General features: G+C 42.8%; 5 protein-coding genes across 8 annotated transcripts; 4 read left to right on the plus strand and 1 right to left on the minus strand.

Moving 5' to 3' along the window:
* Window positions 1-1114: 1114 nt before the first annotated feature.
* LOC110510155 (H(+)/Cl(-) exchange transporter 5) lies at window positions 1115-13336 on the plus strand. The gene is made up of 13 exons (XM_021591512.2): window positions 1115-1301; window positions 1736-1888; window positions 2531-2679; window positions 2912-3011; window positions 3143-3330; window positions 3417-3539; window positions 3641-3847; window positions 5719-5799; window positions 5948-6490; window positions 6567-6753; window positions 8406-8804; window positions 10580-10796; window positions 11055-13336. Exons 1-13 carry the CDS (start codon window positions 1181-1183, stop codon window positions 11143-11145), a joined length of 2559 nt encoding a protein of 852 aa, XP_021447187.1. The 5' UTR covers window positions 1115-1180; the 3' UTR covers window positions 11146-13336.
* Window positions 13337-13728: 392 nt separating this feature from the next.
* LOC110510156 (tumor necrosis factor ligand superfamily member 10) lies at window positions 13729-25022 on the minus strand. The gene is made up of 5 exons (XM_021591513.2): window positions 24695-25022; window positions 22163-22312; window positions 19016-19052; window positions 18820-18912; window positions 13729-16416 (listed from the first exon to the last, which is right to left on the minus strand). The coding sequence occupies exons 1-5, from the start codon at window positions 24872-24874 to the stop codon at window positions 15953-15955; spliced, it is 924 nt and encodes a 307-aa protein (XP_021447188.1). The 5' UTR covers window positions 24875-25022; the 3' UTR covers window positions 13729-15952.
* A 21637-nt stretch (window positions 25023-46659) lies between these two features.
* Window positions 46660-58948, plus strand: LOC110510157 (G2/mitotic-specific cyclin-B3). 2 transcript variants are annotated; one of them, XR_005040521.1, is made up of 12 exons: window positions 46660-46820; window positions 47019-47148; window positions 47345-47419; window positions 49115-49215; window positions 51862-51976; window positions 52059-52160; window positions 52252-52344; window positions 52459-52596; window positions 52758-52913; window positions 53088-53237; window positions 58154-58280; window positions 58549-58571. XR_005040521.1 is itself a non-coding variant. In XM_021591514.2 (12 exons), the coding sequence occupies exons 2-12, from the start codon at window positions 47071-47073 to the stop codon at window positions 58628-58630; spliced, it is 1221 nt and encodes a 406-aa protein (XP_021447189.2). In that variant the 5' UTR covers window positions 46660-46820; window positions 47019-47070; the 3' UTR covers window positions 58631-58948. The 2 variants fall into 2 exon arrangements, 1 of the variants encoding a protein (XP_021447189.2); XM_021591514.2 differs by having other exon boundaries at window positions 58150-58280; window positions 58549-58948.
* Window positions 58949-61471: 2523 nt separating this feature from the next.
* Window positions 61472-80648, plus strand: LOC110510158 (5-hydroxytryptamine receptor 2A-like). Of its 2 annotated transcripts, XM_021591516.2 has the most exons (4): window positions 61472-61877; window positions 75891-76383; window positions 77072-77272; window positions 77906-80648. In XM_021591516.2, exons 2-4 carry the CDS (start codon window positions 76095-76097, stop codon window positions 78799-78801), a joined length of 1386 nt encoding a protein of 461 aa, XP_021447191.1. In that variant the 5' UTR covers window positions 61472-61877; window positions 75891-76094; the 3' UTR covers window positions 78802-80648. The 2 variants fall into 2 exon arrangements, with proteins under 2 accessions (XP_021447191.1, XP_036824140.1); XM_036968245.1 differs by lacking the exon at window positions 61472-61877 and having other exon boundaries at window positions 74505-76383.
* Window positions 80649-82108: 1460 nt separating this feature from the next.
* Window positions 82109-101731, plus strand: LOC110510159 (wiskott-Aldrich syndrome protein family member 3-like). Of its 2 annotated transcripts, none has more exons than XM_021591517.2 (9): window positions 82109-82319; window positions 93954-94120; window positions 94299-94433; window positions 94874-95027; window positions 95223-95352; window positions 97596-97768; window positions 99387-99653; window positions 100422-100825; window positions 100977-101731. In XM_021591517.2, exons 2-9 carry the CDS (start codon window positions 93988-93990, stop codon window positions 101132-101134), a joined length of 1554 nt encoding a protein of 517 aa, XP_021447192.1. In that variant the 5' UTR covers window positions 82109-82319; window positions 93954-93987; the 3' UTR covers window positions 101135-101731. The 2 variants fall into 2 exon arrangements, with proteins under 2 accessions (XP_021447192.1, XP_036824139.1); XM_036968244.1 differs by lacking the exon at window positions 82109-82319 and adding an exon at window positions 91534-91578.
* Window positions 101732-105248: the final 3517 nt, after the last annotated feature.

Here is a 105248-nt window from a genome sequence, read left to right on the forward strand (position 1 = left end):
GCAACTTACAGTTAGTGCATTCATCTTAAGATGGCTAGGTGGGAAAGTCACATTTCACAGGCACAGTAAGTACACTTTTCCTCAATAAAGTAGCTATCAGCAAAGTCAGAGCTAGAAGGGGAGGGCAAGTGTTGGATCAGGATTATAAAATTAAGACACTCTTTGAAGAGGTAGGGTTTCCTTGGTGTCCTCATCACTAAGGACGTAACAAGAAGTTATGAAGAGGGAACGACAGCGCCTCTTCCCCCTCAAGAGGCTGAAAAATTTGGCATGGGTAGGCCCTCGGATCCTCAAAGTTCTTCAGCTGCACCATCAAGAGCATCTTGACTAGCTGCATCACCGCTTGGTGTTGCAAATGCACAGCCCTCAACCTCAAAGCGCTACAGAGGGTGGTGCGGACGACCCAGTACATCACTGGGGCTGAGCTCCCTGTCATCCAGGACCTCTTATCAGGCGGTTTCAGTGGAAGGTCTGGAAAAATTACCAAAGACTTCAGCCACCCAAGCCATGGACTGTTCATTCTGATACCGTCCAGCAAACGGTACTGGATATTCGGCTTTCGGACCAACAGGGTCCGAGACAGCTTCTACCTCCAAGCAACTAGCCTGCTAATTAGCCATAAGACTACTAAATTGCAAATTAAATGGTTGCCTGGGCTATTTGCATTGACCTTATCTTGCACTAACTCTATGCAGTTACGAGACTATATATAAACACTGTATAGGCCTTCACACACACTACACTGACACACAAAATCCCACATAATCACACATTCATCATTGCTGCTGCTGCTACTCTGTTCTGTTCTCTTACTCTTATTAGTATCTATCTGATGCCTTGACACTTCATCTACCTTAATTACCTCATGCCCCTGCAAATTGGTACTGGTACTCCCGCTATGTAGATGAATTGTGTGTTTTATTCCTCTTTCTATGACTCTTTTTGTTATCATTCATAGATTCTGCATTGTTGAGAGAGGCTGTATAAGCAATTATCTGATAGTAAAAGTCGGCACTTGTTGTATTCTGCGAATGTGACAAATAAAACATTATTGGATTTGATTAGCATCTGGTTGGGGGGGGGGGGGGGGGGGGGGGGGGTGGAAGAGTTTTGTGGGATGGGGAGGGTTCGTTACAAGGTAGTAGTGCTCTTTAATTAATTTATTGTCGTGAAGAAGAAGATGATCACCTGGGATCAGCTCTCAATGTATGTCGCAACAGGAAGTTGTTGGCATTCGAATCAGACAACAACAACAACATTAGCAGAACAGCAGAGTTCTCAGTCGAAGTCCATCCGACAAAGTAATAACGACTTTTATATTAATATGATGTCAGTAATATGTGCTTGCATATGAACCTCTCGGGTTTCTCTGGCTAATGTTAATCTTGCTTGCAAGTGTTATGTGAGTGTGGCTGCGCTTTGTGCCAACTTGTTAGTTAGCAAGTTAGCTAACGCGTTAGCTGCCTTGGTTGGAGACACTATTGTCGATGTCAGTCCGTAGCTAACGTTAGCTAACCACAAAAGCCTGTCAAATATGATAACACATTTTAAAACAGAGCTAGCTAACTTGACAATGTTTGTCCGATTTATTAGCTAACTAACGTTAGCTCACATAGCTAGGGCCCCGAGAACATTAGTGTAGCTATCCAGTTAACGTTAGGTGGATGATTCCTTTGCTTTGAACTCTTTGCTTTTGGACCATGACCTCATTATGTGTGTGTGTGTGTTCCTTCAGTATTATCGATGGATAACACCGGATATTGCAACGATAGCTTCAATAGCATACGAAGTAGCACAAGTGACGAGGACATGGTGGAGATAGCAGGGTCGACATTAGACTTCTCTAACACGGAGGATGTACCACCCTTGGACCGAGACTATGGTTCTGGTAAGACCAAGGCCCATGTCTCTGTTGTAGTGTATACGCGCGCGCACACACACAAATCATGGATTTGTTAATGTGTGTCTTGTTTTGATAGGTGTGTTGTTTGATGAAATGTCTATTAGTTATGAGTAAACGGTAACACATTAATCTAGGCCAGCCTACATTGCTGGGATTTAATATAAGTGAGAACAACGTCTGCTTTGCATTCCTTCCTTTGTTTTGATTTGGTTTAATTTGACAACAATTGAATTTGGAATATGCAGTTATTAGGCCTAAACTATTCTGATCACATCCCAGACCTCACACTCAGTGAGGTGCCACTGTTTTTCATCAATATTTTCCAGCTATTTTATCTGTAACACATTGTTCCCTTTAGGTATGTGTTATTGATATGCAAGTAAAACCTTTGTTATTAGATAAACACTAAGGGGTAGTTTCCCAGACACTGATTAAGCCTAGTCCTAGACCAATGGATAATCTCCATTAAAAAAAATATATATATATTATTAGTCGAAGACTAGGTTTAGCCTAATCTGTGTCTGGGGAAACTGCCCTTCAAGCAATGCCAGCTCTAGAATGTGCTTTCCCTCTGTCCATTGAATCTCTTCAATTCCTCACGTCTCTTCTTCATCCCTTCTCCTCCAGGGGATAACCCAGGTATGGAGGAGGTGAACGGGGTTCCTAAACTGATGGACCTGCTTGATGAGCCTGTGCCTGGGGTGGGCACCTATGAGGACTTTAACACCATAGACTGGGTGCGGGAGAAGTCCAAAGACCGTGACCGGCACAGAGAGGTGACCCACATCCTATTTATCTCCTTGTCCTTTTAATTCTTAGTCTTAACCCACTTCCCAACCCATAACAAAACGCGTGTCTCAAACAGGCTTCAGATCAGTATCTATGTATACTTGTCATCATTATTAGGTGTAGTAGCAACACCTGTATAAGTTACATGGCATTACTGTCTGAATCAAAAGCATCATAGTATTATAACAACAATATTTATTTCACCTGTCTGATGTGTAGATTACCAGTAAAAGCAAAGAGTCTACATGGGCACTGGTGAACAGTGTCTGTGATGCTTTCTCTGGATGGCTGCTCATGCTGCTGATTGGACTCATGTCAGGTCAGCCTAATTGTATACAGATTGATGATGCATAAATGCTTTTTCATTTGATTCCCTCTACTAAGACCCACACAGCAATGCACCTGGGAGCCATTGGTAGTGTTAGTAATTTACCGTGTGGTCTATTCCAGGCGCGTTGGCAGGTGGGATTGACATATCGGCCCACTGGATGACAGACCTGAAGGAAGGGGTTTGTCTGAACGGGTTCTGGTTCAACCATGAGCACTGCTGTTGGACCTCCAACGAGACCACCTTCCAAGAGAGGGACAAGTGTCCACAGTGGAAAAGCTGGGCTGAGCTCATCATCGGCACAACAGAGGTGTGCCAAAATATTACTACTTGACCCATTGTGTTTATTGTATGTGATTATTTTTGTCAGTCTGATTGTGAAATTTGTGTCTGCAGGGTCCCTTTGCGTACATTATGAACTACCTAATGTATGTGTGCTGGGCTCTGCTATTCTCCTTCCTGGCCGTGACACTGGTCAGGGCCTTCGCCCCCTATGCCTGTGGTTCTGGAATCCCAGAGGTAAGATTATTTAATTTCTTTACCCTTATTTGATATGTCTTCTTTTGAATGAGGACAAAGGATGTGGTTTATTTTCCCATGCTATTTATTTTCTCTCCCAGATCAAAACCATATTGAGTGGTTTCATCATCCGAGGGTACCTGGGGAAGTGGACCCTGGTGATTAAGACCATCACCCTGGTCCTGGCTGTGTCGTCGGGGCTCAGCCTGGGGAAGGAGGGGCCCCTGGTCCACGTGGCCTGCTGCTGTGGCAACATCCTCTGCCACCTCTTCACCAAGTACCGCAAGAATGAGGCCAAGCGCAGAGAGGTGAGAAATGGGGCCTAAAATTCACTTTTCGGTCCACCAACCACTGGCAGGTAGATGGAAAAATATACCAGCCACTCAGATTTTTTAAATTTTATTGCATAATTACCTAAAAAAACAAGATGACCATGCTTACTGTTTCTAAAACAAGAAATGTATTCGTAAGAAGCATTGTGATCTATTGCTCAATTTCATTTCATTTTTTGTGACCTGAGTCTTTTTTAACCAAAATATCAGATGAGACAAAATGTTAAGCTGCCCTTTTAAAGGTGAGAGGTTACCGTGGTAACGGGGCCACTGAGTCGTGTGTCTGTGTGAGAGATTTTGGGATCTGACTTGTAGTAGACAGCATATCCTCGCTATCAATTGAAGCAGCAGACTCAAACTAACATTGAAAACCAACAGTCCTTGTGAACTAAACAATGCCCATTTTGTAGACTTTCGCGTAAATTAGACCGACTTTTATGCCTGTGCACTTGGCATCTAAGAATGAATGTATTAGCACATTGCACAAAGCTTCCTAGACAGCAGGCAGCGTTGCTGTGCGAGGTGGGATAGAGATTGATATTTATTTGTGCTATAAGCAGCTATAAAACAAAATAGAAGAAAACAGCTATTGCAGCATTCTTCCCTACTTGACTTTTCACTATTTCTATTTGCGGATCTAATGCTCGCATTGTAGAGCCTTGCAAATTGACCACCCGCCAGCGTGCTGGGAAAATAAACATTCTTACCCGCTAATACCTAAATCTACCTGCATTTAGCGGGTGTTCATTTTATGCTACACTGGGCTATTCACAAACATCTGAACCCTTTTTTTAAATGGATGGATACAATACTGGTTAACCTTTTAACTATTATTTTAAGGAACTGGCACAAATTGCAAAAGCTAGGACCACTGATGTTGTTTTGACTCAAATCAAGCTGTATCAAGAGTGAGAACCTCAAGTCAAATTCAGCAGGAAAACCCCATTCAACTATAAATAGCCTGTGGCTGGTTTGATGATTTCAACAAACACATACCACAAGGTGCTGTTTTTGCTTCTCGGCTACAGTGAGATGGTATTAATGGAAGTACAATGCCACAAACATGCGGTGACTCTGTCTCCCTTCTGTAAACATTGTGCCTGAGATTTATTTTCCAACACAGAGATATTTTGCAGTGAGTCATGAATCATCGTGTTATATTAATTGTTATTTAGCCGTGTTGCTGAGCTGTGTTGTAAAGCATTAATGTACTGACACATTGATTTTTAGCTGTGTTGTAAAGTATTAATGTACTGACACATTGATTTTTAGCTGTGTTGTAAAGCATTAATGTACTGACACATTGATTTTTAGCTGTGTTGTAAAGCATTAATGTACTGACACATTGATTTTTAGCTGTGTTGTAAAGTATTAATGTACTGACACATTGATTTTTAGCTGTGTTGTAAAGCATTAATGTACTGACACATTGATTTTAGCTGTGTTGTAAAGCATTAATGTACTGACACATTGATTTTTAGCTGTGTTGTAAAGCATTAATGTACTGACACATTGATTTTTAGCTGTGTTGTAAAGCATTAATGTACTGACACATTGATTTTAGCTGTGTTGTAAAGCATTAATGTACTGACACATTGATTTTTAGCTGTGTTGTAAAGCATTAATGTACTGACACATAGATTTTTAGCTGTGTTGTAAAGCATTAATGTACTGACACATTGATTTTTAGCTGTGTTGTAAAGCGTTAATGTACTGACACATTGATTTTTAGCTGTGTTGTAAAGCATTAATGTACTGACACATTGATTTTTAGCTGTGTTGTACAGCATTAATGTACTGACACCGATCACCTTCTTCCTTCCTTTGCTTGGTGGTTTGTGTTGCAGGTTCTGTCTGCCGCTGCAGCAGTTGGTGTGTCTGTGGCTTTTGGGGCCCCCATAGGAGGAGTGCTCTTCAGTCTGGAGGAGGTAACAAGTGCCTTAGCTTCCCCCTTCTTGTGTAAATCTATGGGCTCTATGACTGTCAAATTGAAACACTCCTAAAGGTAACTTTTGAATGTTTATAAAGTTGACTATGATCACTGTGTAACTGTCCGTCTCCTCATGGCCCTGTCAGGTGAGCTACTACTTCCCTCTGAAGACCCTGTGGCGGTCGTTCTTCGCAGCCCTGGTGGCAGCCTTCACCTTGCGCTCCATCAACCCGTTTGGCAACAGCCGCCTGGTGCTGTTCTACGTGGAGTTCCACACCCCCTGGCACCTCCTGGAGCTCGTACCCTTCATCCTCCTGGGCATCTTCGGGGGCATCTGGGGCGCCTTCTTCATCCGCGCCAACATCGCGTGGTGCCGGAGGCGTAAGACCACGTGGCTGGGCCACTACCCGGTCCTGGAGGTGCTGGTTGTCACCGCGGTGACGGCGGTGGTGGCTTTCCCTAACAGCTACACCCGCACTAGCACCAGTGAGCTCATCTCTGAGCTCTTCAACGACTGTGGCCTGCTGGACTCCTCCAAGCTATGTAACTATGACAATGCCAACGTCACCAAGAGCAGCAACGAGCTGCCGGACCGCCCAGCCGGAAATGACGTTTACACGGCCATGTGGCAGCTGTCCCTGGCCCTTGTCTTTAAGATGCTAATCACCGTGGTTACCTTCGGCATGAAGGTACTGGAGACCCTCCGTCACATCTGTATGACACATCTGTGCTTTGAGCGTTAATATAAGGATGTCGTTCCTCCAGGTTCCCTCTGGTCTGTTCATACCCAGCATGGCGGTAGGGGCGATCGCAGGCAGGCTGCTGGGAATAGGCATGGAGCAGCTGGCCTACTACCACCATGACTGGGTGATCTTCAGGGGCTGGTGTTCTCCTGGTGCTGACTGCATCACCCCAGGCCTCTACGCCATGGTTGGGGCTGCTGCCTGCTTAGGTAAGGCCTGCGTGGCTACTGTATGTTGGCACCTTGCATGTTTAACAGCTTTTCCTTTTGTCTTTACTCTAGGCTCCTTTTTCCTGGTTAAATGTTGTCTTGTGGTTAGAGGTCGACCGATTATGATTTTTCACCGCCGATACAGATTTATTGGAGGACCAAAAAAAGCTGATACCAATTAATAGGCCGTTAAAATTTTTTTTTATTTTTTTTAAATAGTTTTTTTATATATATATTTGTAATAATAACAATTACAACAATACTGAATGAACAATGAACACTTTTATTTTAACTTAATATAATAAATAAATAAAATCTATTTAGTCTCAAAAAAATTATGAAACATGCTCAGTTTAGTTTAAATAATGCAAAAACACAGTGTTGGAGAAGAAAGTAAAAGTGCAATATGTGCCATGTAAAAAAATCTAATGTTTAAGTACCTTGCTCAGAACATATGAAAGCTGGTGGTTCAATATTCCCAGTTCTTCAATATTTCCAGTTAAGAAGTTTAGGTTGTAGTTATTATAGGAATTATGACGTCAACGATTTCTCTCTATACCATTTGTATTTCATTTACCTTTGACTATTGGATGTTCTTATAGGCACTTTAGTATTGCCAGCCTAATCTCAGGAGTTGATATGCTTGAAGTCATAAACAGCGCTGTGAATAAAGCATTGCTAAGAGCTGCTGGCAAACACAGTAAAGTTTGAATGAATGCTTATGAGCCTGCTGCCTACCACCACTCAGTCAGACTGCTGTATCAAATAACAAATCATAGACTTAATTATAATATAATAAACACAGAAACACAAGCCTTTGGTCATTAATATGGTCAAGTCCAGAAACTATCATTTAGAAAACAAAACCTTTATTCTTTCAGTGAAATATAGAACAGTTCCTTATTTTATCTAACGGGTGGCAACCCTAAGTCTAAATATTGCTGTTACATTGCACAACCTTTAATGTTATGTCATAATTATATAAAATACTGTCAAATTAGTTCGTAACGTGCCAGACAGCCCAAACTGTTGCATATACCCTGACTCTGCGTGCACTGAACGCAAGAGAAGTGACACAATTTCCCTAATTAATATTGCCTGCTAACCTGGATTTCTTTTAAATAAATATGCAGGTTTAAAATATATACTTCTGTGTATTGATTTTAAGAAAGGGATTGATGTTTATGGTTGGGTACATTCGTGCAATGATTGTGTTTTTTTCACAATTGCGCTTTTGTTAAATCATCCCCCGTTTGGCGAAGTTGGAGGCTGTGATTCGATGATAAATTAACAGGCACCCGATTGATTATATGCAACACAGGACACGCTAGTTAACCTAGTAATATCATCAACCGTGTGTGGTTAACTAGTGAATATGTTAAGTTTAATGCTAGCTAGCAACTTACCTTGGCTCCTTGTTGCACTCGTGTAACAGGTGGTCAGCCTGCCACACAGTTCCCTCGTGGAATGCAATGTAATCGGCCTCCAAAAATGCAGATTGCTGATTTGTTATGAAAACTTGAAATCGGCCCTAATTAATCGGCCATGCCGATTAATCGGTCGACCTCTACTTGTGGGTATGCCTAATGTTTTCTGCCTCCACCCCTCTCTCTGTGCCACCCACTCCCTCCCCACTGGCTTTGTGCCCACAGGTGGGGTGACCCGTATGACTGTGTCCCTGGTGGTCATCATGTTCGAGCTGACCGGAGGGCTGGAGTACATCGTGCCCCTGATGGCTGCGGCCATGACCAGTAAGTGGGTGGCGGACGCCATCGGGCGCGAGGGGATCTACGAGGCTCACATCCGCCTCAACGGTTACCCCTTCCTGGAGGCCAAGGAGGAGTTCAGTCATAAGACCCTGGCCATGGACGTGATGCGGCCGCGTCGCAGTGACCCGCCGCTCTCCGTACTGACCCAGGACGGCATGACGGTAGAGGACGTGGAGACCATGATCACTGACACCACCTACAGCGGCTTCCCCGTGGTGGTCTCCCATGAGTCCCAACGCCTAGTGGGATTCGTGCTGCGAAGGGACCTCACCATCTCCATAGGTAGGGATGACAGATCATCATCATGCTGAGGTGCTGGCTTTTGACCCACATGCTCTGTCACTTTTGTCGAAACAATGTCATGTATTCTTAATAATAATACATTATATTTACAGTGGGGCAAAAAAAGTATTTAGTCAGCCACCAATTGTGCAAGTTCTCCCACTTAAAAAGATAAGAGAGGCCTGTAATTTTCATCATAGGTACACTTCAACTATGACAGACAAAATGGGGATTTTTTTTCCTGAAAATCACATTGTAGGATTTGTAATGAATTTATTTGCAAATTATGGTGGAAAATAAGTATTTGGTAACCTACAAACAAGCAAGATTTCTGGCTCTCACAGACCTGTAACTTCTTCTTTAAGAGGCTCCTCTGTCCTCTACTCGTTACCTGTATTAATGGCACCTGTTTGAACTTGTTATCAGTATAAAAGACACCTGTCCACAACCTCAAACAGTCACACTCCAAACTCCACTATGGCCAAGACCAAAGAGCTGTCAAAGGACACCAAAAACAAAATTGTAGACCTGCACCAGGCTGGGAAGACTGGATCTGCAATAGGTAAGCAGCTTGGTTTGAAGAAATCAACTGTGGGAGCAATTATTAGGATATGGAAGACATACAAGACCACTGATAATCTCCCTCGATCTGGAGCTTCACGCAAGATCTCACCCCGTGGGGTCAAAATGATCACAAGAACGGTGAGCAAAAATCCCAGAACCACACGGGGGCCCTAGTGAATGACCTGCAGAGAGCTGGGACCAAAGTAACAAAGCCTACCATCAGTAGCATACTACGCCGCCAGGGAATCAAATCCTGCAGTGCCAGACGTGTCCCCCTGCTTAAGCCAGTACATGTCCAGGCCTGTCTGAAGTTTGCTAGAGAGAATTTGGATGATCCAGAAGAAGATTGGAAGAATGTCATATGGTCAGATGAAACCATAATATAACTTTTTGGTAAAAACCCAACTCGTCGTGTTTGGAGGACAAAGAATGCTGAGTTGCATCCAAAGAACACCATACCTACTGTGAAGCATGTGGGTGGAAACATCATGCTTTGGGGCTGTTTTTCTGCAAAGGGACCAGGACGACTGATCCGTGTGAAGGAAAGAATGAATGGGGCCATGTATCGTGAGATTTTGAGTGAAAACCTCCTTCCATCAGCAAGGGCATTGAAGATGAAACGTGGCTGGGTCTTTCAGCATGACAATGATCCCAAACACACCGCCCGGGCAACGAAGGAGTGGCTTCGTAAGAAGCATTTCAAGGTCCTGGAGTGGCCTAGCCAGTCTCCAGATCTCAACCCCATAGAACATCTTTGGAGGGAGTTGAAAGTCTGTGTTGCCCAGCAACATCCCCAAAACATCACTGCTCTAGAGGAGATCTGCATGGAGGAATGGGCCAAAATACCAGCAACAGTGTGTGAAAACGTTTGACCTCTGTCATTGCCAACAAAGGGTATATAACAAAGTATTGAGAAACTTTTGCTATTGACCAAATACGTTTTTTCCACCATCATTTGCAAATAAATTCATTAGAAATCCTAGAATGTGATTTTCTGGATTTTTTTTCCTAATTTTGTCTGTCATAGTTGAAGTGTACCTATGATGAAAATTACAGGCCTCTCTCATCTTTTTAAGTGGGAGAACTTGCACAATTGGTGGCTGACTAAATAGTTTTTTGCCCCACTGTAGCTCTTTTCAAGGACCCAAAGGTGCTTCTTATTTGGTCTTATCCCACTGCCAGCCCTCAGTAACCCCTCCCTCTCATTTCAGATAATGCCAGACAGCGTCAGGATGGGATAGTGAGCACATCGAGGGTCTTCTTTACAGAGTACACACCCCCTCAGCCCCCCAACAGCCCCCCTCCTCTGAAGCTCAGAGGCATCATGGACCTTAGTCCCTTCACCGTCACAGACCACACCGCCATGGACATTGTGGTGGACATCTTCAGGAAGCTGGGCCTGCGCCAGTGCCTCATCACACACAATGGGTAACACACCTGCTACTGAGAACTAGCTATGTAATTAGTGACCTCTACTTACATCTATAGTGGACTGATTTCATAAGTAGAATAGAGCAGCCCCCCCCCCCCAAGACAGATGCAAAAAATGACTTGAAATTGATAACATGTTTTATTAAAAAATGCCACTGAATTGGCTTGTACATTTTTCTTTTTATATCCTTCCTAAAGTTTTGTTGTATTATGGTAAGAAGTCCAGACCTGACATTTTGTCCCTCTTTTTTACAGCCGCTTGCTGGGTATTATCACAAAGAAGGACATTCTGAAGCACGTGGCTCAGATAGCCAACCGGGACCCAGACTCGATCCTCTTCAACTGATGGTGTAGTACCAGCTGCAGCACCGTGGGCCAGACATCACTGTGGAACCACTGCTTTCGCCCAGGCCTCTCTACACTGCACTATGTTCATGTCTAGTGGACTCCTCCCTGCTATGACAACTGGCCACTCCATTAGAACTCTAGTGGACTCCTCCCTGCTATGACAACTGGCCACTCCATTAGAACTCTAGTGGACTCCTCCCTGCTATGACAACTGGCCACTCCATTAGAACTATAGTGGATTCATCCCTGCTATGACAACTGGCCACTCCATTAGAACTCTAGTGGATTCCTCCCTGCTGTGACAACTGGCCACTCCATTAGAACTCTAGTGGACTCCTCCCTGCTATGACAACTGGCCACTCCATTAGAACTCTAGTGGATTCCTCCCTGCTATGACAACTGGCCACTCCATTAGAACTCTAGTGGATTCCTCCCTGCTATGACAGCTGGCCACTCCATTAGAACTCTAGTGGATTCCTCCCTGCTGTGACAACTGGCCACTCCATTACAACTGGAGAGGTAGAGGATTCGTTGTTCTTCAACACCAAGCTGGCTTTCCAGGATTGGCCCAAAAGATGAGTTGGATTTAGAAAAGATGTATGACTTCTTAAATGAGCGTCAGTAACTGGGAGAATATTTTTTCTTGGCTCTGTTGGCAGGAGTGGTCTTCCTTTTCAGTTGACAGATGAGAGCAGGCATGCTGGGTAGGGCATGTGTCTCTGGAGAGACCAAGGATTGTAAATGAGCAGAGACCAAGTCTGGAGTCTGAGATATAAACCACACCACTGCCAAGACATACTCTACATAGACATCTTAACCCATACAATCACTAAGCTAGGAGTGAAAATTATCATCTTCTACCTATCAAAGTATCATGAAGATATGCACCATTTAAATTGTGATGTCTGCCTGAAATATTTGTCATGATTGAGCACTTGCATATGGCTGTCAAGACTAAATGTATTTTCTCTGGTGTTTCTTTCCTTGGAAATGTCATATTCCTCATTGTTTTTTCATGTAATTGGTTGTGGTTTAACACAGACCTGGAGATGATGTCCTCTTCGTACAGGGACACTGTAAGGCAGCATGGATTTCTTATTCACCAGGATAAAATAAGCTCCGTAAATAACCCTCTGAAACCTGCATGCTCTGGTTCTCTTTGACCACAGGGAGGCGCTACTGTGCACCACCCAGCTGTGGTTACAGTCACATTACTATACTTTTTTTCCAGGTCATCAGTAACAAACACTCAAAAGATGAATTGTATTACTCATTTAGAATATGCATCTCTATATATTTCTGGTTTGTATGACCTTTTCCTTGAATATTACGTATTGTATAGGTTTATGGATCACTTTATCCAGCACACTCTAGAATCCTCAGTGATGAACAGCCTAACAGGCAGTCTGAATATGAGGTCAAAGAGAAGAGTAGTGTTGGATGAGGTGATGGGATGATTAAGGGAGAGGACTCCAGTGTGTCACATCTCTTTTCATCCTCCAGCTATTATCTCTCCTCTCGCAATGTCTATGGATCTGCATGGCCAGGGCAGGGGATCTAGAGACAGGACTGGCTTGTCAACAGTCTAGTAAAGAACTCTGGATCTCTTCTCCCTTTTACCTCATGCTCTTGCTGTCTCACGAGACCCTCATGCTCTTACCCTCCCTACAACATCAAAGTCCACACTAAGAATGAGCAATTGAAATGTAGCATATACATGAACAAAGACAAGGAACCTCAAATCTCACTTTTATCTAGAGCAGATACCCTTGGAGGTTGATGGTGGACATTCTTAAACTAGATTCATGTATTCCTGTCAACCATGTCTTATCCTTTAAGGACAAGTGTGACTTCAACCAAGTTCAACCATTTTTTTTGTGTTGTATACCGTACCGTAGTTAATTACATCAGTAAAAGGTTTGACTTTGGGGTCTCAAAGGTTATCTCTTATCACTTAAAAAAGCACTTCATTTCAAAATAACATGCTTATCAGTTGTTTTTGGAGATGCAGCTACAGTAATCGTATTTAACATCATCAAACCATGTCTATTTTTATTTCTGCAAACTGCAATGGGTTTGTATCACTACCGTCTTACGTAAACATGCAACTGAGATTCATAAACATTGAAATATCAATTTATTCCCTGTCATTTCATATTTGCCTTGAATTAAAACAACATTGACTTTCACATGAGTAAATTTGTGCTCATTGTGCCCAGCTACTCACCAATAAGTACGTTTGGAGTCATTCTCACTCCAACATCATGAACCCATTGAATCCCTCCCTGAGGATCTAACCATTATGACTCACTGCTGTGGGCTGAGGGCTGTGTGTGGGTGGCCTGTCATGCCTTTCATGAGAAAGTGACAGGAAGATGTCTAGACAGTAAATGTTTATAGTTTCAAACAATAGTCAAATACACAGTCAAAGAGTCACTCTTTTTAGACATCGCAAACAGTTTTACATCAAACCCAAACAAACCAATAACACATTGTCCATTAGGATGTGGCCCTGAACAGTGCTTAACAGGAAGTTCAAAATTGGCTCTGACAATACTTAATATTTTTTGATTTTTTTTTCCCCACAGGTATGTTGCCTGTAAAAATAAAACGGGCAATGTTTTTTAAAACCCAATTCATACTATCTAATTTTTACCACATTCTTGCCGAGATAGGCCTCTCTTTTTTTTTTAATCGCCTGTGCACATGAAGGCAAGTTCAGGGGTGGAGTAGATGTGGGTGGGCATCTATAGTATTTTAATAAATCCATTGAATATAGACTACACCGTCACAAAGAAATCCATTATTAATTTGTTTTTAGGCAAATCCTAAAAAACATAAGACAAATAAAATGTATTTTCAAATTAATAGAATGGCATATATTGGGTTTAATTATGTGACTGGTCTGTGCAGTCTATGGGCTAGATGGCTACGCCATGCACATGAAATCCATAGTTATTTTGTTCGTTACACAGACAAGACACATGTAGGCTACCCTGATCACAATCAACATACATATTTTATAGTAGGCTAAGAATTTAATGAAATACAACAGAATAAAATACAAATAATATTTTTGACACACAACGTGTGGAAACGCTGTCATGACACAAGTGATATTTTGAAAACAGACCAAGGCAATTTCATGCTTTTTTTAAAAATCCATGTTTCAGCTCTTACCATCACTCAGCTTTGTTAGGGAGCAGACTTAGGGTCTTACTTTGAGAGTAACTTGGCGAACATTACAACAGTCTTAATTGTAGAGGCTTTGTCGCCAACATGGTCTCGGAGTATTTTGTATTATTCTGTATTTAGCATGATATGTTATGTTTCGTATGGTATGTTAATTAGTGGGATATCCATTTCATTTCGTATGACATTATGGCAATTTTTTGTTGCGGTTAACGTTAGCTAGGTGGCTAGTTGGCTACCGCTAATTTTAGCTAGTTGGCTAACATTCGCTCTAGGGGTTAAAGTTAGTTAGTTAGGTTAGGGTTAGGGGAAGGTTAGCTAAACGGGTTAGAGTTAGCCAACATGCTAAGTAGTTGCAAAGTTGCAAAAAAAAAAGTAAGTAGTTGCTAATTAGCTAAAATGCTAAAGTTGTCAGTGATGAGATTCAAACAAGCAACCTTTGGGTTGCTAGATGTTTGCGTTATACTTACTATTATAGTATTATTAGCTAGTCGTCTACAGTAGTACTAAGTTACTGTCCAGTGCTGAATCTCTGTCCCACTGGGCACACACTGGTTGAATCAAACAGACGTTAAATTGATACATATGTCCAGTGGAGTATGACTGAAGACTAGTACTGATATCTGGTTAACTGCAGTAATCAGTAATACCTCCACCCACAGAAAACAATCAAAAGTTGTTGCTGAAAAAAAGCAGTTCATTGCTATTTTATTTAACTAGGCACGTCAGTTAAGAACACATTCTTATTTACAATGATGGACTATTTGTAAAGCCTCCCCAGCCAAACCCTCCCCTAACTCGGACGACGCTGGGCCAATTGTGCACCGCCCTATGCTAAACGGAATAAATAGTAGAATTCTCAGTATGATGAAGGAATCCCAAGAGGGCCATTACCAAAAATCCCTTCGAGCCTTACCGACGCCCATTAAATAAGGTTTTGTACAAATGAGAAGATTATGCCAGGATCAAGAAGAACTTTCACCATTCCTTGTTTTTACCCCTTGAGCCCATTGTTTGTTAATCATCCATGATTAGCTATAGTTAGAGCTTGTATTCTCAATAGGTACATTCAACACTAAAATAAAACCCTGGTGCAAGAGTGCTTGTTTAAATCAAAAACAAATGTTAAAATTTAAATCAAATTTAGTGTAAGTTACAGGTCAGATCAGAGCTAGTCTTGGAAATCCCAGACTTGGGGCAACATGTACATTGTGGGAAGCAACCGGTATGTCTAGAGAGATCAGGGCTGAAGAGTGGTTTCATATGGACCCCAGAGCTAAAGTTATCGTTGGTAGTTGGTAGTGCTGCATGCCATACTGTATATCGAAGAATTCACACATTCCTTAGTCTTATGCATTTCCACTATCCCTCTCAGTGCTGAAGATTCTTATTTGTGATTGTGCTACAGTAGCAAAGCGGGATGCCAATTAGTCCGCACCACTCTTATTGAAATATATAGTTCTAATGTAGCCATCTGTGAGCCAGTTTTATTAATGGCCTGTGCACCAGTCTGTGGCTAGCTATGTCAGAACCATGGTGATTTGTAGTCTATGTACAGTACATGTTTAGCATCCTCTTGTGTGAGAGAGCTTTTCCCTCCTTAACCTCCATGCTCATGGGTCAAATCGAAATGCCCCAAAATAGCTGGATGAGTCCTCTGCGTGCACGGCTGTAGGCGACGACACAGAAACAAAGATCTCATCCCCGGCCCTCAGCTCAAACAGGCCTCCCTGGTAGACAGAGTGGAGGGCATACTCAGTGTCAGGCGCCCAGCACTTGGTGCCCACCCCCTTCAGCAACTGAAGGGGCTTGGCGTATGACGTCTTCTTGTAGACACACTGGACCAGCTGGTAGCTGGAGGAGCCCCCATGGTGGTTACCCCCCTCGTGGGTGAGGGAGGGATAGCGGAAGTACACCTGGGCATACAAGTAATAACGTCCGGACCGGGGGATGCGTAGGCGTCCATGAGACAGGGTCATGTTGTGGAGATGGGAGCCGAAACTCTGGTTGCCCCAGGACCGGACCGGGTGGCGGCAGGACTGATGCAGGTCTTTCTGAGGGGCCAGGGATATAGGGCCTATAAGGAGGACAAAGGAAGATATTTCAATACAGACAGACAATTCAAAGCATTACTACTGTAGACTCAAAGATGAGTTGGCCTATACAGTGGCTTGCGAAAGTATTCACACCCCTTGGCATTTCTCCTATTTTGTTGCCCTTTCCCCTTAAACCACTCAAAGGTTGCTTTAGCAGTATGCTTAGGGTCATTGTCCTGCTGGAAGGTAAACCTCCGTCCCAGTCTCAAATCTTTGGAAGACTAAAACAGGTTTCCTTCAACAATTTTCCTGTATTTAACGCCATTCTTTCTGTATTTAACGCCATTCTTTCAATTCTGACCAGTTTCCCAGTCCCTGCCGATGAAAAGCATCCCCACAGTAGGATGCTGCCACCACCATGCTTCACTGTGGGGATGGTGCTCTCGGAGTGATGAGAGGTGTTGAGTTTGCGCCAGACATAGCGTTTTCCTTGATGGCCAAAAAGCTCAATTTTAGTCTCATCTGACCAGAGTATCTTCTTGCATATGATTGGGGCTTTTTTTCTTTAAGCAATGCCTTTTTTCTGGCCACTCTTCCGTAAAGCCCAGCTTTGTGGAGTGTACAGCTTAAAGTGGTCCTATGGACAGATACTCCAATCTCCACTGTGGAGCTTTGCAGCTCCTTCAGGGTTATCTTTGGTATCTTTGTTGTCTCTCTGATTAATGCCCTCCTTGCCTGGTCTGTGAATTCTGGTGGGCGGCCCTCTCTTGGCAGGTTTGTTGTGGTACCATATTCTTTCCATGTTTTAATAATGGATTTAATGGTGCTCCATGGGATGTTCAAAGTTTCTGATATTTTTTATAACCTAATTCTGATCTGTACTTCTCCACAACTTTGTCCCTGACCTGTTTGGAGAGCTCCTTGGTCTTTGGGGTGCTGCTTGCTTGGTGGTGCCCCTTGCTTAGTGGTGTTGCAGACTCTGGAGCCTTACAGAACAGGTGTATATACACTGGGATCATGTGACACTTAGATTGCACACCGGTGGAATTTAACTAATTATGTGACTTCTGACGGTAATTGGTTGCACCAGATCTTATTTAGGGACTTGATAGCAAAGGGGTGAATAGATATGCACGCACCACTTTTCTGTTTTATTTTTATTTGTTTGTTTTTTAAACAAGTCATTTTTTTCACTTCACCAATTTGGACTATTTTGTGTATGTCCATTACATGAAATCCAAATAAAAATCCATTTAAATTACAGGTTGTAATGCAAAAAAAATAGGAAACACGCCAAGGGGGATGAATACTTTTGCAAGGCACTGTAGATAATTGGATTCCTTTAACAAGGGTTTCTTTAACTTTGGCGAAATCTGTGCAGTAGGGAAACAGCATTAAGGTGGATTGGATAGGAGAGAGAGAAAGCGGCAAGCGAAAATTCAGTCAAGAAACAAATAAGTATCGCTGTTCTGACGTATTTGTTAATGAGGACAACATTACTGCGTTCATGTGGATACATGATCAGATAGATTTCTGGTGATCTGAATATGAAAACACTGCCCTGTTAAGTCTGAGGTTTATGTGAAATCATGACATAGTTAGAGATGAGCGATGCCACGCCTTTATTTGCTCAGATGGTCTTTGAAGATGTTCAGGTTCGGTTCATAAGCGGTCGCTTCGGACCCCCGGATGTTAAAAAAAATATATTTTTAAGAAATTAGTCAGGGTCTCAACTTACAATTGAGAGTAAGAATAGTAGAATACACAATGTGTAATTTTTTAAATTTTGGATGTGCATCAGCAGTTTTTCTCTTGTTATGTCTCTCACTGACAGTCCTCAATTGGCCATGTCAGCTAACAATGTTAGACTGGTAGTTACTCTAGCCAGCTATCAAAACTTGTAGTAATCGGACAGATACCGACCGGGCCCACATTGATTTTCAAAGTCATTCTCACACATGAATCATATTAACATGGCAAAAGTCATTAAAGAATGTGTAGAATTGCAGGAAATGTACTATAAAATTGCAAGGTTTTCTTTCCGATCCATGGCAAAATGTGTAGAATTGCAGAAAACGTACTTAAAACTGCAATATTTTCTCTACGTTCCATGGAAAAATGTGTAGATTTGCATGAAATTAACTAAAACTTAAATATTTCACTACACCGTCGAGAGGGGTGCCACCAAAATATTTGCCGTGAATTGGGGTGCGACCCAATCAAATTGCTTAGGGCCCCCAAAAGGATACAGCTGGCCCTGCAGATGTTTGATATTAGTACAGTGTTTTTAAAGCTATACTGTTGAAATTGACTGACATTCTGCAATTTTATCCCAGCATAAAAACATTAGATTACATTAGATTAAACGAAATCAAAACAACTCTGACAAAAGTGAATGTCCCACCAAAAGAACAAGAAAGCACAAACATACTAGTCTCCCATACCCTGTAAGCTACTGTCTCGGAGTGTGAGGTGAGCAGAGGGCTTCTGATGCCCTGCAGAACTGACGGGCTTGGTTCTGGGCTGGGCACTGGGCTCTGAAAAGGAGCATAGCAGTGAGAGAACAGTAGCACCAGGAGTGGATATTAGATAGATAAGATATGCTATAATGATGACGATGACTGATGGATGGATGATTACCTGGAACGGCGTGTTTTGCAATAATGTTTTCTGTCACCTGAAAGACAAAACCCCTTTTTAAGATGTGGCATAGAGCTCAATAGAGAACACACAGCATAGGATTGAGTATAGTACAGCCTATCTATGACATGCAGTGCAGCATTCCTCTTGAGCGATCCAATTCTTTGTAATTCCAATTTCATGCTGAACACAATTTTTTTTTTTTTACAAGCTCTTTTGACAAAGTCGAGAGGGTATACATTTTATTGGGAACTGGACACATCCCAGTAAATTATCTCACTCCCTAGATTTCATGGAAAAACACAAGGAGGCGACACACCAGATGTGCGACTGCCTCAATTGGTTTTTCAACTGAAATAATGAAAAACAGCTGTGCTCTTTGAAGATGAATCATCATGCACTCTCAAATGCTACTCCCACCCACCCCTTGATCAGGATCTACACTACCGTTCAAAAGTTTGGGGTCACTTAGAAATGTCCTTGTTTTCCATGAAAACATACATGAAATGAGTTGCAAAATGAATAAGAAATATAGTCAAGACGTTGACAAGGTTATAAATAATGATTTTTAATTGAAATAATAATTGTGTCCTTCAAACTTTGCTTCGTCAAAGAAACCTCGATTTGCAGAAATTACAGCCCTGAAGACCTTTGGCATTCTAGTTGTCAATTTGTTGAGGTAATCTGAAGAGATTTCACCCCATACTTCCTGAAGCACCTCCCACAAGTTGGATTGGCTTGATGGGCACCTCTTACGTACCATACGGTGAAGCTGCTCCCACAACAGCTCAATAGTTCTTGCATAGTTTGTAGCTGTGCTCTGGGTCATTGTCCTGTTGTAGGAGGAAATTGGCTCCAATTAAGGGCCGTCCACAGGGTATAGCATGGCATTGCAAAACAGAGTGTACAAACCCTGTACAAATCTCCCACTTTACCACCATCAAAGCACCCCCAGACCATCACATTGCCTCCACCATGCTTGACAGATGGCGTCAAGCACTCCTCCAGCATCTTTACATTTTTTCTGCGTCTAACGAATGTTCTTCTTTCTGATCCGAACACCTCAAACTTACATTAGTCTGTCCATAACACTTTTTTCCAATCTCACTCTGTCCAGTGTCTGTGTTCTTTTGCCCATCTTAATCTTTTATTTTTATTGGCCAGTCTGAGATATGGCTTTTTCTTTGCAACTCTGCCTAGAAGGCCAGCATCCCGGAATCGACCCTTCACTGTTGACGTTGAGACCGGTGTTTTGCGGGTACTATTTAATGAAGCTGCCAGTTGAAGACTTGTGAGGCATCTGTTTCTCAAACTAGACAATCAAATGTACTTGTCCTATTGCTCAGTTGTGCACCGGGGCCTCCCACTCCTCTTTCTATTCTGGTTAGAGCCAGTTTGCTCTGTTCTGTGAAGGGAGTAGTACACAGCATTGTACGAGATCTTCAGTTTCTTGGCAATTTCTCACATGGAATAGCCTTCATTTCTCAGAACAAGAATAGACTGACGAGTTTCAGAAGAAAGTTCTTTGTTTCTGGCCATTTTGAGCCTGTAAGTGCTGATGCTCCAGATACTCAGCTAGTCCTAAAGAAGGCCAGTTTTATTGCTTCTTTAATCAGAACATCCGTTTTCAGCTGTGCTAACATAATTGCAAAAGGGTTTTCTAATGATCAATTAGCCTTTTAAAATTATGAAGTTGGATTAGCTAACACAACGTGCGATCGGAACACAGGAGTGATGGTTGCTGATAATGGGCCTCTGTACACCTATGTAGATATTCCATAAAATAATCTGCCATTTCCAGCTACAATAGTCATTTACAACATTAACAATGTCTACACTGTATTTCTGATCAATTTGATGTTATTTTAATGGACCATTTTTTACATTTTCTTTCACAAACACGGACATTTCTAAGTGACCCCCAACATTTTGAACGGTAGCTTCCTGCCATCCAGGACCTATTATAATAGGCAGTGTCAGAGGAAAGCCCATAAAATTGTCAGAGACTCCAGTCACCTAAGTTATAGACTGTTTTCTCTGCTACCGCACGGCAAGGGGTACCGGAGCGCCATGTCTAAGACCAAAAGGCTCCTCAACAGCTTCTACCCCCCAAGCCATAAGACTGCTGAACAATTCAATCAATTGTGGACGGCCCTTAATTGGAGCCAATTTCCTCCTCATTATTGTTATTCTTATGGTGTTACTTTATACTACTAATATTTTCTTAACTCTTCTTGAACTGCACTGTTGGTTAAGGGCTTGTAAGTAAGCGTTTCACGGTAAAGTCTACACTTGGTGTATTCGGCACGTGTGACAAATAAAGTTTGATTTGATTCGATTTATTTGACGTGTGACAGAAAGAGACCATGATGGATGATTCTTACAGCTTTACCTAATTAGTGAAGAATTTGTTCTTAACTTACTTGCCTAGAAAGGTTAAATAAATAAAACATTTTTTTTGTGGTTTTTAAAGATCAAGTGAAATTCATGTGGTTTTTCCGTAAGAGTAAATTAGAGAATTGAGTATGATGCAATGTGGACCATTGGAAGAGGAAAGCTGGAGAGGAGCTTTGTCTGATATTTGGGTTTAAGCTGGGGGTTAGACCTCCATTAACAACCATGCATCAGAGAGGAAGCTGATGTACGTAAGGTTCTGAAGTATTCCATCACTGGACTAAGCTCTGAGATCAGAAACGTCAACACAGCATGTTACGAGTAAAGCAAAAGTGAATGCTATTATAACTCTCTCCCTTGTTAGAAATTCCATCACCATGTGTATGTAGTACTTCTACAAACATCGTCGGTATTTCAATAGTTTGTAATGAACAAATGTTCATGTAAAAAACTATGACTGTGTAACTGAGACATTGACAGTTAAGCTCCTGCAGCCCTCCCACTCAAACACATTATGGATGACGGAGTGGGTGTTCCCCTCCTCATCCAAGAATTGGATTACCCACTGGGCACACTGGTTGAATCAATGTTTCCTCGTCATTTCAATGGAATTACGCTGAACCAACGTGGAACAGACGTTGAATTGACGTCTGTGCCCAGTGGGCGGGCTTTAACGGCAACTCAGATCAATTCAAACCTGTCGTAGAACAAAGACATACATTATGGCAGCATCAAATAGCAGGTGGTACCCACCTTGGTGACATAGGCTCTTATTCCCTGGGCCAGTTTGATGCAGGGCTCCCCAAACAGTTGAACCAGAGACTCCGGTATCTCCTGGTCTTTCTCCAGGGCATTAAGGAGCCCCAGGCAACGTAACTCCTCAGCCACCCCTTGACTCCTCACCTGCACAGCACAACCCACACAGGACAGGGATAAGTAGGTATCTTTGTCTCTATCTGTATTAGAGGACAAGGATACAACTACTTTGTTTTGGGTTTACCCCATAAAAAATATAGACCTAGTATCGCCATAACATCTGCGATGTAATTATTTTCAATATTATTGTTCTATTTTCAAAGGATTAACTAACCGGCTTGATGGCACAGACCAGAAAGAGTGTGCTGCTTTTCATAAATAAATATATTTATTTTAAAAATACTATATATTATATATACTATATAAATACTATATATACTATATATAAATACTTATGTCTTGTTGCTTCAATACATCCACATAATGTTCCTTCTCATGATGCCATCTATTTTGTGAAGTGCACCAGTTCCTCCTGCAGCAAAGCACCCCCACATCATGATGCTGCCACTGCTGTGCTTCACGGTTGGGATGGTGTTCTTTCACTTACAAGCTTCCCCCTTTTTCCTCCAAACATTATGATGATCATTATGGCCAAACAGTTCCATTTTTGTTTCATCAGACCAGAGGACATTTCTCCAAAAAGTACGATCGTTGTCCCCATGTGCAGTTGCAAACCGTAGTCTGGCTTTTTTTATGACAGGTTTGGAGCAGTGGCTTCTTCCTTGCTGAGTGGGCCTTTCAGGTTATGTCGATATAGGACTTGTTTTACTGTGGATATAGATAATTTTGTACCTGTTTCCTCCAGCATCTTCACAGGGTCCTTTGCTGTTGTTCTGGGATTGATTTGCACTTTTCGCACCAAAGTACGTTAATCTCTAGGAGACAGAACGCGTCTCCTTCTTGAGCGGTATGACAGCTGCGTGGTCCCATGGTGTTTATACTTGCGTACTATTGTTTGTACAGATGAACGTGGTGCCTTCAGGCATTTGGAAATTGCTCCCACGAATGAACCAGACATCCACAGGTACAGCTCCAATTGACTCAAATTATGTCAATTAGCCTATCAGAAGCTTCTAAAGCCATGACATCATTTTCTGGAATTTTCCAAGCTGTTTAAAGGCACAGTCAACTTAGTGTATGTTGTGTATGTAAACTTCTGACCCACTGGAATTGTGATACAGTGTTGAAATAAGTGAAAGTGATAAGTGAAATAATCTTTCTGTAAACAATTGTTGGGAAAATGATCCGTGTCATGCACAAAGTAGATGTCCTAAACGACTTGCCAAAACGATAGTTTGTTAACAAGAAATTTGTGGAGTGGTTGAAAAACGAGTTTTAATGACTCCAACCTAAGTGTATGTAAACTTCCCACTTCCACTGTATTGACGTGTGCTGTTAGTCACACTGCTGCAGTTGTACTTTTTCCAACACGATAACAACAAATGGAAAACATTCCCAGAAACGTGTTTTTGTTTTGATAAGTAATGCAGTACAAGATCAGTCATGTACATGATTTGATTGCTCTGCTTGGGTGCAAGTGAAACAACACCTTTCCACGCCCCCATTGCCAACACCTCAGAACTTAGCTGACTCTAAACTTGGCAGCTTTTGTAACTTTGTACAATACTTAATGCATTGTTAGTCAGGCCTTATGATAAAGTTTGACATAGCATTGAGTTGCAGTGAACTACAAATTCCTTTCCTCTGAACTAGTATTTGCCTGGTGACTGGTGACCAGTTTCATAAACTTTAATTGTTACTTCCAATGAGAGTGTTTTTTTCCCTGGGGGATGTGGTTAATTTGGGTTTGTTTCTTCCACCCCAGACTCATATTAGTGACTTACTGGCTCTTTGTTTGTGCTGCTAACAGGCTCTGCCATCATTGTAACAATCCAATGCCAGACTACAGAAAGAGGAGAATTTGACCCATGTAATTAGTACACTGATTAGACCTGACAGCTCCAGACTACATTGATTATTACAGTCATATTAAACAACATCCAATTACAACGTCTTCGGTGTATGCTGATACTTTACGTAGACAGATTTCACTTTTAATCAGCAGGTCTCATACAATCTAAATGGGAAAGTGTACTGTCTTTATAAGTACGCATTATAGTTCTGATTAGGAGGTGAATAATAATGTAGCCTACTGTATGTGTATTTATTATCTGTAGCTAGAATACTGCTTTTTAGAGTATTTGTAACAGGTTTATAAAGGGTAGTTAGTTCATATACTCTTAATTATTAGATACGTGTTATTTTATTGGCAGACTGATTTGCATCACCTCAAGAAGACTCTATAGGAAACGACATACTTAATAAATGTTTTTATGCATGTACTCTGAATGTGTTGGCATAACTTTCCTGACTAGAGAACCAACTGTGAGCTGAAAAAAAGAGAGCCTAAACAGAAGTTTTCTGGTTGTCATGCGAACATCAGCTGTTTTGTCAAAGAAAACGCCTTACCTGAGCAACTGACATGTTCAAGAAGACGAGGAGTCCAGTTGTCGAAGCTACTTGCAGTACAACCACGACAATAACGATCATTGGGACCCATAACTTTGACTGGACGTCTCGTGGGCTGTTTGATGCGGCCATGATATGTCTTTGTTCAACGACAAGTCTGAATTGATCTCGAGTTGCCATAAAATACAATTGGTGGATGAGGGGGGCCACCAACTCCGTTATCCATAACACTGTCAATATTTTCTCTGTTGAGTGGGAGGGCTGCAAGGACTAAACTGTCCAAATTCAACATCGCCCACGTGTCATTGTTGCCGAACACAAAGGCTTTTTTTCCTGCGCGTTTTTATACTAATCTCCCGTGGGAAGATTCTGTAGCCTATAGCCTGCTACAAGTACTCGGTTTTCTAATTTGAACAGTCAACCTCACTATTTTAATTGGCTCTAATGCTATATGTTTGGATCTGCTTTTTGCAAATAGGAAGGCTAAGTTTGACATGGTTGGTTTATTGATGCTTGATTTGTGTTCATCTAAAATGTAGCCTGTTTTTGTGGTCCTACGTGTTCAGTAGGTTATTGATATTGAGCTTTATTTGTAACACTCAAAGGCTCACATTCCCTCAGATAGAGTGAGAAGAAGACATTTTGTCTGTCCACAAGTCAAACTGGCAGTCCCCAATTTCCTCACTGGTCCAGTAGACTCTAGCTGCAGACCTCATCTTTCAGGATCCTCATCTCTCAGGCTCCTCTCTATACTGCCACCTACTGGAGACCTCATCTCTCAGGCCCTTCCCCTAATCTCTCCAACCCCTCTGATGAACCGCTTAGGGAAAACGAACCCCCTATTTCAATTGGCTCCTGAATGCTTATCATTTCATTGGCTCCTGACTACTTCCTCATTCTACGGGTCACAGTAGCAGCCTTTTTTTAAAACTTCATTTTGATTTGTCTACCTGAACAGAAATAGCCTATTGTTGCTGCTTTATATGATTATTTATGTATTTTAGTTCATGGAATTCTGCTCGTGTCACTATCTCAATTTGTTTAATTTACTTGTTTATTTCATTCTATTTGGGAGACAATGAATTTAAACATATATTGCATTATTGAAATATTATGAATTATGTAGGATGATGACAATAATCCTGTCTGACAGAGAGTTCAGTCCTATGGCAATCCTGGAAGATGAAGATGGGTTCTAGATTACTCCTGCCGGGAATGATATCTTTAAGCCTACCTTTCTCTCAAGACAGTAGGTTCTATGTCAACATTTCTGACTGACTGCCGAAAGAATCTCTCCTCTCGTGCACATGACATGGTTCTGGTCGTAGAGGCTGGTGCGTAGCATAGTTTGGAAATATGAAAAGGCTGACAGCTCCCCTCATCCAGTTCATATTGGACATAGACGGCTCAGATTGTATTACACTGTGCATCCATAGGCCTACCTCTGCAGTGTTTTAACCTGTCACAAGCAGTGGCTCAATTAAACTCAACCAGGGTATTTCTCCAAGACTAACGCTTCGATGTAGCAAGCGCAAAATAGTGGGTATTCAGCCCTGTTTCCCAGCGCAGCCCACGGTTTGTCCAAGGAAGAAGCGGAGTCTGTTTGGTTACGAGATAGAGGATGAGCATGTGACTGACTCAGCAGAAATGTAAAGTGGATTTTTAAATTCAGATTGTTGATTCTGCTATCTAGTCCATCAACAAGCGCTTTACCCAGTTTGAGGAGCACAGAAGTGTTTTCAGCATCCTGTGCATCACTACCATCAAAGGCATGGACATTGCGATGCTTACCAGGGACTGCGCAAAGCTGGAAATGGCTTCCAAATGTAACAGTATAGCTTCCGTCCCTCTCCTCACCCCTACCTGGGCTCGAACCAGGGACCCTCTGCACACAGCCATCGCTCCACAAAATCCGCGGCCCTTGCAGAAACTGCTTCAAGGGCTCACAGCAAGTGACGTCACCAATTGAAACGCTATCAGCTCGCACCACCACTAACTAGCTAGCCATTTCACATCGGTTACACAAGGACATCGACACAAAATACTTCTGCGATTAGCTCAAAGCCTTGAGCAGGACACTGGGCAGTGAGGCTGAACCAATCGACACATTGGAGCACATCTCCAGAAACCAGATTGCCTCCTTGTACCCCAATTCTTTTGTTGCCCTGAGAGTTTGCCTCAGACACCCTGTGATAGTGGCAAGTGGAGAGCGCCCCTTCTCCAAACTCAAACTAATCAAAAACTGCCTGCACTCTACTACACTCTAAAAATAAAAAGGTTCCTGGAGTATCCTTAAGGGGTTCTTCAAATTGAAACTGTGGGGAACCCCTATAAATTATTTTTCAAAGAACCGCTTTTAATTAAGGATCCAGACCTTTTTTACTTCAATCAAAAACATTTTTAAATGAAGGTACAAAAAAAAACAATTCCTTTGTATTATCTTTTACCAGATCTAATGTGTTATATTCTCCTACATTCATTTTATATTTCCACAAACTTCAAAGTGTTTCCTTTCAAATGGTATCAAGAATATGCATATCCTAAAATGACATACCCAAATCTAACTGCCTGTAGCTCAGGACCTGAAGCAAGGATATGCATATTCTTGATACCATTTGAAAGGAAACACTTTGACATTTGTGCAAATGTGAAATTAATGTAGGATAATATAACACATTAGATCTGGTAAAAGATAATATAAAGGATTTTTTTTTGTACTATCATTTTTGAAACGCAAGAGAAAGGCCATAATGTATTATACCAGTCCAGGCAAAATTTTGATTTTGGCCACCAGATGGCAGCAGTATATGTGCAACGTTTTAGACTGATCCAATGAACCATTGCGTTTATGTTCAAAATGTTGTATCAAGACTGCCCAAATGTGCCTAATTGGTTTATTAATAACTTTTCAAGTTCATAACTTTGCACTCTCCTCAAACAATAGCATTGTATTTTTTCACTGTAATAGCTACTGTAAATTGGACAGTGCAGTTAGATTAACAAGAAATTAAGCTTTCTGCCAATATCAGATATGTCTATGTTCTGGGAAATGTTCTTGTTACTTACAACCTCATGCTAATCACATTAGCCAACATTAGCTCAACCGTCCCACAGGGGGACCCACCGATCCTGTAGAGGTTTTAAGAACCCCTTTTATTGGTTCCTCGAAGAAGCTTTTGAATAACCTTTTGGGGTTCATTTTTGAATTAACCCCCCCTTCCCCATTATTATTAATAATAATAATATGCATAACAATAACAACATATTTTAGTTGTCAGTGTTTATGATTTTAGTGGCAAAACAGAATTTTAAAAATCTAATATGAGTTAAACTCCCAGCAGAGCCCCATGTACAAGGGGTATATCCTCTGGCATGTTGATGTTGATGTTCTCCGTATCCTGAGTCAGAATGATTTTGCAGTGGACGGTGATCGAACAGGTTTCCTGTTATATTCATCAGAGGTGTAGGAGGGTAAAGTCTGTGAATTCAAAAAGTAGTAATTATACAGATGATTAACAAAACATGCACCCAACAGTATTCATACCTTGGTTTTTGTGGTAAATGTGAATGAAAAAAACTGTTTTGATAATGGTTTTCATACACACACATTGTCCATAATGTAGAGGCCTAAGGGATATTCATTGAAGAGTTAAGGGAGGATGGTAAATGTGCAAAATAAAAAATGTGCAAGAAATCCTGGTTCAGTCTGCTTTCCACCAGACACTGGGAGATGAATTCACCTTTCAACAGGACAATAACCCGAAAACACAAGGCCAAATCTACACTGGAGTTGCTTACCAAGAAGACAGTGAATGTTCCTGAGTGGCCGAGTTACAGTTTTGACTTAAATCCACTTGAAAATCTATGCCAAGACCTGAATATTTTATTCAGCAATGATCAACAACCAATTGGACAGAGCTTGAAGAATTTTGAAATTAATAATGGGCAAATGTTGCACAATCCTGGTGTGGAGTTCTTAAAGACTTACCCAGAAAGATGCTGTAATTGCGGCCAAAGCTGCTTCCAAAAAAAAGTAATGACTCAGGGGTGTGAATACTTATGTAAATGAGATATGTCTGTATGTAATTTTTAAGAAATGTGATACATTTCTTAAAACATGTTTTCAATTTGTCATCATGGGGTATTGTGTGTAGATGGGAGAGAAAAGCTTTCCACAATAAGTTGGGTGAATTTTGGCCCATTCCTCCTGACAGAGTAACTGAGGCAGGTTTGTTGGCCTCCTTGCTCGTACACACTTTTTCAGTTCTGCCCACACATTTTCTAGAGGATTGAGGTCGGGGCTTTGTGATGGCCACTCCAATACCTTGACTTTGTTGTCCTTAAGCCATGTTGCCATAACTTTGGAAGTATGCTTGGTGTCATTGTCCATTTGGAAGACCCATTTGCGACCAAGCTTTAACTTCCTGACTGATGTCTTGAGATGTTGCTTCAATATATCCACATACTTTTCCTTTCCTCATGATGCCATCTATTTGTGAAGTGCACCAGTCCCTCTTGCAGCAAAGCACCCCCACAACATGATGCTGCCACCCCCACAACATAATGCTGCCACCCCCATGCTTCACGGTTGGGATGGTGTTCTTCGGCTTGCAAGCCTCCCCCTTTATCCTCCAAACATTATGATGGTCATTATGTCCAAACAGTTCTGTTTTTGTTTCATCAGACCAGAGGACATTTCTCCAAAAAGTACGATCTTTGTCCCCATGTGCAGTTGCAAAGCGTAGTCTGGCTTTTTTATGGTGGGTTTGGAGCAGTGGCTTCTTCCTTGCTGAGCAGCCTTTCAGGTTATGTCATTATAGGGCTCATTTTATTGTGGATATATATAAACTTTTATACCTGTTTCCTCCAGCATCTTCACAAGGTCCTTTGCTGTTGTTCTATGATTGATTTGCACTTTTTGCACCAAAGTACTTTCATCTGTAGGAGACATGGGTCTCCTTCCTGAGCGGTATGATGGCTGCGTGGTCCCATGGTGTTTATACTTGCGTACTATTGTTTGTACAGATGAATGTGGTACCTTCAGGCATTTGGAAATTGCTCCCAAGGATGAACCAGACTTGTGGAGGTCTACTATTTTTTCTGAGGTCTTTGCTGATTTCTTTTGATTTTCCCATGATGTCAAGCAAAGAGGCACTGAGTTTGAAGGTAGGCCTTGAAATACCTCCACAGGTACACATCCAATTGACTCAAATTATGTCAATTAGTCTAACAGAAGCTTCTAAATCCATGACATCATTTTCTGGAATTTTCCAAGCTGTTTAAAGGCACAGTCAACTTAGTGTATGTAAACTTCTGACCCACTGGAATTGTGATACAGTGAATTATAAGTGAAATAATCTGTCTGTAAACAATTGTTGGAAAAATTACATCTACAAAGTAGATGTCCTAAACGAATTGCCAAAACTATAGTTTGTTAACAAGACATTTGTGGAGTGGTTGAAAAACAAGTTTTAACCTAAGTGTATGTAAACTTCCAACTTCAACTGTATATATAAATATATATAGTACGGACTCTAAAATTGCTCGATCTGATATGGCTCATTCTGATATATTTGAGATATTACTACACTGTTGGAACTAGAAACATAAGCATTTTGCTGAACCTGCGATCAATCAATCAAATGTATTTATAAAGCCCTGCTTACATCAGCTGATGTCACAAAGTGCTGTACAGAAACCCAGCCTAAAACCCCAAACAGCAAGAAATGCAGGTGTAGAAGCACGGTGGCTTGGAAAGACTCCCTAGAAAGGCCGGAACCTAGGAATAAAACTAGAGAGGAACCAGTCTACGAGGGGTGGCCAGTTCTCGTCTGGCTGTGCCGGGTAGAGATTATAACAGAACATGGCCAAGATGTTCAAATTTTCATAGATGACCAGCAGGGTCAAGTAATAATATTTGCAGTAGTTGTTGAGGGTGCAACAGGTCAGCACCTCAGGAGTGTGTCATTTATTTTTTCATAGCCGATCATTCAGAGTATCTCTACCGCTCCTGCTGTCTCTAGAGAGTTGAAAACAGCAGGTCTGGGACAAGGTAGCAAGTCCGGTGAACAGGTCAGGGTTCCATAGCCTCAGGCAGAACAGTTGAAACTGGAGCAGCAGCACGACCAGGTGGACTGGGGACAGCAAGGAGTCATCGGGCCAGGTAGTCCTGAAGCAAGGCCCTCGGAGTGAAAGAGAGAGAGAGCGAGAGAGAGAGAGAGAGAGAGAGAGAGAGGGAGAGATAGAGAAAGAGAAAGAGAGAGAATTAGAGAGAGCATACTTAAATTCATACAGGACACTGGATAGGACAGGAGTAATACTCCAGATATAACCGACTGACCCGACTGACCCTAGCCCCCCCGGCACAAACTATTGCAGCATAAATACTGGAGGCTGAGACAGGAGCGGTCGGGAGACACTGTGGCCCTTTCCGACAATAATCCCGGGGGGCCAAACAGGCAGGATATAACTCCACCCACTTTGACAAAGCACAGCCCCCACATCACTAGGGGGATATCTTCAACCACCAACTTACTATCCTGAGACAAGGCAGAGTATAGCCCACAAAGATCTCCCGCATGGCACGAACCCAAGGGGGGTGAAAACAAAAGTGGTCCTAAAACGGAGCCTTGAGGAACACCAACATTTACAGTTGATTTGTCAGAGGACAAACCATCTACAGAGACAAACTGATATCTTTCCGACAGATAAGATCTAAGGAATAATGTGTGTGACGTCTGCTCCCGCTCTTTCCTCCCCGTGGCAATTGAGGGTGCCAGGCTACCCAGCATCACGCACACCTGCCTTCCCTCGTCACACGCATCACCTTTATTGGACTCACCTGGACTCACTTATCTCCTGTTAATTTCCTCCCCTATATTTGTTCCCCAGCTCTGTTCCCCACTGCTGCATGGTATCGTTTTGTCTTTAGTATTAGTTTGCTGACGCTGTTCCTGTCTCGTTCTATGTCCGTCTTTATTAAACATTTTACTCCCCTTACCTGCTTCGTTTCTCCAGCGTCATCTCATGTGACATTGTGTCCCTGAACAAAGGGAGGGGGGGGGTGGGTCAACATCAAAAGTAACAGTCAGTATCTGGTGTGGCCACCAGCTGCAGTGCTGCAGTGCATCTCCTCATGGACTGCATCAGATTTGACAGTTCTTGCTGTGATATGTTAACACACTCTTCCACCAAGACACCTGCAAGTTCCTGGACATTTCTGGGGGGAATGGCCCTAGACCTCACCCTCCGATCCAACAGGTCCCAGACGTGCTCAATGGGATTGAGATCCGGACTCTTCGCTGGACATGGCAGAACACTAACATTCCTGTCTTGCAGGAAATCACACACAGAACAAGCAGTATGGCTGGTGGCATTGTCCTGCTGGAGGGTCATGTCAGGATGAGCCTGCAGGAAGGGTACCACATGAGGGAGGAGGATGTCTTCCCTGTAACGCACAGTGTTGAGATTGTCTGCAATGACAACAAGTTCAGTCCGATGATACTTTAACACACTGCCCCAGACCATGACGGACCGTCCACCTCCAATTCGATCCCGCTCCAGAATAGAGGCCTCCATGTAACTCTCATTCCTTCGACGATAAACGCAAATCCGATCATCACCCCTGGTGGGACAAAACCACAACTGGTCAGTGAAGAGCACTTTGCCAGTCCTGTCTGGTTCAGCGAAGGTGGGTTTGTACCCATAGGCGACATTGTTGCCGGTGATGTCTGGTGAGGACCTGCCTTACAACAGGCCTACAAGTCCTCAATCCAGCCTCTCTCAGCCTATTGCGGACAGTCTGAGCACTGATGGAGGGTTTGTGCGTCCCTGGGGCAACTCGAGCAGTTGTTGCCATCCTGTACCTGTCCCTCAGGTGTGATGTTCGAATGTACCGATCCTGTGCAGGTGTTGTTACACATGGTCTGCCACTGCGAGGACGATCAGCTCTCCGCCCTGTCTCCCTGTAGCGCTGTCTTAGGCGTCTCACAGTTCCGACATTACAATTTATTGCCCTGGCCACATCTGCAGTCCTCATGCCTCCTTGTAGCATGCCTAAAGCACGTTCACGCAGATGAGCAGGGACCCTGGGCATCTTTCTTTTGGTGTTTTTCAGAGTCACTAGAGTTAGCTTTGTGACAGTATTAAAAATACATTTTGGATTGTTCTTATTTTCCTCAATTAAGTTGGAAAAATTGGACAATCGAGCAGCAGTGAGGGCTCTTCGGTACTGCACGGTACGGTCTTTCCAAGCTAGTTGGAAGACTTCCAGTTTGTTGTAGTGCCATTTACATTCCAATTTTCTGGAAGCTTGCTTTAGAGCTCGGGTATTTTCTGTATGCCAGGGAGCTAGTTTCTTATAACAAATCTTTTTTTGTTTTTAGGGTTGCGAGGTTAAATTGTATTACGCAAGGTTAAATTGAGTTCCTCAGTTATGTGGTTAACTGATTTTTGTACTCTGACGAGTAGGTGGAGGGAGTCTGGAATGGCATTTAGGAATCTTTGGGTTGTCCGAGAATTTATAGCACGGCTTTTGATGATCCTTGATTGGGGTCTGAGCAGATTATTTGTTGCGATTGCAAACGTAATAAAATGGTGGTCCGATTGTTCAGGATTGTGAGGAAAAACATTAAGATCCACAACATTTATTCCACAGGACAAAACTAGGTCCAGAGTATGACTGTGGCAGTGAGTAGGTCCGGAGACATGTTGGACAAAACCCACTGAGTCGATGATGGCTCCGAAAGCCTTTTGGAGTGGGTCTGTGGACTTTTCCATGTGAGTATTAAAGTCACCAAAAATGGGAATATTATCTGCCATGACTACAAGGTCCAATAGGAATTCAGGGAACTCAGTGAGAAACGCTGTATATGGCCCAGGAGGCCTGTAAACCGTAGCTATAAAAAGTGATTGAGTAGGCTGCATAGATTTTATGACTACAAGCTCAAAATACGAAAACACAGTCATTTTTTTTTTGTAAATTGAAATTTTTTATTGGAAATGTTAGCAACACCTCCGCCTTTGCGGGATGCGTGGGGGATATGGTCACTAGTGTAACCAGGAGGAGAGGCCTCATTTAACACAGTAAATTCATCAGGCTTAAGCCATGTTTCAGTCAGGCCAATCACATCAAGATTATGATCAGTGATTAGTTCACTGACTATAACTGCCTTGGTGAGGGATCTAACATTAAGTAGCCCTATTTTGAGATGTGAGATATCACAATCTCTTTCAATAATGGCAGGAATGGGGCCTCCTGGGTGGCGCAGTGGTTAAGGGCGCTGTACTGCAGCGCCAGCTGTGCCATCAGAGTCCCTGGGTTCGCGCCCAGGCTCTGTCGTAACCGGCCGCGACCGGGGGGTCCGTGGGGCTACGCACAATTGGCCTAGCGTCAGCCGGGTTAGGGAGGGCTTGGTCGGTAGGGATGTCCTTGTCTCATCGCGCACCAGCGACTCCTGTGGCAGGCCGGGCGCAGAGCGCGCTAACCAAGGTTGCCAGGTGCACGGTGTAGCCTCCGACACATTGGTGCTGGTTGGGTTGTGTATCGGAGGACGCATGACTTTCAACCCTCGTCTCTCCCGAGCCCGTACGGGAGTTGTAGCGATGAGACAAGATAGTAGCTACTACAACAATTGGATACCACGAAATTGGGGAGAAAAAGGGGTAAAAATTCAACAACAAAAAAATATATAATGGCAGGAATGGAGGAGGTCTTTATTCCAGTGAGATTGCTAAGGCAAACACCGCCATGTTTAGTTTTGCCCAACCTAGATCGAGGTGATAGCTGAGCTGACTACACTGACTGTGCTAGTGGCAGACTGGCCTGCATCCTATCTCATTGTGGAGCCCTGTCTGTGTTGGTAGATAAGATGAGAGCACCCCTCCAGCTAGGATGGAGTCCGTCACTCCTCAGCAGGCCATGCTTGGTCCTGTTTGTGGGTGAGTCCCGCAAAGAGGGGCAATTATCTACAAATATTATATTTTGGGAGGGGCAGAAAACAGTTTCAACCAGCGATTGAGTTGTGAGACTCTGCTGTAGAGCTCATCACTCCCCCTAACTGGGAGGGGGCCAGAGACAATTACTCAAATGCCGACACATCTTTCTAGCTGATTTACATGCTGAAGCTATGTTGCGCTTGGTGACCTCTGACTGTTTCATCTTAACATCGTTGGTGCCGACGTGGATAACGATATCCCTATACTCTCTACGCTCGACAGTTTTAGCCTTAGCCAGCACCATCTTCAGATTAGCCTTAACGTCGGTAGCCCTGCCCCCTGGTAAACAGTGTTCGATCGCTGGATGATTCATTTTAAGTCTGCGGGTAATTACTGTGGGTAATGGAGTTGTGAATGACTAGGGTGTTCAATTTGTCAGAGCTAATGGTGGGAGGCTTCGGTGTCTCAGACCCCGTAAGTGGAGGAGGAGAGACCAGAGAAGGCTTGGCCTCTGACCCACTCACCGGTTGAGCATTCCTACAGCATTTCCTTCCAGAAGCCATGAGAAGATTGTCCGGCTGCAGGGACTGTGCGAGGGGATTTATACTACTATCTGTACTTATTGGTGGCACAGACGCTGTTTCATCCTTTCCTACACTGAAATGAACCTTGCCTAACAATTACGTCTGAAGCTGGGCTTGCAGCACAGCTATCCTCGCCATAAGGCGGTTGTTCTCCTGTATATTATGAGTATAGGGGCTGCAATTAGAAGGCATCATGTTAATGTTACTACTTAGCTTCGGCTGGTGGAGGTCCTGATGAACCACGTCCAGATAAAGCATCCGGGGTGAAAAAGTTGAATGAAAAAAGTGGGGGGAAAAAATATATATCTAAAACGGTAATTAAAAAGTAGAAAACCGTAAAGTTGGCAACAAACCAGACAGCAGCGTAAACAAGTTTACAAGTTGTGACCGGAAATGACGGATAAATTCTGCAAATCTGTGTATGAGACCAATACACTTTGATTTGATTTACATTCACACAAGCTGGGCAAAGAAGGCACACAGACCCTCTCTCCCTGTCAACTAATTCAACATAGGTCATACTGACCCAGACTCACTTTTAAGCGCAATAACAGGAGGCATTTACATTCACAATCATAACAGTAGGCCCTTGCATAGTAAAACAGTTTCCCACAGCAGCCCCAGGAGTGTGTTATTGAAAATAGGACTGTCCATCCATGGAGTGAGGCCATCACACAGACAGAGAGAGAAACACACACAGACACATAAGAAAATGGGTGGATGGAGTTGCAAAGAAAGAACAGCCAGAGATGGACGGTAAAGTGTTGTGCAGTCAGTGTCAGACTGAAATCCCACACACTTCCCCAGGCTCTCTGGCTTGATTAGGATGTTGCAGTAGGTCTTTTTCAGAACGTGGATAACACACCGGGCTCGGCTGTGAAAGCCCACTATTAGGTTCAACAGCAACTAACACAAAGACAGAGAGGGGTTGGCAGGTCAACAGCTTTAGGGTAGCCTGGTGTTAAGGTAAAGTTGTTGGAATGCAGAATTGCAAGTATGGGAAGAATGAGCGCAGGAGTGCTGTATGTAAATGTGTACAATGTGTATGTGCGTGTAAATACTGTAAGTGAATGTGTGTGTGTGTGTGTGTGTGTGTGTGTGTGTGTGTGTGTGTGTGTGTGTGTGTGTGTGTGTGTGTGTGTGTGTGTGTGTGTGTGTGTGTGTGTGTGTGTGTGTGGGTGTGTGTGTATGCGTGTGTGTGCGTGTGTGTGAGAGACTCACAGGTGGTTGAAACCATTACAATACACACTTTCTATTGTCCTAGTTGAAGCCAAGCAGCTATCTAACACAGCTGACATTACGTTAACTAGATAACTAGCTAACATTACGTTAGCTAGAAAACCAGCTAACATTAGCTAGATAACGTTAGCTAGCTAGCTCTTAGTACAAGTTAGATAGATAGAAATGAAACACTAATTTAAAAGAAAAATCCACCTGAAAACTATCTTTTGGTATTTGTTTCATTAGTCCATTGTTGATATTGTCCCAAAATGTTGTGCATGTTAGCAATGAAGTTTTCAAGATATATAACTTTCAAAATACAGAAATACAGCCGGTATGATGGATTTTGCATCATATGGACAAATGAAACAAACAAAAGATAGTTTGTCGGTGGAGTTTTCCTTTAAACAGAAAGTGACGTTTACTCTTGCGTTGGAGAGGGGGAGAGGGGCCTGAGAGATGAGAGGGGCCTGAGAGATGAGAGGGGCCTGAGAGATGAGAGGGGCCTGAGAGATGAGAGGAGCCTGAGAGATGAGAGGGGCCTGAGGGGTAAGGTCTCCAGTAAGTGGCAGTATAGAGATGGACCTGAGACATGAGAGGGGCATGAAAGATGAGAGGGGGCCTAAGAGATGAGATGTCCAGTGGGTGGCAATATAGACAGGGGGCCTGAAAGATGAGGTCTTCAGTAGGTGGCAGTATAGAGAGGGGGCCTGAGAGATGAGGTCTGCAGCTGGACCCAATGGTCTGGTCACAGCTGAGATGTGGGGGTGAAATGGCTTTACTGTAATCAGAGCTATGTCCCTAGACATCATATAGGCCTACTCAAACTTGTGCTGGCTGTTGAGTGGGAACTTTTCAACATAATCTGCATTTTCACTGCATTCTCAGTGCCCCCTGTGTCCTCACTGCCTTCTTTGGCACTGTCTATTCCAACACAGCTGGATTGTGTGTATGCAGAGGCCTTATGGACATTGCAGCTGTGCATAAGACTGCAGATTTAATACACACATACACACACACATTCCTGGTGTTAAATGATTTGAGGGATTTAGGTCTATTTTTCCAGATATAATGTTTCTTCCATGTCTCAAGCAGTCAATGACATAAGGTTTCAAAATCACAGAGTGTCCTCTACTGTCAGAAACTCTCATTACATAGCCTACTACAGCAGCATAATGCTGCCACTGGCTGGGGTGTTGGTCACCAGCGACGATAACGTGATGTTACGGTTCATAAGCCCTTAATGTGGGTCGTCAGCCCTTTATAAGGCCTACATAAACACTTCACATATCATGTAAGGAAAGTAATGACACATTTGGTAAAGCATAGGTGAATTACTGGTGCTGCACATGCCTAGGCAATGTGACAGTACCAGAACCATAGAAATATAATCTCATTCTAGTTGTGACCAGCACTCTGTGGCCATCATTCTGGAGCATCAATAATGGGATTTCTCAGTCACTTCCACTGAACACTTGATGAAGAGCAAAACACAAACCTATCAGCAACCTATTGGCCTGAGCGACACCCAAGTCTAGATACTTGACCTCATCAGTTGGAAATGTATAGACATTTAATTTCTTTCCTTTTTCCCCCCACCGGCCTGAAAACCAGAGAGAACAACAGGATCCTTGTGCTCTGAAAAAATAATCTGTAGCCTAATCTTTAAAAAAAGGTTTAGTCATTTTAGCAGATTCTCTTATCCGCAGCAACTTACAATAGTGAATCCATACATTTTCATACTTTTTATTAGATTTTTCATGCTAATCAAGTGGTCCATGTGTGGGCTATTTTCTTAAACAATCTGGCTAACTGTTATAAAGTTAAACAATATCCCTTCTGTTAGCAAGTGTGATTAAATCTGACTAGATCTGTTTTACTGTTAGTCAACAACGGGGATTCATTTTAACTGCCTAGACTGGACTAGACTGAAGTGGACTAGACTGGGCTAGACTGGACTGGACTAGACTACACTAAACTGGTCTGGGCTGAATAGCATATAAAAGATTAGAATAGCAACCGGCAGCATGTGTTTGTGTCTTTCACAAACAGAGATTAATTGGTTGGGTTAATTGACTGACTGAGTGGGTGGTTAGGTTGAACAGTTTGACTTATTGATTGCCTTATTGATTCATAAATATATATACATTTTTTTTGTGGCTTTCCCAGTATCTAACACACCCAACCTCAGTACAGAGCTTCTGGAACAGTGTAAGAAACAATGTAAGGAACAGTGTAAGGGTTCAGTGTGGACAACAGCAGGTGGTGCCGTCTGCCAGCAGATCACATTTCACTAGATGTCTTTTCTCTCCCAGCCAGCTCCTCAGATGGAGAGAGGGAGGGCTGGAGTAGATAAATTGACAGGGAGTTAGAGAGTAAAGGAGAGTGTAGATGCAGAAATGCATGAAGACACTGTGAATATTCTCTATAAACTGCTGGAGAAAATACAAAAGGAGGGAGAGCTGGTGAAAATAAAGGAGAAGGGTGATGAGAGCGCAAATGAAGAAATTAAGACAAGAATGGAGGAGGTAGAGAGGAAGGAGAAGGAGGTGGCAAGGCAGGGAGATGAGATCCAGAGGGTGAGGAAGGAAGACAAAGAAGTGAAGACGAGGGAGGAGGTAGAGATGAAGGAGAAGGAGGTGGCAAGGCAGAGATGTGGTGGTGGAGGAGATCCAGAGGGTGAGGAAGGAAGACAAATAAGTGAAGAAGAGGGAGGAGGTAGAGGTGAAACACGAGGGTCTGGATAGGTGCAACTCCACATGATTCAAGGTTGCTGCATTTATGTCAGGGGAACATAGCAGGGGGGAAACTTAGGTGCAACTCCATACAATATGATATGTGGCTCTGTTCACGCCAGGGGAGATGAGCAGGAGTTAACAACTTGAGTTAAACTCTACATGATATGATATGTGGCTCTGTTCACGCCAGGGGAGATGAGCAGGAGTTAACAACTTGAGTTAAACTCTACATGATATGATATGTGGCTCTGAGATGAGCAGCAGTTAATGACTTGAGTTAAACTCCACATGATTATTTTATTTCACTTGCTTTCAGCAGCATCTATGAGTCACATGATTATCAACCAATGACACAGATGGTTCCTGATGTTTTGAGATTCTCTCTTGTGTTTACAGAACAATTGGTGCTGTGAGATTAGGATATCAGGATTCAAGAATGTTGTCAGGAGTCGGATATTATAATTCAAGAATGCTGTCAGTGTTAGGATATCAGGATTCAAGAATGCTGTCAGGATTAGGATATCAGGATTCAAGAATGCTGTCAGGATTAGGATATCAGGACCTGCTTCGACAAAACAACTGTAACACTAGTAGCAAAGGATGCAATAAATGGGATATTATAAACTGGGTGGTTCGAGCCCTGAATGCTGATTGGCTGAAAGCCGTGTTATATCAGACCGTATACCACGGGTATGACAAAACATGTATTTTTACTGCTGTAATTAAGTTGGTAACCAGTTTATAATAGTAATAAGGCACCCCCCGGGGGTACATAATGCACTGGATGCTAAGGCATAAATGTGTTAAAGCGTGTATTCTTATTTGACATGGATGTAGTTCTGTCCTTGCCCTGTACTTGTCCATTAATGTTATGTATTATGTCATGTTTTAATATTTTGTGTGGACCCCAGGAAGAGTAGCTGCTGCTTTGGTAGTAGCTAATGGGGATCTGAATAAACCTCCAAATACTAAGACAGGCAGAAAGAGAAACTGGAGAAAAAGAGTAAGAAGCTGGAAACGTTGGAGAAAGTTGGAAAAGTAGAAAGAGAAGTTGGAGAGGAAGAATAAGATAGTGGAACAGTTGAATGTGGAGGTGGATGAAAGACTGAAGAAGACAGCAAGAACAGGAGAGATGATTGAAAACAAAGAGACGTTGGAGAGGAAGAAGAAGATAGTGGAACAGATGAATGTGGAGGTGGATGAAAGACTGAAGAAGACAGCAAGAACAGGAGAGATGATTGAAAACAAAGAGACGTTGGAGAGGAAGAAGAAGATAGTGGAACAGTTGAATGTGGAGGTGGATGAAAGACTGAAGAAGACAGCAAGAACAGGAGAGATGATTGAAAACAAAGAGACGTTGGAGAGGAAGAAGAAGATAGTGGAACAGTTGAATGTGGAGGTGGATGAAAGACTGAAGAAGACAGCAAGAACAGGAGAGATGATTGAAAACAAAGAGACGTTGGAGAGGAAGAAGAAGATAGTGGAACAGTTGAATGTGGAGGTGGATGAAAGACTGAAGAAGACAGCAAGAACAGGAGAGATGATTGAAAACAAAGAGACGTTGGAGAGGAAGAAGAAGATAGTGGAACAGATGAATGTGGAGGTGGATGAAAGACTGAAGAAGACAGCAAGAACAGGAGAGATGATTGAAAACAAAGAGACGTTGGAGAGGAAGAAGAAGATAGTGGAACAGATGAATGTGGAGGTGGATGAAAGACTGAAGAAGACAGCAAGAACAGGAGAGATGATTGAAAACAAAGAGACGTTGGAGAGGAAGAAGAAGATAGTGGAACAGTTGAATGTGGAGGTGGATGAAAGACTGAAGAAGACAGCAAGAACAGGAGAGATGATTGAAAACAAAGAGACGTTGGAGAGGAAGAAGAAGATAGTGGAACAGATGAATGTGGAGGTGGATGAAAGACTGAAGAAGACAGCAAGAACAGGAGAGATGATTGAAAACAAAGAGACGTTGGAGAGGAAGAAGAAGATAGTGGAACAGATGAATGTGGAGGTGGATGAAAGACTGAAGAAGACAGCAAGAACAGGAGAGATGATTGAAAACAAAGAGACGTTGGAGAGGAAGAAGAAGATAGTGGAACAGATGAATGTGGAGGTGGATGAAAGACTGAAGAAGACAGCAAGAACAGGAGAGATGATTGAAAACAAAGAGACGTTGGAGAGGAAGAAGAAGATAGTGGAACAGTTGAATGTGGAGGTGGATGAAAGACTGAAGAAGACAGCAAGAACAGGAGAGATGATTGAAAACAAAGAGACGTTGGAGAGGAAGAAGAAGATAGTGGAACAGATGAATGTGGAGGTGGATGAAAGACTGAAGAAGACAGCAAGAACAGGAGAGATGATTGAAAACAAAGAGACGTTGGAGAGGAAGAAGAAGATAGTGGAACAGATGAATGTGGAGGTGGATGAAAGACTGAAGAAGACAGCAAGAACAGGAGAGATGATTGAAAACAAAGAGACGTTGGAGAGGAAGAAGAAGATAGTGGAACAGATGAATGTGGAGGTGGATGAAAGACTGAAGAAGACAGCAAGAACAGGAGAGATGATTGAAAACAAAGAGACGTTGGAGAGGAAGAAGAAGATAGTGGAACAGTTGAATGTGGAGGTGGATGAAAGACTGAAGAAGACAGCAAGAACAGGAGAGATGATTGAAAACAAAGAGAAGAAAACGGGACAGAATGAAAATAGATGTGGAAGATAAGACGAAAGAGGAGGTGAAAAGAGTAAAAGAAGAGTTGGAGAGCTTGAATTAGAGGATGAAAAAGGGAAAGAGGGAGGAAAAAGCAGAGAGAAAGAGGGAGGAGTATGAGGAGCGGAAGGAAGAGAAGGGGGAGAAGCTGAAGATAGAGGGTGGGAGGGGGACATCAGAGAAGGGGGAGAAGCTGAAAATAGAGGGTGGGAGGGTGACATCAGAGAAGGGGGAGAAGCTGAAGATAGAGGTAGGGAGGGTGACATCAGAGAAGGGGGAGAAGCTGAAGATAGAGGGTGGGAGGGTGACATCAGAGAAGGGGGAGAAGCTGAAGATAGAGGGTGGGAGGGTGATGTCAGAGAAGGGGGAGAAGCTGAAGATAGAGGGTGGGAGGGTGATGTCAGAGAAGGGGGAGAAGCTGAAGATAGAGGGTGGGAGGGTGACATCAGAGAAGGGGGAGAAGCTGAAGATAGAGGGTGGGAGGGTGACATCAGAGAAGGGGGAGAAGCTGAAGATAGAGGGTGGGAGGGTGATGTCAGAGAAGGGGGAGAAGCTGAAGATAGAGGGTGGGAGGGTGACATCAGAGAAGGGGGAGAAGCTGAAGATAGAGGTAGGGAGGGTGACATCAGAGAAGGGGGAGAAGCTGAAGATAGAGGTAGGGAGGGTGATGTCAGAGAAGGGGGAGAAGCTGAAGATAGAGGTAGGGAGGGTGATGTCAGAGATGGAGGAGAAAAAAGAGGAGGTAGATCAGGTAGGGAGGGTGATGTCAGAGATGGAGGAGAAAAAAGATGAGGTAGATCAGGTTGGGAGGGTGATGTCAGAGATGGAGGAGAAAAAAAGAGGAGGTAGATCAGGTGAGGGAGGTGATAGAGGAGAAATGGAGGCCTAAGATGGAGAGAGTGTATTAAGATTGTGGCAGAAAAGATAAACGACAGAGTCCGAGAAGATTTGGAAGGAGTGATGAAAAAGTTGAAAGAAACAGAAAACATGTTTAAGAAGAAGGTGGAGAAGGTGAAATTGGAGAAGAAGGAGGTCGGGAGAGTGAGAGGTGAAATGAAAAATAAGAGAGAGAAGGTGGTAAAGACTGAGGTGGAAGAGAAGTGAGTGTGTGAGAGAGTGTGAGAGAGCGAGAGAGAGTGAGAGAGTCAGGGAGACAGAGAGAGAGATAATGGAAGGCGAGAAGGAAAGGATGGAGGAGGAGAACGAGAAAGGTAAGACAGAACCTGTTGGACCTGAGACTGAACATAGAAAAGACTAGAGATGCCCTCATAAAGAGCAACGAAAGAGAGCACAGCTATGAGATGAAGATCAGAGCAATGGTGAACGAGAGGAGGGAGTTGTTCTACGGACTTCTCAAGAACATCACAGGTGGCAGGTAGCATTGAGTTTAGAGCGTTGGGCCAGTAATCAAAATGTTGCTAGTTCGAATACTGGAGCTGAAAAGGTGAGAAATCTGTCGCTATACCCTTGAGCGAGGCATGACCTTCTGTAAAGTTTCCTTTAATACCTTGATAGTAGTCTGAGATCCACACCCTGGTGTATACTTCACATAGGCAGAGCCTTAGGATAAGAATATTATACAGGTACTGTACCTCTATGGCCACCTCCATCAATCCCTAATATTACCTTGTATATAGCCAGAGACACTATTCAGTTGAGATGAAATGGATCCCAGGTAGCAGGCTCTCGTTTGCATGAACTAGATCAAAGTAATGATGCTGGAACTGCAAAATCCAAACCCCTGTTAGGCCCAATGATGTATATAAACCAAGGATTGCTGATGCTGTGAGAGGCTTTGAAGCCAGCGGTCGGCCATATTGGTAGGAGCAGTCGTCCATAGGAATGAAAGATATTCTACAGAATTTCAATTAAATGTTTCAAAGACAAAATTGCATGTACAGTGCATTCGGAAAGTACTCAGACCCCTTCACATTTCCACATTTTGTTACATTACAGCCTTATTCTAAAACTGATTAAATTAATGTTTTTCCTCACCAATCTACACACAATACCCCATGAAGACAAAGTGAAAACTGGTTTGTAGACATTTTTGCAAATGTATTAAAATAAAAAACAGTAGTACCTTATTTACATAAGTATTCAGACCCTTCGCTATGAGACTTGAAATTGAGCTCAGGTGCATCCTGCTTCCATTGATCATCCTTGAGATGTTTCAACAACTTGATTGGAGTCCAACTGTGGTAAATTAAATTGATTGGACATGATTTGGAAAGGCACACACACCTGTCTATATAAGGTCCCACAGTTGACAGTTTATGTCAGAGCAAAAACAATCCATGAGGTCGAAGGAATTGTCCGTAGAGCTCCAAGACAGGATTGTGTCGAGGCACAGATCTTGGAAAGGGTACCAACACATTTCTGGAGCATTGAAGGTCCCCAAAAACACAGAAGTTTGGAACCACCAAGACTCTTCCTAGGGAAAGATGAATGGAGCAAAGTACAGACAGATCCTTGATGGAAAAACTGCTCCAGATCGCTCAGGACCTCAGAATGGGGCAAAAGTTCACCTTCCAACAGGACAACGACCCTAAGTACACAGCCAAGACAACGCAGGAGTGGCTTCGGAGCAAGTCTCTGAATATCCTAGAGTGGCCCTGCCAGAGCCTGTACTTGAACCCTATCAAACATCTCTGGAGAGAACTGAAAATAGCTGTGCATCAACGCCCCCCTATCCAACCTGACAGAGCTAAGAGAGGATCTGCAGATAAGAATGGGGGAATACAGGTGTGTCAAGCTTGTAAAGTCATACCCAAGAAGACTCGAGGCTCTAATCGCTGCCAAAGGTGCTTCAACAAAGTACTGAGTAATAGGTCTGAATACTTATGTAAATGTGATATTTCAGTTCTTAATAAATTTGCAACAATTTCTGCTTTGTTATTATGGGGTATTGTGTATAGATTGATGAGGGGATAAAAAAAAAAATCAATTTTAAAATAAGGCTGTAACGTAACAAAATGTGGAAAAAGTCAAGGGGTCTGAATACTTTCCGAATGCACTGTATTTCAGTATTGTGTTGTTGTTGTGGGGACACTAACATTAGTAATCTCTAAAAACAATACTATAAGGAAAATGTTTTAAGTATATTTAGCTCACATAATATAATTTAAAAGTATTAATTGTGGCTGTAATATCATAAATATGACAAAAACAAATGTAGACATTAATAAATTGATTTCTATAGCTTCCAAAATATTTGTTTGCCAAGATGGAGTCACAGTGGCTTCAACACAGTGACCCCTGTCAGTCATCTAGTGTATCCATAAATCATTGGTTAGGACTTACCCAATATTATTATTTGTATTTATATTTGATTATTTAACCCTTACTTTACCAGGTAAGAAGACTGAGAACACATTCCCATTTACAGCAACGACCTGGGGAATAGTTACAGGTGGGGAGGAGGGGGTTGAATGAGCCAATTGTAAACTGGGGGTGATCATGTGACCATGATGGTATGCGAGCCAGATTGGGAATTTAGCCAGGACACGGGATCATGGGATCTTTTAGTGACAACAGAGTTAGGACACCCGTTTAACGTCACATCCGAAAGACGGCACCCTACACAGGGCAATGTCCTGGGGGCTTTGGGATATCAGTAGGGTGTAGGGTGCCGCCTACTGGCCTTCCAACATCAACAGTCCAACACCATAATGGATATACTGACAAGGTTTTTCCATCCTAACAATGGGAGTCGTTGTCTACATAGCCTACTTTTTCTTTGCATTGGAGGTTACATCTCATTATTGTAATACTTTTTTCAATATTCGATGAGTATTGCTTAAGTAATCTGCCTGTATTCAATGGAGAGAGATGTTATGCTACTAGCCTCACGTTATTAATATGCATAGCCATCTCGAGACAACTCAGATATACAGTGTTTTTTCTCAAAGTTACCGGGATGTTACCTGTCCTACTTACATCAGTACAATTTTATCAATAAAAGTATTACAACTTCTATTCGATCAAATAAGCCTCACATAGCAAATAAGCCATTCATTTGTTTGGTTGACCAAATTCTACACTCATTGATCTCCATACAAAAATGCCTTGCTTGGTGGGCAAAACAACGAAAAAAACGCAATCTGCTCGAGGGAGACAGATTTTCTACCGAGTTAGGCCTCACTCTTCCTCTCTGACAGGAGGATGAAGAAAATCTAACTGTGTAGTGTTTAATTCCTAGATTGATTTCCCTTGCAAGCAACTGAAGCGAATGCGTTAGTATAAATAAAAATAATATTCATCTCTTGTGTATACAGCTTGTAGGTTACTAATGTATCCAAAATGTATCTCAATTAAATTCAAGGGGCTTTATTGGCATAGGAAACAAATGTTAACATTGTCAAGGCAAGTGAAGTAGATAATATACAAAAGTGAAATAAACAATACAACTGAACATTACACTCATGGAAGTTCCAAAAGAATAAAGACATTACAAACGTCATATTATATATATATATATATATATATATATATATATATATATATATATATATATATATATATATATATATATATATATATATATATATGTATACATAATATAATATATATCATGTATATATAACGATGTGCAAATAGTTAAAGTACAAAGGGGAAAATAAATAAACATAAATAAGGACATGGTTTTGTTCATGTAACAAGGAGGAAAACTGACCCCGCCTCTTAACAACCATTAGCCAACTATGTCAAAGATGGGCTTGTGACGCATGATCACGCGTGATTGGGTAGAACTTTGTGAGAGTGGACCAATCCATGCGGCTGAAATTTGTAATCAAACTTTCAAATCCCCAGTCCAAGCGTTCTTTCCCTGCGAGCAATTTCTTATTTAGCTAGCTAAACATTCGTGTTTTCTCTTTATTTTCAACAATCGCATAGGATGAGTCATTGAGGCCAACAGTTGGAAATCTGCTGTACAGAAGGTAAATAGCTAGTTAAGTTACTTTGTTCCGTCACTGGTAATTGTCTGATATAATACTAGCAAATGTTAGCTAATGTTGTAATAGCTGGCTAGCTTCAGTAAAGCGACGGTAGTCTGCTGTCCCCAGCGTCTAGATAGCCATGCCTTGCTAGTGCCAACTACATTAGCAAACTAGCTAATGACATGGCTTTTCCGACAGAAACGACTGTTAGCTACAAAACAAAGTATAACGTTACCGGTGGAGCAGAGAGATGCCTTTCTCAAGGGGAAAGAACCCCTCTTCCATCAAAGTTCCTGGAAAAGGATCATTAGGTGTGATGGAGAATCAGGTAACTAGCTAGAAGTTAACGTTATCAAACTCACATCTGATGAAATCCTGCCTTTTTGAAAAAGTGTTCCAATGATTGAACATGTTGCACTGTTTTATGATCAGGCCAAAGTGTAGTAGCTAGCTATAACAAGGTCTGGCTAATTGATTTATGTTCTCTGCTAAATAAAACATGACCCTGTCTTGGTCTTCCTCAGGAGGGTGTTCACAGTAAGAGGTCTTCTCCACAGGGGGGCGTAAAGAAAAGGTCTGCCTTTGTTGACATCACTAATGTAAGCTGACCAAGGTTTTTCATCAGTGATGCTTGTGAATGTAACGTTATGTGTAAAGTGATACTGAGAATAACCTCTTTGGTTAAAATATCCCATTTATAACTACAGTATCCACAGCGTTTTTGTAACTCATACTTGGACAAGCAATATTAGATAAATATTTCAGAAATTATCTCCGTTATACCAGTTGAGGAGGTGCTTGAAGTGTCATCACGTATAAATACTGCACATGTGACACTGTTTCAAAGCAGTTTACGGACTCATTGAGGAGCTTAGATTAATCTGGCCTGGGTAGGCCATAGACCGGTTCCCCGTGGCGTTTCATAATCGAATCATCCCATTATTAGAGTTTAAGAAACCGCTGATTTCTGTGAAGGAGCCCAAAGCCATTGTAAGAGGGTGTTGGTCAATACTAAGCGCTGCATCACAATAATATGTTAGTGGTTAAAAAAAAAATCCATAGATGTTTGTTTTTGTCTTGATCCCCATCCTTGCTAATATTGACTTGCACACCCCCCATTTTGCCCTCAGAACAGCCTCAATTTGTTGGGGCATGGACTCTACAACATGTTGAAAGCATTCCACAGGGATGCTGGGCCATGTTGACTCCAATGCTTCCCACCGTTGTGTCAAGTTGGCTGGATGTCCTTTGGGTGGTGGACAATTCTTGATACACGTTGGAAACTGTTGAGTGTGAAAAACCCAGCAGCGTTGCATTTCTTGACACAAACGGATGCGCCTAGCACCTACCTCAATTGTCCCGAGGCTTAAAAATCCCTCTTTAACCAGTCTCCTCCACTTCATCTACAATGATTTGAAATGGATTTAACAATACGGGATCATAACTTTCACCTGGTCAGTCTGTCATGGAAAGAGCAGGTGTTCCTAATGTTTTGTATATATTTCTAGATTTTACTGCTGTAATTAAGTTGGTAACAGGTTTATAATGGTAATAAGGCTCCCCCTCGGGCCTTACAGCTTAAATGTATGACTGCTACATAAAGCACTGGATATATAAAACATTTTTTTATTTAACTAGGCGCATCCGTTAAGAACAAATTCTTATTTACAATGACGGCCTACACCGGCCAAACCCAGGCGACGCTGGGCCAATTGTGTGCCGCCCTATGGGACTCGCAATCACGGCTGGTTGTGATACCGCCTGGATTTGAACCAGGGTGTCTGTAGTGACGGCTCAAGCACTGAGATGCAGTGCCTTAGACCGCTGTGCCATTATTGTGTAATAAGCAGCTTTGATCCTGTAAATGTTGCCATTATGTGTAATGAATGGTGTATCACTGCCTGGTTGGTACCCAATGTACTGCTAGGTTGGTGCCCGATGTACTGCTAGGTTGGTGCCCTATGTACTGCTAGGTTGGTGCCCTATGTACTGCTAGGTTGGTGCCCTATGTACTGCTCGGTTGGTGCCCTATGTACTGCTCGGTTGGTGCCCTATGTACTGCTCGGTTGGTGCCCTATGTACTGCTCGGTTGGTGCCCTATGTACTGCTCGGTTGGTGCCCTATGTACTGCTCGGTTGGTACCCTATGTACTGCTCGGTTGGTACCCTATGTACTGCTAGGTTGGTACCCTATTTGGACCTTTAAAATGTAAACGTGTCTTCTGAGGAAATTTCACAATCTGAATGGTCATAAAGATTTACTATTGTCTCTCTCATTTTACCCCTTTTGAATAGGCCACCAAGATTCAAATTAACAACCAGACCAAGATTGGGAAGCCTGCCAAGAAGGCACTTAAGAGCAAAGAAGCTGCCAAGAATGAAGCTAATCTGAAAGAGTAATGTTCCTCAGAGCCATTTCTTCGCCACACTGATCATCATTTACTAAAAGCTTAAGATCTAGATTGGATAGAATGGGTTAGACACGGTCACTGATGAGGTGACACAAAATGCCCTTGGCCTGAGTAATAAAGAGCATTTCTGTTCATCTCATTATGGAGCAGGTGACTTGGGCAGCTCGGATATCTTGCAGTCAGAACACACTGAAAATGACCGGAGGTCTATCCGATAGGGTTAGAATTAGATCAGTCTACTCTAATGGGATAATTATCTGACTAATTAGCATTTGTGACGTTTCCATCAAATACGATGTCCATTAATGTATTCAGTCCATAACAGCCTAAACTATTGTAGCTACAGTGCATTCGGAATATATTCAGACCCCTTGACTTTTTCCACATTTTGTTACGTTACAGTCTTATTCTAAAATGGATTTAATAGTTTTCCCCCTCAATCTACACACAATACCCCATAATGACAAAGCAAAAACAGCTTTGTAGAAGCTTGGCACACCTGTATTTGGGGAATTTCTACCATTCTCCTCTGCAGATCCTCTCAAGCTGTCAGGTTGAATTGGGAGCGTCACTGCACAGCTATTTCCAGGTCTCTCCAGAGATGTTTTATCGGGTTCAAGTCCGGGCTTTCGCTGGGCCACTCAAGGACGTTAAAGCCCCGCCTTATCGCAGCTCACTGGTCACCATAGCAACACCCACCTATGGCACATGCTCCAGCAGGTATATTTCACTGGTCATCCCCTAACACTTACTTTGGCTGCTATTCCTTCCAGTTCTCTACTTCCATTGACTGGAACAAATGGCAAAAATCACTGAAGTTGGAGTCTTATCTCCCTCTCTAACGTTAAGCATCAGCTGTCAGAGCAGCTTACCGATCACTGGACCTGTACACAGCCAATCTGTAAATAGCCCACCCAAATACCTCATCGCCAAATTGTTATTTTGCACCCCGGTATCTCTACTTGCAAATCATCATCTGCACATCTATCACTCCAGTGTTAATGCTAAATGTTAATTATTTCAACTCTATGGCCTATTTATATCCTTAGCTCCCTACTCTTCTACATTTGCACATACTGTATATATGTTTTTCTATTGTGTTATTGACTATACTTTGTTTATATGTAACTCTGTGTTGTTTTTATAGCACTGCTTTGCTTTATCTTGGCCAGGTCGCAGTTGTAAATGAGAACTTGTTCTTAACTGGCCTACCTGGTTAAAAACATCCAGAGACTTGGTATTCAGGCCAAAGAGTTTAATCTTGGTTTCATCTGACCAGAGAATCTTCTTTCTCATGGTCTGAGAGTCCTTCAGGTGCCTTTTGCCAAACTCCAAGTGTGCCGTTGTGTGCCTTTTACCGAGGAGTGGCTTCCGTCTGGCCACTCTACCATAAAGACCTGATTGGTAGAGTGCTGCAGAGATGGTTGTCCTTCTGGAAGGTTCTCCCATCTGTACAGTGGAGCTCTGAATCTCTGAGTGACCATCGGATTCAAGGCCTTTCTCCCCCGATTGCTCAGTTTGGCTGGGCGGCCAGCTGTAGGAAGAGTCTTGGTGGTTCCAAACTTCTTCCATTTAAGAATGATGGAGGCTATTGGGTTCTTTGGGACATTCAATGCTGTAGACATTTTCGTGCATCAACACAATCCTGTCTCGGGGCTCTATGGACAATCCTTTCGACCTCATGTCTTTGTTTTTTTGTTGTTGTTTTTTTACCCCTTTTTCTCCCCAATTTCGTGGTATCCAATTGTTGTAGTAGCTACTATCTTATCTCATCGCTACAACTCCCGTACGGGCTCGGGAGAGACGAAGGTTGAAAGTCATGCGTCCTCCGATACACAACCCAAGCAAGCCGCACTGCTTCTTAACACAGCACGCATCCAACCCGGAAGCCAGCCGCACCAATGCGCCGGAGGAAACACTGTGCACCTGGCCACCTTGGTTAGCGCACACTGCGCCCAGCCCGCCACAGGAGTCGCTGGTGCGCGATGAGACAAGGACACCCCTACCGACCAAGCCCTCCCTAACCCGGGCGACGCTAGGCCAATTGTGCGTCGCCCCACGGACCTCCCGGTCGCGGCCGGTTACGACAGAGCCTGGGCCCAGGAACTCTGATGGCACAGCTGGCGCTGCAGTACAGCGCCCTTAACCACTGCTCCACCCGGGAGGCCCATGTCTTTGTTTTTGCTCTGACATGCATTGTCAACTGTGGAACCTTTATATAGACCGGTGTGTGCCTTTCCAAATCATGTCTAATCAATTGAATTTACCACAGGTGGACTCTAATCAAGTTGTCTCAAGGATGATCAATAGAAACAGGATGTACCTGAGCTTCATTTTGAGTCCCAAAGCAAAGGGTCTAAATACTTATGTAAATAACGTTATTGTTTAAATGTATTCTAAAAACCAGTTTTCGCTTTGTCATTATGCGGTATTGTGTGTAGATTGAGGGGAAAGTTTTAGAATAGGGCTGTAACGTAACAAAATGTGGACAAAGGGAAGGGGTCTGAATACTTTCCAAATGCACTGTATATCAATGTCTCCATTTTGTGTTCGTATATGTTCTCTCTCTTCCCAACACAGCTAAAACATATATATGTGTGTGTTTTTTGTCTGTTTTTATAACCATTGTAGACCTAAAGCTGTGTGCTCTAATGGGCAATCTATGAAGTTAGAGGTGGGCCTATCCCCAGAGAAAGACCTGGTGGTATGGCCACAGGAGGAGACCACTCTTTGCCCAGGGAGACAGGTGAGAGACAGACACATCCATGCTATCAGCCCTCTGGGTTCAACAAGGCAGTCATTCTCCTCTCTCTGTGTCCTATTCCCAGGTGGTGCCTGACGAGTTTGACATTGACAAGGAATTCTATGGTGACGTTTCCATGAGCGCCGAGTATGCCAAGGAAATATTTGACTACCTGAGGGAGAGAGAGGTAAGGTTTTGTCTTGGGGTGTTTTCATATAGGAGTTCATATGGTGGGTGACATAACATCCTCTGAATGAAATGTTATCATTTTTCTTCAGGAGAAGTTTGTTTTAAAGGATTACATGAACAGTCAGCCGGACTTGAACAAAGACATGAGAGGGATTCTGGTGGATTGGATGGTTGAACTTCAGGTGACTTTCGGTTACAGATAGCTTTGTTTGGTTAGCCTATTGATTTTCTTCACACCAACATGTGTTTTGGGTATAGCTGCCATAACACATTCCAGACCTGAATGTCTACCTCAGGAAAACTTTGAGCTTAACCACGAGACCCTGTACCTGGCGGTAAAGCTGACGGACCACTACCTGGCCTGCAGCGTCATCATGAGGGAGAGCCTGCAGCTCATTGGCTCCACAGCCATGCTCATCGCCTCCAAGTTCGAGGTGAGGCCCTGAGGGTTACGGGACTGGTCAGAGATCTGAACATCAGAATATCTCATCATGTTGCTTAGAAGCTTAACAATTCTGGCCCAATCATGAATTGCTATTAAAGTTAAACATTATCTTTCAGTTAGTAAGTATTGAGTATTGTCTTCCTCACTTAGGAACGCACTCCGCCATGCATTGATGATTTCCTGTACATCTGCGATGACGCCTACAACAGGGAAGAGATTATTGCCATGGAGATAAACATCTTGCAGGCACTGCAGTTTGATATCAACATTCCAGTCCCTTACCGCTTTCTCCGACGCTATGCCAAGGTGAGACCCTCCTTGTCCTTGGGCAGTACTCAGGAATGTATTTTGAAACGAGGATCCACGGGAGGAAAACAACCTGCTTCAGAGGTCACCCATATTTTTAAGGAGATGTATTCGTTGATATGCTGCGTTAGTAAATAGATGGACAAATGATTTGCTTCTGCGTCCTCTCCTCAGTGTGTGAGCGCCAGCATGGAGACCCTGACGTTGGCTCGCTATGTGTGTGAGCTGAGCCTTCTGGAGCTGCAGCAGGTTCCTGAGAGAGGCTCTCGCCTGGCTGCTGCCTGCCTGCTCCTGGCCCTCATCACTAAAGGCCTGGGAGGATGGGTGAGTGGGTGTACAATAATCGAATCAAATTTTATTAGTCACATGCACCGAATAAAACAGTTGTAGACCTTACAGTGAAACGCTTACTTACGAGCCCCTAACCAACAATGCAGTTAAAAATGTTTTATACAGATAAGAAATAAAAGTAACAAGTAATTAAAGAGCAGCAGTAAAATAACAATAGCGAGACTATATACAGGGGAAGATTGGTACAGAGTCAGTGTGCGGTGGGCACCGGTTAGTTGAGGTAATATGTACATGTAGGTAGTTATTAAAGTGAATATGCATAGATGATAAGGAGGACCTGAGCCCTAGGACCATGCCCCAGGAATACCTGACATGATGACTCCTTGCTGTCCCCAGTCCACCTGACTGTGCTGCTGCTCCAGTTTCAACTGTTCTGCCTTATTATTATTCAACCATGCTGGTCATTTTATGAACATTTGAACATCTTGACCATGTTTTGTTATAATCTCCACCCGGCACAGCCAGAAGAGGACTGGCCACCCCACATAGCCTGGTTCCTCTCTAGGTTTCTTCCTAGGTTTTGGCCTTTCTAGGGAGTTTTTCCTAGCCACCGTGCTTCTACACCTGCATTGCTTGCTGTTTGGGGTTTTAGGCTGGGTTTCTGTACAGCACTTTGAGATATCAGCTGATGTACGAAGGGCTATATAAATAAATTTGATTTGATGATAACAACAGAGTAGCAGTGGTGTAAATTAGGGGGAGGTGGGGCAATGAAAATCGCCTGGGTAGCCATTTGATTAGGTGTTCAGGAGTCTTATGGCTTGGGGGTAGAAGCTGTTTTGACCTTGGACCTAGCCTTAGCTTTCTGGTACCGCTTGCCGTGCGGTAGCAGAGAGAACAGTCTATGACTAGGGTGGCTGGAGTCTTTGACAATTTTTAGGGCCTTCCTCTGACACCGGGTGGCAGGAAGCTTGGCCCCAGTGATGTACTGGGCCGTACGCACTACCCTCTGCAGTGCCTTGCGGTCGGAGGCCGAGCAGTTGCCATACCAGGCAGTGATGGTGCAGCTGTAGAACCTCAGTCTCCTGAGGGGGAATAGGTTTTGTTGACTGTCTTGGTGTGCTTGGACCATGTTAGTTTAGTGATGTGGACACCAAGGAACTTCAAGCTCTCAACCTGCTCCATTGCAGCCCTGCCGATGAGAATGGGGGTGTGCTCTGTCCTCTTTCCTGTAGTCCACAATCATCTCCTTAGTCTTGATCACGCTGAGGGAGAGGTTGTTGTCCTGGCACCACACAGCCAGCTCTGACCTCCTCCCTATAGGCTGTCTTGTCATTGTCGGTGATCAGGCCTACCACTGTTGTGTCATCGGCAAACTTAATGATGGTGTTGGAGTCGTGTCTGGCTGTGCAGTCATGAGCAAACAGGGAGTACAGGAGGGAGCACGCACCCCTGAGGAGTCCCTGTGTTGAGGATCAGCATGGCGGATGTGTTGTTACCTACCCTTACCACCTGGGGGCGGCCCGTCAGGAAGGTCAGGATCCAGTTTCAGAGCGAGGTGTTTAGTCCTAGGGTCCTTAGCTTATCGATGAGTTTTGAGGGTACTATGGTGTTGGAAGCTGAGCTGTAGTCAATGAATAGCATTCCCACATAGGTGTTCCTTTTGTGCATGAGGGAGTGTGTGGAGTGCCATAGTGATTGCATCATCTGTTTGTGCGGTATGCAAATTGGAGTGGGTCTAGTGTTTCTGGGATAATGGTGTTGTGAGCCATGACCAGCCTTTCAAAGCACTTCATGGCTACAGATGTGAGTGCTATGGTTCGGTAGTAATTTAGGCAGGTTACCTTAGCGTTCTTGGGCACAGGCACTGGTTGTCTGCTTAAAACATGTTGGTATTACAGACTCGGACAGGGAGAGCTTGAAAATATTAGTGAAGACACTTGCCAGTTGGTCAGCGCATGCTCGCAGTACACGTCCTGGTAATCCGTCTGGCCCCGTGGGCTTGTGACTGTTGACCTGTTTAAAGGTCTTACTCACATCGGCTGCGGAGAGTGTGATCACATATTCTTCTGGAACAGCTGACACTCTCATGCATGTTTTAGTGTTATTTGCCTCGAAACGAGCATCAAAATAGTTGAACTCGTCTGATAGGCTCGTGTCGCTGGGCAGCTCTTGGTGTGCTTCCCTTGGTAGTCTGTAATTGTTTGCAAGCCCTGCCACATCCGACGAGCGTCAGAGCCGGTGTAGTATGATTCGATCTTAGTCCAATATTGACGCTTTGCCTGTTTGATGGTTTGTCGGAGGGCATAGTGGCATTTCTTATAAGCTTCCGGGTTAGAGTCCCGCTCCTTGAAAGCGGCAGCTCTAGCCTTTAGCTCAGTGCGGATGTTGCCTGTAATCCATGGCTTCTGGTTGGGGTAAGTACGTACTGTCGCTGTGGGGACGTCGTCGTCGATGCCCTTATTGATGAAGCCAAAGACTGATGTGGTGTACTCCTCAATGTCATCGGAGGAATCACGGAACATATTCCAGTCTGTGCTAACAAAACAGCATCTGCTTCATCTGACAGATGAAGCAGATTATTGATCTAGTCACTGGTGCTTCCTGCTTTAATTTTTGCTTGTAAGCAGGAGGATGAATTATGGTCAGATTTGCCAAATGGAGGGTGAGGGAGAACTTTGTATGCGTCTCTGTGTGTGGAGTAAAGGTGGTCCAGAGTTGTTGTTTTTTTTCCCCCTCTGGTTGCACATTTTACAATGGTAAAACGGATTCAAGTTTCCCTGCATTATTAAAGTCCCCAGCTATTAGGAGCGCTGCCTCTGGGTCAGCATTTTCTTGTTTGCTTATGGCAGAATACAGCTCATTCAATGCCATCTTAATCCCAGCCTCTGACTGTGGTGGTATGTAAACATCTATGAAAAATACAGATAGTGTGGTCTACAGCTTATCATGAGATACTCTACCTCAGATGAGCAAAAGCTAAAGACTTCCTTAGATATTGTGCACCAGCTGTTATATACAAAAATACATAGTCCGCCGCCCCATGTCTTATCAGACGCCACTGTTCTATTCTGCCGATACAGCGTATAACCAGCCAGATGTATGTTGATGGTGTCGTCGTTCAGCCACGACTCTGTGAAGCATAAGATATTGCAGTTTTGAATGTCCTGTTGGTAGTTTAATCTTGCGTGTAGGTAATCTATTTTATTCTCCAAACATTGCACGTTTGCTAGCAGAATGGAAGGAAGTGGGGGTTTATTCGATCGCCTACAAATTCTCAGAAGGCAGCCCGCCCTCCTGCCCCTTTTTCTCCGCCTCCTCTTCTCACAAATCACGGGGATCTGGGCCTGTTCCTGAGAAAGCAGTATATTGTTCGTGTAGGGCTCGTCAGACTCGTTAAAGAAAAAAATATATTCTGCCAGTCCGCGGTGAGCAATCGCAGTTCTGATGTCCAGAAGTTATTTTCAGTCATAAGAGACGGTAGCGGCAACATTATGTACAAAATCATTTTAAAAAGAAGTTACAAAAAATGCTAATAAACAAACAAAAAAACAATCAGTTGGGGACACGGAAAACATCTACCTTCTTCTCCGGCGCCATTTTCTTAAGCTGCTATAGTCACGTCAACTCTTCTTTTTGTAAACACCAATCCCATACCGCATGGCTCCCATTTACTCTGATTGTCATATCTGAATTTGTTTCACTGCAATCAAAGGGTTTTCACAACAAACTGATCAGCATAGACACACATGATAGTTTTAAATGGAAGAATGGCAGATACATTGGATATCTCTGTGGAGTTAAGCTACACTGAACAACAATATAAATGCAACATTTGTAAAGTCCAATGTTTCATGAAATAAATAAAAGATTCCAGAGATGTTCCATAAGCGCACAGTTTTTTTTTTTTTCCTATCAAATTTTGTGCAGAAATGTGTTTACATTTCTGTTAATGAGCATTTCTCCTTTGCTTAGATAATCCATCCACCTCACAGGTGTGGCATGTCAAGAAGCTGATTAAACAGCATGATCATTACACAGCTGCACCTTGTGCTGGGACAATAAATGCCATTTTAAAATGTGCAGTTTTGTCACAACATAATGAGGGGGGGGGGGAAAGAAACCCCCACCGTGCTCTTGTTAGTATCACTGCTCTTTAATAAGCTTTACGTGTCGGCCTCAAGGTTTATAGTGATGCTAGCAAGAGCAGTGGTGCTAGCAAGAGCAGTGGTGCTAGCAAGAGCAGTGGTGCTAGCAAGAGCAGTGGTGCTAGCAAGAGCAGTGGTGCTAGCAAGAGCAGTGTGTGGGTTTCAACTGTTGCCTTGCACCTGCAAAAAAAGATAGCTCAGATGTGCGAGTGCCTTTTCAATTTTGAGTTACACAATACAATGCCACAGACATCTCAAGTTGAGAGAGTGTTCAATTGGCATGCTGACTGCAGGAATGTCCACCAGAGCTGTTGCCAGATAATTTTATGTTTATTTCTCTACCATAAGCTGCCTCCAACATTTGTTTTTAGAGAATTTGGAAGTATATATCCGTCCAACCGAACTCACAACTGCAGACCTCGTTTATGGTGTTGTGTGGGCGAGCGTTTTGCCGACGTCAACGTTGTGAACAGAGTACCCCATGGTGGCAGTGGGGTTATGGTATGGGCAGGCATAAGCTACGGACAACGAACACAATTGCATTTTATTGATGTCAATTTGAATGCACAAATATACCGTGACTAGATCCTGAGGCCCAGGTATCTGTGACCAACAGATACCAACTGTATTCCCAGTCATGTGAAATCCATAGATTAGGCCTAATGAATGAATTTATTGCTATTGACTGGTTTCCTTATATGAACTGTAACTCAGTAAAACCAACGAAATTGTTGAATATTGTGTTTAATATTTTAAACGCGCATTTCTAATTAATGAGATGTATCTTTGTACCCCAGACAGCCATGCTAGAGTACCACACTGGCTACACTGTGAAGGAGCTAACCCCCCTGGTGAAGACGCTGCGCACCATGCTAGCCTGTCCTACTGATGACAAGCTGACAGCCGTCACTACCAAGTATTCCCACAAGTAAGGCACCTTGCTCTGTTGTAGGTGACAGACATACCTTTCACGGAGGAAAATGTACTTGCTACGATTGAAATGTTGCTGTCTCACCTAGCTATCTTAAATTGTAAGTCGCTCTGGATAAGAGCATCGACTAAATGACTAAAATGTAAAATAGAACAAGGAGAAACAAGGGTTCGGCAGAGTGTCAACGTAGACTTACATGTTTTTAGATTCATTCTATGTCCAGGAAGAAAACATGTATTTTATTTCTGAATCTCCTGTATTTCAGAGTGTTCTTTGAGGTAGCGTGTATTCCCTTGGTGGCTGTCCAGACACTAGAAGATGCTCTGATAGAGCAGCAAGTCTCCTAAGTGAACCACAGGAGGAGGAACTCTGTCTGCTAATAGTGTAAATAGGTTATTTATTTGTATGTCATATATTTGTTGTCTCCTTGTAGAGGAAAATGTTTAAAAATCAACAAGAGCACAGTCTGTTGAATTTGTTTTAGAGTAGTTATTTTTTACACTAATACAAAATGCATGTAATAGGAAGAGAATGTCAAACAGACAATAGGGTTTAACAATGTTTTTTTTGTTATGTAGCATTCTAGATTTCTCAAGGTTTTGTATGAAAACTCAATTATCCAGTTGTTAATTGACACTTGAGAGATTAAATATCTGTGTACTGTATGTGTTTTTCTATGAGATTGTACTTCTGGCTGGACCCAGACATGTCCATACAATAACACAATCACTGTCAGCTACTTCACTGTTAGCTACTTTAGTGAGTACACCCACTATGTCAATTATTTTCTCTTGCTTATGCAATGATTTTAGTACTTAATTCGCTGTCAGCAATCAATCAAATCTATTTATAAACCCCGTCTTACATCAGCTGATATCAAAGTGCTGTACAGAAACCCAGCCTAAAACCCCAAACAGCAAGCAATACAGGTGTAGACGCACGGTGGCTAGGGAAAACTCCCTAGAAAGGCCAAAACCTAGGAAGAAACCTATAGAGGAGTGGGGTGGCCAGTCCTCTTCTGGCTGGGCCGGGTGGAGATTATAACAGAACATGGCCAAGATGTTCAAATGTTCATAGATGACCAGCAGGGTCAGATGATAATAATCACAGTGGTTTTCGAGGGTGCAACAGGTCAGTACCTCAGGAGTAAACGCCAGTTGGCTTTTTATAGCCGATCATTCAGAGTGTCTCTACCGCTCCTGCTGTCTAGAGGGTTGAAAACAACAGGTCTGGGACATGGTAGCACGTCTGGTGAACAGGTCAGGGTTTCATAGCCGCAGGCAGAACAGTTGAAACTGGAGCAGCAGCACGACCAGGTGGACTGGGGACAGCAAGGAGTCATCAGGCCAGGTAGTCCTGATGCATGGTCCTAGGACAGAGAGAGAATATACTTAAATTTACACAGGACACCGGATGAGCCAGGATAAATACTCCAGATATAAGACTGACCCTAGCCCCCTGACAAACTATTGCAGCATAATACTGGAGGCTGAGACAGCAGGGGTCGGGAGACACTGTGGCCACGGATGGCCAAACTGGCAGGATATAACCCCACCCACTTTGCCAAAGCACAGCCGGACACCACTAGAGTGCCTACCGTCTGAGAGTTTGCTGCCCTGAAAGTAAAGGGGCTGAATAATTTTGCACGCCCAATTTTTCCGTTTTTGATTTGTTAAAAAAGTTTGAAATTTCCAATAAATGTCGTTCCACTTCATGATTATGTCCCACTTGTTGTTGATTCTTCACAAAAAAATACAGTTTTATATCTTTATGTTTGAAGCCTGAAATGTGGCAAAAGGTCGCAAAGTTCAAGGGGGCCGAATACTTTCGCAAGGCACTGTATATACAAATATTTACACATATTAATTTTGCAGAAATTAAATGCAGTTGACTCAGTTTTGCTGAGTTTATATTATATGCATAGCAGTCTTACAATGAACAGTAGCCTTTAGAAGGTGTTTGTTCAACTTGTCAGTGAATTGTCCCTCTGCCATTTCAAATCCTGAGTCCAGACCATGTTGTTTTGAGATATATCAAGTATAATTGCAAATTGAGTGGGACTGGGAGAATGGAGGAGAGAAACAGGAAGTAAGGATGCAGTCAGTGAAGGGAGGGAGGTAGTCATTAGAGCTGTAATTGAAGTCTGACAGATGGAGACACAGAGCTATAGCTGTGCTTCTCTTCTCATTAGACTGGTTGCATGTCAGAGGTCATCCTGGTCTGCGACATTCCACCTGGTTTAGTAGCACCAACACGTCTGTCCTGGTCTGTGTCAAGGAAGTCACTCGGAGACATGTCGTATCAATACAGTGTTGGTCAGTTGATACTTTGTAGTGTTTCAGATGCTGGTTAATGTGTCACAGCCTGGTCATAAAACTCCACTATTAATATATGTTTACAGACCCATCGTATTGACAGAGTAGGCTAACAGAAGCGGAATTGCATATCATGCATACCCTTGATTTGATTGGTCTCTTCTCCAAAGATGAATTTGTAGAATGTCCAAAGAAAAAAAAAATCAAAGTTATTTTATTCTCCTGTTTCACATCTCTAACCCAGCAGGTGCAGGCTGGCAGTAACCTAATAGTTCCCTGATGTCTCCAGTTGATTGGGGTCTCTGTCTTGTCCCTATATTGTATGTTCTTGCTGAGATGTCCATGGGCTGCCCATTGGTCCATGGGCAGCCCATGTCAGACAGAGGGCCCTCATGAGACAGGCAAGGTTCCTTCCTCACTGTCCTGGATATGTCATAGCTGGTAACTCTCCCCTGGCCCGAGGTCAAAACATGGGCAGAAGATAACACTATTTTCTGTGTTTTGGGTACACTACGTTTGTGAGAAAAAAAAGTTTATTCTGATTTTCAGGGGCTGTTTCAGCACCCTTACTTCCCAAGGCTATGCCCTCGGCTATAGTTGTGTTAAGTAAACATAGGCTATGGATCAACACTATGTCGAATTGACTGGATCTGTCCTGTGTGTGCGTTGGTGACTGTATGACTCAGGCTAGCGCATGCACGCTAGGCTCAGCCTCTGGCTAGGACAGATGGACCATATTTAGTATACCATTAAGGGGGTCAGGGACAGAAATAAAACACGTTATTTGCAATGTTGTTATTGACAGTACAGTAGTAGGCCTACTGCATCAAAATATGAAGTAGGTATATTTTCTTTCACTTTGTGCAAGAAATGCACATTCAGATGAGGAAATCGAAAACCCTATCTAATTGAACACGTAGTTTGCAAGCGGAATGAAGTCTTCAAAACAGACTGCAATTTACGTGCATTATTAATTAAGCAATATTGAACAACAATCTCATCTGAAAATGTACACGAGCAGTCACAAAGCAGAGCGGCATTGTGAGCGTGGCAGCGTCTTTGGATGGATGGAAGGCGTGGAGATGAGAACATTGAGTTTGTTCTCGACTCTAAGTCAGAGGATACGCCTCTACTTCTGCAACTGCCGCAGATTTTACACGGAGAGTTCTCACTTTACCATGAAAGGAGGCTGACATACATGATGGGTTTATGAAGGAAATACGTTTTGAGGAAGTGAAAACGAAAAGTGCGCGCAGAAGGTCCGACAGCATCATTGGCGGTATGTAACGTCTCGCTTTGAAATTGTTGTATATCCTATGTAGATTTGCAAGCGCTCTCAAATAAGATACTTGAATTAATTTGCATCGGTTCGCTATAGGGCTATACAGACCGTTTTAGGATCTTCAATTCTAAACAGCCTACCCACTTTATATTTAGTAGACGCTCTTACCCAGAGGGACTAACATGAACAATTAGGGTTAAGTGCCTTGCTCAAGGGCACATCGACAGATGTTTCACCTAGTGGGCTCAGTGATTCGAACCAGCGACCTTTCGGGTTACTGGCCCAACGCTCTTATGGCTAGCTACCGTCCATATAAAGCCTTAGTTCGTTTTCAATCAAATGGCAGCCACTTAATTGGCTGTAGCCTAAAGCTGAGGAATGTGGCTGAGAAAATGTAACCACTCTCAAATACATAGATAGAGCTTGGGTGCAAAGACTGACAGTCCATGAGAACAACATGATAGTTTTACACTTTTGAAGCCCATTGAGACATTGTTTACTAATGTAGTAAATTAATAATATCCTCTTTGGGCTGAGAACCCACTAACCGGATCGATATGACAACAGCCAGTGAAAGCGCAGTGTGCCAAATTGAAAACAACAGAAAAAATTAAAATTAAAATTCCTCAAACATACAAGTATTTTACACCATTTTAAAGATACACTTCTTGTTAATCCCACCACAATGTCCGATTTCAAAAAGGCTTTACGACGAAAGCAAACCAAACGATTATGTTAGGTCAGAGCAAAGTCACAGAAAAACAGCCATTTTTCCAGCTAAAGAGAGGAGTCACAAAAAGCAGAAATAGAGATAAATTAATCACTAACCTTTGATGATCATCATCAGATGACACTCATAGGACTTCATGTTACACAATACATGTATGTGTTGTTCGATAAAGTTAATATTTAAATAAAAACATATCAGTACACATTAGCGCGTTATGTTCAGTAGTTCCAAAACATCCGGTGATTTTGCAGAGAGCCACATCAATTTACAGAAATACTCATAATAAACATTGATAAAAGATACAACTATTATGCATGGAATTATAGAAAAGGTCTTCTGCAGTCACCCTTTCACTAAATTATTTGATTGGCTTTGCCACAGAGATTGATATTAGGCATTGATCTTGGATCTCATGGTTAATTGATTGCATTAGGTGAATGACTGCACTTGTATAGTCTGATTAGTGTTGAGTCAGCAGGTCTGTTCTTGACTGCAATGTAATCCTTTGCACAAATCCAGGCAAAGACACATACATTTATCAAGTGCATAGGGTCGATTCTGACCTAAGTTAAGTGTAAGTGGAACGGTATTCCCTTTATATGCACTCTTCTCTCTGTGTGTATTCTGACCTTGAAATGAAGTATATAAAACAGAATGCTATTAAGCTGTTATTCGTTTGTATGAAGTTATGAATGTGTAGCGGACGTGTGTCTACAGATATGCTGTATTCTGATCTTGAATTAAATCCCCTAATAATTCCACTATCTTTACACGCGAAGAAACTAATTAATTAAGGTCCAGCGAACCTACCGGTTCCAAGTGGTAAAAACATCTACTTTCCCTCCATAGAAATAACACCATTCTCCACGCACTGTAATTTACAACTTGATAAGAGCTATTGATACAAGCTAGGTAATCTGTTTGGATAAGAGAATTTGAAATATCTTGTTTTAGATACATTTTACCTTATAATCCTGGAGACATGTGAAATCACTAATTTGACAGCAAACTGATGAAGCATATCAACATAACTTTCCCACGGTAAAGTTTATGAAATGATGTGCCATTATGCAGAATTTAAATTGTACAGTCTTTTAACTTGCAGGGATGAGCACTCCACAATATCTTAATTACGGGCTACCACGACTTTCTCTGTCTCCTATTTCTTTCATGTTAAATATTAGCCACAATCAGTATCGACCTTCAGTAGGCCTAATAACCACATATTCAACTGCCAGTTTACTGTTAGTTCCCTTCAGGTTGTATAGCCTACAGTACATTATCATTCCATTTCTTCACATTGTTTCGTCGACTTGCCTGGTTAAATGAAGGTCAAATATGTGTATTTACATGGCTTTCTTTCAATGATCCCTAATATTCTGAACGTTCTCTCCATATATTCTATTGAGTCTGTCGACTACATTCAAATTTAAAGGTATAGTTAAAGGGATGGCTTAAGATAAATGTCATTTAGTACATTCAGTACATTCAGTACAACTCCACAAGAAAATATGTTTGTCAGCAAGTGGGATGGTTTTCAGCAGTTGAATTACATTTATTCAGAGCGTGTTACTCGATTGAATAAGGTGCGAATACCAAATACTGACAAGTGCTTAAGAAAGGTGTGTGTAGAAAAGGAGTAATACTGTTGGAATCGGACCCATAATGTCTAAGGTTCCTATGAATGAGTCCTTCTAAGAAAACAAATAATCAAATGACAGTTCTTAGAAAGAGGATATCCCTTTGGTTTGGTACAATAATGGATTGTTAATGATCAGTGGTGTAATATTATATTACACATTCTATTGACTGTACGCTTGTTTATTCCATGTGTAACTCTGTGTTGTTGTTTGTGTCACCTGCTTTGCTTTATCTTGGCCAGGTCGCAGTTGTAAATGAGAACTTGTTCTCAACTGGCCTACCTGGTTAAATAAAGGTGAAATAAAAAATTAAATAAATATTGCATATGCCCATTTAATAAGAGAAAGCATTTTCCAATGGCAGAGTTGATCTGCTTTTGAATCTTGAAGAATAGTTTGGCCTTGCCCGCCAAGCCCAAAGTCAATTTAACAGTCAAATGGTAGGCTATGCTTTCATACTTTTATAACATTTATCGGGCTATACATTAACCTGGGTTGAACGTGCCAGACATCATTGGCACTTAAAGTCTTCCCTGGGATGAAGATCATAGTGTTTTTTAAAAATCTATTCTGACTGTGGAAATGGACGGAGGACCTATTTGCCTACACCACAGGCTTGCAGACAGGTTTTTATTTTAGCATGCTGTCCCCATAGGAGAGAGACAGTCATCATGAATAATCAGCACTACATGTACCATTTTTTTAAGTTTAACGTCTACTGGCATGTGGTGTTTCATCCATGATTTAATACTAACCCTCACAGTATAGGAACATCTGATGTCATAGCTCATGTCTACAACCCGTAAGCCTACCTAAAATATATACAAGTCAAATTTAAGAAACAACAGTATTACCATTTTGAAACATGCCTGGGCTGTTTACTAAGATCAAATAATATACTTTATTCTCTCTATCTGGTATGCATCAGGCAGTTGAGTCTCACATCTCTACATCCATCATTTATAATGTCGATTAGGGTTTATAGGGAAGCTTGTAGTTCTTAGCTTACAGTCTACATAGTGTACATACTGCATCACATGTGGATTTGTGTAAACTCCGCTTCTTCATATATTGTCTGTATATCCCGATTATCGTTTGTGTATATCCTGTTTATTGTTTGTGTATATCCTGTTTATCGTCTGGCTGTATATCCTGTTTATCGTCTGACTGTATATCCTGTTTATCGTCTGACTGTATATCCCGTTTATCGTCTGACTGTATATCTCGTTTATCGTTTGTGTATATCCTGTTTATCATTTGTGTATATCCTGTTTATCGTCTGACTGTATATCCTGTTTATCATCTGACTGTATATTCCGTTTATCGTTTGTGTATATCCTGTTTATCGTCTGACTGTACATCCTGTTTATCGTTTGTGTATATCCTGTTTATTGTCTGACTGTATATCCTGTTTATCGTCTGGCTGTATATCCTGTTTATCGTCTGGCTGTATATCCTGTTTATCGTCTGACTGCATATCCTGTTTATCGTCTGGCTGTATATCCTGTTTATCGTCTGTCTGTATATCCTGTTTATCGTCTGGCTGTATATCCTGTTTATCGTCTGACTGTATATCCTGTTTATCGTCTGGCTGTACATCCTGTTTATCGTCTGGCTGTATATGCTGTTTATCGTCTGGCTGTATATCCTGTTTATCGTCTGGCTGTATATCCTGTTTATCGTCTGGCTGTATATCCTGTTTATCGTCTGACTGTATATCCCGTTTATCGTCTGACTGTATATCCTGTTTATCATTTGTGTATATCCAGTTTATCGTCTGACTGTATATCCTGTTTATCGTCTGACTGTATATCCTGTTTATCGTCTGACTGTACATCCTGTTTATTGTCTGTATATCCTGTTTATCGTTTGTGTATATCCTGTTTGTCGTCTGTCTGTATATCCTGTTTATTGTCTGACTGTACATCCTGTTTATTGTCTGTATATCCTGTTTATCGTTTGTGTATATCCTGTTTGTCGTCTGTCTGTATGTCCTGTTTAATGTGGCAGGACCATTTCACCAAGTCAAATTAATTTACATGCAAATGTACTTGGCAAATAAAGGTGATTCTGATTAAAGGTTCCTAATGTGTGGGACACCTATGCTGTCACATTGAGGACAATTCCCCTTGCTGAGGACAGAATGACCTCTGCCAGCTCTAGATGTCAAGTTAATTAATCTCTTCAGAACCACTTCCTGCAAGTGAACAATTTCAGCCTCTCCTCTCCTGAGAATCCTGTCATAGCATCACCGACCAGGGCATTGTCCTGCGTTTGGTTTTTCCCAGGAACTCAGTCTGGGTTGTGTCTGTGCTTTAATGTTTGTCTGATGACTCTTGATTAGGGTAAGAAGTGGAATGAATTCTTGAGTTATAAACATAGGGCTATTTGATACCATACATGGCATTACAGTGGTCAGAGGAGTTAGCTAAAGCTGGAACAGATCTGGATCAACACATTTAGTAGGACTTAAGGTGGAACTCACAGCGTTTTATCAACATGAAATCTGATAAGAATCAGTACACCCCCAGGAAGAATATGACACCTTTAATTTTTTAATGATTATTATTATTATCCTTTTCACATTTTCATACTTTCATAGAATGTTTGGGAATGACGTAGAGTAAGGCATTTTGAAAATTCTAATGCAATACTGGGAAACCAGCCGTGCGTTTGGACAATTAATAGACACTGTAACCGATGTGAAATGGCTAGCTAGTTAGCGGTGGTGCGCGCTAATATCATTTAAACCGGTGATGTCACTCGCGTTGCGACCTTGAAGTAGTGGTTCACCTTGCTCTGCAAGGGCCACAGCTTTTGTGGAGCGATGGGTAACGATGCTTCGTGGGTGTCAGTTGTTGATGTGTGCAGAGGGTCCCTGGTTCGAGCCCGGTTATGGGCGAGGGGACGGACTAAAGTTATACTGTTACAACTGCAGCAAATAAAACTTAATAAAAACATGTCAGTCTTGTCCAGGACCGGACTCTACACAGACCGGTGCGCCATAGCCAATCAGAGCTACAGAAGGCCTTTATGCAAAAGCCATTTGCCACACAGCCTGCCATCATTCACTTTGAACTGGACTGTGTGTTTTCAGGCAGTAGCAACAGTGTGACTTTAGACCATTAGAAAGCATTGCCACAAAATACCTGAATGGATTTCTGAAAAGATATAAATAACACAAATCCTCTTACATTTGGGACTGCTGAAACTTAAACTTTTTCAGCTTGTAGTTGGCCATCAAAATTGCACTGATGGTCCTCCTGAGTGGCGCAGCGGTCTAAGGCACTGCATCGCAATGCTAGAGGCGTCACTACAGATCCGGGTTCGACCCATGAGGCGGCGCACAATTTGCCCAGCGTCATCCGGGCAGTGGTGTGAAAATACTTTAAAGTATTACTTAAGTCGTTTTTGGGGGGTATCTGTACTTTACTATTTATCTTTTTGACAACTTTTACTTTTACTTCAATACATTTCTAAAGAAAATAATGTACTTTTTACTCCATACATTTTCCCTGACACCCAAAAGTACTAGTTACATTTTGAATGCTTAGCAGGACAGAACATTTTTCCAATTCACACACTTATCAAGAGAACATCCCTGGTCATCCCTACTGCCTCTGATCTGGCGGACTCATTAAAACACAAATTATTATTTTGTAAATGATATTTGAGTGTTGGTGTGCCCCTGGCTATCCTTAAAATAATAAAACCAAAAAATCTAAATCTAATATAAGGAATGTGAAATGATTTATCCTTTGGTTTTACTAAAGTATATTTTAGCAATTACATTTACTTTTGATACTTAACTATATATAAAACCAAATACTTTTGGACTTTTACTCAAGTGGTATTTTACTTGGTGACTTTCACTTTTACTTGAGTCCTTTTCTATTAAGGTGTCTTTACTTTTACTCAAGTATGACAATTGTGTATTTTTTCCACCACCGAGTCCAGGGTTTGGCCGGCTGGGATGTCCTTGTCCCATCGAGATCAAGCGACTCTTTGTGGCGACCGTGTGCATGCACGCTGACTTTGGTTGCCAGCTGTACTTTTTTCCTTCGACACATTGTTGCAGCTGGCTTCTGGGTTAAGCGAGCAGTGTGTCAAGAAGCAGTGTGGCTTAAGGTACCGTGTTTCGGAGGACGCGTGGCCCTCGACCTTCGCCTTTCCCGAGTCCGTACGGGAGTTGCAGTGATGGAACAAGACCGTAGCTAGCAATTGGGTATCATGAAATTGGGGAGAAAAATGGGTAAAAAGTAAAAAATATATACAATTTGCACTGATAAACATTGGGGAATAGTAGCCTGCTCACCCCTTCTTCAACTTCTCTGCCAATGCACTATTGTCCTAACCCATGTTTTGACAATTGAATGGGAACTGCCTGCTCACGCATTTGATCCATGCCAAATACACTGCTCAAAAAAATAAAGGGAACACTTAAACAACACAATGTCACTCCAAGTCAATCACACTTCTGTGAAATCAAACTGTCCACTAAGGAAGCAGCACTGATTGACAATAAATTTCACATGCTGTTGTGCAAATGGAATAGACAACAGGTGGAAATTATAGGCAATTAGCAAGACACCCCCAATAAAGGAGTGGTTCTGCAGGTGATAACCACAGACCACTTCTCAGTTCCTATGCTTCCTGGCTGAAGTTTTGGTCACTTTTGAATGCTGGCGGTGCTTTCACTCTAGTGGTAGCACGAGACGGAGTCTACAACCCACACAAGTGGCTCAGGTAGTGCAGCTCATCCAGGATGGCAAATCAATGCGAGCTGTGTCTGTCAGCGTAGTGTCCAGAGGCGCTACCAGGAGACAGGCCAGTACATCAGGAGACGTGGAGGAGGACGTAGGAGGGCAACAACCCAGCAGCAGGACCGCTACCTCCGCCTTTGTGCAAGGAGGAGCAGGAGGAGCACTGCCAGAGCCCTGCAAAATGACCTCCAGCAAGCCACAAATGTGCATGTGTCTGCTCAAACGGTCAGAAACCGACTCCATGAGGGTGGTATGAGGGCCCGACGTCCACAGGTGGGGGTTGTGCTTACAGCCCAACACCGTGCAGGACGTTTGGCATTTGCCAGAGAACACCAAGATTGGCAAATTCGCCACTGGCGCCCTGTGCTCTTCACAGATGAAAGCAGGTTCACACTGAGCACATGTGACAGACGTGACAGAGTCTGGAGACGCCATGGAGAACGTTCTATTGCCTGCAACATCCTCCAGCATGACTGGTTTGGCGGTGGGTCAGTCATGGTGTGGGGTGGCATTTCTTTGGGGGGCCGCACAGCCCTCCATGTGCTCGCCAGAGGTAGACTGACTGCCATTAGATACCGAGATGAGATCCTCAGACCCCTTGTGAGACCATATGCTGGTGCGGTTGGCCCTGGGTTCCTCCTAATGCAAGACAATGCTAGACCTCATGTGGCTGGAGTGTGTCAGCAGTTTCTGCAAGAGGAAGGCATTGATGCTATGGACTGGCCCGCCCGTTCCCCAGACCTGAATCCAATTGAGCACATCTGGGACATCATGTCTCGCTCCATCCACCAACGCCACGTTGCACCACAGACTGTCCAGGAGTTGGCGGATGCTTTAGTCCAGGTCTGGGAGGAGATCCCTCAGGAGGCCATCCGCCACCTCATCAGGAGCATGCCCAGGTGTTGTAGGGAGGTCATACAGGCACGTGGAGGCCACACACACTACTGAGCCTCATTTTGACTTGTTTTAAGGACATTACATCAAAGTTGGATCCGCCTGTAGTGTGGTTTTCCACTTTAATTTTGAGTGTGACTCCAAATCCAGACCTCCATGGGTTGATAAATTTGATTTCCATTGATAATTTTTGTGTGATTTTGTTGTCAGCACATTCAACTATGTAAAGAAAAAAGTATTTAATAAGAATATTTCATTCATTCAGATCTAGGATGTGTTATTTTAGTGTTCCCTTTATTTTTTTGAGCAGTGTACATTTGATTTACAAATAATAGATATGCATGCTAACTGTGGATAATAGTCGTTCAAGTTCAGCATAGCTAGCTAGCAAAGCTATTCACGTTTCTTGCTTGCTAACCAAATGACAGCAACATCTCTACCTGTAGCCACTGTAAAAGTAATATGATGAGAAAAAGTCGGCCACTCGCACAATGACATGACAGCCTAGCTAGCTAGCTAACGTTAGGCTCCAGGTTTTTAGCTTGCTAAATAAATAGCTACATACAACTAGTTAATTAGCCCCGTTACGACTGACTTGTGATCATTGCCCGTGGTAGATTGATTGTATTGACATTCCCAGCCTTAGTTACATTGTCCGTTTTTGTCCAAAATATTGAGTCATTGAAACTGAAACAGTGCATCCCGAATGGGCGGAGGCAGCAAACAATGTACCAGGCCAGCTGTGATTTACAACCTGATAGCAATATTTTTTGGACTACCAAGAAATGTATTGGTGAATTATATTAATCATGCATTGAACTGCATCCATCTATTCTGACAACAATACACTTACTCTACTAGTCTTGCTAATACCAGCCTCTCTATGTCCCTGACTTGAGTCTGCAACGGCTACTTTGGTGTGTCTTATTTGGTATTATGGCGGCCCGCAAACAAATGTCATAGGTGCATGCCACCACCTACTGTATTGGCTGTGTATTAGCCTATTCTCTATGTCCTCTATGATTTACGTTCCATTCCTGCGGTATAATTGACAACAATGGCCATGAACGCCTAAAAACCAACCTTACTGAAGCACATGTTATTCCTATCACTCTCTATTGGCCTCGGCCAACTCACAGAGATCCTCTTAGGATTCTTCACCCTGGATACATCTTCCTCTACTACTCTCTTCAGTGCCTCTGCATACGACACCTTCTGCACTACTCTGATCCTGGTAACCTCAACCTGTCTTTCTCTCTCCCGACACCTCTGATCTCCAGCACCATGGGTACCCCTATAGTTAACACACACACACTTTTGTTCCACTGATACTACACATTCCTTTGTCTCATGTTCTCCTGCACACATCTCAGAATCTCCCTGCTACACACTACTGCCATATTACCATAAGTTTGACACCTAAAACGCTAATGGATTTGGGACAAAAGCTCTTACGGGATAACTGACAGATCCTAACTTAGTAGTCCAGACGGTGGCTTTTCCATTTAATTGCGCTCTCCACCGGGTCATCTGCTCTCCACCGGGTCATCAGCTCTCCACCGGGTCATCAGCTCTCCACCGGGTCATCAGCTCTCCACCGGGTCATCAGCTCTCCACCGGGTCATCAGCTCTCCACCGGGTCATCAGCTCTCCACCGGGTCTGCGTCAAACCAAATGACGGGCGTCACAGACACAGGGAATCTTCCACTTCAGTTGATCTTCCTCAACACTTAACGCCACTCCAGTTATTTGTATTTATTATGGATCCCCATTACCTGGATCCCCATTACCTGGATCCCCATTAGCTGGATCCCCATTAGCTGGATCCCCATTAGCTGGATCCCTATTAGCTGGATCCCCATTACCTGGATCCCCATTACCTGGATCCCCATTAGCTGGATCCCCATTAGCTGGATCCCCATTAGCTGGATCCCCATTAGCTGGATCCCCATTAGCTGGATCCCCATTAGCTGGATCCCCATTAGCTGGATCCCCATTAGCTGGATCCCCATTAGCTGCTACCAGAGGGAGCAATGCCCTGCTCTGGAGAGGAAAGCAAGTCACAGTTCTTGTCCCCAGTCGCGTTGTACGGAGCGCACGCTCCCTCTGGACAGCAGAAACTCACAAAATCTACATGATAGCACTTCGAGTCACTTTCACCGAACAAACATTCCCTAACCTCTTTTCCACCCAACCTGACACCACATATGGATCAGCCAGAAGGCAAAGATCCATTCTCTCAAAGTCTCACTCCCACTGGGCCAAAATCACCTTCATCACCATCTGGACGAGGCCTGAACTCAGCAGTCCTCACTGCAGGTACTACATCCATACCCCTGTCAGGTTCCATCTCTGAGCTACTAGAGCACGTATTCCTCTTTTTGCACTTGACTCCAACCATCATCACCACATTGTTCCCCAGTGCACTCAGCTCCTTCTTGTCGGTCATCACTGCACCTGTACCACAATTATTTTACTTTCCTTCTCGAGATCTTTCAAAAGTGCTGTGCAATCCTCCATTCCATCAAAACATGTTCCCCCTTTCTCCTTATCTGCCATCTTCCCCTTCGACAGATCTTCCAGAAGGCTTCTGCTATCCCCCACTCTATATTTATTCATAATACACTATATATACAAAAGTATGTAGATATCCCTTCAAATGAGTGGATTTGGCTTTTTCAGCTACACCCGTTCCTAACAAGCGTATAAAATCAAGCACACAGCCATGCAATCTCCATAGACAAACATTTTCAGTAGAATGGCCTTACTGAAGTGCTCAGTGACTTTCAACGTGGCACTGTCACAAGTCACAAGTCAAATTTCTGCCCTGCTAGAGCTGCCCCGGTCAACTGTAAGTGATATTGTGAAGTAGAAACATCTAGGAGCAACAATTGCTCTACCGAAGTGGTAGGCCACACAAGCTCACAGAACAGGCCCGGTGACTGCTGAAACCCGTAGTGTGTAAAAATCGTCTGTCCTCAGTTGCAACACTCTCTACCGAGTTCCAAACTGCTTCTGGAAGCAACATCTGCACAAGAGCTGTTCATCGGAAACTTAATGAAATGGGTTACCATGGCTGAGCTGGTGCACACAAGCCTAAGATCATAATGCGCAATAACTAACGTCGGCTGGAGTGGTGTAAAGCGTGCCACCATTGGACTTTGGAGCAGTGGAAATGTGTTCTCTGGAGTGATGAATCAAGCTTCACCATCTGACAGTCTGACTGACAAATCTTGGTTTAGTGGATGCCTGGAGAACGCTACCTGCCCCAATGCATAGTGCCAACTGTAAAGTTTGCTGGAGAATGAATAATGTTCTGGGGCTGTTTTTCATGGTTCGGGCTAGGCCCCTTAGTTCCAGTGAAGGGAAATCTTAACGCTACAGCAAACAATGACATTCTAGAGAATTCTGTGCTTCCAACTTTGTGGCAACAGTTTGGGGAAGGCCATTTCCTGTTTCAGCATGACAATGCCCCCATGCACAAAGTGAGGTCCATATAGAACTGGTTTGTCGAGATTGGTGTGGACGAACTTGACTGGCCTGCACAGAGCCCTGACCTCAACCCCCATCTAACACCTTTCGGATTAATTGGAACGCCGACTGCGAGCCAGGCCTAATCGCCCAACATCAGTGCCCGACCTTGTAGCTGAATGGAAGAAAGTTACAACATCTAGTGGAAAGCCTTCCCAGAAGAGTGGAGGCTGTTATAGCAGCAAAGGTGGGACCAACTCCATATTAATACCCATGATTTTAGAATGAGATGTTTAAGCTGGTGTCCACATACATTTGGTCATGTAGTGTATATTCCACTTTCTTGTTTTTTTCCTTGTCTGCCATCTTCTTCTTCTGTTACGTTTGCAATTATCTCCAGTACTTCAATTCGACTGCTGTCATCGCGAATCCCCATGGACCTGCTTCAACCTAACTAACCTGGTTCAGCTTATCAACCAGCTAATTATTAGAATCAGGTGTGCTACATTAGGGTTGGAGTGAAAACTACAGGACGGTAGCTCTCCAGGAACAGGGTTGGAGTTAAAACCTACAGGAGGGTAGCGCTCCAGGAACAGGGTTGGGGTGAAAACCTACAGGAGGGTAGCTCTCCAGGAACAGGGTTGGAGTTCAAATCTACAGGACGGTAGCTCTCCAGGAACAGGGTTGGAGTTAAAACCTACAGGATGGTAGCTCTCCAGGAACAGGGTTGGAGTTAAAACCTACAGGAGGGTAGCTCTCCAGGAACAGGGTTGGAGTTAAAACCTACAGGAGGGTAGATCTCAAGGAACAGGGTTGGAGTTAAAACCTACAGGAGGGTAGATCTCAAGGAACAGGGTTGGAGTTAAAACCTACAGGAGGGTAGCTCTCCAGGAACAGGGTTGGAGTTCAAATCTACAGGACGGTAGCTCTCCAGGAACAGGGTTGGAGTTAAAACCTACAGGATGGTAGCTCTCCAGGAACAGGGTTGGAGTTAAAACCTACAGGAGGGTAGCTCTCCAGGAACAGGGTTGGAGTTAAAACCTACAGGAGGGTAGATCTCAAGGAACAGGGTTGGAGTTAAAACCTACAGGAGGGTAGATCTCAAGGAACAGGGTTGGAGTTAAAACCTACAGGAGGGTAGCTCTCCAGGAACAGGGTTGGAGAGCCCTGTTCTACATCATCATTTTTTTCTCTCCTACAGACCATTGGAGGCTGGTGGGTGGAACTATACAAGGACAAGCTCATTCTAATGGCTTGAATGACATGAAACGGTAACAAACACATCAAACATATGGAAACAACATGTTTAACTCCGTTCCATTTATTCCATTTCAGCCATTACAATGAGCCCGTCCTCCTGTTGCTTCTCCCACCAGCCTCCACTGCTATAGACATTGTCAGTACTGGGATGCATTTTAAAACATTCAACTTTCCACCACTCCCCCAGGGGTAAATTCGTGTTAAATTCGTGTAGCTTGGTGTTTGGTGAGCAAATTAAACGTGACATTTTTTTATTTATTTCAGACGATTGAATCACCAGAGCCTCAATGTTTGCCGGAGGAATGAAGACATCCAAGGACTAAAATTAACTCTGACTATTTCTAATTTGTATTTCTCTTTATTTGTATTTCTCTTTATAGCACGGCATGGTATGACATTTTTATGTTCTTACGGTGGTAGTGACTTCTAGTCTGACTGTCAAAGATACAGCATTTTACCCAGACTCCCGATGTGGCACAGAGACCAATGTGATACACATCAGCAGTTGGCCATTCTTACAGAAGTATAGCATGCAATGCCATCTGGGGTCTTCTTCAATAGCCAAGCGCTGTATCAAGTCTGTATAATTTCTTTGCTATTTTAATCAAATCAACTTGTTGTCACATGCGCCGAATACAAGTGTAGACTTTACAGTGAAATGCTTACTTACAAGACGTTAACCAACAGTGCAGTTCAAGACTTACAGTCTCTGCGGATCTTATTGATGCTGCATGCTTTCTGGCAGCGGTCCAGCTGTTCCTTGACTCCGTGGATCAGAACCGGATCCATGTCCCGTGATCACACACTGCACATCCTCTTTGGCACCAGCAGAGAGCCCAGAGCATCCAGACCATCTGGCAGGAATAGCGGACTTTAACCAGAGCAATTAGGGAATCACGCCTACTGCCATCTGCTCTAAATGTATACTCTGTATGATGTGCACATGCGAATATAAAGTCAAGTCTAGTAGTACGTCATTTGAATAAATAAAATAGCCTAACTGTTTAGGGGGGGGGAGTAAACAATGGAAAAATAACATTTGCACATACAGTACAAATATTTGTTATGCAAAGTCTCCTATGACAACTAAAACATTTGCTGCTGAGAATCACAGACAGATGTTACATACATTGAAGCAGAGGTTGATGTGGCTGTAATGTTCTGTTAATACACAAGCTAAGTTGTCTGTCTACAGTGGAAATGTGTTTACAGAAATGTGACTAACTCAGAACTGTTTCGATTTATTTTGCAGATAAAAAAAAAATATATCATCACAAATAACACCCGAGTGCGCCACGGGTATGAAAAACTAAACCTTCTGTCTATCATTGGCATCGCAGGAAGTCCAATGTTTGTTGAGCACCATAGTGCTGCTTTGGAGCACAGGTGATGGGTGGCTGAGCACAGCAGCAGCCCTGCTTGGAGGGTCTAGCCTATAGCCTCTCTCAGTGACAGGATGACTATGCCAGAGAGCACTACAGTTTTCTTTAACCTGAGCTTCCCTGTGGAGTGGAATCAGTCTGACTCCAGACCGGAGACACCTGACAAGGCGAAGAACTGGCCTGCTCTGCTCATCTTAATGGTCATCTTCTTCACTGTGGTGGGCAACATCCTGCTCATCCTGGCTGTGTCTCTGGAGAGGAAGCTGCAGAATGCCACCAGCTTCTTCCTGCGCTCCCTTGCTGTGGCAGACATGCTTGTGGGTTTTCTCGTCATGCCGGTCTCACTGATCAACATTCTCTATGGTAGGTGGGTAGGTAGGTAGGTGGGTGGTAGGTAGGTAGGTGGTGGGTTGAGCTCTTTTAGCAAAGCAGTGCTTGTTTACCCTCTGAATAATGATCTATTGAAAGCAGCTAGGGATACGAGGCTTTGCTGTGAGCTGATTTTCGAGTGGATGAGGAAGACGGTGAGGAAAAAGATCCTGGTTAACATGTTATGGCATGTCTATCGGAGCAAACAAATCAGCCTTTTGTGTCTGTTAATGGGTACAATTGGTCAAGACCCTTAGACGAGGATAAAGGAACAGTTCAGGTTTACCATGACCAAATGAAGATCATCTGAGTAGACAGAAACACATTCTAATGTGAGATTACCCCGTTCCCACAGAATGCCCTTATCTCAGTAAGCCCCATTACTTTGAGTGGCATTGAAGAGTTTGTTTATTTTAGATCAAATGGGTTTGTGTGCAAATGTGCAACGGCCAGATAAACTCTTTCCTCATAAATGTTCATTATTTTCATGTCATTAAGGATGAAATACTTTGATCGGTTACATCATTACATGATTTTTCTAGTTACATCATAGCAGTCTATTTGATGATATATGAGACTGAAAAATGACCTTGGATTTGTTTGTATGGTCACAAAGCAGGTGTAAAGATTTGATAATGAAATATCAGTAATTGTTAGTGAACTGTGTCTGTCCATCCCTCAGACTACGTGTGGCCCTTCCCCAGACCCCTCTGTCCCGTCTGGATCTACCTAGATGTGCTGTTCTCCACAGCATCCATCATGCACCTGTGCGCCATCTCACTGGACCGCTATGTGGGCATCTGTAACCCCATCCAACATAGCCGCTCCAACACCCTCTCCAAGGCCAAGGCTAAGATCGCCCTCGTCTGGACCATCTCCATAGGTGAGTTCATGCTGACGTAGTTGTTGTAAATCAGGAGGGGGGAAAACGATTGAACAAGAGATCTAGCTAAATCATTTCCTCCTACTGTGTTGTCTGTGTTGTCTGGAGAGATAGTGAGTTACTATGTGACATTCTTTCTGTTTTGCCTTTTTGAAGAAAAAAACATCAGTGCTTTTTTTCTACAGTCTGTCAGAAAGCCAAAACGGACCGTTTTTCTCTGACCTCTCCTGAGGCTCTCTGACATCTTCACGCTGAGAGATGCTCTAAACAGGGACGACAGGACCATCCATTAGGGTCTCGTGGCTCAAGGCTTTTTTTGGTTTCACAGAAATCGGACAGCCAGTCAACCTGTTAGCTTGTTGACTTCATCTAAAAACCTCAATCCACTTTCTCTGCCCTCATGTGCTTCCTTGAATCAACCTGCTGGTTGTTTAATCATTATGATTCCCTCTTCTAATCTAATAATATAATGTTTTTGAGATAGATGTAGCCATGTTTGTGCATTGGTTTAAATATGACAATAATAAGTGATATTAATTGTCCTGTGATCTCCATGTCCACCTCTCTCTCTTTGACAGTGATCTCCATGTCCATCTCTCTCTCTCTCTCTCTCTCTCTCTCTCTCTCTGACAGTGATCTCCACACCCATCCCTGTGATTGGCCTGTATGACGAGGGGAAGGTGTTTGTCAACGGGACCTGTGTACTGAACGAGCACAGCTTCGTCCTGATTGGCTCCTTCGTAGCCTTCTTTGTCCCTCTGGTCATCATGGTGGTCAGCTACTGTTTGACTGTGCGTGTTCTGCAGCACCAAGCTTCTGACTTCCTGCATGGAGGCCAGGCTTCAATCAACCAGCCGGCCCTACTCAGGATCACCCCAAGGTCCCCTGCAGGGGACAGTCTCCGTCTCCTCAAACAGGACCCTGCCCCTGAGGCCTTGCCAGCTGTTGGTTCCTCCGACGTTTCCGTCTCTCAAGCCTCCCTTCAACCCATCTCTCCAACAGGGAGACAGGAGCCAGGGGGAGCTGGCATGGCTCAATCAATCAAAAATGAGAGGAGAGCCTCCATGGTCCTGGGTGTGGTGTTTTTCCTCTTCCTGATGATGTGGTGTCCATTCTTCATCACCAATGTGCTGAGCGTGTTGTGTGAGGACTCGATAATAAGCCTGTGCAATAAGCCCGTGTTGGCAGTGCTCCTAAAGGTCTTTGTTTGGGTGGGATATGTCTCCTCTGGTGTCAACCCACTGGTCTACACTCTATTCAACAGGACCTACAGACAGGCCTTCCAACGCTACCTACAGTGTATCTACCACAGCCCGCCAGCCAAGAGCACCAAGAATATTTCTGTTAATACCGTCACGCCTATTCTATGCAGTAAAGATGCCAACGACTGTAGCTGTAACAGCCACAATGGGTATAAAGGGGAAATGAAAGGAAGAATGGGGTTGGATAGAGAGGGTACAAGGTCTGGGATGCTTGAGAAGTTGGCCAGTGTCTGTCCCACCACCGCTGAGGAAGTCAGCTGTGTCTGAACTGGCTGGCTGGCCTACTGTCTTTCCCCTCCAGGCTCTCTACATACAAAACATTGTTGTGACACAGCTGTTGCTTCATGTCACTGCCTGGATTCTCCAGCTCATCTTCTTGTTCAAACACAGGAGATGTACTGGATTCTCAATCTCCACTTCCTGTTCAAACACAGGAGATGTACTGGATTCTCCAGCTCCACTTCCTGTTCAAACACAGGAGATGTACTGGATTCTCCAGCTCCACTTCCTGTTCAAACACAGGAGATGTACTCTGTTGCTGGACCTGTAAACATGACTCAATGAGATATGAAATAGTGTTAAGTCTGCACAATTGATACTGTATGTGTCAGACATTAATTACAGCTAGTGAGTAATATGTGTGTAGTCAGTGTGGTTATTGTAATGAAATGTCCATTAACTGCACTACTAGTAAATCAAAAGGCGTTTGCATCTGTGACAACAGGGCTTTGAGGGTCATTTACAGGAAAACCACTTGCTGTATCTCTCTGTAATCCTGGAGCCACAGTGCCACCTAATGGAAATATACTGTACAATACATAAACATTTAATTTCTTACTAGAAGTTTTTTCCTGTCTGTATGATAGTCAAAGATAATAGTCAATAGTCAAGTCAAAGATAATAGTATTGCACTTGAATGGGAAACAGATGTCTTCATGGACAAGGAGATGTTTCACTCCCCATTTACCTCAAGACTGGTTCATATTTCTGACAGAGTGAGGCCAGGAACCACACCCTATGAGTATTTTTTTCTTCTTAAATCATATATCACAGTCAAATTTTACTAGTTTATTTTTTTATATATTTTTCCCCCTCTGAAATATTGTATTAAAATATACAAATTAGGTGATATCTCATTAAATATGCACATATTTGCCTATTATGCAAAGTGAGATTGGGAAACCCTAGTCTAAGGATAACCACGGAACATTTAGTGAATGCAGATGCTTCTGAGGCTGAGAACAATTTGTTGGTGTGTGGATAGAGTCTGACTTTCGGGAAATGGCAGTTAAAGACAAACCCTATGAATTTAGTCAACCCAACGTCATACATACACCCATTTAGACCCAATCATCATATCTTCAAGGTAAGTTACTACAAATAGGCCAGTTTGTAACATTGAAATGGGCTTTTAAATTATGTGTGATTCAATGTAGTGAGTTTTGAAATTATGGATGTAAGTCCATTTAAGGGGTTACTATTCATTTCATTTTGATGATGGTAGTAGTATGATAAACTAACAAAAGTAATACATATGCATTTGCATCGAATTCTTTTACTTTTTAATTTATTGGACCAAAATACCAAAAAATATCGAAATTGATAAGTAAATGCAAAATGTAATTTTGGCCAGTGGTGCTTAATATGATATGATCTGTGTTTTTTTCTTCTTCAGTTCTGACGTATGGGGTTTCTATTTTCGGCTGGCGTTAAAGGCGGCGCTAGTGTCAAACGCATGTAGTTTGCAATTTTCCAGCCCTAACGCCAGGTTTGGCAATTTACCTGTCTAACATCACCATATTTGAGCCGTGTCCTTAAAAACATGATCTTTAAGTGCTAATTTCCGACAGCGCTGGTAGGGATATTTAAGACCAACCAAAAGCTGATTTTAGCAGTAAAACAGTTGGTTATGGCATGAATTTTGACGCACCCTGCCCATTATGTGCATTGAACAAGGTGTGAGTTGGTGCCTGTATACTTTCTATTTAGAAACATAAAACAATAATGTTTTTGGCTCGTGAGACTGTTTGGAAATAAATCTTAATCACCAAAGCTTTATTAAAATATCAAGTCTGAGAGGAGTAAAACAGTGAGCTGACATTCCCTTTTTTTACCTACAGTGCATTCGGAAACTATTCACACCCATTCAGTTTTTCCAAATGTTGTTACGTTACAGCGGTATTGTAAAATTGATTGTCCTCACCAGACATCACCGGAAACAATGTCGCCTATGGGCACAAACCCACCGTCGCCTGACCAGACAGGACTGGCAAAAAGTGCTCTTCACTGACGAGTTGCGGTTTTGTCTCACCAGGGGTGATGGTTGGATTTGCGTTTATCGTCGAAGGAATGAGTGTTACACCGAGGCCTGTACTCTGGAGCGGGATCGATTTGGAGGTAGAGGGTCCATTATGGTCTGGGGCAGTGTGTCACAGCATCATCGGACTGAGCTTGTTGTCATTGCAGGCAATCTCAACGCTGTGCGTTACAGGGAAGACATCCTCCTCCCTCATGTGCTATCCTTCCTGCAGGCTCATCCTGACATGACCCTCCAGCATGACAATGCCACCAGCCATACTGCTCGTTCTGGGCGTGATTTCCTGCAAGACAGGAATGTCAGTGTTCTGCCATGACCAACGAAGAGCCCGGATCTCAATCCCATTGAGCACGTCTGGGACCTGTTGGATCGGCGGGTGAGGGCTAGGGCCATTCCCCCCAGAAATGTCCAGGAACTTGCAGGTGCCTTGGTGGAAGAGTGGGGTAACATCTCACAGCATGAACTGGCAAATCTGGTGCAGTCCATGAGGAGGAGATGCACAGCAGTACTTAATGCAGTTGGTGGCCACACCATATACTGACTGTTACTTTTGACCTCCCCTTTGTTCAGGGACACATTATTCCATTTCTGTTTGTCAAATGTCTGTGGAACTTGTTCAGTTTGGCTCAGTTGTTGAATCTTGTTATGTTCATACAAATATTTACACATGTTAAGTTTGCTGAAAATAAACGCAGTTGACAGTGAGAGGACATTTCTTTTTTTGCTGAGTTTATTTGTGACTTTTCACCCTTTGAATTGTCATTAGTGTATGAGATGTAGAGAGAGTGCTAGATAAATACTTTGGATGTGCATCCAAGCTTCTAGATCACTCTGTACCAAGCTAGGAATGGGGAGACTTCTTTCCACTTTAAAAGGCTTGAATCGTGTGCCTCTTACACACACACGCGCTCGCACACGGACAAGCACAGAGTTCTCACCCCCAACAATGAGAGCCCCTTGTATTCCGTTCCCCTTTCCCACAGATTCCACAGCATAGCACTCCATGCACAGTACTGCCCCTCACCCTGATGCATGGAAACATGCGATTATCACATAGACTGGTCTATGCATATTGTATAAAGCCACATTGTCACAGCTAGGTCATTCTATTCATGCTAAAAAAAATTGGGGATGTAATTTTTGTGTCCTAAATTGTTAGTTTTTATGTTCTGGGCATCTTTGAAACACTGGGTGGTGGTCCGTGTTAGCCCATACACGCATGCGCAGTGGTTTCGTTGCCGCAGAGTGTTTGTCGAGGAAAGCCGACGCTGCCAAGGAAACACACATGCAGGCATAGGGAATCCAGATTTCAGCATCGTTCTCCATTCACTTGACGTCGACAATGCATCGATAATGATGGTAGCTAGCAGCAATGCCTTCGATCTATTCCATGCGTGATGTCTTAATAGCTGCCAAATAATACAGCCAAAGAGTGGAGGTAAAACAAGGTTAAGAAAAACAACCAGTGGTAAGTAGATTTATGTACCATTTGACCATTCTTTGATCACTAGAATAGACTACATTATTATATATTGCACAATATGTATTTCAAATTCTATTTAAAAAAAAATGTGTTTGGAAAAATACTAATCCATAATAGAGGGGGTGGGGGTGACTGCGGTTCTATTTATTATAATTTTACAATAGAAGACATTATATCATGCGGAACATAAAACATATTTTCGTGTGACATATATGGTGCCTCCGTAGTGTCATAGGTTGACGCGCTCATCACTCCAAATGCAATCAACCCAACCTATCCTATTCATCCTGGTCAATTCTAACCAATCAATATATTGGTTTTCCTCTTCACGTTCACGTTTATTAGATTTCCAGCTGTACTTGAACACTGACTGGTTATCTGCTGCTGTAGCCCAATGGTTGTAGTGGCGAGCACCTGTTCCCCTTTCTTTACAAATCACATGCACGTGCAGAAGCAGCAACAGTCGGAGGTATGATGACGTAATCATCAGTCCAACTGAATGAACTCACTAATGTCATTATTTTTCTTCTAATCAGTCATGTCCAATCAAAGATGACTACTAATTAAGCCATGGATATTTTTGGAAAAGCAATCTGTGCCTGCATGATGCAGCAGATTTAGAGCCACATGTCTGCACATCGATCTATTACTAAGCAGTTACGAATAAATTAGGCCTACTAAACTAGGCTATTGTGTAACATTTCAATACTACAGTAATTACAGTGCTATTACACAGATATTAACTAAGTGTTACCTAATGCACATGTTTGTAAAGCATACCATATATCCTACTAGATGAGACCTCCAGGTGCATGCTCGCCTTTTACCAAGACAACAGCATGAACAGCAGTATCGAATCAAATCAAACTTTGTCACATACACAGAATACAACAGACCTCTGAGATGCTTACTTACAAGCCCTTAACCAACAATGCAAATCAAGAAAGATTTAAGAAAATATTTACCAAATAAACTAAAGTAAAAAATATTGAACAGTAATACAATAAAATAACGAGGCTATATACAAGGGGTACCGGTACCGAGTGAATGTGCAGGGGTACAGGTTAGTCGAGGTAATTTGTACATGTAGGGAGGGGTAAAGTGACTATGCATAGATAAACAGTGAGTAGCAGTAGTGTAAAAATAAATGGGAGGGGGGCAATGTAAATATCCGGGTGGCCATTTGTTTAATTGTTTAGCAGTCTTGAATGTCACCCTGATATTTATGCATATTTCAACCATTTCTTAAAAGAGGCACCTTTCTGCCGGAACAGCTTGTAGGAAAGAAATAGGAGTCGGTCCTCTGAGCTGATATGGAACACAATTAGGTTAGACTTGGTGGAGGATGACTTGGCATGGTTGATTTGTCAGCCGAATGGTACCTTGACAATCTTGATTGATCTAGGGGTTACGAAGGGTAGACCATAAAATGTAGTCTTAATTGCTAAGGAGAAAGTTTGCAAACTGTTACTTGTAAAGCAACAGAGGATATCACGTTTCAGGTAAGACCCAGATGCAGACAACGTCAAATTAACATTTTATTAATCCAACAGGGGCAGGCAAAAGACAGGTCAAGGCAGGCAGGGGTCAGTAATCCAGATAGGTGGGGCAAAGGTACAGGACGACAGGCAGGTTCAGGGTCAGGGCAGGCAGAAAAGGTCCAAACCTGGGAAAACAGGTACAATCGAGAGACCAGAACAGAAGGAAAACTAGAAAACAGGTACAATCGAGAGACCGGAACAGAAGGAAAACTAGAAAACAGGTACAATCGAGAGACCAGAACAGAAGGAAAACTAGAAAACAGGTACAATCGAGAGACCGGAACAGAAGGAAAACTAGAAAACAGGTACAATCGAGAGACCGGAACAGAAGGAAAACTGCTGGTAGGCTTGACGAAACAAAATGAACTGAAAACACAGGTATAAATACACAGTGGATAACGGGGGTGATGGGTGACACCTGGAGAGTGGTGGAGACAATCACAAAGACAGGTGAAACAGATCAGGGCGTGACAGTGGAAGGTTATGGAGTCATGACTTCAGTAGTCTTAATACAGTTTTTTCAGGTGTCCTTTTATAGGAGCAGGAGGGACCATTAATGTGGGGTGCTGCCATTGTATAATTTACTCATAACTGTGCTGATCTTTGCATACTGCTCATTGCTCTTACCTTGTTTTAATATATTCACTCACTATATGGTGGCTCTGATTGAACTGCTAGGTCCGTGATGGGAGGAATGCAGTAGATCATTGATTTCTACTATCTTGTTCTGAACATACTGTAGATTATGTCAAAGGCAGCCTGGAGTCAGTGTCATGCAGCACAGCACGGTGGAAGCGTTGCTATGGTTTCCACTCATTAATCAGTTATGTTCACGTGATTGTTAAGTCCAGGCTGTGGAGGCATGCTATACACAGGCTCCAGTAGAGGAGATAAGAATTAGAGATGAGAGAGAAGTCACCCAACTTTTTAGAATCACTGGTAGCATTTAGCTAGATGCTAAGAACCTCTGTTAGTTTGAATAGCAAGAAACTCCAACAACAAAGAGACAGTGCAATCAATGGAGAGAATGGCAAAATATGTGGTAGAGACTGTAGTGGTTAGAAGATGCCAGCAACAGTAGCCAATAGATTCTCGAGAGGACGGCAGTGTTTGGGGTGAAAGTAATCATTCATGAAGAACTATCAAAGGAGAACAAAGTTTACTCATTCATATTTGAACAATAAGCTGTAGTGTGTCAGGACATAAATAAGCATAATATTTAAGAGGTGAGGTGATCTCAGCACTAGGAGATGTATAAGTGATTACCGGGATCGTTCACCAAGATAGTAAATGTATCTTTCTTCTTAAGGATACAGAACGATAACTATCGCTGCAGAGACTGTAAGCTTTGGATTTGTTTACTCAGCTGCCACTTAGCTTGCTCATTGTTGAGGTCAAAATAGTGAGTGGCAGGATTCCTTTTAGCTTGCTCTAAGTGGAAGGCCTAATTACAAAGTAGGCTTCAAATCAAGTTAATCCTCTCACAAGTTGCAGCTGTGAGTGTCTGATATTAGTTTTCTCCATAATAGTGAAGTATGAAATGTTTTTTGATCCCGTCTGAACCCTTCTGTGGCTGAAAGCTTTCACCACTCAAGAATGCATTCTCAAAAATAAACTGCACTTTCGACTATTCAGCTGCTCATGGTCTTGAACTCAAGGTTCACACAGTGTGGCGTAGAGCAGAGAGGGGTTGCAACCTAGAAGCTGCAGAGCAGACATGTTACAAGGCCAGCTCCCATCCTCCAGAGTATCATGGGCCTTCCTCAGTGTGAGGATGTACAGTCACGTGCACTGCCCCAGCTTCCCATCTAGAGGTTCCCCTTGAGGTTGTTTACACATGTCTAGGTATTTCGCTGTGCCAATTCATTGGAACTCTGACAGCTGCAAAAGGACTCTGTAGAATTGGAACATCTTGTCCCATTTCTTTTAAATAAGATACATTTACTTAAAACCTGACATGTATTTATTACTTTTCTTTTATAAACAATACAAACATACACATACAAACGACAACATCCATACAAACATCAACAACATCACACCTGCCAAGACCCACTTGCACACACCTCCATCTCCAGCTCCCTCATCACTCTCTGCCACATGGCCTGAAACTTCACCATTTTGTTTCTCTCCGTAGCTCACGCAATTTCAATATTTCAGTAATAAATCAATAGATTTTTCCATTGTGTTAATGATGGATTAATTCAATTAATTTCCATGTTTTTAGTATACATCTTTTCAAGATGAGTGATGAGAAGAGAATCGTCCAGCCCACTGGGTATCTCACCACACCCCCATATGACATGTCTTGGAATATGCAGACAGACGAATTAAATGTATGTTTACATTGTAATACTTCTGACAGACAACTTTCTAGCTCCGCCCACAACTTCCGAACTTTATAGCATTCCCAGAAAGCATGGATTATTGAGTCATTATGTATTTTACACATGACTGCTGTAGAATTTGAGAATGTTTTCTCTTGTATAATAAAGGCTATACATAAGTTTATACTGGATTAAGAGTACATTTTCGTTAAATGTAATTTCGTTAGTTATGCTCCAACTTTCATCTTGTGCCAACATCAGTTCTTTTTAAGTCATTATTCCGATAGTTAGTTTTTTTCTAAGAGATTGTCAGTTCATTAGGCTCTCAGCAAGGTTTTGTATATCTTCCCAGTCATAGGATCATCATATTTTGACTCAAATAATATTCCCTCAAGGTTGCCAAAATTCCGTGATCTGTAACTTTTAAGTTGCATGTAAATTTATTTACATTGGTCAGTCCAAAATGACTTTTTAATTCTGTCATGGAAATACATTTATTTACATTGGTCAGTCCAAAATGACTTTTTAATTCTGTCATGGAAATACATTTATTTACATTGGTCAGTCCAAAATGACTTTTTAATTCTGTCATGGAAATACATTTATTTACATTGGTCAGTCCAAAATGACTTTTTAATTCTGTCATGGAAATACATTTATTTACATTGGTCAGTCCAAAATGACTTTTTAATTCTGTCATGGAAATACATATATTTACATTGGTCAGTCCAAAATGACTTACGAAATACATTTATTTACTGTTACCAAGACATTTACTGTTTCTATGCATTTAGTTTTCCAAAGCCTGACATTTCAAGATGATATGCTGATGTAGGAAAAGTAATAATGTTCTTTGTCTTCCAATGATATTGAACAGAATAGCCTTATTTCTATATAGAGTATATACTGCATATATTTAGATTACAGTAGTACTATCTCACAATCAAGCTTTGTAAGATTACTGTATGTTAGTCTTTTTTAGAGCCCTACCGAAATGTTTTTTGGGGGGACAAAACTTAACGATACCAATATATCGGTAACTTAAACCTCTCTAGGGTACGTGGGACAGTAGCGTCCCACCTGGCCAACATCCGGTGAATTTGCAGAGCGCACAATTCAAAAATACTAAATTCAAATATTTAACATTCTTGAAAATATATGGTTATATATCAAAATAAATCTTAACTTCTTGTTAATCCAGCCGCTGTGTCAGATTTCAAAAAGGCTTTACGGCGAAAGCAAACCATGCGATTATCTGAGGACAGCACCCCGCATACAAAACCATGAAAAATATATTTCAACCAGGCAGGTGCTACACAAAAGTCAGAAATAGCGATATAATTAATGCCTTACCTTTGAAGATCTTCTCCTTTTGGCACTCCAAAATGTCCTAGAAACATCACAAATGGTTCTTTTGTTCGATGATGTTCTTCTTTATGTCCCAAAAATTTACTACTGTATCCTGCCTATGTTGCTCTTTACCATCACTCATTCATATATCCTTATGTACATATTCTTTATCCCCTTACACTGTGTATAAGACAGTAGTTTTGGAATTGTTAGTTAGATTACTTGTTGGTTATTACTGCATTGTCGGAACTAGAAGCACAAGCATTTTGCTACGCTCGCATTAACATCTGCTAACCATGTGTATGTGACAAATACAATTTGATTTGATTTGATTTGAAATGTCCATTTATTTGGCGTGTTTGATTCAGAAATACACCGGTTTCATCTCGCCCAACATGCCTACAAAGTATCTAATAAGTTACCTGTAAACTTGGTCCAAACATTTCAAACAATGTTCCTAATCCAACCTCAGGTACCCTAAAACGTAAATAATCGATAAAATCTAAGATGGAATAAACTGTTTCTAATACTGGATAAAAACAACGTGGAGCGAGCTCCTATTCACGCGCACCAAAACAGTAGAGTCCACCTGGAGTGACACTTACAATGAATAGGGCTACTTCTTAATTTCTCAAAAGAAAAACATTGAACAATTTCTAAAGACTGTTGACATCTAGTGGAAGCCATAGGAACTGCAACCAGGTTCCCAATAATAAGGGCATCCCATAGAAATCCATTGGAAAATCCTATGACCTCAATAATTTTTTTCCCTGGATGTTTTGTCCTCTGGGTTTCGCCTGCCAAATCAGTTCTGTTATACTCACAGACATTATTTTAACAGTTTTATGCATATCCTATCTTCTGGGCCTGAGTAACAGGCAGTTTACTTTGGGCACGCTTTTCATCCGATGTCAAAATACTGCCCCTTACCCCAGAGAGGTTAACGATACCGATATGTCTCCCGATATACTGTGTTACAGCGGGGAAATTGAAAAGTGTACTTTTTCCACACTGAATTCTCATAAATTGCCATCCGAAAGAACAATTGTCCAATAACTATGCTTTAAATGTTGATTTTAAACATTGTGATAATAATGACATGAAAATGGCCACGTGTTCAGATAAGCATGAGATACCCTTTATTCATCCTATTTATTGAATTTAGGTTATTGGTTGAATTATGGGACGAAACCAATATACAGTGCATAAGAATTCAGACACTTTGCTATGAGACTCGAAATTGAGCTCAGGTGCATCCTTGATCCAACTTGATTGGAGTCCATCTGTGGTAAATTCAATTGATTGGACATGATTTGGAAAGGCACACACCTGTCTATATAAGGTCCCACAGTTGACAGTGCATGTCAGAGCAAAAACCAAGCCATGAGGTCAAAGGAATTGTCTGTAGAGCGCCGAGACAGGGTTGTGCCGAGGCACAGATCTGGGGAAGAGTACCAAATTATTTCTGCAGCATTGAAGGTCCCCAAGAACACAGTGGCCTCCATCATTCTTAAATGGAAGAAGTTTGGAACGATCAAGACTCTTCCTATAGCTGGCCAAACTGAGCAATCGGGGGAGAAGGGCTTTGGTCAGGGAAGTGACCAAGAACCCGATGGTCACTCTGAGAGAGCTCCAGAGTTCCTCAGTGGAGATGGGAGAACCTTCCGGAAGGACAACCATCTCTGCAGCACTCCACCAATCAGGCCTCTATGGTGGGCTGGCCAGACGGAAGCCAATACTCAGTAAAAGGCACATGACAGCATGCTTGGAGTTTGCCAAAAGGCACCCGAAGAGCTCTCAGGCCATGAGAAAGAAGATTCTCTGGTTGGATGGAACCAAGATTGAACTCTTTGGCCTGAGTATCAAGCGTCACGTCTGGAGAAATCCTGGCACCATCACTATTGTGAAGCATGGTGGTGGCAATATCATGCTGTGGGGATGTTTTTCAGCTGCAGGGATTGGGAGACTAGTCAGGACGAGGGAATGATGAACTGAGCAAAGTACAGAGAGATCCTTGATGTAACCTGCTCCAAAGTGCTCAGGAGATTGGGGTGAAGGTTCATCTTCCAACAGGACAGCAACCCTAAGCACACAGCCAAGACAACACAGGAGTGGTTTCGGGACAAGTCTCTGAATTTCCTTGAGTGGTCCAGTAAAAGCCTGGAATGAATCCGATTGAACATCTCTTGAGAGACCTGAAAAAGCTGTACAGCAACACTCCCGATCCAACCTGACAGAGCTTGAAAGGTAATGCAGAGAAGAATGGGAGAAACTCCCCAAATACAGGTGTGCCAAGCTTGTAGCGTCATAGGTGCTTCAAAGGTGCTTCAACAAAGTACTGTGTTAAGGGTCTGAATACTTATGTAATTGTAATATTAAAGTTTTTGTATTTTTAATACATTTGCAAACATTTCTAAAAAACTGGTTTTGTTTTGTCATTTGTGGGGCATTGTATGTAGATTGATGAGGGGGAAAAACGATTTAATCTATTTTAGTATACGGCTGTAACGTAACAAAATGTGGAAAAAGTCAAGGGGTCTGAAAACATTCTGAATGCACTGTAGGGGTGAAAGGCCAATATCAGCCGATAGTAATAATAATTTATTACATTTCTATAGCGCTTTTCATAATCCCCAAGCGCTTCAAAAGAAGAAAACAAACAACCAATACATCATTATGAGTAGCCTAGCTATAGTTAGCTTGGTCAACCAATACATCATCATGAGTAGCCTAGCTGTAATTAGCTTGGTCAACCAAAACATCATCATGAGTAGCCTAGCTATAGTTAGCTTGGTCAACCAAAACATCATTATGAGTAGCCTAGCTATAGTTAGCTTGGTCAACCAATACATCATCATGAGTAGCCTAGCTGTAATTAGCTTGGTCAACCAAAACATCATCATGAGTAGCCTAGCTATAGTTAGCTTGGTCAACCAATACATCATCATGAGTAGCCTAGCTATATGTAACAGGGTTATATTGGTGATTCCCCTTGCCACTTTATTGTTAAGCCAATGGGTTTTTGGTTTGAGTTTGTTTTGCCTTCACCTACTCAACATGGCATCTTATTGGCTGGTTTGCGTAGCTTGCTTACGAGGGGGGATGTTCCAGTTAGAATCGTCCCAGTGAACAAGCACCAAACCAGCGGTAAGTTGTTGGTTGCAAAGCACTGTACATCAAAAGTTATTTTTACACTCAAGTGATGATTTAAATGTACAATTTATATCAAATTGTTTGTAAATGTTATTCGAACATCACACATAAGATGCAGCGGGTTTTTGGAGAATATTTGTTGTGCATTTTGTTGTAGAGAATTCACGCCAGTATTAGCTAGCAACTTACTGTGTCTGGTGGGGGGGTTCATATATTTTGTACAGTGCGTGAGTGCAGAGTTGGATGGTGAGACGTGCATTGCATGACGTGCAATTTTGTGTCGTTCTTATCAGGTACATTGTTAAATATATTATATTGTAATTGTATTATTTTGGTAACTGTCCCAGTGAACAAGCACCAAACCAGCGTGCGTGAGTGCAGAGTTGGATGGTGAGACGTGCATTGCATGACGTGCAATTTTGTGTCGTTCTTATCAGAATAAAGCTACATGACTGGTGCTACATGTTGGAGTTCCGTGTCGATGACTGATTGTACACAACGCAAGACGAGTACTGTTACAGTGGTGCCGTGACCCGGATTACTGGTTGCTGCGGAAAAAGGAGGAAGGTCAAAAGAGTGTAACGGATGTGAAACGGCTAGCTTAGTTAGCGTGGGCGCTAAATAGCGTTTCAATCAGTGACGTCACTTGCTCTGAGACCTTGAAGTAGTAGTTCCCCTTGCCCTGCAAGGGCCGCGGCTTTTGTGGAGCGATGGGTAACGATGCTTCGAGGGTGACTGTTGATGTGTGCAGAAGGTCCCTGGTTCGCGCCCGGGTATGGGCGAGGGACGGTTTAAAATTATACTGTTACATTGATGCTGTTGACCCGGATTACTGGTTGCTGCGGGAAAAAAAGGAGGAAGGTCAAAAGGGGGGTGAGTGTAACGGATGTGAAACGGCTAGCTTAGTTAGTGTGGGCGCTAAATAGCGTTTCAATCAGTGACGTCACTTGCTCTGAGACCTTGAAGTAGTAGTTCCCCTTGCTCTGCAAGGGCCGTGGCTTTTGTGGAGCGATGGGTAACGATGCTTCGAGGGTGACTGTTGATGCGTGCAGAAGGTCCCTGGTTCGCGCCCGGGTATGGGCGAGGGACGGTTTAAAATTATACTGTTACATATAGTTAGCTAGGTCAACCAATACATCATCATCATGAGTAGCCTAGCTATAGTTAGCTAGGTCAACCAATACATCATCATGAGTAGCCTAGCTATAGTTAGCTTGTTCAACCAATACATCATCATCATGAGTAGCCTAGCTATAGTTAGATAGGTCAACCAATAGAGGCCAAGTCTTTGAGTTCGTGCATCCTTCAAAGATAGAGAGGAAGAGTTCATGGCTTGTTCAGAGGAAGGTTGGTCAGGGAGATGGTTGATGAAGAGTCTGGTGACGATCATGTAGAGTGGCTATTCCCAAACTGGGGCACGTGGGCATGCGCAATGCCATTGGGGGCACGCCAAATAAAAATGTGAGTCACATTTTCAAACAGTCCATTTAGGTGTTTTTTTTTCATTTAGGTGTTATTATTTGTACCCTTGTCCTATAAGAGCTCTTTGTCACTTCCCACGAGCTGGGTTGTGACAAAAACTCACACTCATTCTTATGTATAATAAATGTATTGTGTAGTGTGTGTGTGGCAGGCTTACAATGAATGCAAAAAACAACATTTGAGAGTGCGCTGACCCTGGTGCTAGAGGGGCTACACAGCTGAAAGTTGGACGTTTGAAGTGGTACCAGACTATAAAAAGGTTGGGAACCACTGATGTAGAGGGCTGGATGATGTCTCCTCTATTGTATCTCCACTACAGGGACATGCTGAGCAGTAGGCAGTGGTTCGTACTGTATAAAATAATGCCAGGCGGTTGTGTTAAGACATGCCAGCCTGCCCTAGGGCTGTGTGGGGAGTCCTGTTAATGTAGATGGTCACTACCCATTAGCCTGATGGGTTGAGAACAGAGTTCCTACCCACAGACACACACACTGTCACAGTCATCCACCCATGGTGCAGTAGACCATGATACTGTCCTCACATTTCATTGGTTTTTTAGTCTGTACCACCCACCGTTCAATCCTCATGTCCAGGCGTCCTCTGATTGTCTTTGCCTTACTTTACAACGCTACTATTATAATCCATAGTAATGTCGTTTTTCCTTTTATCAATACATTTGAACCTCACCCCTCTTGTCTTGGACAGTACTACAGTAGGTCTTTGTCCTGCATGCCTTTAATTAAGAGCACTTATGATTGCACCCTTGCATGTATTTAAAAAAAAGTGAAATGGTTAAATGCTGTAAATGTTGTGATTTCTCTCTGTTGGTTGATGACATGGTCATTATTGCGTCTCTCTGTCCCATTTATTGACTCTTTCTTTATTCGGTGCTTCTAATTGACGTGTCACACAACAGGTAGTTCAATATATACTGAACAAAGATATAAATGCAACATGCAACAATTTCAATGATTTTCCTGAGTTAGAGTTCATGGAAGGAAATCAGTCAATTTAAATCAATTCAATAGGCCCTAATCTATTGATTTCAATATGATCGGGCAGGGCCCACTGGGGAGCCAGGTCCAGCCAATCAGAATGAGTTTTTCCCCACAAAAGGGCTTTATTACAGACAGAAATACTCCACAGTTTCATCGTCTGGGTGGCTGGTCTTCGACTATCCTGCAGGTGAAGAAGCCGGATGTGGAGGTATTGGGCTGGCGTGGTTACACGTGGTCTGTGATTGTGGGTCCAGTTGGACGTACTGCCAAATTCCCTAAAATGACATAGCTTATGATAGAGAAATCTGGTGGACATTCCTGCAGTCAGCATGCCAATTGCACGCTCTCTCAAAACTTGAGACATCTGTGGCGTTGTGACAAAACTGCACATTTTAGAGTGGCCTTTTATTGTCCCCATCACAAGGTGCACCTGCATAATGATCAGACTGCTTAATCAGCTTGTTGATATGCCACACCTGTCAGGTGGATGGATTATCTTGGTAAGGGAGAAATGCTCACTATCAAGGATGTAAACAAATTTGTGCTCAAAATTGGAGAGAAATATAAGCTTTTTGTGCATATGGAACATTTCTGCATGTCATATCTTTTATTTCAGCTCATGAAACATGGGACCAAAACTTTACATGTGGCGTTTATATTTTGGTTCATTATAGATGGCTCCACTGAAGACTAAATATATTGTTTTATAGCTGTCATGAATGTGCTAATTGGAGTGTTTTTTAACCCATCCTCCCTGGCTCTCTGTAGGTGAGTGTGTGACTGTGTGTAGGGGGCAGCCGCCATGCCGCTGGTTAAAAGATGCATCGAGCCCAGGCACCTGTGCCGTGGAGCCGTGCCGGACGGGGTCACCAGCGAGCTGGAGTGTGTCACTAACAGCACCCTGGCAGCCATCATCAAACAGTTGGGGGGCCTGAGTAAGTCTACACACCTGACTGACTGACTGACTGAGTGACTGGCTGACTAACTGACTGACTGAGTGGCTGACTGGCTGACTGAGTGACTGCTGACTGACTCACTCACTGCCCTTCTCTGTCCCTGACCCATGTCTATGCATGGTGTGTGTGTGTGTGTGTGTGTGTTTTGTGAATGCAGGTCGACATGCAGAGGATATTTTTGGAGAGCTGTTCAATGAGGCCAACAGCTTCTACATGAGAATGAACAGCCTCCAAGAGAGAGTGGACCTGCTGGCGGTCAAAGTCACCCAGCTGGACTCCACTGTGGAGGAGGGTAGGTGGAGGCAATGTTGGGGGGGTCACACCTGTGGGATAAGAAGGGTAAAATGATCTGCTGAACATCATACAATACATGCAATACAATACATACAATGCATGATGATTCCCAGGACAACATACAGCACAGCATGTGGTATGAAAGCGTGATTGAGCATCAAATTAAGAGTACCATGGTAAAGAAGTGTAGTAAAATACACAGTTGCATAATGCTAGGGCTTCGCCAGGGCTTCGCCAGGGCTTAGGGCCCAACAGCTGAGTCCCAGGCTCCCTGCTGCTTCGATCACCAATACATTAGTTGTCATTATACAGGCTGGGATACACTGGGGACTGTATATTCATCCTGTTCGAAGTGCCATGGCACTTCATTCATAGCTGCCAATGAGTCAGTGTTGTAGTGTTCATTCATTGTGTTTATCCTTGGCATTCTGGTCCCAGTTTCGCTGCAGGACATCAACATGAGGAAAGCCTTCAAGAGCTCCACCATCCAAGACCAGCAGGTGGTGTCCAGGAACTCCATCCTCAACCCTGTCATGGAGATGTACCATCGCTGTGACAAACCTCCACCCCTCAACATCCTTAGCCCCTACAGGTTAGCCCTCAACCAATCACATTACGACTTACTGAACCCCACTTTAGTCATTGCACTTCTCCTTTTACGTTAAGGTACAGAATTAAGCATTGGGGATGTGCAATTTATGTGTATTATAAGATAAGAGTTAAAAATTGTAGGTGTCAATTGCATTGCCACGGCCAGTGTCTCAGGTCAGGATGTGTTGTCATACAGGGATGACAACAAGGATGGTCTGAAGTTCTACACAGACCCATCCTACTTCTTTAATCTGTGGAGAGAGAAGATGATCCAGGCAACAGAAAACAAGCGGAAGGAGAAGAGGCGGCAGAAGGCAGGTGACAAGGTGAGTGAGTTTGTGTGGACGTGTATGTGCACGTGCGTGAATGTGTGTTTTATGTGTATCTGTGATGAATCACTGCTCTCTATTTCGCTGCAAGCTCTTTGCTCTTTCTCTCCCTCATATGTATATATATATATATATATATATATATATATATATATATATATATATATATATATATATATATATATTGTTATGACTGTTGGCTGTTTTTTCGTCTCAGACCCTCTCTCCTTCCCTCCACCATTTGACATCAAGCCTGTCAGGATTAGCTCATTGCTCTTTTTTAGACTGTCTGTGCAAAAGCCTCAGGATGTGGACATGTGTTTAGACAGACATAGAGCATGGGAAGGAAAGAGAGAATGAGGGCTTATGGGGAGAGGGAGCGAGCAAGAGAGGAAACATGGTTAGTGAATAGCCTTGTCTAATGTGTTTAGCAAGATGAACAAAACCTCTTTCTAACACTACTAAGATACTGTATACATCTTAAATTGTCTAGGGGCTGTTTGATCTGTATGGCTGCAGAGTTACAGTACGGCTGGCACGATAGAAATGGAAAGATCATTTCCTATTGAGCCGTCATCTGCAGCGCTGAATGCAGTCTCTGCAGGAACCAGTTTCCGCAGGAACCAGTCTCCGCAGGAACTTTGCCTTTAAATTTCAATTAAACTGTAACGCTGAATTTCCGCGATACGAATTGAATAGAGCCCTTAATTAGAGGAAGCATGATGATTTATTAAATAACAACTAAGACGTAACTGCACCAGCTGTTGCAGAACTGAAATGTATTACATTAATAAATGAGCTCATACATGTTCTACAGAACCTTCAGGAAGTAATCACACCCCTCCACCTTTTCACAATTTTGTTGTGTTTGAGCCTCTCTGGGTTTGGCATGTACTTGGAGAACGCTACCTGTCCGAATGCATAGTGCCAACTGTTTGGTGAAGGAGGGAGGTCTTAACGCTACAGCATACTTTATGGCACTAGTTTGGGGAAAGACGTTTTCTGTTTCAGCATGACAATGCTGAAAGGAGGAAGGCTATTATAGCAGCAAAGGGTGGACAAACTCCATATTAATGCCCATGATTTTGGAATGAGATGTTCGATGAGCTGGTGTCCACATACTTTGGCCATGTAATGTATTTACTCATTGGATGATTCTCTCATCGACTGTGTTCCCGCCTATAAATATCTGGCCGTTTGAATTGATAAAGATCTAACGCCTAAAAAACATACAGAAGAGCTAGTTAAAAATGTACGATTTAAAGTGGATATATATATATATTTTTTGAATATGTCTTGCCTCTCTCTAAACAGCAGGAAGCAGATTGTACAATCAACTTTCCTGACAGTTTTGGACTATGGTGACACCCTTTATCAAAATGCAGCAGACACTACTCTAAAACCTTTGGCTGCAGTGAACCATAGCACACTTCGCTTTATCACAGATGACAGGTTTACTACTCATCACTGCATCTTGTATCAAAAGGTCGGCTGGTCCTCGCTAAAGTCCCGTAGATTACTTCATTACTCCCTTTCTGTTTACAAAGCTCTGCTGAAAAAGCTTCCAACCTACCTCACTTCACTTTTGAGATACCAAACCCGCTCACAGGGATGGTTAACTCTCTAGGTTCCACTCGTTCGTACCGATCTAGGTAGATCCGCTTTCAGTTTTAAAGCCCCCCATTCTTGGAATAGCCTGCAGAACTCCCTGTTTTGTGAATGCAGGTTCCCTGGTTTTGCCATGGCACTTTAAGACTAGTAGTAGATGGGTTGTATGACAGTTGCAGTTGTTTTGATTGAATGAAGGAGATTGTTGTGATAGTAATGTTGAAAGTTGTAACTTGTAGTTTTTTATTAAGTGATAATTTTGTATTGTTGTATTGCTTTTTTGCTGAGCTTGGGGCACCTTTGAAAATGAGACCCTAGTCTCAATGGGTTTCTCCTGACTAAATAAAAGTTAAATCAAATAAATGTATAGGTTTGTCTCTTTTCTAGGAGCAGAAACAGGCGGAGGACCCCAGTCTTATAGGTTTGTCTGTTCTAGGAGCAGAAACAGGCGGGGGACCCCAGTCTTATAGGTTTTTCTGTTCTAGGAGCAGAAACAGGCGGAGGACCCCAGTCTTATAGGTTTTTCTGTTCTAGGAGCAGAAACAGGCGGAGGACCCCAGTCTTATAGGTTTTTCTGTTCTAGGAGCAGAAACAGGCGGAGGACCCCAGTCTTATAGGTTTTTCTGTTCTAGGAGCAGAAACAGGTGGAGGACCCCAGCCGGGAGGTGAAGAAGGTGAGGAAGGCCCGTAACCGTCGTCAGGAGTGGAACATGATGGCATACGACAAGGAGTTCCGTCCAGAAAACCGCCTCACGCCTTCACCCTACCATGGCATGTCCTCTGAGGGATCTCTCTCTCCAGACAGGTCAGTAGGGATGCACTGAAACAATCAATCATTCAATCATCAATCAACCAAACAATCAATAAACCAACAAACCAATCAATCAAGGAACTTTTTATGAACAATTGTATGATATTATGTATGATATGTGTGCCACTAAATGTAAATGTACTAAATATGCTCTCTGCTGCCATCTACCTAAACGTTTGAAAGCCTGCATGCTCCTTAAAACCCTTTACACTGATGGAAATTGGCCTGGTTGGATAGGGCTAAATTGAAATGTTTCTTACAGAATAAATATGAAAATGCATGAGCATGGTAGCAATCGAAAGAGAACAGTTAGGAGATTATGGAACAATGTTTGACTAAAGTTGAGGACACAACAGTTCACCGGACACAGGACGGAATCCAAACATCACACTGTTGATTTTATGTGCATTTTACATTTCCTTTTTTGCCGCATTTGTTGATAACGAATTCTGGAAAAACTCTGGATACATTCAGTAACATGATAAGACTATTCCTGGAAAATATGGGGTAGGTGCAACATAAGACAAAAAAAATAACAAGGGCTTGAGTTAGAGGACTAACTGGTGTCTCCAAGTGGCCGTACATCTCTCCAGAGTGTGCACAGTTCCTAAGTAATTTCAATGCACTTTTGTGACTCAAAGAAGAATCTTCAACTACAAGGCGTTTTTTAAAGTTCTCCTAGCTGTGCTGTTGAGGAACTAGAGCAAACACACTTGCAGTTGTTTTGTTTGGAACTCAGCCCTGCATCCCCGCCATCACACAGTTACTGTTGTTGTTTACGCAATCCAAAAACGGCCCATTATAAATCAATCTGGGTCAGGTGGGCATCATTTGAAAGCTTGTTCTACTGTCAACATGTCTAGATACGTTATAACGTACGATCTTACAGTGTTAGGCTTTCACAGGGCAATTCAGGGAAACCGATCATAATTTGTGTGCATTCAAAGCAGTCATGCATGCATTCAGGTGCGTGTTCCACAGCAAATTTCCTTCACAATAGACAAACAGGCTCATTCTGTTCAGAAGAACCCAGGGTATGACCCCATGTCATCTGATAACTGTACATCATAGTGAGGATAAACTTTGACACTGTACTGTATATGACATGAGTTTTATGATATGGAAATGTGAAGTGCATGTTTGGACTCGTGAGTGTTTGGATTGGTTGTATGACATCAGAGGTATTTATTATAACCCTCAACGTCTCATATTTCAAAATACATCATCCTCTTAATTTACAGCATGTCTCTCACTCAGACAACAAACATGTGGAAAAAGTTGCCCAATTAGCAGGAGGGATGGGGGCAACTTGTTGCGTTCAGAACGGCTGTCAGTCAAAACACATTCAGCGCTGTGAAGCGCATAGCGTGAGCTCTGACATAATTTACTGCATTCCATATCAGTGCCCAAATCTGCAGTCTTAAAGGGATACCATATAATATTATACATTGTAATCCAGCAATACTGTTATGTTTTAATAGTTTGTTCCTTGGTTTTAGATGACACATCCATTCTTTAAGACCTCCATTGACATGAGACTAGGTGTATGTTGAAAGTCTTTGATGATCCCTTGCTCCACATCAACCTCTATCTGTGGTTTTAAATGTTCCAGGTCTGGTATGTCTGATGAGCTGTCCTACCCTGCCAGCCCTAACCACCCACCCCAGGAGGGAGCTGTCTTGGGTCCTGATGGGAAGGAGCACCTCACAGGCCTCAACCAGACCCAGTCTCTGGACCGGGCCTACCGACCCCCTGCTGCCGGCACCGCTGCAGCCCAAGCCCGCCAGCACTCCCTGGGCCGCGTGCAGCCCAACCAAGGACCCACACCCACAGACCCCTCCCTAAACGGACCCCGGCCTGCAGCTGCCAAAGAGGCTAGGTGTGTAGCTGGCTACCCCTCTTGTCTCTCCTCTCGTCTATCCTCTCGTCTCTCCTCTCGTCTCTCCTCATCTCTCCTCTTGTCTCTCCTCTCGTCTCTCATCTCGTCTCTCCTCTCGTCTCTCCTCTCGTCTCCCCTCTCATCTCTCCTCTCGTCTCTCATCTCATCTCTCCTCTTGTCTTTCATCTCTCATCTCCTCTCACCTCTCCTCTCATATCTCCTCTCATCTCTCACCTTGTCTCTCTTCTCACCTTGTCTCTCCTATCATCTCCCCTCTCATCTCCCCTCTCATCTCTCATCTCTCTACTTACCTCTCCTCTCATCCCTCCATCTCTTCTCTCGTCTCCCCTCTCATCTTCCCTCCCCTCTCATCTCGTCTCTACTCTCATCATCTCTCTTCTCTTCTCTCACCTCATCTCTCCTATCTCCTCTCATCTCTCCTCTCCTCTCCTCTCTCCTCTCATATCATCTCTCCCTCCCATCTCTCCTCTCTCCTCTCGTCTCGTCTTGCCTCTCTTCTCTCCTCTCATCTCTCCTCTCATCTTCTCTCCTCTCATCTCTCTTCTCTCCTCTCATCTCTCCTCTCATCTCATCTCTCCTTTTTCCTTCTATGACTACGTTTCTTCTATTGTATATAAGTTGAATGAAAATCTCAAAGCCCATTCTATCTACAGTAAATGCCACAGGCATATATTTGATATCATGTAAAGGATGTAGTTCTGGACAGGCCCTGTCTGACTTGATTGGTTTTCTGTCATTGTTCCACAGTGGTCACCAGATGCCAGAGCACTTTATCCCTCCGGCCCCACCCCCACCTCCTCCCCTCATCCCCTCAGCCCAGACGGCCTTCGACAGCACAGCCGGGCCTCCCACCCTGGCCCCTGCAGGTCTCCCCACCCTGGCCCCTGGCACCATGGCCACCCTGTCCCGCCCATACAGCCCCTCACCCCCTCCACCCCCGCCCGCCAGCTACTTCCCCTCTCCATCCCACCCTGTCACTGGGGGACCCCCTGTTGCCCCTCCTCCACCCCCACCTGGTGGCCCCCCAACATTCGCTCCCTCCCCAGCCCATGCCATGCACCCCTCTGGGGGCACACTGCCAAGGAAGGGCAAGGTGCTAGGCATCCCGATAAGCGACGCACGGAGCGACCTGCTGTCAGCCATCCGCAGAGGTGAGACCCTCTGGTTCACTAGGATTACACAGCACGATCTGTTTACATTAATGTACATGGAAAGATAGCCCAGCTACTAGTAACATATATACAGTAGGGAAAGTATCTTTTGACAGCTGTAACCAGCAGATTACTTGTGTTGTGTCCTCAGGCATCCAGCTGAGGAAGGTGCAGGAGCAGCGTGAGCAGGAAGCCAAGCGGGAGCCTGTGGGGAACGACGTGGCCACCATCCTGTCCCGACGTATCGCAGTGGACTACAGCGAATCAGATGAGGACTCGGAGCCTGAGGAGAACGAGTGGTCAGACTGAGGCGGAGAGGAGAGGGTGGGGCAGAGCAGAGGGCTAGGACTTACTGTACTCACCTACATACTGCTGCTATTCCAATACCAGGACACACACACACAGCATACTACATCTCGATTGACCTCTTGTTAGGGAAAGTAGATGAGACACTTACACAGTATGACAGTATCCATTAACTAGTCAGATACTGTATGGGGAAGGAGGGGAAGGAGAGGAAGGGAGAGGAGGAAGCCACAGTGGGTCTGGGGGGGGGATCTGTTGGATCCAAGCACAGCAAGCTTATACGTACATACAGTGCATTCAGAAAGTATTCAGACCCCTTGAGTTTTTCCACATTTTGTTATGTTACAGCCTTATTCTAAAATGTATTTAATAGTTGTTTTCCCATCATCAATCTACACACAATACCCATAATGACAAAGCAAAACGTTTTTTTAGAATTGTTTGCAAAAATTAATAATAAATAGAAAAATTAAATCCCACTTACGTAAGTATTCAGACCCTTTACTCAGTACTTTGTTGAAGCACCATTGGCAGCGATTACAGCCTCGAGTCTTCTTGGGTATGACGCTACAAGCATAGCACACCTGTATTCAGGTAATTTCTCCCATTCTTCTCCCATTCTTCTCTGCAGATCCTCTTAAGGTCTGCCAGGTGGGATGGGGAACGTCGCTGCCCAGCTACTTTCAGGTCTCGCTAGAGATGTTTGATCGGGTTTAAGTCCAGGCTCTGGCTGGGCCACTCAAGGACATTCAGAGACTTGTCCCGAAGTCACTCCTGCGTTGTCTTGGCTGTGTGCTTAGGGTTGTTGTCCTGTTCATCAAGGATCTCTCTGTACTTTTCTTCATTCATCTTTTTCTCGATCCTGACTAGTCTCCCAGTCCCTGCCACTAAAAAACAACCCCACATCATGATGCTGCACCACTCTGCTTCAACGTAGAGATGGTGCAAGGTGACACTTGGCATCCAAGTTCAATCTTAGTTTCATAAGACCAGAGAATCTTGTGTCTCATGGTCTGAGAGTCCTTTAGGGGCCTTTTGGCAAACTCCAAGTGGGCTGTCATGTGCCATTTACTGAGGAGTGGCTTCCGTCTGGCCCCTCTACCATAAAGGCCTGATTGGTAGAGTGCTGCAGAGATGGTTGTCCTTCTGGAAGGTTCTCCCATCTCCACAGAGGGACTCTGGAGCTCTGTCAGAGTGACTATCGGCTTCTTGGTCACCTCCCTGACCAAGGCCCTTCTCCCCCGATTGCTCAGTTTGCCCGGGAGACCAGCTCTAGGAAGGGTCTTGGTGGTTCCAAACTTCTTCCATATAAGAATGATGGAGGCCACTGTGTTCTATGGGACCTTCAATGCTGCAGAAATGCCTAGTTAAATTAAGGAAAAATAAATAAAAAGGATGATCAGTGGAAACAGGATTCATCTGAGGTCAATTTCAAGTCTCATAGCAAAGGGTCTGAATACTTATGTAGATAAAGTATTTCTGTTGTTTATTTTGAATACTTTTGCTAAACATTTGAAAAATCTGTTTTCGCTTTGTCATTATGGGGTATTGTGTGTAGATTGTCATTATGGGGTTGTGTGTGTAGATTGTCATTATGGGGTATTGTGAGTAAATTGTAATTATGGGGTTGTGTGTGTAGATTGTCATTATGGGGTATTGTGAGTAAATTGTCATTATGGGGTTGTGTGTGTAGATTGTCATTATGGGGTTGTGTGTGTAGATTGTCATTATGGGGTATTGTGAGTAAATTGTCATTATGGGGTTGTGTGTGTAGATTGTCATTATGGGGAATTGTGTGTAGATTGTCATTATGGGGTTGTGTGTGTAGATTGTCATTATGGGGAATTGTGTGTAGATTGTCATTATGGGGAATTGTGAGTAAATTGTCATTATGGGGTTGTGTGTGTAGATTGTCATTATGGGGAATTGTGTGTAGATTGTCATTATGGGGAATTGTGTGTAGATTGTCATTATGGGGAATTGTGTGTGTAGATTGTCATTATGGGGAATTGTGTGTGTAGATTGTCATTATGGGGTTGTGTGTGTAGATTGTCATTATGGGGTTGTGTGTGTAGATTGTCATTATGGGGAATTGTGTGTAGATTGTCATTATGGGGAATTGTGTGTAGATTGTCATTATGGGGTTGTGTGTGTAGATTGTCATTATGGGGAATTGTGAGTAAATTGTCATTATGGGGTTGTGTGTGTAGATTGTCATTATGGGGAATTGTGTGTAGATTGTCATTATGGGGAATTGTGTGTAGATTGTCATTATGGGGAATTGTGTGTAGATTGTCATTATGGGGTATTGTGAGTAAATTGTCATTATGGGGTTGTGTGTGGAGATTGTCATTATGGGGAATTGTGTGTGTAGATTGTCATTATGGGGTTGTGTGTGTAGATTGTCATTATGGGGAATTGTGAGTAAATTGTCATTATGGGGTTGTGTGTGTAGATTGTCATTATGGGGAATTGTGAGTAAATTGTCATTATGGGGTTGTGTGTGTAGATTGTCATTATGGGGAATTGTGTGTAGATTGTCATTATGGGGAATTGTGTGTGTAGATTGTCATTATGGGGTATTGTGAGTAAATTGTCATTATGGGGTATTGTGAGTAAATTGTCATTATGGGGTTGTGTGTGGAGATTGTCATTATGGGGAATTGTGTGTAGATTGTCATTATGGGGTTGTGTGTGTAGATTGTCATTATGGGGAATTGTGTGTAGATTGTCATTATGGGGAATTGTGAGTAAATTGTCATTATGGGGTTGTGTGTGTAGATTGTCATTATGGGGAATTGTGTGTAGATTGTCATTATGGGGTTGTGTGTGTAGATTGTCATTATGGGGAATTGTGAGTAAATTGTCATTATGGGGTTGTGTGTGTAGATTGTCATTATGGGGAATTGTGAGTAAATTGTCATTATGGGGTTGTGTGTGTAAATTGTCATTATGGGGTTGTGTGTGTAGATTGTCATTATGGGGAATTGTGTGTAGATTGTCATTATGGGGAATTGTGTGTAGATTGTCATTATGGGGTTGTGTGTGTAGATTGTCATTATGGGGAATTGTGAGTAAATTGTCATTATGGGGTTGTGTGTGTAGATTGTCATTATGGGGTTGTGTGTGTAGATTGTCATTATGGGGAATTGTGTGTAGATTGTCAGTATGATCTATTTTAGTATACGGCTGTAACGTGTCAAAATGTGGAAAAAGTCAAGGGGTCTGAAAACATTCCGAATGCACTGTAGGGGTGAAAGGCCAATTTCAGCCGACAGTAATAATAATTTATTACATTTCTATAGCGCTTTTCATAATCCCCAAGCGCTTCAAAAGAAGAAAACAAACAACCAAAACATCATCATGAGTAGCCTAGCTATAGTTAGCTTGGTCAACCAATACATCATTATGAGTAGCCTAGCTATAGTTAGCTTGGTCAACCAATACATCATCATGAGTAGCCTAGCTGTAATTAGCTTGGTCAACCAAAACATCATCATGAGTAGCCTAGCTATAGTTAGCTTGGTCAACCAATACATCATCATGAGTAGCCTAGCTGTAATTAGCTTGGTCAACCAAAACATCATCATGAGTAGCCTAGCTATAGTTAGCTTGGTCAACCAATACATCATCATGAGTAGCCTAGCTGTAGTTAGCTTGGTCAACCAATACATCATCATGAGTAGCCTAGCTATAGTTAGCTTGGTCAACCAATACATCACCATGAGTAGCCTAGCTATAGTTAGCTTGGTCAACCAATACATCATCATGAGTAGTCAACCAATACATCATCATGAGTAGCCTAGCTATAGTTAGCTAGGTCAACCAATACATCACCATGAGTAGCCTAGCTATAGTTAGCTAGGTCAACCAATACATCATCATGAGTAGCCTAGCTATAGTTAGCTTGGTCAACCAATACATCATCATGAGTAGCCTAGCTATAGTTAGCTTGGTCAACCAATACATCATCTTGAGTAGCCTAGCTATAGTTAGCTAGGTCAACCAATACATCATCATGAGTAGCCTAGCTATAGTTAGCTTGGTCAACCAATACATCATCATGAGTAGCCTAGCTATAGTTAGCTAGGTCAACCAATACATCATCATGAGTAGC

This window comes from Oncorhynchus mykiss, chromosome Y (genome assembly GCF_013265735.2).
Source record: "Oncorhynchus mykiss isolate Arlee chromosome Y, USDA_OmykA_1.1, whole genome shotgun sequence".
In the NCBI taxonomy this organism is placed as follows: Eukaryota; Metazoa; Chordata; class Actinopteri; order Salmoniformes; family Salmonidae; genus Oncorhynchus; species Oncorhynchus mykiss.

Bases quoted from the DNA above. Each gene is read 5' to 3' on its own strand.
- LOC110510155 (XM_021591512.2), top strand. From the start codon at position 1,181: ATGATCACCTGGGATCAGCTCTCAATGTATGTCGCAACAGGAAGTTGT. The intron at 2,680-2,911 runs GTGACCCACATC...TCTGATGTGTAG, and splicing joins ACCGTGACCGGCACAGAGAG to ATTACCAGTAAAAGCAAAGA. The intron at 8,805-10,579 runs GTAGGGATGACA...CTCTCATTTCAG, and splicing joins GGACCTCACCATCTCCATAG to ATAATGCCAGACAGCGTCAG.
- LOC110510156 (XM_021591513.2), bottom strand. From the start codon at position 24,874: ATGGCAACTCGAGATCAATTCAGACTTGTCGTTGAACAAAGACATATC. The intron at 22,313-24,694 runs GTAAGGCGTTTT...TGTGCTGTGCAG, and splicing joins TGAACATGTCAGTTGCTCAG to GTGAGGAGTCAAGGGGTGGC. The intron at 18,913-19,015 runs GTAATCATCCAT...GCTCCTTTTCAG, and splicing joins TGCAAAACACGCCGTTCCAG to AGCCCAGTGCCCAGCCCAGA.
- LOC110510157 (XM_021591514.2), top strand. From the start codon at position 47,071: ATGCCTTTCTCAAGGGGAAAGAACCCCTCTTCCATCAAAGTTCCTGGA. The intron at 52,161-52,251 runs GTAAGGTTTTGT...ATTTTTCTTCAG, and splicing joins ACTACCTGAGGGAGAGAGAG to GAGAAGTTTGTTTTAAAGGA. The intron at 52,345-52,458 runs GTGACTTTCGGT...TGTCTACCTCAG, and splicing joins ATTGGATGGTTGAACTTCAG to GAAAACTTTGAGCTTAACCA.
- LOC110510158 (XM_021591516.2), top strand. From the start codon at position 76,095: ATGACTATGCCAGAGAGCACTACAGTTTTCTTTAACCTGAGCTTCCCT. The intron at 76,384-77,071 runs GTAGGTGGGTAG...TCCATCCCTCAG, and splicing joins ACTGATCAACATTCTCTATG to ACTACGTGTGGCCCTTCCCC. The intron at 77,273-77,905 runs GTGAGTTCATGC...TCTCTCTGACAG, and splicing joins CGTCTGGACCATCTCCATAG to TGATCTCCACACCCATCCCT.
- LOC110510159 (XM_021591517.2), top strand. From the start codon at position 93,988: ATGCCGCTGGTTAAAAGATGCATCGAGCCCAGGCACCTGTGCCGTGGA. The intron at 95,028-95,222 runs GTTAGCCCTCAA...GTTGTCATACAG, and splicing joins AACATCCTTAGCCCCTACAG to GGATGACAACAAGGATGGTC. The intron at 100,826-100,976 runs GTGAGACCCTCT...TTGTGTCCTCAG, and splicing joins GCTGTCAGCCATCCGCAGAG to GCATCCAGCTGAGGAAGGTG.